At 44.8% G+C, this 144,179-nt stretch overlaps 1 protein-coding gene across 1 annotated transcript; it reads right to left on the reverse strand.

Moving 5' to 3' along the window:
- Window positions 1-4,377: 4,377 nt before the first annotated feature.
- Window positions 4,378-112,143, reverse strand: RNF44 (ring finger protein 44). The gene is made up of 11 exons (XM_082255667.1): window positions 111,843-112,143; window positions 56,853-57,031; window positions 40,939-41,140; window positions 39,499-39,663; window positions 28,136-28,303; window positions 18,208-18,369; window positions 17,884-17,999; window positions 17,675-17,762; window positions 16,559-16,680; window positions 14,534-14,633; window positions 4,378-6,409 (listed from the first exon to the last, which is right to left on the reverse strand). The coding sequence occupies exons 2-11, from the start codon at window positions 56,954-56,956 to the stop codon at window positions 6,347-6,349; spliced, it is 1,290 nt and encodes a 429-aa protein (XP_082111793.1). The 5' UTR covers window positions 56,957-57,031; window positions 111,843-112,143; the 3' UTR covers window positions 4,378-6,346.
- Window positions 112,144-144,179: the final 32,036 nt, after the last annotated feature.

Raw genomic sequence — 144,179 nt, forward strand, 5'->3', positions numbered from 1 at the left:
CCCCTTAGTACCAATTGAGCATTGTTTAAACCCCACAGACTGAGTATTGTTGCTGAGCATGTCCATCCCTTTATGACTGCAGTGTACTCATCTTCTTAAGGCTACTTCCAACAGAATAATGCACCACGTCACAAAGCTCAAATCATCTCACCACTGGTTTCTTGAACAAGACAATGAGTTCACTGTACTCCAATGGCGTCCACAGTCACCAGATCTCAATCCAATAGAGCACCTTTGGGATGTGGTGGAACAGGAGATTTGCATCATAGGCATGCAGCCGACAAATCTGCAGCAACTGAGTGATGCCATCATGTCAATATGTATCAAAATCTCTGAGGAATGTTTCCAACACCTTGTTGAAGCTTTGCCATGAAGAATTAAGGTAGTTCTGAAGGTAAAAAGGGGTCAAGCCCGGTACTAGCAAGGTGTACCTCAAAGTGGACAGTGAGTGTACACTGGAGTTTTTAAAGTCAAATTTGAATAAACACATGATGGTATTGCACTGTTTGGAGTCTTATCTGTTCTGGCCGAGCTTGTATACGGAGCAGGAAGGAGGATTGCAGTGAAGTATAACATCGGGATACCGCATGTGTTCCATACACAAACCAATCCATGAAGCGAGATCTGTGCAGCTCTACTCTGTTATACCACCTATAATTTGGGGTCTTACAATCTGGTAAGAGGCTGTATGAAGAGCGGTGGTGGGTTCACTGGCTAGGCATTATTGATTGAAAGGATATGATGAACATCAATTTGGTTTTCACATGGAATTTATACGTTTATAGACAACATACTTTATAATTTGTATGGACTCTATTGTCTTCACTGCTTGATCATAATTTTCTTAAGAAAAATATTTGATACTTATTTGATATTGACACATTTATTGTTTTGCACAACTTGGTAGTATTATGCACAGCGCAACAATATTAGGTTCAATTGTTCTAATACATTTTTTTTTTAGCACTTAAGGCCAGTTCACACCATAGAAACGCAGTCTGGATGCATTCCAGATACTTTTTTGCATGCGCGCTTTTGATGCAGTCCAGTGAATTTTTTACCCTTTTTTGTTGACCCTAAATAAGGACATGTGTGTTCCAGTATGTTTTTGGTGCGTCTTTGATGCATTTTACAGCGTTCCAGTACAGTCCAGAAAAAATGCAGCATGTTCTACTTTTTTTTTTTTTCTGGAACTGACCACTGAAAACCATATAATCTACTATCCATGCGTTTCTGATTCAGAAAAAAAGCACTGGACTACATGTGGTGTGAACTGCCCCTTAGCACAGTTTCTATCTATTTACATTAGGACTAAGACTGCTTAACGGTTGCTTAGCAGAGTCTATATTCCTTTTAATGTCAGTGTTCAAATAAAGTAGTGAAACTACTGTGCAGACTACTTTTCCTATTCAACCGCCTAGGACACTAGCAAACAATTGAGTTATTACGGTTAGAGGTGGAGCTATAAAGAGCTGGCTTGATGTTTGTCAGTGTCCGAAACATCCTGTAGATGGCAGTATAACATGACCATTTAAGAATTCCCATGTCCCTCAATGGATGATAAATTACTGCCAACAGGAATTTTGCACACTATGTAAATATAATGGTTGCGTTATCCCTACATATCTGGCTGCAACCTAATGGCTATGGCCAGCTGAACACTGCAGAAAGAACAAAAAACACGCAAGAGACATGCCACTATTGTCCTTGTACATTTATTAGTGAACCCTCTCAATTCAGCCACAACATTAAAAAAAATAAATGATTGCACTACCAGGTCAAGCAAAACTAGCAACTTTCATTTTAAAAAAAGTACAAATCTGTTAAAAATTTCAATCAGTATACACATATATATATAATACAATATTACTAGTTAAATGTTAAATGCTACAAACCAATATTATTCCAATGGAATGGAGGAAAAAGAAAACACACTCTGATAGCTTCAAGAACCATTTCTATATATTAGCATTTTTTCAAATACATACATGGGAAATGAGGTAACCAGTAAATGTGCAAGTACCAAAAGCAAAAATAAAGTTTATATATAGAGATATATCTATATGCTTATACCCACATATAGATATACAGTTCTAACACAGAAGACACCTCCGGGACCCTGAGTAAGGGAAGCCACAACTCTGGGGAAGGGGGCAGGAATGTTAGTGGAAGGGACTAAATGAACAATCAGCCCAATGTGAGTAGGGGTCCAGGAGGTTAGGATGATACAGTAAACAATCCACTATATCCCACCGTAGGGGTGCTTGAAAGTAATGACAAATTAAAAATTTTTATATATATATATATATATATATATATATATATATATATATATGCGCATCTATGCAGCAATCACAGACATCCTAAACCAATGGGTTGTACTTCTAGCAAAATGATAATGAGGTGCTAAGTGCTACAGCTCAGACAGCACTCAAACTATGGTTTCTATGGTTGTGGGGTTTCTGACTAAGATTAGTGGAAGAACTATGCATTTTATACAGTGGAGCAGAGGGCAGATGAAGGAATAACCCCTTTAGCGACTGGACTGGGGAAGGCCTTCTATAACAGGACTGAGCACTTCCCTAGCAGATGATGAACTTCTAACGGATATGCAGCAGATACTGCTGTTGTCTTGTGTAAGTCTAACAGAATTCTGAAGTGTTGATAGATATATACAGTAAGACCTTTGGTAACTTGTGTGCTGTAAAACTAGGGCTTGATGTGGGTTTCTGCTGCAGTTGCTGCTGCCTCTTTTCCATAAGCCCCACTGTGGCAGTTCTACAAATCTGACTCGCTTGTGAGGGGAAAGAAAAAAAAAAAAAAACGGTAAAAATACAATCACGCTCCAGCATATGGAACAGTTTACATTCTCCACTGTTCTCACCATTAGCATATGGCTTTATTCTCCATGGGCTTCCAATATGCAGAAAAAAAAAACAAAAAACCTGTTCATCTGAAGCCATCACCTGTATGATCAACAAGTAGGTTAGGCTTGGTTTGGGGTGAGGGGAGGTCCATATTTAGATGATTGATACAAGGGTGAGGATGACAGATGAGTGATCAGTGCTTTGTAATTTGTGTATTATTTAAACATTTTGTTTATCCATCATGCAGAATATGTTAAGTACAGCTCAGTGCATCAGTATTTATCAAACTATACAAATTGTCCTGAAACCTTCCAACAGTGAGAACAGCGAAGGGGATGGTGGAAAGGAAGACGTGTACAGCTGAATGGTAACAAACCCTCTGAGATGTGACATGTAACTGCAAGAATTGTGTCACTGTTCCTACTACTTTAGATGGGTCCTGGAAAATAAAATATAAAAAACAAAGGGCTTTGCTGAAAATAAAAACTATTTTGCCCACAGCAACCAGTATGCCAAGTAAGCAGGCTGGGGGTCCTATTATATATTTTTTTATAATGAGGCTGAAGGAACTCCAAACAATGGATTTACAATTTTTGGAAAATTCCCTTCAGTTGGTATGAACACTACAATGAAATACTCTTCCACATATTTAGGGAGCTTTTACACCAATGCAGTGCAGTTTTCACTGTATCCGCGGTGCGGGAAAACATCACCCCATCAGTGTGAAAGCTCCCTTTTGTGGGAAATTATTGGGTTCGTTTGAGTGATTCTATCACTTCAACAAGCAGTGGGGGGTTAGCGGAGATTGGCCATAGACTTCCGTTATATCCTGCTGTTTTGATGCGCTTTCTGAAAGTATGCAGGACATAATGGAAGTCTATGGCAAAGCACAGGTATACAGTGCTGCACCCGTGGAGGGGGAAAACCACCCCACATTGGTGTTGAAGCAACCTTATGTGGGCCTTAATTGGGATAATTTGAGTGATTTTATCACTTCAACAAGCAAAAAACAGTTGGTAGGTATAAAGTGCAGGTACCTATAGGTGCACACACTTGTGGTAGCCTTCAATTGCCCCGTTCTGCATGAATGCCATGTTGCTATGATCAGACAAAATCACCTAGTATGAGAGCTTGCAGTCTCTCCTGCCTCTCTATACATTGCTGTTGGCCCATCATTATGATAGATTGCCTCTCTGGCTAATAGGGAGGTGTGAGGCAGGAGGGAGCAGGTAAATTTGAACTTCGCCAGAAGTGCTCAGGTTTTACCAGATCTAAACATGCTGGTGTTCTGAAAGCTGGTCATTTTTAGGTGTTTGCATTTTATACTGGTGCCCAGCTTTTGTTTTCTGGCTTCAGTTTTGGGTGAGGCTAAACAGTAGTCATCATGGTTTAAGAAAACTACCCAGTCAATGAGCTGTAAATACTCAACTGGTGACTGAAATTAACAATTTACCACCCAAAACCAAAAAAACACCACAACAAAAAAAAAAAAAAAAAGAACATTTTGGCTGCAGAAATAACTTAACATCCTCTCTGTTTTATGGCTCAGAGTTGGGTAGGGCCGCACAGTGGTGAATGCAAGAATGACTAAGTTGAACTGGTTTACATAGTCCATGTGAAATGTCCCGCAGTTACCCACTGTAATGTGCTATGGGCCATTCATTTCACTGAATTCAATTACTTTTGGTCTAAGAACACCCCATCGCACACAATCCCTGCCCGAGTGTGACCATTACAGGAAACAAAATAAAAAAACAAAACATTCAAATCCCAACAAATAGTTCAGGTGCCTTCTGCTTGCGAACAAGTGCACAGCAGGAATCAGCTCAGCATGATACATACCCCTATAATAATGCTTATCCCAGTCCCACCCACCCCCCTCACGTCACTCCACAGACGGCCAAGGGTTAGCAGATACCATATTCCAAGCTGCTCAGACATGCATATTGTGAAACATTTAGACAGACTCTTTCTGTCCGACCATTAAAACGCGCACACAGATCGGAAAGGATTGGTTGGCTCTTCTTGTTTTCATTGCTGTTCTATCATGCAAACTTGAACTAAAAACGGATACAAATTAAATAAGGCAGCCGCTTGCCCACAGGTGACCCCGTGTTCGTTTGCTCACAGAGAAGCTTTGAATGGGGAAACTGCGGGTGCCGAGTGCAATCACTAGAACACAGCTTGGCGTGCAACAGATTTGACCCTGTGGCATAACACCAGCCTGCAAACTGTGTGATCTGCTGCCTAACATACACTATGGAGGCATTACCAGGGCTTCTGCTAGCAGAAGACAGGAGAAGGAATATGGGCAAACAGCTCCTGCACCACTAGACTGGCCAATACAACATCTGCTAGACAGCTAGTCTAAAACTATCTAACCGAGAATATTGCTAGAGCAGAGATTCCTGCAACACAACTGCATTAGCAATAATTACTTGCATTACATGAAATGGCACATGGCAGTAGTGACTCGTTAGTAGAGGTCAAGAGGTAAAGAAAGGGTTAGCTGGTGATCAAAAAACTGCGAAGAGCCCCTCGTCTTCTATTGTCTGTTATATAGCAGAGACAAACTGAAATGCCTTCCTAGTTTTCACCTCTGCTCCATTACAAAAAAAAAAAAAAAAAATGAAATTACTGATCGAAAGCAGAGCAAAGGTTTCGATTTCTCACGGGGTCACAAAAAACATCTATTGCGTTACTGTAAATCATGCTTGTTTCAAATCACACCATTTCATTGCTCTCAGGTAGACTGGAATGGATTGCTAATACCACACACGTTTGAACAAAGCTGGAGACAAGATTAAAAACAGATTACGGAACAATACTAATAGAAAGTTTAAAAAGGCCAAACTGATTTTACAACCTTCTTCGAATATGATTAGTTCTCATGGCATCAAGTAATAGAACATAAAATGCTGGTCCACAGAATTAAAAGAAAATAACAAAACCGCCCTCTAGGGCTTCAGTGCAAACATATTTAAATAAGCAGCTGTGACATCCCCCTCAACTAAGGGACTAACAGAAGAATTTTGCAGACAGGGAGCCCCTGGTAATGCCTCAAATTCCCGTTCGGGGGTTAGCACTGGCCTTAAAGATCGTCTTTTTTTTTTTTTGTTTTAAAACCTGTTAGCCTTAGCTACTCACATTGGAGAAAGGGAGAAAAAGTTACTCTCCAATGTACAACCCAATTCATCTCCAACACACCTCAAATCCCTCCCAAGTCCCACAACTACAATACATAATGTAGGAGCTCAGCTGGGAAGTACTGGGGTGTAGAGGTACTAGGATGGAGACAGTGGAATGTATGACTCTTGACACCACCTCCAGATTCAAAGCTGCTGTGTCCTAGCCGTTAGGACAAGTGCAAGTGGAGGGGGAAGCTGAAGCATCCGAGACAGGCAAGGAGGCTGGTTTACTTTATGTTTATCCCTCTGGGTTTGTGCACTGGCAGGAGGTGAGAGGGCAAATTCCTGTCCTCACTCCCCATCTCTGTGAGCTTCAGAGGCATCAGCCCGGCAGATGGGACATGTGCGGTTGGACTGAAAAAAAAAAAAAAAAAAAAGAATCAAAGTCAACATTTTACACAATACCAAACCCCAACATATTTTTACAAGAAAACAAATCTTTTACCTAGATCTGTCAGGCATACTGTTGCAAAGAATATGGGAAGGCATTAGCCTACCCCCAATTCTGAACATTGAAGTCCTGCCACATTGCGTTTATGGACCTAGCCTCATTTTTTCTTTTTTTTTTTATAAAAGGCTCCATGGTATCATCCAAGTGTTAGTGAGAAAGGGAAGCAACCCTCGACAGAAACTTGCATTTACAGAAGCTATTGTATCAAAAAAGAATCCTCAGAGAGTAAATTGGAGTGAAAAAAAAAAAAAAAAACTTCTCTTTAGATATCTCCCCCTCTGCATGGGACTTCCAGTGTTTGGCACTTTAAACTCTCACCCAACCAAACCTCCTTAGTAAGGGCTCATTCACATGCTTGTTGATTATGAAGAATAAAGCAGTGCTCATTAACACGCCCATTGCATTTATGTTGTTTTTGAAGCATTGAAAAAAAACTTAAAAAATGCTGCATACTGTGCCTTTATTTTATTGGGATTTAATGCAAGACCAACACAAAGTGGAAGGAAAATGATAAATGGTTCTCAAATTTTTTTACAAATAAATATCTGAAAAGTGTGGCATGCATTGGTATTCAGCCCCCTTTACTCTGATACCCCAAATTAAATTTAGTGGAACCAAATGCCTTCACCTAGTTAGTAGAGTCCACCTGTGTGCATTTGAATCTTAGTATAAATACAGCTGTTCTGTGAAGCCCTCATAGGTTTGTTAGAGAACCTAAGCAACTAAAACAGCATCAAGAAGGCCAAGGAACACACCAGACAGGTCAGGGATAAAGTCGTGGAGAAGTTTAAAGCAGCGTTAGGTTATAAAAAAATAGCCCAAGCTTTGAATATCTCACGGAGCACTGTTAAATCCATCATTTGAAAATGGAAAGAGTATATCACAACTGCAAACCTACCAGGACATGGCAGTTCACCTAAACTGACAGGCTGGGCAAGGAGAGCATTAATCAGAGAAGCAGCCAAGAGAGACCCATGGTAACTCTGGAGGAGGTGCAGAAATCCACAGCTCAGGTGGGAGAATCTGTCCACAGCAAACCTATTAGTCGTGCCCTCCACAAATCTGGCCTTATGGAAGAGTGGCAAGAAAGAAAGCAATAAGTCCAGTTTGCGAGAAGCCATGTGGGGAACACAGCAAATGTGGAAGAAGGTGTTCTGGTCAGACGAGACCAAAATTGAACTTTTTGGCCTAAAAGCAAAAATGCTGTGTGGCGGAATACTAATAATGCACATCACTCTGAACAGCATCATGTTGTGGGGATGCCTTTCTTCAGCAGGAACAGGGAAGTTCGTCAGAGTTGATGGAAAGGTGGGTGGAGCCAAATACAGGGCAATCCTAGAGGAAAACCTGTTAGAGATTGCAAAGACTGGAGACTGGGGCAGAGGTTCACCTTCTAGCAGGACAATGACCCTAAACATACAGCCAGAGCTACAATGGAATGGTTTATATCAAAAGCATGTTCATGTGTTAGAATGGCCCAGTCAAAGTCCAGACCTAAATCCAATTGAGAATTTGTGGCAAGACTTGGAAATTGCTGTTTACAAACGTTCTCCATTCAATTTGACAGAGTTTGATGCTATTTTGCAAAGAGAAATGGGCAAAAATGTCACTCTCTAGATGTGCAAAGCTGATAGAGACATCCTCAAAACGACTTGCAGCTGTAATTGCAGTGAAAGGTAGTTCTACAAAGTATTGACTCAGGGGGGTGAATACAAATGCATGTCACACTTTTCACATATTTGTAAAAAAAATTTGAAAAACATTTATCATTTTCCTTACACTTCACAATTAATTGGCACTTTGTGATGTCTATCGCATAAAATCCCAATAAAATTAATTTACGTTTTTGGTTGTAACATGACAAAGTGTGGAAAATTTCAAGGGGTATGAATACTTTTTCGAGGCACTGTAAATGCCCATGAAAGTGTTGCTTTCTAGGGGGGAAGTAATTAAAGTGTTGCTAAACCCACAACTGTAAAATCAGTCTGTATATGCAGTAAAGCATGCTTGTTATACTCACTATGGAACCTAATGCGCTAATTCTCTGCATTGTGTAAAAAGGATGTTTGATCCTGTCTTCTCTGATCCTCCCCTTCTTTTACTGTCCCCAAACAATCTCCTGATACCTTTGGAGTCACTCTGCACATGCTCAGTTTAGTGTGTATTGTTGGAGATTTTTTTTTTCTTCTTGGACGGGTGTATGTGATTAGCATAGGGCCAATCAGCACTGTCCAGACAGAGGGTCAGGGGTCCTGCAGCCTCATTGGACAATCCGGGGAGAATGAAAACTCCTCCTACAAGCTTCAACCAGACACTGATAGAAGTCACAAGACTGTTATAAACTGCTTATGAGAAAAGGTATTTAGCAGTTTATATTTACTAAAATAATTACATTTCCATGTTCTGTGTACTGTGGGAAACCAGATATAGTGAATGCAGGGTCCTGGGTTTAGTAACACTTTAAAAGAGAAGTTCGGGATTTAAAAAAAACAAAAAAATACTCACCTAGGTGGAAGCAACATTAATGTGATGCTGCATCTGTGGTCGAACTGCACTGTGATCCATAGAAGAAGTATGGACAAAAATGGATTTTTGTAAAATATTACCGTAAAATCCTTTTCTCTTAGCTCATTGACAGACGTAGTCCTCGGTGATACAGCACCTTCGGGTTATGTTGCCTCCACAGGAGTAGGACTAGACAGGAAATAAAATGCTCTGGCCACACCCTAGGGGCAGTCCCAGAGGGTATATCCTCTCTCTCTCTCTGCCTCAGCAAATCAGTTATGTCATAAAAGCAGTCTTTAGAGAATTTAACCCAACCCAACTCAAAAAAACAGAGGGGCGGGTACTACGTCTGTCAATGAGCTAAGAGAAAAGGATTTTACGGTAAGATTTTACAAAAATCCATTTTCTCTATAGCTCATTGACAGACGTAGTCCTCGGTGATACAGCACCTTCGGGAAGTCCCAGAGCAGTATCACAAATGAGGGGTGGGAAAATGGAAATCAAATCCAAATCTAGAAGGCCCAACCGGTGCCATCTAGAAGTTTACAATGCTCATCCTTAATGAGACTCAACAAAAAAATTTTGAAACAGAAAAAAACCCTCGAGGTAGACCACCGGTCTCCTCAAATTGCGGCCTGCAAAACCTTGCGGCCAAATGAGGCATCCGCCGATGCCATTACATCAATTTTATAAAATTTTGTAAAAGTATGTACCGACGACCAGGTGGCCGCTTTACATACCTGGACCACTGACGCCTGATGGCGAAAGGCCCAGGAAGTACTGAGCGCTCGAGTGAAGTGCGCCCTAACAGGGAACGGAGGATTCCGACCCTTAATAGAATAAGCCTGTACCACCGTCTGACTGATCCATGTAGATATGGTCGCGGCAGACACAGGCAACCCCCTTCAAGGGCTATCCGTGATCACAAAAAGTGAGTCCGTCTTACGAAAACCACTTTAGGAAGGAAGGATGGATTCGGAAGAAGAACCACCTTATCCCTATGAACCACCAGATCTGGGGAACGACAGGATAATGCGGCCAGTTCTGACACCCTGCGTACAGAAGTAATGGCCATCAAGAAGGCCACCTTCTGGGAATGTAAGCAAGGGAATCTCCCTAATATCTTCAAAGAGAAGTTTCTGAAGAACCGACCACACTAAATTAAGATACCAGGCGGTAAGGGTGCGCGCACTGGCGGAGCCAGATGTCGCACCCCCTGGATGAAATTCCGCACCAAGGAATGATTAGCCAAAGGTTTCTTGAAAGAAGATTGCTAACGCCGAAAACCTGACCCTTGATCGTGCTCAAGGATAGTTTCTGCTCAACCCCTTGTTGCAGACAGACCAAAATTCGGGTCACCGAATAGGTATGTGGGGGAAATCCAATAGATTCACACCATGCAATATAAGACTTCCATGTGCTGGAAGTCGCTTTCCTTGCTTTAACTGGAGGTAGGAATAACTGAAGCTGACACTCCCTTGTCCTTCAGTACCTGGGTCTCAATGGCCAGGCCATTAAGCCAGCGACTGTAAAGCAAGATGGAAGATCGGTCCCTGAGACCGCAAATCCTCCCTGAGAGGAAGTCTCCAAGCTGCGTCCGCGACTAGCCTCGCCAAGTCGGCGTACCAGGCTCGACGAGGTCAATCCGGAATTTCCAGAATAACTGGAATTCCCTCCACCTCTATCCTGCGAAGAAGTTCCCGCAGCAACTTTAGAGGATGGAAGGCATGCCGTAGCTGATACTGCCCCCACGGGGCGATCAGCGTTTCTGCTGCGTCCGCTAGAGGATCGTGGCGCGAGCTACAAACCTCCGCACCTTCCTGTTAGGCTAAGGTGCCAACAGATCCACATCCGGGATGTCCCAATGAAGGGACAGCTAGGGAAAAACCTCTGGATGAAGAGGCCATATGCGATTGGATCCGAATCGGGCTGCTCTAGAGCTGCTCGATCCAGTAAATCAGACAAAATCTGATCGCTCTCGGTTCCGATACCCTTATTGGTAATCTGGATACTATCGGAAGAAATGACTTCCCCTGGTTGAGCATCGGAGACTTCCTGGTCCGCTCGCTCAACCGGATCCGATTGTCCAGGGAATCGGAATTCTGATTCCATTAAAAAAGAATCTCCTTCAGGAGAATTCGGGTATGAGACTGGGTATACGGTACTACCTCTAAGAAGGCCACCATCAGTCCCAGCCAATTGACGGACAGCAACATCCGAATCGTTGACTGAACCTTCTGGAGTTTCCCAGCAAGGAGAAACTCTCTTGCCCAGGATGTATCCAACCTTAGGCCCAGATAGTTCAGTCTCCTGGTGGGAACCAGGGATGATCTTTGGGAAAGCGAAAAAACGCTGATGTCCTGCGATGATGGGGATATAAAGATAGGCATCCTATATGTCTATGGACGCCAGGAAATCTCTTTGATGCAGGGAGGCCACCACTGTACGGATGGACTCTATTTCTTCCCAAGTCCAGATTTGGACGCACCTTGCCCTCTTTCCTGGGCATTGTGAATAGGTTCGAATAGAACCCCTGAAACCGTTCAATGTTAGAAGGGAAGAATCGCACCGGTGGAAGTGATCGAAACTCGATCCTGTGTCCTCCAGAAACCGGTGAAAACATCCCCCCCCCCCACCCCAGAGATGGATAGGGGCGCATCAGGCTATATTCTTCAGGCTTGGCTGAGCCGGACTCTTTGTTTACCCGACCAGCGCCCTTTGAAACCCCTCTAAAGGGGCTTTGGAGGGTTTCGCCTTATCGCCCGCCCTCGCGGAACGAACAACTCATATGAGCAGAAAAGGAAGGTCCTTGTTAGTTACGAGGTCTTTTTATCCTAACAGTCTGTGGCAAGACAGCAGGTGGTACCGTCTATCCTATAAAGAGGAATTCCTCAAACGGATAGCACCTAGCCATGCGTTTGGAAATAACAGGGGTTCGTTTCAAAACAACCCCATTTGGGTAAAGGAAAATCCTTCGCCCTTTTGGTAGGCTAACAAGTACCAAAAAGGAATCTCAGTCTCAGCTACCTCTGCCGGTGTAACCTCAAGACTAAAGGTTTCCCGGACGGACACAACTAGTGCATCCACCACTCTTGTGCTATGGCGGAGGCAGAAACGTGCTCCTCACTGCTGAGGAGATATTACCTGAGACAACAGCCCCCTAAGAGGGACCTGCAACTGCATTGACCAGCTCTGAATCCGTATCTGAAGTATCTGATAAACAATAGGGGTAGGCGGGGGTCGCTACTTGACCCCCGTCCCCGACAGGCCACCTCCACCCGGGATACCAAAGACTCCAAAACTGCCGATAATGCATTAAAAACAAGTGGGGTACTGGAGGGTCCTGCGGCCACCTTGAGGGGATCAGGTGGGGATACCTATGCGGCAGGGTCAATGATTATACAAGACACTTGCCAGCGACAAAAAATGACAAAGTAAAAAAAAAAAAAAAAACTTTTTTTTTTTTTTTTTTGTGTCCCCCAGTCGCAACAGCGCCCCTCAGTGTTACCTGCCTTTTTGGACCCCACAGAGAGAGAGAGACAGACCCCAAGGCTCATCCCTGATGCACAGAAGTTTTCATCAGCTTGCTCAGTGCTTGTCTTGTTACAGACAGGAAGTCTTTGGCCCTATTTCCTGGGTAAAAGAGGCGGCTCCGCCCCTTAACACGCCTGTCGGCTCCTCCCCCTGGCTCCATGAGGTGTTTGAGTCACCTCAAACATGGCCGCCCCCATGCTGGAGACACGAGGCTACACCAAAATGGCGGCCTCGTGCGATCTACCAGACAATGGCGGCGGCCTGCACAGAATAGCGGCATGTCTGCAGAAGGATCTCTGCCTCACAACCCTTCACCCTCGTGGTGGTCAGCGTGGTCGGAGGTACCGGACCCTAGCGGGCCGTATGCGGTCCGTGGCCGTCGGGAGGCATCTGCTTAGCTGGAGGAATGATCTGGAATGCAGTATACATGTATAGACATCGCCCTGTGGCTACTGACAGGTAGGATACCTTATACTATCACAGTAAAGTTCTAGTACTGCCACTGACTACAATCATTTTCACATTTTTACAATTAGATTGTCAGCTCCAAAACCAAGCCTCCTGGCTTCTTGTACACAAAAATCACACTCAATTAGGGGGATCTGTGACATGTTGTAGGATAGAGGGGAACCCATCCTTACCATTACAGAGAGGGGCCCGCGTTCACCACAAGACCCGTCAGGGGGAAAGGGGGAACATACTACTCACCATACCGGAACCAGGCGGGCGCCAACTCCTGACAGTACCCCTCTCCACCGAGGTAGGAGGGCTGTCGACCAATACGGGCGCCGTGACTCATGGTCTTTGGCGTTTCAGCGAGACGTTTAACTCGCAGGGTCAGTCCCCGTCCAGTGGGACTATGTCGCGGCCGACCCAGCGCGGAGCTATGGCCTGCACGCGCTCGTAGGCTGAACTGGGGTGACCACTGGATCTCAACATCCCGCCCGTCGCCCAGTTCAGCTTTCTTGCTTGAAGATCTCACAGGAACACTGGAGGAAAAAAAGCTGTCTTAAAAAATTCTTTTCTAAGAAAAAAATCCTGCCAGGACCGAAGATCCCAGCAAGGTATCTAGGTCCTTACTCCTGACTAGACAGAAAAAAACTGATTTGCTGAGGCAGAGAGAGAGAGGATATACCCTCTGGGACTGCCCCTAGGGTGTGGCCAGAGCATTTTATTTCCTGTCTAGTCCTACTCCTGTGGAGGCAACATAACCCGAAGGTGCTGTATCACCGAGGACTACGTCTGTCAATGAGCGATAGAGAAAAAAAGCTTTGGCCATATTTCTCCTTTCAAAGGGAAAGATGTTGAGAAAATGTATCTACTTTGAGGAGTAGTTAAAATGCATCTACTTTGAGGAGTAGTTAGGTTGTGCTGTGATAGCAGACATTTTTGTGAATTATCTGCAAAACTGATTTGTATACTTTGATCTTCGACACTTGACTTGGTTTCAGCCCTTGCAATAATGATCAACGCCTCTGCTCCTGCCTGGCAGTGGTAGTATTGCTGGCTTGATGCTTCTGACTGCACATAGAAGCAAATGGTGTTACCACACGGCTGCTCTGTACACACGGCAACTGGCTGAAGCTGCTCTGTCCAGGTCCTACTATTTCCCAGTGCATTCTGGGATACAGGAACCTCTACTGTCTCTCCCGCAGTGCCCAGCTAACACTACATAAATGCTTTACTAACACACCATAAATGCTATAGGTGTGGTTACAGAGTATTTACCATTGAAATCACTGGAGCGCCCTGAAAAGCGTAGATGCTTCTTAAAAGCAACATACTTCTTAATTTTTAACACAATACAGTGCACCTGTGGTACCCATTGTAACATTCATGGCAGACGTTGAAAGGTGGTTATGAGGCTTAAAAAGTGCTGAACACATGGTATCGACAGACACAAAATGAAGGCAAATTCTAATCTGGCTAAATTATATACGTGATCGAAAAAAAAAAAAAAAAAAGAAAAGAAGTGCACAGCAACGTACCTTGAGCCACTTATCAACACATTTTGCATGGAACTCATGGTTACAAGGTAACACTCTAAGAAGCTGCCGACTTTCAAAGTCACTAAAGCACACCACGCACCTGTAAGAGATCAATAGATTTACTTATAAAACTGCCAATCTGTAAATGTAATGTATTCATGATTAGGGGGTTGTAGTCATGCTTTAATAGATAAAAAAGAATTGTTATTTTTAAGAAGTGACAGTTATTTTAAGCATATCCCAATAAGCTTTGAACATTAAAAATCACATCTAGAGGAAAAAGATACTTTTGCTTGTGTTAAATTTTATGAATCGAGCCCTACTTCTTTAACCACTTCTGAACCGCCAGCCACAGTTTTACGTCAGTTCTTTGACGTTAAATACCGGTGTCATTGCAGCACATAACTGCCATAACCCCATTATTTTCTTACAGGGCGGGCGGTCCTCTTTACTGCGAATTTGCCGCAGGATCATTTTTATGGGCGGAGGGAAAGCTTCCTCCCAACAGCCTTAAAGGGCACATTTTTTTTCTGTTTTAAGTTTAGATGTGAGAACGGAGGTCTTTTTGACCCCAGATCTCACATTAAAAAGGACCTGTCCTGCTTATTTCTATTACAAGGGTTGGTTACATTCTTTGTAATAGGAATAAAATTGATCACATTTTTTTTTTTTTTTAAAAAGGTACAGTTGTAAAAATAAAAAATAAAATGTAAAATAAGAAAAAAAAATAAAAAATAAAACGTTTAAAGCTCCCCGTCCCTCCGAGCTCGCTTGCAGAAGGGAATGCAAGTCGCGCCCACATATTTAAAATGGTGTTCAAACTGCGATTGTTAGAGTGAGAGCAATAATTCTAGCTCTAGACCTTTTCCTGTAGCTCTAAACTGGTAACCTGTAGACATTTTTAAAGCATCGCCTATGGAGATTTTTAAAAAATCAATGTTTGTCCCCATTCCACAAGCGTGTGCAATTTTGAAGCATGACATGTTGGGTATCCATTTGGTGTAACATTATAGAAAAAGATTTAACTAACTTAACTGTTATGTGCCCTGTTCACACCACAGTGTTGATATCATGTCAGTTTCCTCCTGTGCAAAAAACCGCACGTTACAGATTCCTGCATAGAAAAAAAATCTTCACATGATACTAGTGTGGTGTAAACAGGGCACGTAGAGATCAATTGTTTTTTTTTTTTTTTGTGCTCGTGCAGAAAAAAACGGACATCTCTGCACATGGTGTTAACGAGGCCTAATCCTTTTCCTTAGAAACCATCCTTGGAAGTAGTTGAAGTGCCCTGATTTAAATTGTATTTTTTCAGGTGTTTTAGAAAACTGTGATAGGATGGTGTGCCTTTGCCTATATAGTTAGTGACTTTGTGAAAACAGCCTCCCATTTGGGAGTCGTGGGATTACCTGTGTTTCAGGAAATATATGTACTCAAATATATGATCAGACACGTCCCCCTTGCTTGCACAGCCATTCACTACCAAGCTCAGTGTACTGCTGCTTCTCCTCCCCCCAGCACATACGCAGCTGAGAGCAGAGGGAATGTGATCATAACAAAAAAAATATATAAATCTATTATTTATTTTATCTATTCCAAAATGTTTTGCCTTTCATTTCTTGTTTTAAATTGAAGGGGTTGTTTTACAAGCCGATCGTTTACAATCACTTTAAGTTTCTCTATACAATTTGTTTACCCCTTCATACGAAACCATTCATAGTTCGTATTTTTCAATCATATTAAATCTTTCTCTGAAAAATTAGTTATTTTATTTTTTTTACTTATTTATTACAGGTACTTTAAGCACACTGTCAATTTATGCAGTGCTTCACATATATATTGTACATTCACATATGAAAATTAAATCTGGAAAATGTCAATAATGTCTCATGAATAATATTTCACAAGATACACATTTAAAATAAGCGCGTGCTATTTAGTAAAGCAGAGGTTTATAAAATTGCTTTGGATCTTAGGAATGTGAACATTTATTGGGAGGTAGAGACATCTCCCTCAATTACTCACAATGTCTGCTCAGACTGGTGGCTCTCAAGGTTGAAGCGGTATGACGGAAGCTGCTCAATGTTGGCTTTGGTGAGTCCACGGGGTTTTGCTTCTCCTAAGCGTTCAGCTAAGTTGAGCAATGCCTAAAAGAAAAAAGATTAAATTAACGGAAGAAGAAAGTCAAAGGTCTCATTGAGGACGAGTTGAATGCAGAACATCCAACATTTTGTCGGCGGCTGGCCCACTGGGAGAAGCCACAGAAAATAGACACGCGCAGATAGTGTTTAGACCACTGAGCTTCAATGCCACAATCCCAGTGTAACCAAAGCAATACATCTCTGTGCACACTTATAGACCTGACAATTACAGGATAGTGGACAATTCTCAGAATTGTCTGCCATGTGCATGTGCAGTGTGAGTGAGCCTAACAGGCTATTTTTAAATTAGCAAGGAAATTGGGTACAATGTCACCAACAGATGTCACAAATCTAATATGGATAACATCAGGCATGTCCAATATAGTAACATATATTATCCACTAGAACAAGGATCTTCAAACTATGGCCCTCCACTTGTTCAGGAACTACAACTCCCATCATGCCTGGTCATGTCAGAGTTTTACAATGCCTCATGGGATGTGTATTTCCGCAACAACTGGAGGGCCGTAGTTTGAGGATCCCTGCATTAGAACATGGATCACCAAACTACAGCCCTCCAGCTGTTGTGGAACTACACGTCCCATGAGGCATTGCAAAATTCTGACATTCACACACATGACTAGGCATGGTGAAAATTGTAGTTCCTAAACAACTGGAGGGCCATAGTTTGGAGACGCCTGCACTTGGATGGCAGAATGTAAAAAACTATGCACGTTTGGGTAAGCTTTATAAGCTATAGGTCAGTCATTCAATAAAGGTCTTCAATTGGCTGAGGGCCATAAAATCACAAGCAACCCAAAAACCATCTATTTTAAACAACGGGACTGATTGGTGTAATCACAGAGAGAAGATTACATTTCTTACAGTCCCTACAGTTAAAAAAAAAAAAAAAAAAAAGGAGGAGCATCCTTTCCTTAACTTGGGTTTCCCAAAAGAAGAATATGAAAAGATTATAACAGGAATTCGAAGTTAAACCAACCTCATAGTTCTCCATTTCCACATCGTCCACATCCAAATCCAAACTGATTGCTGGGCCAACAGAAGTGGGAGATACAGGAAGCATGGAACTGAAAGAAGCATGTGAACAATGACATGAGTTGTAAGTATAGTAGCACTCCTATCGCTGAGACAAAAGAATTAATGAAGGAAAAAATAGCAATTCCAGGATTTACAGCAAGAAATACTCACAGAAAGTAGGGGAGAAAGCTGGGATAATATGAAGGGGGCAGTGCAGGAGGCGGCAGTGGTTGCTGCAGGCGATATCGTTGGGCATTTATTCGCCGTGGCATCAAATGGGCATATGGCTGCAAATATAAAGCACAATTATACTCCAAAAAAAAAAAAAATCACATAAAACCATAAGCAAAACAAGATCACTATAAAAAAAAAAAACAAAAAAAAACCTTAAAGGAGGATACTATGTACATGCCAATTTTCTTTTAAACATACATTTTTCTAACCTGTAATATTCACCAAGCACTTAACTGGAAAAGTGTCTGACTGTGCACTTACCACTGGAAAGGATAGCTCCTGGTGCAGTGCATCATGGGAGAGGTAATGCATGGGCGCTGAATGGGGTATTGCAGGCACAGGGTGAGAGTGGTGGAATGGGAAATTGCCCATGTGATGTTGGTCCCCTCGAAGCTCTAACTCATTGTCTATCCTCTGCAGTGGCTAGATGGTGAAAATACAGAAGATTAAAGAAAATAAGCCATGCAAAAAAAAAATAAAACCATAATATGAATGCCATGGCAATATAGCTAAACATACAATATGATGTTCAATTAGCAATACATATGCCCCTCTATACCCCTTAAAAAAAAAAAATATTAAAATCTATCTATCTAAAGTCAACTTTTTTTTTTTTTTAATTCTTTATAGGTTTTTCAGAACAGACAAGAGTAACGCTGCACTATTATTTTAGTATTGCATTTGACTAAGGAGATCATTACAGCGACTGAAGAAAAGAAAATCCAAGATTCTGGGATACCTAATCCAGTCACAACGAGGATTTCCCTCAATTCAGAGAAATGTTTCTTTTTCCTGTTACTTTTGTGTCTACAAGACGTCAGGGGGAAAAAAAAATGCCCGACAGGGAACGGATGGCAAAAAAAAAAAAAATGGGATTTTTGACTTACAGTAAAAACCATTTCTCTGATGTTCATTAACGGACACAGCTCCTGTAATTCTTGACCATTTGGATGTCCCAAGAAGTGTTAAACATGAGGGGTGGGAAACACCAACAAAAATTCCCAAGGCTAAACATTAGCCAACCAGGCAACAGGGGCTCAACCAAAACAACTGGAGCCTCCTGAAACCCTCAAAAGATGAATCAGACGATACTGATCCCATGGGGCCACCAGCGCATTTGCGGCGTCCGCCAGAGGATCCCATGACCGAGCCACAAACCTCTGCACCTTTCGGTTGAGCTGAGACGCCAACAGATCTACCTTGGTGATGCCTCACCAGAGAGACAACTGATGAAACACCTCCGGATGAAGGGACCACTCCCCTTGGTCCAACGCCTGTTGACTGAGGTAATCCGCCTGCCAGTTTCCACCCCGGGAATGTATACGGCGGAGGGGGCTGGAACAATCTGTTCTGCCCACCTTAGAATGCCAGCTACCTCCAGAGCCGCCAGGACACTTATTGTGCCCCCCTGGTGACTGACATAAACCACAGCCGTTGCATTGTTTGATTGCATGCGCACTGAACATCCCTGAAGACGTTTCCGTCCAATGGTCCAGGCACAGTCTAATCGCTCAGAGTTCCAAGACCTTGATCGGTAGTCTGGACTCTTCCAGTGTCCAGAGCCCCTGAGCAAAATTTTTGCAGAGGACGCCTCCCCAGCCTGACAGGCTGTCATCCGTGGTGACCACTGTCCAATACAAGGGGAGGAATGATTTGCCCAGCCAAAGCTCCAGAGAATGAAACCACCATATAAGGGACTCCCTCGTTCCACGGCTCAGCCGGATCCAAATGTACAGAGACTGCAGAGTCTTGTCTCATTTGGCCAGAATCTCATTTTGCAGGGACCTTGTATGAACTGTGCAAACGAAACTGCCTCGAAGGTAGACACCATCAGGCCCAGCACCCACATGCAAGTCCAGAGGGATGACCATCTGCTGGACAGCAGGAGACGAATTGCAGCCTGCAATTTCTACAGTTTGTCCAGAGAAGGAGCACTCTGGCTTAGGCCGAGTCAAGAGTCAGACCCAGAAAGTACAGCTTTGTGGATGGAACTAGAGCAGACTTCTGAAAATTCAGAATCCAGCCAAAGTTCCTATGGAGATTTCCAGGTTTTCCACCAGAGCAGTAGGAGACTCCGCACGCAGAAGTAGGTCATCCAAGTAGCCCAGTACCGCGATCCCCTGTTGGCATAACAATTCTAGCACCGAGGCTAACACTTTTGTGAAGACCCAAGGAGCAGAGGCGAGACCAAAGGGTAATGCCACAAACCGATAAGGTTTTTCTCCAACGGCAAAGCGGAGGAAGCGCTGGTGACCAGTACATATTGGAATGTGAAGGTAAGCGTACTTGATTTTGATGGAGGCAAGAAAATCCCCCTGGATGCAGGGATGCCACCACCGTGCGAATGGACTCCTTTCTGAACTTCTGCACCCGCACATAGCAGTTCAGAGCCTTGAGGTCCATGATTGGACGCACCGAAACCGGAACTGATATGACGGCTCCGGCTCTTGGTGGAACGCACAGCGTTCCAGGGACTCGTACACTGCTTTTTATTCATTGTGAAATTGTGAGTACCCTTACTTCTTTTATGTGTTAATAAAAATGTTATACAGTATCACACTATTTTCCCTTTCCTTACTTCCTATGGTGATACCACTTACCCCAACGCCCTGATGATTACCCCGGAGTATTTGGGATAGGACCCCATCTACCCAGCGTGGATCCATTCACCAGGCCATAAGAGCTCTAATAGGACACCCAGGAATACCGGATAAGAGCCTTAGAGGGTCCCAGGATCCTACTGGGACAACCAGGTCCACACACCAGGATTCCTTGAGGGATCGTATACCTATACTATACATACCCGCTTTATACCCGTGTGGGATGGGTATTTCTGGTGAGTGTGCAACTTACTTGAGGGATCACCAGCACCCCACCACTTTACCCACCACAGGGTGGCTACTGGGATTATCGCACGAGGATTCACCACCTCTTTACACTATTTATGGACTGTTTTTACAAATTGTTAACCTTTCACCACCCCGATAATATTTTGTGCACAGCTTCACTTTATCTGGCTAATTTTATGCCCAAGTTAAGGTTATTTTCATTCATCTATCCAATTATCAAACCATTTACTGATTAGTGACATCACCATAATTGTGTAGCACTCTTCATTATATATTTATCTTTGGCACTTTATTTATTTACCATATCATATATCACTCACCTGATATTTATCACCATATCCAATATTGTCTAGTTGGTCTGCACCTTACGGCACTTGTCACTATTTACTACTTGTCTGTTTTGGATTTATTATACTATATACCTTTTGTCTGTTTTGGATTTATTATACTATATACCTTTTGTATTTATTGTTGTTTACCACACATTTATTTATCTGGCATACATCTACCTGCATTATCAACCAATTACTTTTCTGGGGAGTGCCATTCCCTCCCCCCATTTCTCCTATACGGCACCAGTCACTTTGCGGCACCAGTCACTTTATGTATTTTGTGCAATATTAGACTCACTGTCTACAACAGTTAACAATATCCTGATGTGTATGGTCAGAGTATTTTAATTGTTTTTGCCGAACAAACTTTTACAACTTCAGTTACTACATATAGTTTTATACTTGCACACGCTTCCTTCCTGTTCTTTCCTACTCCAGCCTAGTGGATCAGTGGTTTCTCTATCCTCTTAGGCAGCGCCATTCCCCTCTCCCCCCTTCTGTTTTATGTATTTTGATGTCCAGTAAGGTTTTGTTTTATGCTTTTTATCAAAACTGCTCTTTGTGTGTCTGCTCATTTTCAATTTTCACTAGATATTTCAGTGGCTGTACAGTATACCTTCATTTTAAATTTTGTTGTTCCCACATTTGTTACACTCCCTATAAGGGTATCACCTAGCAAATAACTTAGGCATTCCAAAGTGGACGCTTTTTTGGTCATACCCACTCTTTAGCAACATATCTGTCAAATTAGGCAGGGAAAGGAAACACCTTTGCCGCTCTGGATGGCTTGCGAGTGTCAAAGGGAACCTGCGCCTCCATCGCAGCTGCGTCCTCCATACTTAAGGTCTCACGCACAGATACAATCAGTGCTTCCACCAGAGCCTTTTCGTGCATGGTTGCAGTTGTGGAGGAATCATCCTCAGTATCTGAGGATTCCAGGTGCGTGGTCGCAGACCCAACAGGGTGACCCACTTCCGCGGTGGCCGAATCAGATTCAGGATCTGATGAGACAGATGAGGCAAGGGAAGGCAGGGGGCGCTTTTTGCAAGCCCATCGCCCGAAAGCCACTTCCACCCGGGACACAAAGGACTCCAGGACCGCCGCCAGGGCATCTATGGATGGTTCGGACCCGGCAGACCCCGCAGCCTCAGAGAGGGGATCAGGTGGGGAGATGTGCTCCAAAGACTCCATGAGTCACCAGGGGGACCCCAGAAAAATTGTATAACACTGTCACCGCATTGGCAGCACCACCCGGTCGCCAGGCACAAAGAACCAAGCGATCCACAGCAGAGGGAGGGAGAGGATCCCACCAGACTCACCACCCAGCAGAAACAGGCACCTGCAGCCACCAGAATAATCTGCACTCCACGCGCGGCGATCAGGTAGTGCAAAGATCCAGGAGTCCCCCTCAGGGGACGAGGAGGGGCTCCCACTGCCAAAAACGCCACTCACAGGGCTCCACTGTCATGGCGGCCGCTATTTTCAATGGCAAACCACTGTAAAATGGCCTCTGGACTACACAAACATGGCTGCCGTGCATTAAGCACACAGGCTACAAGAAAATGGAGGCACCATGAGGCTCCTAGGGACCCAGGAGGGATCTCTAGGCCTCAAGGACAAGGCCCAGGCAGGACGGGGGGCTCTAGCAGGAGCCCCTACCAGGTACAACCCCCCCTGATTGTCTGGTCGCCGGCAGCGCACTCACCCCAATTGCCAGCATAGTGCCCTGCCCCACCCCCAGGAGGTGAACCAGACTACCCACACAGTCCCAGCAAAGGGGATGGGGTAGGATGCGGGGGCAGGTGAAGGGGGGTGCCTTACGGGAAGGAGGGGAACCCGGGGGGGGCGACCATCCCAAGAAAGGGCCCACGTCCACCCCCAAAACCCTCCAGGGGGGAGAGGGGGGGGACAGCTACTCACCATACCAGGAAAAAGGTGGGCACCACTCCAGACAGAACCTCCTTTCCATTGAAATGGGGGGGGGGGGGTTTGTTGGCCAGGAGGAACGCTGCGACTCAGGCTGAGACCCCGGTCGTATGCGACCTCGCAAGGCGTTTAATTTGCAGGCCAGCCCCCCTCCGGTGGGGCTATGTCACGGCCAAACTAGCACAGAGCTAGGGTCTGCGCGTGCTCGCTGCCCAGACTGGGGTGACCACTGGATCTAGATTATCCAGCCCGTCGCCCAGTACGGCTGTGGATTGTAGATCTCACAGGAAAAAAAACAGGAGAAAAATTTCTATTTAAAAAGAAAAAAAATTGCCAAGACCAAACATTCCAGCAAGGAACTAGGTCCTTACTCCTGACTAGGCAGAAAAAACTGAGTACCTATAGCAGAGAGGGGAAGTATACCCCTTGGGACTGCCCATAGGCGTAGCCAGACTTTTTCTGCCTAGTGTCCTACTCCTGTAGGGGGCATTATAACCCAATTGTTAAGAAGATCAGTAGCTGTGTCTGTCAATGAACAAAAGAGTAAACGGCCTGGTCATTAGGGGGGTAAAACCATCCGGTCCAGAAGTGGTTAAAAGGCCTACAGAAAGATTATGAAAAGTTTGTACAAACTTGAACTCCATAGCTGGTCCCATATTTACGAAAAGAATACAAATTGATAAAATGTTATGTGTGCACAAGTCATTCTTGCGAAAAATGGGCTTCCCAGCAGATCACTATAGGCTCCAATTCAATCTGGCAAATAAATTAGATTGCTTTGAACATGAAACCAATAAACCTATAAAACTTAAAACTGGGTACCTGGTCGGAAGAATCCTAATTTCTGCTGTGACATGCAAATGATAGGGTCACTATTTGGCATTAGGTAGAACAAGAAGTGTTTGAAAAATGACATGCAATTAATAAATGTGAGTGAGGTGCACAATACTATCAAGTCAGCATATGCTAAAATACCCAAAGAATATTTATTGCACCTTGACGATTCAATACAGTAATATAGGCTGTTATGAAGGTTAAAAGGAGTGGTACTTAGAACAAAATCGGTTAAACTTGTTAAAGATGCCACTGACTGCAGGCCAATATCACTAAAGCTAGAACTTCGTGTGCAGAACCTATAGGTGTATCTCAAAAAATTAGAATATCAAAAAAGTTAAATCTATTTCAGTAATTCAATCCAAAAATGTTTTTTATTATTACAGAAATGTTGGCTTACTGAAAAGTATGTCTCTGTACAGTATAGTATGCACTCAATACTTGGCCGGGGCTCCTTTTGCATGAGTTATTGCATCAATGCAGCATGGCATAGAGGTGATCAGCCTGTGGCACTGCTGAGGTATTATGGAAGCCCAGGTTTCTCCAATAGTGACCTTTAGCTCATTTGTATTGTTGGGTCTGGTGTGTCATCTTCCTTTTGACAATACCCCACAGATTCTTTATAGGGTTTAGGTCAGGCGAGTTTGCTGACCAACCAAGCACAGTGATACAAAGGTCATTAAACCAGGTATTGGTGCTTTTGACAGTATGGGCAGGTGCAAAGTCCTGCTAGAAAATGAAATCAGCATCTCCATAAAGCTGGTCAGCAGAGGGAAGTATGAAGTGGTAGAGGGCTGTGCTAACTTTGGACTTGGTAAAACACAGTGGACCAACACCTGCAGATGACATGGCTTCCCAAATCATCACTGACTATGGAAACTTCACACTGGACCTCATGCAACTATGATTCTGTGCCCCTTCCTCGAGACTCTGGGACCTTGATTTCCAAATTAAATGCAAAATTTTCCACAGTCCATGAAGATTTGGGGAGCCATGTCATCTGCTGGTGTTGGTTCTCTGTGTTTTACCACGTCTGAAGTCTGCGCAGCTCTCTACTAGGAAATTCTAGACCACTGCTTGCTTCCCTCTGCTGACCAGCTTTATGGAGATGCTGATTTAATTTCTCAGCAGCGCTTGGCACCTGCCCACACTGCCAAAAGTACCAATACCTGGTTTAATGATCATGGTATCACGGTTTAGTCAGTCAGGACGGTTTTCATTCAGTGGTTCAAATGCGATTTGGACACTTAAATCGCACCTGAACTGGCCTCAAAAACACACAGGACCCTTTTTTAATTCGTACCGAAACAGATCCCACATATATGTGGAACCGGCTCCATTGAAAGACTGTCTGGTTCACATGGTATGAGAATCGGATGCAGTTTAAAATTCCAATTTACATATATGTGAACTGAGCCTAACCCAGTGTGACAGAATAAACCGGGACTAAAAACATGTTACCTACACTGGAGTTTTAAATAAAAATACATTTCACATTTTCAGAGAATAAACTGAAGTAAAAGTGTTTTAGATTTGCCTGGAGTACAGATTAACATTTTTATTACTACAGGAGGTAGGTCTCTGTCCCACGAAACAACGTAACTGCACTTCGATTCGTGGGACCGCTAGCGCGGGTGCGTGAGCGCCCATTTGCCACAGGGGAAGCAGATCAGCGGGTCCAGCAGCTGTGATTGCCACCGAGCACCGGCGATCTCTCCTTGTGGAGACAGAATGGTGGTCTGCCGTTGTAAACACGGTAGACTGCTGTTCTGTCAATTTTGAACATAGAGACCTGTGTTTCTAAATAAGAGGAACACAGGATCCCTGTGATCATGCAGAAAGAACCCCCTAGGGACACATTTAACCCTTTGATTGCCCCTGGTGTTAACCCCTTCCCTGCCAGTGTCATTAGTAGAGGAACAGTGCATATTTTTAGCACTGATTACTGTACTAATGTCACTGGTCCCCCTAAAAGTGTCAAAAAATGTCAGTTAGGTGTCCGATCTGTCTGCCGCAATGTCGCCGTCCTGCTAAAAATCGCTGATCACCACCATTATAAGTAAAAAAAATAAATAAAAATGACAAATCTTTCCCCTAGTTTGTAGACGCGATAACTTTTGAGCAAACCAATCAATATACACTTATTGGGATTTTTTTACCAAAAATATGTAGCAGAAAACAAATTAGCCTAAAATGATGAAAAAATTTGATTTTTTATTGGGAATGTTCTATATATAGCAGGAAGTAAAAAATATTTTTTTCCCCACAGAACTTTTGCTCTTTATGTTTATAGCACAAAATCAAAAATCGCAGTGTTGATCAAATACCACCAGACGAAAGCTCTATTTGTGGGGGAAAAAAAAAGGACTTTTTTGGGGGGGGGGTACAGCGTTGCACGACCGTGCAATTGTCGGTCAAAGTAATGCAGTGCTGTATCACAAAAAAAAAAAAAAATGGCCTGGTTTTTAAAGGAGATAAATCCTTCCGTTCCAGAAGTGGTTTGGGACTAATGCACTTCGGGCTTAGAAAAATTGGATTTTTGTCTTACCGTAAAATCCTCTTCTCTGAAGTTCATTGACGGACGCAGTCTCTGTTCTTCATGACAGTAGGGACGTCCCCAAGCAGTGCCATAAAAATGAGGGGTGGGAACCGCATAAAATAATTCCCCATGGCTGAACCATAGCCAACCAAGCAACATAGGACTCATCAGAACAACTAGATGAGACCCACCTGAAAAAAAACATTAAACACCCTCATTGGAGGCTAAAAAAACACTCTTAAAAACGGCAGCCTGCAAAACTTTGCAGCCAAAGGAGGCATCGGCAGATGCCAGCACATCCACCTTGTAAAACTTTGTGAAGGTATGAACAGACGACCTTGCCAACCTGAACCACAGATGCCTGATGGCAAAAGGCCCAGGAAGCACTAAGCGCCCAAGTAGAATGCGTCCTAACAGGGAAAGATGGACCCTGACCCTTAATTGAATAAGCCTGCATAACTGTCTAATCCATCTGGAAGCAGATGCAGGAAGCCCTTTCTTTGGTCCATTCGTGAGTACAAAGAGCGAATCTGACTTTTGAAAAGACTCAGTAGTCGCCAAGTACACCCTGATTGCCCGAACCACATCCAAAAGTATGCAGTGCAAATTCCTTAGGATGTTTAGGACACAAGGAAGAAAATCCTCATTTAAGGAGGAAACTGGAAACCACCTTCTGAAGGAAGGACGGCTCCGGACGAAGCACCACTTTATCCCTGTGAACCACCAGATAGGGAAAACGACAGGAGAACGCCGCTAGTTCGGACACCCTGCGTGCAGAAGTAATAGCCACCAGAAAAGCCACCTTCTGGGATAAGGTAAGCAGGGGAATCTCCCGAATATTTTCAAAAGGAGGTTTTTGGAGAACCGACAGCACCAAATAAGGTCCCAAGGTGACAACGGCGGTCGCACCGGAGGTGCCAAATGACACAACCTCTGGATAAAGTTACGTACCAGGGAATGGGTGGCCAATGGCCTTTGGAAGAAAATTGCCAAGACCGAGACCTGACCCTGCCAATTCTTGATCAACTCCCCATTGAAGGAAGACCAAGATCCGAGCCAACGGAGTAAGAGCGAGGGGGAACCCCAAGAGACTCGCACCATGCAATATACGACTTCCACGTACGATGATGGATCTTTCTAGAAGTCTCTTTTCTTGCTTTAAGCAGAGTGGGGATCACTGAAGCAGACAATCCCCTGTCCTTCAGCACCCAGCTTTCAACAGCCAAGCTGTCAAAGCCAGCGACTAAAGCAGGAGAGAGGTGATGAAACCAACAAAAACCAGCTCTAGATCACTCACAAGAATCACATAATAAACTTAGGTACGACAGATACACACTGAAAGAAAGGTCATGTTAGAAGTGCAATGCTATATAGCAGGCATATGCAAACTGTGGCCCTCCAGCTGTTGCAAACTAAAAGTCCCATGCCTCTGCGCGTCATGCTATTGGCTTTCAGAGTCTTGCTATGCCTCATGGGACTTGTAGTTCTACAACATCTGGAGGGCCACAGCTTGCATATCCCTGCTATGCAAGTATACTATGAGTCATGCTATATAAGCCCAACAATAATTTTGGGTCAAGATTCTGTTGATATCACATTCTCTTGTCTAGATGGTTGTAGAACCTCAGGCTGTAAACAAAGCATTGGAAAGCACACACAATGCAATTTAAGCCAACAAGTTAAAAAAGTTGTGTTATTTTGGCACTTACCACTCTCTGTGGTTGCACTGTAACAAATGGGGTCAGAGAGGCCAAATGAGGCGGCTGGTGTGGTGGCAGCGGAGGGTGAGGGTGCAAGATGTAATGTTCGCTGGATAAGAGAGGGGGAAATGGCTGGTACGAGACAGGAAGCTGTTGCATGGTGCACCCTGGTATGATCTTTAGGAAAAGTAAATAGTTATTGCTTTAAATATATTACTAATTACTGCATCAAACAATTTATAGATTATTTTATTAAGTAAGACATTCAGTTAAATTTTGTCATATTATTATACTGCTAAATTATTCAAGTAATGCAATTCGTTTAAAACCAAGTGTACTATGCTCAGTGCAAAGCAGCATGTCCACCTTGGAGTAGGGAGGGGCTGTTTCGTACTTTCCACTCATTCCCCCGTCTTTCTGTTCATCAACTGAGTAAAAACTATTGCTTCTGGGTATAGAAGTGCAAGACACTCTCCCCTGCCCCCCAACAATGCAGCCATCCACCAGACCTAGCTGCTGTCTCATGGAAGCAAAGAGAGGGTACTTAAAGGTTGTAATGTCAGGTTTTTTTTATCTTAATGCATTCTTTGGATTAGGAGAAAAGGCCTTTTGTGTGTAGCGGCACCCCTAATACTTACCTATGCCCCCTCTCTGTCCAGTGGGGTCCGAGTCCCTCGGCCACCCTGAGACTCTCCCTTCGGATTGGCTGAGATACAGCTGTGGCACCATTGGCTCCCGTGGCTATCAAAGTCAGTGAGCTAATCAGGAGAGAGAGGGTGGGGCCGAATGGCAGCTGAATGGACACATGGAGCTGTAGCTCAGCTCAGGTGCCCCCATAACAAGCTGCTTGCTGTGGGGGCACTCGATAGGAGGGAGGAGCCAGGAGCAGCAAGGAGGGACCCAAGAAGTGGATCCGGGCTGCTCTGTACAAAACTAACTGCACAGAGATGGCAAGTATAACATTTTTTTTTTTAAAACAGACTTTACAATCACTTTAACTTCGTGTAAGCTCCCATCCAGTATTGAAAAATAGGGTGACATGGAAGGCAAGTACAGTGGATATAAAACGTCTACACACCCCTGTTAAAAAGTCATGTTTCTGTGGAAAAAAAAAAAAAACAATGAGACAAATTATTTCAGAACTTTTTCCACCTTTGATGTGACCTATAATCTGTACAACTCCGTTGCAAAGCAAACTGATATCTTTTAGCTGTAGGGAAGTAAAAATAAAATATGGTTGCATGTGAAAAATGGATTTTTGTAAAATCTTACCGTAAAATCCTTTTCTCTTAGCTCATTGACAGACGTAGTCCTCGGTGATACAGCACCTTCGGGTTATGTTGCCTCCACAGGAGTAGGACTAGACAGGAAATAAAATGCTCTGGCCACACCCTAGGGGCAGTCCCCGAGGGTATATCCTCTTTCTCTCTGCCACAGCAAATCAGTTATGTCACAAAAGCAGTGTTTAGAGAATTTAACCCAACCCAACTCAAAAACAGAGGGGCGGGTACTACGTCTGTCAATGAGCTAAGAGAAAAGGATTTTACGGTAAGATTTTACAAAAATCCATTTTTCTCTATTGCTCATTGACAGACGTAGTCCTCGGTGATACAGCACCTTCGGGAAGTCCCAGAGCAGTATCACAAATGAGGGGTGGGAAAATGGAAATCAAATCCAAATCTAGAAGGCCCAACCGGTGCCAACTAGAAGTTTACAATGCTCATCCTTAATGATGAGACTCAACAAAAAAATTTTCAAACAGAAAAAAACCCTCAAGGTAGACCACCGGTCTCCTCAAATTGCGGCCTGCAAAACCTTGCGGCCAAATGAGGCATCCGCCGATGCCATGACATCAATTTTATAAAATTTTGTAAAGGTATGTACCGACGACCAGGTGGCCGCCTTACATACCTGGACCACTGACGCCTGATGGCGAAAGGCCCAGGAAGTACTGAGCGCTCGAGTGGAGTGCGCCCTAACAGGGAACGGAGGACTCTGACCCTTAATAGAATAAGCCTGTACCACCGTCTGTCTAATCCATTTGGAGATAGTCGCGGCAGATGCAGGCAACCCCTTTCTGGGGCCATCCGTGATCACAAAAAGTGAATCCGTCTTACGGAACGATTCCGTAGCCTTCAGGTATACCCTGATTGCCCGAACCACATCCAAGGAATGCAACGCATGTTCCCGATGATGATTGGGCTGAGGACACAAGGAAGGTAGTACAATATCTTCATTCAGATGAAAATCTGAAACCACCTTAGGAAGAATGGATGGCTTAGGGTGAAGTAATACCTTATCCCTATGAATCACTAAGTATGGGGACTGGCATGATAATGCAGCTAGTTCTGACACCCTGCGAGCAGAAGTGATAGCCACCAAGAAGGCCACCTTCTGGGATAAAGTAAGCAAGGGAATCTCCCTGATGTTTTCAAAGGGAGGTTTCTGTAGAACCGACAAAACCAAATTAAGATCCCAGGGCGGTAAGGGCGCGCGGACTGGTGGAGCCAGGTGCCGCACCCCCTGGATGAAATTCCGCACCAAGGACTTGGTAGCTAAAGGTTTCTGAAAGAAGATTGCTAATGCTGAAACTTGACCCTTGATGGTGCTCAAGGCTAGTTTCTGCTCAACCCCTTTTTGCAAAAAGGCCAATATTCGAGTCACCGAATAGGTACGTGGAGGAAATCCTAAAGATTCGCACCACGCAATATAAGTCTTCCATGTGTGATAATAGACCTTGCTGGAAGTCGCTTTCCTTGCTTTAATAAGGGTAGGAATGACTGAAGCTGACAACCCTCTGTCCTTCAGTACTTGGGTCTCAATGGCCAGGCCATTAAAACCAGCGACTGTAAAGCACGATGGTAGATTGGTCCTAGAGACCGCAGACACTCCCTGAGACGAAGTTCCCACGGAACGTCTGCGACTAGCATGTCCAAGTCGGCCAGGCCGGCTTGACGAGGCCATCCTAGAATTCCTAGGACCACTGGCGCTGACTGGATCTGAACCAGGCGTCCCTAGAGCTATCTGGCCCCGACCATCCGAGAAAGTCTGGTCGTCTTCTGTTCCCACACATTTATCAGATACCTGATTCCTATCAGGAACGGTGATCTTTCCTGGTTGAACCTCAGGGACCGAAGTCACCCGGCTAGAGGCTTCTTGGTCTGTCTGGTCAACCAGATCCGATTCCTGTGGGGAATTGAGACTAATCTTAGGAAAAGGTAAAGGAAAAGATCTATTCAGGGAACGGTGACTACCGCTCCCTGTAGTACTTAAATGTTGGAAGGGAAGAATAGCACCGGTAGTAGTAGTCGATGCTCGATCTAATGTCCTGAATACCGGTGAAAACGTCCCCCCACCCTCAACCCGGGTGGGGGCGCACCTTCAGGCTGTGTAATCCTTTGCTTCGGGTTTGGCTGAGTCGGTCTTCTGTTTGTCTGACCAGCCTTTCTTGAACCCTCCTGGAGGAGTCTTGCCTTTCCCGCTTGTTCCAGCCGGGCGTGCGAACCCTTTATGGGCGGTAAAGAAAGGTCCTCGCTTGTTGCGAGGTCCCTTAGCTTTAGCAGCCTGTGGCAAGAAAGTGCTCTTGCCCCCAGTGGCATCCTTAATGATTTCATCTAGGGTGGCCCCAAATAGGCGATTCCCCTGAAAAGGGAGATTCGTCAAGGTCTTTTTGGAACCTAGGTCAGCTGACCAGCATTTTAACCACAGCACACGTCTGAGGATTACCGCTGACATAGATGCATGCCCTAATAGGGGGGTAGCATCCAAGGCTGCGTCACAGACAAACTGTAGCCCTTGTATAATCTGTTCCATTAAATCAGATGTTCCCTGGGGGATATCTTTTCCCCTTAGGTCTTGGCGTACCAATCTCGCCCATTCCGTTAGTGTCTGGGAAACTAGACCAATGACAATTACTGGTCTAAATGCTGACCCCATCAGGGAGAAGATAGTGCGGGACTCCGCTTCCATCTTTCGATCCACCGGATCCTTAAAGGACGAAGTGTCCTCCACTGGGATAACCGTGGCTTTATTCAGCCTGGAAATAGGTGGATCCACCACTGGTGGTACCGTCCATTTCTTAATGAGGGATTCCTCAAACGGATAGCGTCTAGCAATACGCTTGGAAATAGTAAAGGTACGCTTAGAATGCTCCCATTCTCCTTTAATTTTATTACCAAAACACTTGGGTACAGGAAAAACCTTCACCGTTTTGATGGGCTTGTTAGTACCAAAGGGAATCTCTGTTTCAGTTGCCTCTGCCGGTAAAACCTCAAGTCTTAAGGTTTCCCGCACCGCCACAACTAGTGCGTCCACCAATGCTTCTTCCTGAATTATGGCGGAAGAATGAACGTCCTCCTCACTGTCTGAGGGAGCTTTACCTGAGATAACAGCCCTTGCAGAGGGACCTGCAGCTGCAGTGACCATCTCTGAATCTGAGTCAGAGGTGTCAGATAATATAGGGGTAGGCGGGGGTCGCTTTCTTGACCCCCGTCCCTGACAGGCCGCCTCCACCCGAGCCACCATAGACTCCAAAACTGCTGTAAATGCATCCATACTCTGTGCACCGGCGGGTCCCGTGGCCCCCTCGAGGGAAACAGGTGGGGGTATTTGTGTGGCAGGGTCCATGATAATTCCAGTAACTACCCGGAAAATACAATCCAAATTTAAATAAAAAACTTTTTTTTTTTTCTTTCAGACCCCCAGCGCCACAAAAGCCCCTCAGTGTTACCTGCTAGGGATCCCTATCGATCGAGAGAGAGAGAGAGAGAGAGAGAGATAGACCCCCAGGCTCACCACTTGATGCTCAGAGTTCACTGCAACAGGTTACAGCGCTGTCTTCACAAACAGGAAGTCTTTTGGCTGGCTGCCCAGGAAGAAAGGAGGCGGCTCCGCCCCTCTGCACGCCTTCCGGCGCCTCCCCTAGCTCCACGAGGTGTTTGGATCACCTCAAACATGGCCGCCCCTATGCTGGAGACACGATGCTACGCCAAAATGACGGCCTCGTGCGATCTAGCAAACAATGGCGGCGGTTTGTACCGAATAGCGGCGTGACTGCAGAGCATCACAACCTCTTCTCTACATGGGGATTTAGCCTGGTCGGCGGTACCGGACCCTGGCGGACCGCATGGCCGTCGGAAGGCCTGCTATTGCTGGAGACTCGACTTGGAAAGCAGTCTACATGTCCGTGGCTTCTGACTGGTAGGATACTTATATTATCACAGTAAGATTCCCATACTGCCACTGATTACAATCTTTTAACATGTTTACAATTAGATTGTCAGCTCCCAAACCAAGCCTCCTGGCTTTTTGCACATAAAAATCACACTCAAAGTAGGGGGATCTGTGCCATGTTATAGGATAGAGGGGAACTCATCCTTACCATACAGAGAGGGGCCCGCGTTCACCACAAGACCCGTCAGGGGAAAGGGGGAACATACTACTCACCATACCGGTACCAGGCGGGCACCAACTCCTGACAGTACCCCTCTCCACCGGGGCGGGAGGGCTGTCGACCAATACGGACGCCGTGACTCATGGTCCTTGGCGTTTCAGCGAGACGTTTAACTCGCGGGGTCAGTCCCTCCAGTGGGACTATGTCGCGGCCGACCCAGCGCGGAGCTATGGCCTGCACGCGCTCGTAGGCTGAACTGGGGTGACCACCGGATCTCAACATCCAGCCCGTCGCCCAGTTCAGCTTTCTTGCTTGAAGATCTCACAGGAACACTGGAGAAAAAAAGCTGTCTAAAAAATCTTAAGAAAAAAATCCTGCCAGGACCGAAGATCCCAGCAAGTTATCTAGGTCCTTACTCCTGACTAGACAGAAAAAAACTGATTTGCTGTGCCAGAGAGAGAGGATATACCCTCGGGGACTGCCCCTAGGGTGTGGCCAGAGCATTTTATTTCCTGTCTAGTCCTACTCTTGTGGAGGCAACATAACCCGAAGGTGCTGTATCACCGAGGACTACGTCTGTCAATGAGCGATAGAGAAATATTTGGTTGAAGCACCTTTTGATTTTATTACAGCACTGGGTAGGAGTCTATTAGCATGGCATATCTTGACATGGCAGTAGTTGCCCACTCTTGCGAGGGCATCTCCTGTGCACAGCCCTCTTCAGATCACCCCCAGATTTTCAATGGATTCAGGTCTGGGCCATTCCAAAACTTTAATCTTTTTCTGGTGAAGCCATTCCTTTGTTGATTTGGATGTATTGCTTTGAGTCGTTGCCATGCTGTAAGATGAAGTCCCTCTTCATGTTCAGCTTTCTAGCAGAAGCCTTAAGGTTTTGTGCTAATATTGACTGGTATTTGGAACGGTTCATAATTCCCTCTAACTTGACTTAAGGCCCTGTTCCAGCTAAAGAAAAAAACTGCCCAAAAGCACGATACTGCCACCACCATGCTTCACTGTGGGTATGTTGTTCTTTTGGCGATGTGCATTGTTTTTTCGCCAAACATCTTTTGGAATTATGGCCAAAAAGTTCAGCCTTGGTTTCATCAGACCATAACACATTTTCCCACATGCTTTTGGGAGACTTCAGATGTGTTTTTGCAAAATTTAGCCGGGCTTGGATGTTTTTCTTTGTAAGAAAAGGCTTCTGTCTTGCCACTCTACCCCCATAGCCTATACATATGAAGAATAAGGGCAATTGTCACATGTACCACACAGCCAGTACTTGCCAGATATTCCTGCAGCTCCTTTAATTAATGTTGCTGTAAGCCTCTTGGCAGCCTCATCTTTTCATCAATTTTGGAGGGACGTCCAGTTCTTGGCAATGTCACTGTTGTGCCAAATTTTCTCCACTTGATGACTGTCTTCACTGTGTTCCATTGTATATCTAATGCCTTGGAAATTCTTTTGTACCCTTCTCCTGATACCTTTTAACAATGAGATCCCTCTGAATCTCTCTGCGGACCATGGCTTTTGCTGTAGGATGCGACTAAGAAAATGTCAGGAAAGACCTACAAGAACAGCTGAACTTTAATCAGAGGCACTTAAAATGATGGCAGGTGTGTACTGACTCCTATTTAACATGAGTTTGAATGTGATTGCTTAATTCTGAACACCACTACATCCCCAGTTATTTGAGGATGTGCACACTTATGCAACCACATTATTTTAGTTTTTTTTTACTCCCCCTCCCCCCCACCAAACGATTTCAGTTTGTTTTTCAATTGAGTTGTATAGTTTATAGGTCACATTAAAATGTTGAAAATGTCCAGAATATATTTAACTTTGTCTAATTTTTTTACATCACAGAAACCTGACATTTTAACAGGGGTGTGTAAACTTTTTATATCCATTGTATGTGCCCCTCACCTTTCCTGCTTTCCCAAATAGGCATTTCTTTCAGAGGTAAATAATTGAAAATATTTTTTTTTCAAAAAAATTCAAGATACTCGATCAATAAAAGTAGAATTAGTAAAACTTTGTTTGTTGTTATCTCACAACAAAAACCTTAGAACACTGAAATATAGACTGAACCCCTTACTCTATCCTACAGGAGTTAAAGCGATACTAAACTCTGGTTTAAAAAAAGAAAAAAAAAATATCTATGCAAGTATGTATTCTTAAAGTGGTTGTAAAGTCAGAAGGATTTTTTTTATCTTAATGCAGCCCCCTCTCTGTCCAGGGATGTCCACGAATGCCTCAGCCATGTGGGACTCGCTCTCCTGAATGGCTAAGACACACCAGTGGCACCATCAAACTTAGTTAGCCAAAGAGGAGAGAGAGGGGGCGGGGCCTAACGGCAGCTCTGTGTCTGAATGGATACACGGAGATGCAGCTCAGCTCCGGTACCCCTATAGCAAGCTGCTTGTTGTGGTGGTACTTAAGAGGAAGGGGCCAAGAGCTTCAGCCAGGGACCCGAGAACCGGAGGATCTGGGCTGCCCTGTGCAAAAAAACCACTGCACAGGGCAGGTAAGTTTAACATGTTTGTTATTTTAATAGAAAAAACACTTGAGACTTTAAAATTACTTTAACCTAAAAAAGTACCTTCTATTGCTGCCTCTGTTAGGGGGTGGTTGCATTCAATCTCCATGCTTCCCACTGTATACCGGAACATAGCCATCCTCTCTTACATGCTCCAGAGATGGACTAGGGACTATGAAATAGTATAGTGCATAGTAGGGATCGACCGATTATCGGTGGGGCCGATATTCACTTTTTTGAATTATCGTTATTGGCCACAAACTTGCTGACATGGCCGATATTGCTTCAAGTGGCTGCAACAGGAGGATAGGCAGCTAGAGGCATCACCCCAATACCGTTTTTTTAGAGCAGACGGTCGGCTTTCTTGTGATAACAACCGATGCGGCTAATCAGCCGCTCAGCTGTTATTACAAGCAGCGGAAGGGGATGACTCCCTCCCTCCCGCTGCTCCGCCAGTCCCACCTGCTGGCCGAAGAACCAGACAAAGCCGGAGTCGGCTCTGATCGGGTCTCCGATGTAGCCGTGACATCACTTCCGGTTACTGGAGGCTTAAAGGCTCCAGCTTTAAAAAAAAAAAAAAAAAAGAAGAAGACAGTATTCAAAAACAGCCAAACTTAGCGTTTTGAATGCTTTTAAGTGCAGAGGAGGGATTTGGGGTCTTATAGACCCCAGATCCCTTCATAAAAAGTACCTGTCACTGCCTATTACTGTCACAAGGGATGTTTACATTCCTTGTAAAAGCAATAAAAGTGATAACATTTTTATTTTTAAAAGAGACAGTGTAAAACATAAAAAACTTTAAATGTACAGAAAATCGGCACCTGAAAAAACGATATGGGTCGATCCCTAGTGCATAGAGCAGTGTAAATGACTGTACACCAGCATTAAGGTGTAAAAAAAAACAAAACAAAAAAAAAAACACCTTCCAATACTAGTTTTCTTCCACCCTCCAACGCTTACCCTAGTCCTACAATCGATCCAGCTGCATCTCTTTTCTCCCTGCTCTCAGACTTTTCAGAGAGTAGTGGGAGCCATTGGCTTCTGCTGCCATCAGTCAAACCCTTTGACTAGACAGCCTGGAGGCAGGGCCAAGCCACAATGTGTGTGTGTCAATGGACACACAGGGTCAGGCTCAGAAGCACGCCCACATGTGTGCCACCATACCAGAATGCTTGCTATGGGGACGTAAACATAAGAGGAGAGGCAGGCAGTGCTGGCAGGAGACCTCAGAAGAGGAGGTAAGGGACCAATCTGTGCAATACCATTGCACAGAAGTGGCAAGTATAATCCTCTTTTATTTTATTATAAAAAAAAAAAAAAAAGGTAAGCCTAGAATAAGGCTACATGAAAAGTAAAAATGAATATCTCTTAAACGTGCACCCTTTAGGAGATATTCGCTCTTTTGGCAGCCAGTTATGTCACCGGCACATGCGCTCTGAAGAAACAGAATAAATGTGCATGTGCATGAGTGACGCCATCATGGCTCAGCCATTCAAAGGACCAGAGCCCGCGAACCTGGAAGGAAGACAGGGGGAAGATGGAAGACGAGTCAGCGGTAACAGCGCACGGCCGGAAGGCTTCATTCTAAGGTAAGTATTTGATATTATACTAGTATGCAATGCTCCAGTTTCAGTTCCCTTCTAAGCTGTTCATTTCCTTATTTTTCTTTTCTGTGCAGCCCATGTGACTATAGAATCACACATGTGGGTGTATACACAGTGGTAAATCACACTCCCTCCCTCCTCTTCCAGGATCTCGTATTACTAAACAGGACATTCCCCTCCCTGTTAGTCCTAGCCCATATACACCATAGACATGCTGGTGGGCCATGACACAGCCTCCCCCCAGATATCTTTACAATGTGAACAAAGTGAAAGCTTTGGTCAGTCAACTTAAACTCCACCTTTGAAATATAGGATTTGTACAGAGCTTTAACCACTTCCCCCTAGGACGACGTCATAAACTTTGCGGGGGTATACCGGGATGATGCCTCTAGCTAGGAGGCATCATCCCGGTACCGTTGTTTGAAGCCGACGGTCGGCTTTCCGTCGGTACCGATCGATGCGGCTCGGGAGCCGCTCGATCGTTACCCTGGGGGGCGGGAGGGGACGTCCCCCCCCTCCCGCCGCCTTCCGTGGCTTTTACCGGGGCTCCCGTCCCACCGGGAGCCCCGAGCACCCAGCCGGCGCGTCTGCCGGCTGGACGGAGTCCCGATGAATGCCGGAAACGGCATCGATCGGGTCTCCGATGACGTAACCCGGAGGCGGCGTCCATGACGTCACTTCCGGGTTAGTGTGCTGCAAAACGGCGCCAAATTTGAAAAACGGCTGTATGCAAAAACGCCGTTTTCGGCGTTTTGCATACAGGGAAGTGTAGTGGAGGGGTCGAGGGTCTTTTAGACCCTCGATCCCTCCATAAAGTGTACCTGTCACTGCATATTGCTGTCACAAGGGATGTTTACATTGCTTGTGACAGCAATAAAAGTGATCAGATTTTTTTTTTAAAAAAAAAACTGTAATAAAGTTAAAAAAATAAATGGGAAAAAAAAAAAAAAAAAAATTTAGCCGCCCCCGTCACCGTTAGCTCGCGCACAAAAAAAAAACGTATACGGAAGTCGAGCCGCGAATGAAATCGCTGTTCAAACCACACATGTGAGGTATCGCCGCGATCGCCAGAGCGTGAGCAATAATGTAAAATAAAGAGCTACACTCTAACTCTAAACTGGTAACCGTTAAATAAATTTAAAGTGTCGCCTATTGAGATCTCTATTGACCGTAGTTTGTCGCCATCCCACAGGGGGGCGCAATTTTAAACCGTAACATGTTGGGTATCCATTTACTCGGCATGACATCATCTTTCACAATATAGAAAAAAAATGGGCTAACTTTACTGTTTAGTATTTTTTAAATGCAGTGAAATGTAATTTTTCCCAAAAAAATTGCGTTTTAAAGACCGCTGCGCAAATACCGCGTGACAAAAAATATTGCAATGACCGCCATTTTATTCTCAAGAGTCTTTGCTAAAAAAATATATATAATGTTTGGGGGTTCTAAATAGTTTTCTAGGAAAAAATACTGGTTTTAACTTGTAAACACAAAGTGTCCGAAATAGGCCTGGTATGGAAGTGGTTAAAACACTCTGTTGCTTTTATTTTAAATTCTCTAAGCTTACTTTTTTTGTTTGTTTATGCCATGTGACTGGCACAGTACCAATCAACGCTGAGCAGACACAAATTCATATATCAGCAGAATATTAGAAACTTCTTCCCAGGAACTTTCTCTGAGAACAGGAAAGACCTGGGAAATATAATTTGACCTCTGAGCAACAATGATTAAATAAAAGTACTCAAATGTTTTTTTAAAATTACAATTCAAAAATAAAACAAAATTTTCACAGCAACTGTTGTCACTTAAAAAAAAAAAAAAAACTTTTTTCACTTACTGGAGGAGGCAGGCAGCAAAGTGGGTAGTGCTGGCTGCTGAACATGACAGAACATGCTGGCAGCTGCTGCGTGCTGCACCCTGGGATGTGCTGCCCAGCGTGCAAAGGGAAACCTTGGGTTACAGTTGTAACAGTGTATGAAAGAGGGACAGGTCCCTGGTGCACCTGGCAAAAAATACAAAAGTACAGAAGTTGTAAACATATAAAACATACATAGCAGCACTACTGCCAACATGTACAGCTCTAATCTCTGAAGCCAATCATTTCTCATGTCTCAAGTACACTCAAATCAATTCAACTTTTCAGCCAAGCTTCCAATTTACCTGCAAAGTGATTTTCCAAGACATCTCTGCTGACACCCGCTGCTTTCCGATTCCAATCTTGTCCGTAGAATCCGGACAGATGGAAACCCTATTTTCCATCCGTCTGGAGTATCGGATCGGATGAGAACGGACAGGTGGTCCGTTCTCATCCAATCTCCCCATAGAGGACAGCGGGAATCTGACAGCTCCGTCTCCGCACACAGAGCTGTCATCTGCCTGGCTCAGCGGGGATCACCCGCTGAGCAGAACTGACTTCGTTGGGCGCACTGCCCGAGTAAAAGGGGCCTAATACATTTCTTCCTGCACCCACTTAACCTAAGACCTGTACCTGCAGTAATCTCACTGGTTCTGCCAGTTCACATTTAATGTCTGAGAGGCCGCCTGGAGATTCCTTTAAAAAAAACAAGGACTATGCAAGTGAAATTACATCAAAAGAAATCCTCTTCACTATCCCTCTAATTGTGCATGTTCATTTAATCAAGGTCTGTAGTTTTTTCTTTCACATAGTTTAAAACTAAACACTTCAAATCAAAGCCACAAACTAAGAGATCCTGAAACAGAGCTTGGGCTGCTAGTCTTGGATAGAGGACGGAACAGTTCGTAATAAAACCTGACAGATGTTTTATGTCCTGCTGTAAAAAAGTGTTGAGAAATCAAAACCTTCAGTTTTTACCAGAACAGGAGGCAAGGGGAAGCTTTTCAATGGGGATACCTGGTCTTGTGACAACTAAGAGGATTTGACCTCACTTCACAGAGGTTTCTACTCACATCCTGTTAACGAAGGTGCTGATAGTCCCTTTCAAACAAGCAGCTAGGACATTTTCTACAATCTTTAGCTTGTTTGAAGTGACAGTCAGTACGCTCATTAATATCTGTATTTAACCTCTATAAACCAGAGCTGAAGGCTTGTAAAAAAAAAAAAAAAAAAAAAAAGCTCCTTGAAGCCAGCGAATGCTTGCTGTACACACTGCTTTTAGCAAACTCAGCATTAACAGCTTCCACAGGTCTGACTACAGTGCAATTCCTCTAAAGTACATTATAACATGCTTTGGAATTCTTACAGTATTTTAGTGCGAAGCCATCAGTCAAATAAAAATATAACTTTGCAAACCGTTACCTGTTCATGAAGGTCAACCATGAATGGCGTTTGCTGAGTGGAGTGTGAAGTGGGGTGGAGCATTCGTGGTGGAGTGCTGGTGAGGGCGTAAACTCTATGTTCATCTACAGGAAAGAAGGCAGCCCACAAGGAACTATCATCCTGACTGACGATACTCTGTTGGGGTCTATCCCTCCTTCCCCACTGATGCCTCACTGGAGGGCTGGATAGGATGAAATAAGAGCAGTAAATAGTAATGGAATTAAAACAGAATGACATTTTAGCAGAAATAAAGGGAGCAACCTAAATAGATTTACAGTAGAACCAATAGTGTAGCATAGTGAACAAAAGGAAACAAGTATGTCCAATTGGCAAACACATAACTTAGAAAGTATTACACAAAACTTTACAACCAACCGTCAAACATATGCATATAGTTTTTTTTTTCCCACTAAAATATGGAAAATTAACAAGCAATACAAGAGAAGAGGGGTTACCAGTCCTCAGAGAAATTACTTATAAAAGTGGATGTAACAGAAAGGTCTTTTCAGCTGTGGGAGATTTAAAATGATTCTAAGCCTGAAACAGCAGGCTAATCCTCTAAATGTAGGGTAGCATCAACCAGGTTGGAAACAACCCTTGTAAAATTTGAGTCATCTGCAGGTGGCCCCAAGACAGCCTCTTCAGGAGTAATTGGGAGGACTTGGATTCACGGGTGGTAACAGGGGCCTCAGCATGCACTGAATTGGAGGCCCAGAAAAAGACAGAGCTAGACACTGCTGGGGAAGGTGCTAGAGCAGTGTTTCTCAACTCCGGTCCTCAGGGCACACTAACAGGCAGGTTTGCAAGAAAACTGAAATACATCACAGGTGATATCAGTTGCTGCTCAGTGATTGCAGTATTCTAGTCTGCATCTACCCAAGGTAATACTTAAAACCTGGCCTGTTAGTGTGCCCTGAGGACCGGAGTAGAGAAACACTGTGCTAGAGTACTTGCCACTGCAAACAGATTGTGCCCAATAACTGAAGCAGACACAAAAAAAAAAGAAATATCTAAAGTGGACACAGAAGTCTTAGTGGGCACGGGGGAGGCCTCTACTTCATATGTTGCAGCTCTAGAAGCTTCCAATGAGAACCTCCCAAAAAAAAAAAGGATTCAGGGTTTTTACATTATAGGGGGACACCAGGCCTACAGAACCTCTAAGGGAGAAAAGGCTGAGGTCATCTGTTACAGCAAAGTGTCCTCTATGCATCTTTGTGAAGAGATGCTGGACTGTGAAGCAGCTAACAAGGCCACACATACAAACAAACCGTAGCAGGTCCAATAGGGATCTGGGTACAGCCTTCAAAGCTGTTGCTGAGGGTACATGGATCGATATAGCTGCTATGTAGGGACCAGCTCAAGCAGCGATACCTGAAACTTGAATAAAGTCCACTAGCTAGCAACAATTTTTTGTAAACTCTGCTCCGCAGAGCTGAAGAAATTGTATCCAACCTCTTAGGACACTAGCAAAAAACTGAGGGTTATATGGGGGGATGCCGTACCATCTTTATTTTCTGTTTGCAAGTGTTGCAACCTCCTGTAGCTCGCAGTATATAATCTGACTGTCTCAGAAATCCTGAATTGCCATGTCCCTCAATAAAATGTAAATAATTGCGCTTTTCATACCACAGACGCTGAAGCTATGAGTGATCTACTAAACAAAGGGGATCAATACCTTGCTTATTTGGTCCCTAGGACTAGGATTTTAATTTATGGTGCCTCAAACTTTTTTTTTTTTTATACATAGTCATCACCAAACCTGGTCACCGCCATGTGGTGATGTCAGAGAAGTAGATTATCAGTTTTAAGAATTACTATGCTTACCAATGAACTAACACTGACAGAATAAGGTCATATATTATACACACACACACACACACACACACACACACACACACACACACACACACACACACACACACACACACACACACACACACACACACACACACACACACACACACACACACACACACACACACACACACACACACACACACACACACACACACACACACACACACACACACACACACACACACACACACACACACACACACACACACACACACACACACACGGCTTGACAAATTTGTTTGGAATCTAGGAGCCAGCTAAAAAAGTTAGGAGCCAGTTTTTTTTTTATTTATTTATTTTTTAACAACAAAGCTTTATTTTCAATGATGAAAATAACCGATCTTAAATTTAAACAGTGCAGCAAGGTTGGGGCGATAGGAGATCCAGTGACCAAGAGTAACATATGCCACCTTAGGCCCCTTTCACACGGGTGCCTACGCTAAGCAGAATCCGCATGCTCAGTGGGGATCTCTCTGCTGATCCCCGCTGAGCAGGCGGATGACAAGTCCTGTCCACTCTGCTATGCAGACGCAGCCCATTCTCCTCTATGGGGCAATCAGATGGAAACGGACCGTCTGTTTCCATCCGATGCCATCCAATCCGATTCACTGGACGGATGGTAAATAGAACCACCATCCGTCTGTTTTTGGCGGACAGGATCGGATGGCGGCAGCTTGCCACTCCATAGAGACTGAAGGGTCCGATCGGGTCTGCCTGAAAAACTGACAGGCAGACCTGATCAGAAAGCCAGTGTGAAAGGGGCCATCGGCTGTGTGGCTGTGGCAGTGCAGGGAGATGATGAAAAATAATTTTATTTTTTTCCATAAAAGATTCTTATTGTGAATAAGGGATTTTAATGCAAAAACAAAAGATCAACACATTGCAAGGAGATTACAAAATGCAATTTTTAACCTCCCTGGCGGTATGATTCTTTTGGATTTTAGGTGCTGAAAGCGGTACCATTATTTTGCATGTAATTCTTGTGAATGAGCAGCCCAAACCAACTGTATACATTTATTATATATATATATATATATATATATATATATATATATGTATACATATATTATATATACCTATATATATATATATATATATATATATATATAATGTATACAGTTGGTTTGGGCTGCTCATTCACAAGAATTACGTATATATATATATATATATATATATATATATATATATATATATATATATATATATACACACACACACACACACACACACACACACACACACACACACACATATATATATATATATATATATATATATATATATATATATATATATATATATATATATATATATATATATATATATATATATATATATTATACACACACATATACATACATATACATAAAAAGTACAGTAAAACTGCAGGAAAGGGCACTGGGGGGCAATGTAATGTGATTTTATTTTATTTTGAATGGTATCAGTGTGTTTGGTGCATTTTACATTTGAATTTGCCGCCGGTTCCACCCCCCGGCGGACGTCACGTCGCCGGAGACGGAAGCCGGGGCTCGCAGACGATCGGGAGAGAGCTCCGCCGCCGCACACCGCTCGCAGTCTTCGCTGGATCCCGGAGAAAAGGTAAGTAAAACCTCCTCCAGCATCCAGCGATCTTCTTAGCGCTACCCCGAGTGTGACTCGGGGTTACCGCTTTTGGCACTAAAATCTAACCCCGAGTCACACTCGGGAATACCGCTAGGAAGGTTAAAGTAAGGCCCCTTTCACACAGTCCGCATTCCGTTGCGGACCGTGCTCTGCTCAGCGGGGATCGATCTGCCGATCCCCACTGAGCCGGCGGATGACAGCTCCGTCTCCGCCCTGTGTGCGGAGAGGGAGGTGTCAGAGCCCCGCTGCTCTCTATGGGGAATCGGGTGAGAGCGGACCGCCTGTCCTCTCTCATCCGATCCGATCCCCAGGACGGATGGAAAATAGGGTTTCCATCCGTCCGGATTTCACAGACAGGATCGGATGCGGATGGCAGCTGGTGTCAGCGGACATGTCACCGCTGACATCCGCTGCTCCATAGGGCTGAATGGGGCATCCGATCAGATCCGCCTAAAAAACTGACAGGCGGATCTGATCGGAACGCCCGTGTGAAAGAGCCCTAACACTTTTGCAGAAGTGCATAAATATATAGAACACATTATCCTCGAACTTCCAGGAGAGAGCGGTGTAAAATGGCGCAAAGCAACAGGACATCTCCTGCAGTGCACCCCAGGCGCCAGGTTGCTAATTCTAGTCGCAAATGCGACCTGGCGCCTGGGGATTGTCGAACCCTGTATATTATATATATTGCTATTCCTCCAGCTATACATTTGTTCTGTGTGAAGTAACCAGCTGATGTGAGATTGGTGGTCATGTATGGACACTGCTAAAGTGCTCCAAATAGTGCAAATAGAAAGAAGCAGAAATCTTCTCTAGTGCCTCTACACTGTGGGTTCTGTATCTTCCACCACCATCAGAGTGATTTCCTACTCACCAGACACAGACATATGGAATGCATAGTAAATCAATTAAAGAGAGCTCCTATAAATGAAGGCTCCCCAGTGTCACTCCAATCCAGTCAGATAGTAGCTTCAGAGTGGTGTACCAAATAATTAGAGGAAAGACAAAAAGACCCTCCATAGTGTAGTATTTAAAAAATGTATTTGTTGCGCAATAGTTCAAACACACTTACAGATGTATCCGATCCAAAAGGGCTTGTTTGCATGGTAGGGATGCCGATTCCCATTCCACCTGCATTCCAAGATGGCAGAAGTGACGTGTCACGCTGATCCCACCCAATGCGTTTCTTCAGCAATGTCAGACGTAATCGGGGGCCACATGACAGGCACACCCCTTCCTTCTATTTATATTACTGCCATATCAGCATATTCAATCTGTTTCAATCCTTCCATACCGCAATTATTTATATCCACCAATGGTAAAATATACACAAAACCTAAATTATACTATTAATTAAAAATTCTTCAACTAAAAATAACTTTAATAGATGACTCCTAAGAATCAGGAATATATACATGGCATCCCCTCTAGGGGTGACAGGGAATAACACACCTAATATTTAGCCCCATTTAGTGGGAACTTAAAAGAACACACCCCAATTGATATATTTCAATAGTAATACATTTAAGAAAAGTCATAATAAAATGGTTTAATCTACTTCAAAAATTATTATTAAAATAAAATAAAAAGGTGAACAGGATTAAGACAAGTTTGAATCACCTTTTCATTTAGAAATTTGAAATATAGCAGCTTATGTCAATGTCCACATTCATTCCTACCGGATTTAAACTACACAACTCAAATATCCATTCTGCTTCCTTTTTTTTTTTTTTTTTTTTTATATTCTCCGTTTCATATTACCTCCTCTCCAATGAGGTTCAATCCTTTCAATCTCATAAAAAGTTGCTGCTAGACTAGGGTCCCTGTTATGATAAATTCTTAAGTGGTTGGAGAGACTATGCTTAGGAAACCCATTTCTTTTATATTGGTTCAAATGCTCATTGATTCTGGTGGCTAATTTTCTTGTTGTTCGCCCCACGTATTGCAACCCACATGGACACGTGATTAAACATGTCACATGGGTGGAGTCACAAGAAATAAACATTGATTTTATACTCCCTCCTTGTTCCGAAGGATGTATATCTCTCTATTTTCCTTTTCTCAATTTTGGTTGTCCCACACGCTTTACACCTTTTGCAATAGTAAAAGCCTGTACCATCTATAAAAGTTACATTCTTTTTGGATGGGTCATATATATGTTAAGTGCTATTCTAGTACACAAATTTAGGTTGCCTAGGGAGTATGCTTGATAATGTCTTGTCCCACAGCAGCAAAGGTCAAATGTTTCTTTACAATATGTTTAAAAGCTTTGTTATCCCTGTTAAAATTGATCAGAAAGGGTAAATTTTTCTTTAAAGTCTTTACGCATAGGTTTAACCTCTAATAATTCACTTCTATCCAGGTTCAGAACACTAGCCTGATTTGGGAACAATATTTTATCATGGTACCCTTTATCTCTAAACCTACTTAACAATACATTAGATTGCTGAATATAGTCATCCATGTCATTGCAGTTGCGTCTGATCCGCATGAGTTGGCCCTTAGGGATACCCCCAAGCCACTTGGGGTGATGGCAACTAGCAGTAGGAATGAGCAGTTTTTTTTTCCATGTGATTTCACATCAAAAAACTAAAAATAAAGATATAAAAATACACTCTACCTACACTTTGTGGATGAATTCAACAATTTTTATCACACAATGTGTACAAATAAAATGATGATGTGTGAAATAAAATCACTGTATTTTGAATATGACAAATTATACATATGATATTGTGACACAGCTGGTTGTAAGGCTTAACCAGCCTGAAATTAGTGAAACCACAAAATTAGAACTGCACTTTAAAAAAAAATTTTTAAAAAGCAACTTCTGTTAAACTGAAACATAACCATATCCATACATGACCACCAAAGTGCTCCAAATAGTGCAAATTGAATGATGCAGAGATCTTCTTTAGTGCCTCCATATACCAAAAAAAAAAAAAAGTGGGTTGTGCATCTTCCACCAAAGAGATTTCCTACTCCCCAGACCAGACATATGGAATGCATATTAAATCATTTCGAGAGATCTCTCTCCTATAAATGGACGCTTCCCAGTGTCACTCCAATCCTGTCAGATAGTATCTCCAGAGTGGTGTACCGTATAATCACGGAAAAGACAAAAGACCCTCCATAGTGTAGTATTTAAATCATTTATTCGTTGCGCAATAGTTCAAAAACACAGATCGGATTCATAAGGGCGTGTTTGCATGGTAGGGACGCAGATTCACGTTCCACCTGCGTTTCAAGATGGCAGAAGTGACATGTCCAACTGATCCCATCCAACTCGTTTCGTCAGCAACGTCTGACGTCATCAGGGGTCACATGACTGGACACGTCCCTTCCTTCTATTTATATTACTGCCATATCAGGATATCCAATCCGTTTTAATCCTTCCATACTGCAATTGTAACCAATTATTTTCATCCACCAATGGTAAAATAATACACACAACCTAAATTATACTGCCCATATTAATAAAAAAAAAAATTTCAACTGAAAATAACTTTAATAGATGACTCATAGGAATCAGGAATATATACTTGGCACCCCCTCTGACAGGTAATAACACACCTAATTAATATTTAGTCCCATCTAGTGGGAACATTTCTTGGGACCCGAAACACCAATAGGTATGGATTAAGGTTTACCGGGAGTTAGGATTTACATCAAATTAGTTTCCTAGATTTAGTACTTAGTGAAGGGAAATAGGCAGATTCTCACCAAAACATTTTTTAAGGAGACTGACAGGAATAGTTATTTTTTTGTGTAACAGGGAACTGCGCTTGCCACTGATATGAATAAAAGGAAACACTGTTGCATGTACATGTAAAAATTATACTTTGGAAAAAGCAATCCTTTCCCAATGGTTTAATCTGTGGCTGTAATTTTCAAGCAATCCAGTGTTTATGGTTGTAATAAAAGTCCAAGTACAAAAAAGCTGTGACTAAACAGGATTCAACAATTTGCAAATCTCATAAACCCATAATTTATTCACAAAAGAAGATAGAAAACATATCAAATGTTTAAACTGAGAAAATGTATCATGTTATGAAAAAAGATAAAGGCAATTTTGAAACAAACATCAGAAACACGTCTCAAAAAACTGGCAATGTAAGTGGTATTAACAAAGAGCTGGAAAACATTTTGCAACTAGTTAGTCTAATTGGCAACATGTCACTAACATGATGGAGAATAAAAAGCACATCCTTGAGAGTCAGAATGTCAATTTCAGAATGTTCCTTGTAAATTTGTAAAGGCTTTAAAGATATTATCTACAGTACATGAGATCATCAAAAGGTTCTGAGAATCTGGAGAAATCTCAGTGCACAACGAACAATGAAGAAACAGTAATGGATGCTAGTTATCTTCATGCCCCCAGACAGCACTGCAATAAAAACAGCCATCATTCTGTAATGGACATCACTGTATGGGCCCAGGAAAACTTCTAAAAATCACTGTCTGTAAAAACAGTTCGCCGTGTCATCCAAAAATACAAGGTAAATCTCTATTAAGCAATGAGGAAGCCATAGCTGAACATGATTCAGAAACACCGCCGTCTTCTCTGGTCCAAAGCTCATTTAATGGTCTGTTGCAAAGTGGAAAACTGTTCTGTGGTCAGACGAATCAAAATTTGATATTCTTTTTGGCAACCATGAGTGCTGTGTCCTCCGGAATAAAAAGGAGAGGGAACTTCAGGCTCATCAGTGCTCAGTTCAAAAGATAGTATGGGAGTGCATTAGTGTGTATGAAACAGGCAGCTTGCACATTTGGAAAGGCAACATCAATGCGGATAGATATATCCAGGTTTTAGAGTAGCATATGCTCCCATCCAGATGACATCTTTTTCAGGGAAGGCCTTGCATATTTCAGCAGGACAATGCTAAATCGCATACTGCATCTATGACAACAACATGGCTTTGCAGTAGAAGAGTCCAGGTGCTAAAATGGTTTGCCTGTAGTCTAGTCCAGACCTATATATTAAAAATATACAGCACATCTTGAAACAAAAAAATATATAAAAATACGACAAAAACGATCCAAGACTGTTGAGCAGTTAGAATCCTATGTCAGGCAAGAATGGGAAAACATTCCACTCCCGTAAACATGGCCCGGTCCCAACTATGAGAGATATTGCTGCCATCGATTTCAAAATTACCTTATTTCTTCTTAAAAAGGATACCGTTTCTCAGTTTAAACATTTGATAGGTTTTCAATTTCATATTATGAATATTATATGGGTTTATGAGATTTGCAAATCATTGCATTGTTTTTATGTAGATTTTACATCCCAACTTTTTTGGAATTGGGGTTGTAAATTAATGAACAGTGTCTGAGGGTTTGAGAAGGATGGCACAGACAAAAACTTTACCAGAGGTCTTCCTAAAAGCTGAAGATGGCAGACTCACTTCTATAACCAGGCAGAACCAGTGGTGAAGGTATTGAAGAAAATGTGTATCTTCTAGAAGCAGTTTTCCAGGTAACATCACTGGATCTGCCCGCTTCCAGAAGTGAATCTGCCAACTTCTTTTTGAGGAAGACTAGGGATGCACCGAAATTTCGGCCACCGAAATTATCGGCCGAAAATGAGCCTCTCTCATTTCGGCCGATAATGGGTTAACAGTGCCGAAAATAAAATATGGCCGCCGTGGGGAAGGAGGAGGGCGCAGCGCAGGGCAGGTTTTAAAAGTCCCGCCTCTGGCCGGACGTCCGCCTCTCAGTGACGTCCCTACTACAATCTGTGCATTATGAATGGACATACCAGGTCGGGGGGCGGGGCGAGCGGCCGCTATAGAGAGAACTAATGTGATCCTTCCTGTCAACTCAGCATGTCTATGTGTGAATGAGAACAGAACTGAGCTGACACCGGGGGCGGGCGGAGCGGCCGCTATTAGCTGTAACTATGTGAGAGCTTCTCTTCACTGACAGGCATGTATCTCCGCTGACAAGGAAGAGAAGCTCTCACATAGTTACAGCTAATAGCGGCCGCTCCGCCCGCCCCCCCCCCCCCCCCCCCCGCCCCCGGTGTCAGCTCAGTTCTGTTCTCATTCACACAGACGTGCTGAGCTGACAGGGAAGAATCACATTAGTTCTCTCTATAGCGGCCGCTCGCCCCGCCCCCCGACCTGGTATGTCCATTCATAATGCACAGATCGTAGTAGGGACGTCATTGAGAGGCGGTGCCGCCGGCCAGAGGCGGGACTTTTGAATGCAGGACACCCGAGGAGGACGACGCTGAGGCAGTGGGAGTGGGGGGAGATGGGGGGAGCTGAGGCAGCTTACCAATGATATTAGTATTATGCAGCATGAGGGGGTTAATGTATTGTCACTGCAGGTCACTCATCTATTAGTGACCGACCAGGCAGGTAATTAACCCCTTTGTGCTGCATTAGTAACCAGTATCAGTGTTAATTAACACTGGTTGCACTAATGCAGCACAAAGGGGTTAATTACCTGCCACTGGTCGGTCACTAATAGATGAGTGACCAGCAGTGACAATACATTAACCCCCTCATGCTGCATAATACAAATACCATTGGTAATTAAATTAACCTATTGCCAACCCATCACAGTACATATACTGTGACAGGGTGGCAGCGACAGGTGTACGTCGCTGCCTGTTTTTGGTGTATGCCCCTGTTCTATCCATTTTAAAAAAATTTTTGGGGGAAAAAGTCATTTTCGGTTTCGGTTTTCGGCCAAGGGCATCCTGCATTTTCGGTTTCGGTCCAAAATTTTCATTTCGGTGCATCCCTAAGGAAGACCACTGCTAAAACTCACATATCATCGTTGTCGAACTCCCAGCCAACAGTTTTTTTTTTCTTTTGTCATATCAGTTTTTAACATTTCTCCAAAACCCACAGGCACTGTTCATTCATTTATTAAAGCCAGAGACACTGGATTGCATCTCAAGATCAACTGAAGTTTAAATTGGCTGTAAAGGTCTAATTTCTATTTTCCTAAAAAAAACATGGTATACCTTCCAGTTCCATGCAATAGTATTGCACAGAGGTGCCCTGTACCTCCTCTTCTGGGGTCCCTCAGTAGGGCCATCAACTCCTTTTCCTTCCAGGGGTGCCCCCATAGCAACTTGTGCGGTATAAGGGGAAAATTTACAGGGGTGTTCCTGAGCCCACTGTGCGCGTCCATAGACACACACAGCATGGCTCGGCCCCACCAACCATTCCCTCCTCATAAGATCTGATTGACAGTAGCATGAGCCAATGGCTCCCACTGCTACCTCTGTGTCCTGTGAGGAGAGAACAGAGACCAGCGCCCACTGCAGACAGACAGTGCTGGATTGAGAATGGACTCATGCAAGTATACAGGGATGTGGGAGTGAGTCGATACAACTATTGGGACATTTACCTTAATGCTGGGAATGAATTAAGAAAAAAAAATGTCTTGCCTCTAGAACCACGTTAAGCCACAAAAGATAAAAATAATATCTCAAGAACATTTGACCATAAGAAAATATACCCCAAGAACATTTGATTTGTCACCATTCTATCAACAGCTGGGTACTTCGCACAGAAGGAAATGTGCATGCAGTTTAACTGAAAGAATAAATACTCATTTTTATTTATGGACCCCACACATCACCCTCAAAATCCCCCAAATCACCCTCAAGTTCACTCAAAATCCACAACAACTCATCAGCTTTAAAAAAAAAAAAAAACTACCCATTCTATAAAGGGCAAAAAGTCTAAAAACAAAGCTCAATAAGATACTAATAACTTAAAGGGAAGGGTGGGGGAGAGTTTCATATCTTGTATCCTCCAGGATTGGAGGCTATACTCCAGCTTCCTCTGTGTGTGTTTAGGAAAAATTTGATAATTTCCATTATATACAGTAGCCACTATAAATAAAAAAGGACAAAAAGCTGTTGGCAGAATGTTTGAGCTACTGTAATTACTAGACAGGAATTTAGCTGTTCATTGGGTCAAAAAATAAAAAAAATCACTCCCCACAGCATTGTTTTTTCACTTTTTTAGCTCTATCTACTAATATGTTTACTAACCTGTATGATCAAAGTTAAATGAAAAATAAAAGTTATCGTAAAACCTGCAGATCATCTGTTTGACGGACTCCAAAAATCCTTTGTGTTTAAATACTTATAATCTGGCCAACAAATCTTTAGATTACTGAAAAAGGAGTGCAACAGTAATTTTGTGCTGACTTGTAAAACCCATTTCTTGGAGATCTGGGAAACAAGAGCCACCATATTATTCCTTACTTATTGGATTATGCACCAACTACAGGTGATTGGACACTGACAAAGAAACAAGACGTCAGCTCCAATATAAGCCCTCCAATACCAGAAGTACTTTGTAGGAAGCAATGAACCACCACATGCAAGGACGGGATCCTTGTGTCCTGTGATGTACTCCAAGAAATAGACTTTACAGACAAGTACAAAAATCCAGTTTTATTTAGCATACATCCTAAGACACCGAGCCACCATATTATTCCTTACTCACTGGGATATCCCAAAGGGATTCTCATGAGGGGAGGGAAACAGACACCAGGACAACCAAAAAATCTTTACAGTAGCCTGCAATGCTGCAAACAAAAAGCTGTTTTTTTCAGTGGCTTTTGCCTCTACCTGAAAAATGTTGTCAAGGTCTGAACTGAACACCAAGTTTCAGCCTCACAGACCCTATGCCACTGAAGCCTGATGACGGTTAGCCAAGGAGGCACCAACACACCTGGTAGAATACACTGTCACAAGAAACAGTAGAGCCTTTCCTTTCAAACCATAGGCTTGAGAAAGAAGCTAATCCAGCAGGAAAAAGGTCGACTTGATAGCCACCTGACTTTTCCTCAATCCTTCAGGAAGGAAAAAAGCGAATCTGACTGACTACAGCAGTCAATTTCAAACATATCCTGGCAGCCCAAACCACATCCAACGTGTGAAGTGCTCCATCTCCTGGTGAATGAAAACCCAGGAAAACCAAGAAGGTAAATAAGTCCTGGTTCAGATGAAAAGAGCCCACCTTCAGCAAGAACACTGGTAAACACCAACAAACCACCTTGACATAGTGGAATTTCAGACATAGAATTTCTGATACTCTTCTTACCAAAGAGATAGAAACCCAAGAACACAACCTTCTGAGTCAAAAACTAATCAGAAAGTCCTGAAATGGGAAAAAAAAAAAAGAAGGTCTCTAAAGCCGACAAATTGAGGTCCTATGAGGACAAAAAGGTGACCTAACCAATGCCATCATGCGTGTGACACCTTGAACAGAAAACATGCAACCAACAACAGAAAGCAACTGGCCCTTGAAATAAGATTGCCAAGGCCAAAATCTGTCCCTTAATCGTACTCAAAGCCAGCTTCATCAAGACTTCAGCCTGGGGAAAACATCAAGATCCAGCCCACAACATCTTTTCAAGGATGGATCTTTCCTAGCCCCATAAGATTACCAGGACCTATGGTAAATGTTTCTCGCAGTAGCCTCCCTGGCATTTTAAAAGTGTGGTAATGACTGTACTAGACACTCCCTCAACTTTTAAGACTCTGGCTTCAATAGCCATGCTGTTAAAACAAATGGCCGTAAGGAAAGCTTTCAAGGTTGAAAGCATCCAAGCACAGTCCACAGACATGTTTACAATGTCTGAACACCACTCCTTCCACCCAGATTAAATGAAACAGATGTATGGCAGGCTGAAAATGAGGAAAAAAGGTAAAAATCAGGGATAACTGGCCTCACAGGGACACCAGCCTCCTCTTGGACTTCATGGCTACTGGTGCCCCCCTAACAACTGATATACACCACCACCATGGCATTATCCAGTTGAAGCTTTACTAGAAAGCTTTGTAACTAATCTGACTACTGTAGGAGAGCCAAGCAAATTGTTTTCGGTTCCAGAACGTTGATAGGCAGCGACCTCTCCAGCGGAGACCACATTTCTTGGATTGAAAAGGGACCCAGAATTTCTCCCCAACCTGTTAAGCTGGGATCCGCTGTCAAACTCTTCCATTAAAGGGGGAGAAAGAGTGTAGGCAGCATCCCTTTATGTCCATTGATGCCAGGAACTCCTGGCTAGAGCAAGGCTACTACCATACGCACCGACTCCCTCAGCCGGAGGGGGTAGCCTCCTTGGACACTCGCGAGAACCAAAATTTGCTGAAATAATAGAGAACCAAACATAAGCTGAAAACCACCCTTTTACTTGGGACTGAAAATAGGTTTAAGTAAAAACCGCAAACGTTTTGTCCACTAGAACTAGCAGGATAACTTTGCAACAGAAGGGGATTGAAAACTTACAACAGCAACAATCTCTTGCAAACGTGGGAATACTACTTCATTGTGAAGGAAACTTAGACTTCAGTTTGCTGGCTTGAAGGACCAGGACTTCCTACAGAACTGGCCCTAAGGCCTCGCTATAGAGGCCGAAGCCTGTGAGAGGCTAAGGATTGCCTTGTGAAAACTGGAAAACTCTCTCTCCTGAAACCCTCTGGATATACATCCCAAATCTGGCCCAAACAGGACGGTTCCCATCGAATGCAAACAAAAACCAGCTTACAGCTTTTCACAGGATAACATATTGGCCAATAAATCTTAAAATGGATGTAAACCCTCACATATACCTAGTGAAGAAGTGAACGGCCTCAGATCATATACAGAAAAAAAAAAAAAATCTCCCTACATAGTTTTAAGCATGATTGGGAACCTTGTGGTGGATGCCATAAACCCCAGGGTGAACCTTTAATGATGTTGTAAACTCAGGAAGTGGCAGGTTCAAATCAGCGTGGACCATTTCAGACAGAGAACTCACTAAGGTCTTTCAGGTCATCCTCTGACCCTAGGGTTCCTCAGTCTTAGAATCCTCAAATGGGACATCTAAAGCTCCCCTCCCTTGTTCTCACATCATCTGCTTCTGCATCGCCCACACATTCCTCCTCTAACCAAGTAGAGAAGACAGGAGAAAGAGACAATCTTTGCCTTTTACACTCTCTTCTGTAGAAGCAAACATCCTCTTCTAATCCCACAAAGGCAAATGACAAACCCTCTTTACTGGTGTCCCAGAGTCAGCCACTAAAAAAGGAATGGGATAAAACCACTTAACCCTCGGGGATATAGCACCAGAAGGGCTATGTTTAATGTCTCCCAGACCTCAGTGGCCCTCTGGAGCCTTACTTCACTGTACTCCCATCTTTCCACCCTTTGATAGACATAAGGCCTGCTGCAATAATCAATGGAACCTGTGCCCGTACAAGGGCAGCCAACACAGTATCAGTCACTCTAGTAGATTCACCCAACTACTAGTGCCCTTCCCAAATAGGTGTAATCACGTAAACCGAAAAACCTGTCCTATGTTCCCATTTGACTGCACCAGAAAAGCAGATTTCCTACAACTCTGTGTCTCCTGTTGATATCTCCACTTCTGCCAGTCTACCATACTCAGTACTCTGGCATTTCATTAACAAGTATGGACGTTCTTATACGACACCACTTGTGCACATCTGTGCTTCTCAACCATTGCTTTGGGCACAGGGAGGAGTACCAAAATGGACATAGACATGTGGACACAAGCTCCGCTCACCCCTTGCACCATGAGGCTGCAGAAAACACCAAGCAGCCTGGCAAACAAATATTAGGGCAATCAAGCAGCATAAAGAAATATGTAAATGCAAACACACAGCAGCCAGAGATGTTACTAACATAGCAACGCTTTCTTACGCAGGCAGTTACCTAGTCCCAGTCCACAACACGGCTGCCCCCTAGAGAGAGGAGACCATGATGGGACATTACAAAAGGCAGCATATTAAAGGGTGACCAAATGCTCAAGTAACCAAAAGGTTACAGGAACACTCACAATCTCCCCGCAGGATCTGTCTATAAAAGATCAAGTTTCAATCTTTACTCAACACGGCGGCCAACGTCTAACCAGACCGTCAGGGACTTGATACCCCTTCTTGGGTTGAGCACGATAGCTATAGGAATAGATCTGGAAAACACCAAGCTCTTGATTTCTACTGAAGCCACCAGAGCATGTGGTAGTATTTGTGCAGAGAGCTGCACATCAGTGACCATCACCTTCAGACACTGATGAAAAACCGGCGCTTCCTGTATGAGAGGGGCTATATAGAGGACTACCTGTCTGTTTTTTTGCCAGTGTCCAATCACCTGAAGGTGGCGCATAACCCAATGAATAAGTAATAATATGGTGGCTCTGTGTCCTGTGATGTATGATTAAAAAAAAAAAAAAAAAGTGCATTTGTAACAAAAAACTAGAGAAGAGAGAAGAGAAAAAGAAACCTGGCTTTATAATAAACCTGAGAAGCAGTACAGTCGGATTCTTGTTACAATTTAAAAAAAAAAAAAAAAAAAAAAAAGAAGGAGTGTAGCCTGTCATGTACACTATGTTGTATTGTGATACCTTTTCTAGAGCCCCGCAGCTCCTACCTTCGCCTGAGGTGTGCTGGGGCGCTGCAGGGTCCCAAGAACCTCCGCTGGTTAATGGGCGCTGAAGGAGGCCACCTAGTCACTGCCAGCTCCCATGGTCGCATTTGTGATGTCGGGAAGGCGAAGTGGCAAGATGGGCTTTCACAATACACGGTATCTTCACTCCTGCTGTCTGCCCTCTGTTAAGTAAAAGAAATCTTTAAAAGCTGAACAAGGGTTATCAAAAGAAACAAGCATTCATATACATGTAATATTAAAGAACAACCTTTTTTGTGCTGTATATCTTTAAAGTGTACCACCATTCACACAGAATTTAATACAGGAAGAGTTAGAACCACAGTTGTGCATTATCTGCTTGACCACAGACCTGCACAAATTTAACAAAGTACAGGTACACACAGGGTTAAATCCTTCCCTTTTCATGTCCCACTGCAACAAAGATTTTCCAACAAGTTAGAAAGTGTATATTTAAAACACCCAACTCTAGGAAACATGAAATTTAAATAAATGGATTGTGCATCAATTACCTTACTCCAGTGTTGATTCACCACATCTCTTCCTACAGTGTAATGGTTTAAAGTCATGGTTTCCTCTAGGAGCACAGCTAATCTCCTGCCTTGGGGAACATTTTTGTCTGTGCATTATCTTCTTTGGCACTGGTCCCCCTCGCTGCCGTGGTGAGTTCTCCTGTCTTTGAAGCCTATGAAAGAGGACTCGGACCTCTGGAAATGCCACCTTCCCCAATAGGAGGCAGGCATATCAAGCAGGCAATGATATGGACGCCGAAAGGAGGGCACCAGGCAGTAAATAGAAGAGAGATGGGCCATCATGTGACTATGGCTTCAGGAAAATAAGAAAAACCTATACAAATAACCATTTTCTTTTTTTTTTTACCAGCGGTTTGGGGGGGGGGGGGGGGTACTAATATCCTAGAGTTGGGCTTAAACAAGTTTACAAGTAGAACCCAACAGAGCCCATTACTAACCTGATTACTGCATAATGCTTGGATAAGCATCCTCTGAACACATCTGACATTAAAGCTGAACTCAGGGATAAGTAAATATTGTCTTTGTTGGAAAAAAAAAATATTGTCCATATACAATGCATTAATGAGTATTTTTTTTATAGAATTTTGGTATGTTTTGGGTATTTATTTCAGATCTGTGAAGTAATCCAGTGTGAATCATTGCTTTTGTGCAGGAGCTTTAATAAAGACCAGTCACTGCTGGACTTTCTCCTTGTGCAGGGTTGACTTGTTAATATTCCCCCCCCCCCCCCCCCCCAATAGTTTTTTTGCATGTAGCCTGTGGTAGCAAGGCCTGCTGTGTCCCTCTCACTATGTGCAGCACAGTGATTTTATAACTGCTACATAGATTTATAGATCATTAAACAGTCGAATAAAGGCTCTCAAGTATATGACTGAATAGTGATGATAGAGCATTACAATTAAGAGACCAGTCATGTGCTCCCTCGATCAGCAAGTTCTCTGTATTTGGCTATGTAAACACAAGAAGTTGTTTTTCGTTCAACCTAGCTGGCTGATTAAAAAAAAAAAAAAAAAAAACACAAACAGATCACTGTACTAACACAAGTGATGTTAGTGCAGCAATGTCCCCCACTGTGCTATTGTATTATTACAGGGGGACTGCCCCCTCGCCAGAGCACACTGATCAGCGCTGACAGCAATCGGCTGCCCGAGCTGATCAGATGCTGGTTTTCCAATATGCCCCTTCAACAGAAGCTGGTCGTACGAAGCTGGCTTCTGTAGAACAGACAGCTGTACACACATGGGCCTAAAAGGCAGCTAGTTTCTATCGAACTGTTTTTGGCCCTGTGTACCCAGGGAGGCTTTGGAATGTTTTTTTTCTCTCAACAAAAGTGGAATTAGGTTTTAAGGTATTATTGGTAACTAGCAACCAATCTTGGTTTATCCCTCAAAGGTCTATTGCAACAAAGAAAGGTTTTTCTGCAAAACACGAGCAACAGAGTGATACTCTCACTTAATGCTGAAAAGCCTTTAACATTGCTTAATGGTTTTGTATGCAATGGCACGTGTACCTAATAATTTCCACTCTTCTTCCAGGTACCAGGCAGGGCCATCCGCACTCACCTATTTGCAATGGTTGCTTAACCCCCTGCAACGGTCGTCAGGCAAACACCTCATATCACCGGATACGTTGGACATGACTGGGAGAAAAAAAAAAAAAAAAAGGGCCCTATATACACAGATTAGGCACTGCTGTTCTCGGGAGACCACTTTTTCAATGGAAAAGTTTATAAAACACAGTACAAATCATTGGCAAATACTCTGACCTAGCAATAAATTGGGTCAAATCCATCACTTGGCCCACTTTTACAGTCCCTGACTGTGCATGGCAAATTTGGATTGTTGACTCTGTTGACTTAATCTCCACTGCTTCTTAGGACTGTGCTATCCTTTAATTGGTTGTAAACCTCCAACATAAAATATAAACAAACCATATCGTTCTATATACTGTGTACTTGTCTTTATCCAAAGCACGGAGATTTCTCTCTGCTGCCTCGCTCCTCTGTTATCTGCATAAATCAGCTTTTCCCAACTCCAATAAATCGGTGATTGGGAAGGAGAGCTCCAGCACACAGTCTACAAATGACAGCCACAACTGTGCATGTTCCCTCACTACAAACTGCTGTGAAAATATATGTTTTGGAAGGCTTTAGAGAAAATGGGATTTTTGGCTTACCATAAAATCCATTTCTCTGATGTTCATTGACAAACACAGCTCCTGTTATTCTTGACCACTGGGTTATGCTGCCCCCTACAGGAGTAGGACACTAAGCAGAAAAAAAAAAAACTTCTGGCTACACCCATGGGCAGTCCCAGGGGGTATACTCCCTCTTCCCGCTATAATCACTCAGTTTTGTTACAGGCAGTGTCTGGAGAATCATAACTCCACAGAGGGGTGGGTGCTGTGTGCGTCAATGATCATCAGAGAAATGGATTGAATGGCAAGTTAAAAATCCAGTTTTCTCTTTCGTTCACTGATGGCCATAGCCCCGGGCATTCTTGACCGGGCATTCTTGACCATTGGAACTTCCCAAGGCAGCGTCAAACATGAGGGGTGGGGAAACAGCAAAAAATTCCCAAGGCTAAAACAGTAGCCAACCAGGCACCAGGGGCTTAACTAAAACTGGAGCCCATCTGATAAACACAATACAAATACATTTACAAATACATAGATTGCGCATTGACAGGGAAAGGAGGAACCTGATGAAATGGGCTTGAACCACCGTCTGTCTGATCCATCTGGAAATGGTTGCAGAAGAAGCGGACAACCCTTTGCGAGGTCCATTCGTGAGCACAAATAGAGAGATTCTGACTTCCTGAAAAGAGACTCCGTAGCTGCCAGATACACCCAAATTGCCCGGACCACATCCAAGGCAATTTCCTTTGGATGTTTAGGCCTGGGACAGAGAAGGCAACACAATGTCTTCATTGTGAATAACCAAATAAGGTGAATGACAGGATAACACCGCCCATTCAGACAAACTGCACGCAGAAGTGATAGCCATTAAAAAGGCCACTTTTTGGGACAGCGTAAGCAGGGGAATCACCCAAATATTTTCAAAGGGAGGCTTCTGTAGAGCTGAAAGCACCAAAATAAGATCCCAAGGCGGTAACGGAGCATGCACTGGAGGAACCAAATGCCAGACACCCTGAAGAAAAGTACGCAACAGGGAGGGTGTGCTCAAAGGGCGTTGGAAAAAGACCACCAAGGCCGAGACTTGGCCCTTGATGGTACTCAAGGCCAACTTCTGTTCAACCCCCCCCTTGAAGGAAGGTTAAGAATGATACGAGCCACCGAGAAGGAGCGAGGATGAACCCAAAGAGAATCACACCACGCAACGTACCTCTTCCACCTATGATGGTAGATCTTCCTAGCTTTTAACAACGAAGGAACCACAGACTCAGACAAATCTCTATCCTTTAGCACCTGGCATTCAACAGCTAAGCCGTAAAAACTAGCGACTGTAAAGCAGGATGGAAGATCAGGCCTTGGGATAGCAGATCCTACCTGAGAGGAAGATTCCAAGGAACATCAGTGACCAGCCATACTAGATCGGCGTATAAGGCCCAGCAAGGCCAGTCTGGTGCCACTAGGATGACCGGAATCCCTTCTGCCTTGATCCTGCGTAGGAGTCTGGGCAGAACCTTGAGGGGAGGGAAGGCGTAGATCAGAGTATACTGACCCCACGGGGGCCACCAGCGCATCTGTGGGGTCCGCCTGAGGATCCTTTGACCAAGCTTCAAACCTCTGCACCTTTCTGTTGAGTTGAGATGACAAGAGATCAACCTCCACCTCAGGGGTGCCCCACCGGAGACACAGCTGATGAAACCCCTCCAGATGAAGGGACTACTCTCCCCTAGTTCAACACCTGCCGACTGAGGCAATCCACCTGCCAATTTTCCACCCCGTGAAGGTGTATATTGGAGAGGGCTGGAACGAACCGTTCTGCCTACCTTAGAATGCAGGCTACCTCCAGAGCTGCCAGGGCACTTCTTGTGCCCCCTTGGTTATGGACATAAGCCACAGCCATGGCATTGTCCGATTGAAGACGATCCATCCAATGAACCAGACACAGTCTGATTGCTCGGAGTTCCAGGACATTGATCAGTAGTCTGGACTCTTAACAGTGTCCAGATCCCCTGAGCAGAATGCATGCCAAGGATGCCTCCCCAGCCGGACAGGCTGGCATTCATGGTGACCACTGTCCAATACAAGGGGAGGGAATGATTTTTCCTAGCCAAAGCGTCGGAGGGCTAAGCCACCATATCAGGGACTCCTTTGTTTCCTGACTCAGTCGGATCGGATTGTCCAGAGAGACTGTGGAGTCTTGTCCCATTTGGTCAGAATCTCCCTTTCCAGGGACCTCGTATGGAACTGTGCAAACGAAACCGACTCGAAGGTAGACACCATCAGGCCCAGCACCCACATGCAAGTCCAGAGGTATGACCATTTGTTGGGACAACAGGAGGAGAATTGCCTGCCATTTCTGGAGTATGTCCAGAGGAAAGAGCACTCTGGCTACCGCCGAGTCCAGAGTCAGGCCCAAATAGTCCAGCTTTGTGGACGGAACCAGGGCAGACTTCTAAAAATTCAGAATCCAGCTGAACTCCTGCAGAGTTTGTATGGTGATCTCCAGGTTCTCCAACAGAGCAGAGGGAGACTCCGCTCGCAGAAGCAGATCGTCCAAGTAGCCCAGTATCGCGACCTCCTGTTGGCCTAGCAAGGCTAGCACCGGAGCCAACACTTTTGTGAAGACCTGAGAAGCGAAGGCGAGACCAAAGGGTGACGCTACAGATAATGCTCCTCTCCCATGGTGACTGGCACATATTGGAATGTGAAGATAGGCATTCTTGATATCTATAGGAGGGGAGGAAATCCGATGCAGGGATGCCACCACTATTCGAATGGACTCCATTCTGAACTTCCGTACCCACACAAAGCAGTTTAGCACCTTGAGGTCCAGGATTGGAAGCACTTTGTCTTCCTTCCTGGGGACTGAACAGGTTTGAGCAGAAACCCTGAAAACGTTCCGCAGTCGGAACCGGGACAATCACCCCTTGAAGGAACAGGCCTTGTACCGCCCCATACAGACCCTGTAACCGGTCTAGGGACAGGTGCAGGGTGGAAAGAGCAAAACTCGATCTTTTAGCCGGACCGAATGACTTAGTGGACCCACTTGTCTTGCACCAGAGAAGTCCACGGGTCTGGAAACCAGCGAAGACGTCTCGTCCCCCCACCCCCGATACGGGCGAGGGCGCACCTTCATGCAGAAAGAGCCTTGTCCACGGGTCTGGAGAAAGCCCGCTCTCAGCTTGCCAGGTCAGGTTCGTTTGGATCTGCCAGAGGCACCCTGAAAGGCTTCGAGCCCTTGTCAGTGTAAAAAAAAAAAACGTCTTATGGGCCAAGGAGGAAGGTCCACGTCTACAATGAGGTTCCTTGCCCTTAGTAGACTGTGGAAGAAAGGTACTCTAGACCTTTAAGAATGTCATCCAGGGTAGCTCCAAACAGCCATTCTCCTTGAAAGGGAAAATCAGTCAAGGCCTTTAAAGAAGTTGGTCCGCAGACCAGCATTTGAGCCAAAAGACACGCCGAAGGACCACAGCTAAAACAGAGAGGCGAGCCATGCGGGGAGCCGCGTCCAAAGAGGCATCACAGAAAAACTGCAGTCCCTGAACCAGATGGCCCAGCAGCTCAGCAAAAGGCAGGAGGGAGCCGCTCTCCCTCCAGGTCACGACGCAAGAGCTTAGCCCACTCAGTCAGAGTATGTGACACTAGGGCAATGGTAAAGACCGGCCTCATTGCCAAACCAGCCAAGGTATACATAATGCAGGCCATAGCACTGTTAAGGGGCAAGCCCCACAGCACTGGCAGCACCACCTGGTCGCCAGGCACAAGCACCAAGCGATCCTCAGCAGAGAGGGAGAGAACCCCATCAGACGCACCACCCAGTAGAAATAGGCACCTGCAGTCACCAGGATAATCTGCACTCTACGTGCGGCGATCAGAAAGTGAAGAGATCCAGGAGTCCGCACCAGGGGCTCCCATCGCTCACAGGGCTTCACTGTCATGGCCACTTATTTTCAATGGCAAACCACCGCAAAATAGCTAGCGGACTAAACAAGAATGCCTGCCGTGTAACGAAACACACGGCTACAACAAAATGGCGGCCCTGCATTGCACCACAAGGCTTACAGGGACCCAGGAGGGAGGCCTCCGCCAGGTACAACCCCCCCGCGCTAGTCGATCGTCTGGTCCCCATCACCAGCATATCACCCTGCTCTCACCCCAGGAGGTGGACCAGACCACCCGAACAACGCCAACATAGGTGGAGGGGTAGGAGGGATAGGATGGGGGACAGATGACGGGGGGGGGGGTGCCTAACGGGAAGAAGAGGAACCTGGGAGTCCAACCGTCCCAAGGACAGGCTCACGTCCACCCCAAAACCTTCCAGGGGGAGAGGGGGGACAGCTACTCACCATACCAGGAACCAGGCGGCCACCACGCCAGACACAACCCCTCTCCATCTAAATGGGGGCTGTCGGCCAGGAGGAAAGCTGCGTCCCGGCCGTATCCAACCTTGCAAGGCGTTTAACTTGCAGGCGTGCCCCCGTGGGGGCTATGTCGTGGCTGACCTAGCATGGAGCTGAGGCCTGCGTGCGCTCGCTGGCCAGAGGTGACCACTGGATCTAGATTATTCAGCCCGTTGCCCAGTCCGGCAGTTGATTGTAGATCTCACAGGAAAAATCCAGGGGAAAAAATCTCTCTCTAAAGAAAATTGCCAAGACCAAAGATCCCAAGAAGGAACTAGGACCTTACTCCTGACTAGGCAGAAAAAAAAAACAAAAAACGAGTGCCTATAGCAGAGAGGGAGTATACCCCCCTGGGATTGCCCATGGGCGAAGCCAGACTTTCTGCCTTGTGTCCTACTCCTGTAGGGGGCAGTATAACCCAACGATTATGAAGATCTGAAACTGTGTCCTCCAATCAACGAAAGAGAGATTACATTTTTAGGAGACCCATTATGCCTCCTAGAAAATACCTTGGCTGTTTTCTTTCCAAAATGTGGTTATTTTGTGGGTGTTTCCACTATCGTGGTACTCCAGGATCTCCAAAAATGTGATAGGTAGTCAGGAAATTATGTGTCATTTATGCACCTAGAATGCCTGAAGGTGCTCCTTGGATGTTGGGCTAGGCTGTGAGAAAGTCTCACACGTGGTATGGTCACACTGAGGAAGGAGGAGTAGTATTTGCACTGTCTTGGCATTTTAGGGCCTCAAGACATGAGGCAGTCAGTACATCAGGATTGATGAATTTTCATATATATATATATATATATATATATATATATATATATATATATATATATATATATACACATATACACACACACACATACATACATACACACACACACACACACACACATATGCATACACACAGTATCTAAAAAAAAAAAAAAAGGAGTACACCCCTTACATTTTCGTAAATATATATCTTTTCATGTGACAACACTGAAGAAATGACACTTTGCTACAATGTAAAGTAGTGAGTGTACAGCTTCTATAACAGTGTAAATTTGCTGTCCCCTCAAAATAACACACAGCCATTAATGTCTAAACCACTGGCAACAAAAGTGAGTTTACAAGTGAAAATGTCCAAATTGGGCACAATTACCCATTTTCCCTCCCCAGTGTCATGTGACTTGTTAGTGTTACAAGGTCTCAGGTGTGAATGGGGAGCAGGTGTGTTAAATTTGGTGTTATCGCTCTCACTCCCTCATAATGGTCACTGGATGTTCAACATGGCACCTCATGGCAAAGAACTCTGAGGATCTGAAAAAAAGAATTGTTGCTCTATATGAAGATGGCCTAGGCTATAAGATTGCCAAGACCCTGAAACTGAGCTGCAGCACAGTAGTCAAGTTGAGGAGAACAAAGACAAGTGTGTCTTGCCTACAGTCAAGTATGATGGTGGGAGTGTCATGGTCTGGGGCTGCATGAGCGCTGCCAGCACTGAGGAGCTACAGTTCATTGAGGGAACCATGAATGCCAACATGTACTATGACATACTGAAGCAGAGCATGATGCCCTCCCTTCGGAGACCAAGCCGCAAGGCAGTATTCCAACATGTTAACGACCCTAAACATACCTCCAAGACGACCACTGCCTTGCTAAAGAAGCAGAGTAAAAGGTGATGGACTAGCCAAAAGCATGTCTCTAGACCTAAACCCTATTGAGCATCCTCAAACGGAAAGTGGAGGAGCGCAAAGTCTCCAACATCCACCAGCTCCATGTCATCATGGAGGAGTGGAAGAGGACTCCAGTGGTAACCTGTGAAGCTCTGGTGAACTCAATCCCCAAAAGGGTTAAGACAGTGCAATATTAACAAAAATGTGAGGGGTGTACTCACTTTTGTGAGAGAGAGAGTGTGTGTGTGTGTGTGTGTGTGTGTGTGTGTATACACACATATATACACACATACATACATACATACACACATAGCGCATAGTTGGTAGACCCTATATCTTTCACAGACTAAATATTAGACTTATTTGAAGGTTTTCACCAAAAGAAATATAGAATACACTTTTGCCTAAAATTATAAAGAAAGATTTGCATAATTTTACAAAAAAAAAAAAAAACTAAGATTAAGATTCGTTTCAAAATGTTTAGTTTTTTTTCGTTTATTTAGCAAAACAAAAAAATTCAGTGATGATTAAATACCACTGAAAGAAAGCTCAATTTGTTTAAAAAACATGATAAAAATTTAATTTGGGTACAGTGTTGCATGACTAATTGTCATTCGAAGTGTGTAAAAACTGAAAAACTGGTCCGGGCAGGAGGAAGGTGAAAGTTTCCGGTCTCGAGATGGTTAAGGAGGGGGTTGTTGACCAATCAGCAAATACTTGGCACAATTATGCATTTTCTACCGCTAACCCCCCCCCCCCCCCCAAATACGTCTAAATGAAGAAGTCTTATGGAAAAAAGCTGGCATTACCCACCTGTCACAATTATTTTCACCAATACACCTAAATACTTAATTTAAATCCTGAAAGCGAAGCTCCACCCAAAAAGGGAAGCTCTGCTTGTTTGCTTTCTCCTCCTCCCTCCACTGCCACATTTGGCACCTTTCAGGGGGTGGGGAGCGGATACCTGTCAAAACCAAGTACCCACGCTCCCTTTTCCGTGTAAGATTGCTGCAACCGTTGTGCGGTGATCTATGTAATTTCCAGCCCCTCCTCCTTCCCAGGTCCCGGAAAACAGCAGGACTATTCAAAAAGTGCAGGGCGACTCCCGCATGTGCAGTAGGAAACAGGCTGTGAAGCCACGAGGACTTTGTGAAGATGCCGACACCTACACCCGATGGATGGATAGGCTTAGGGTGCCAACATTGCGGGATCCCTGGATAGGTATATGTCCTTATATTAAAAGTCAGCAACTACAGCTTTTGTCGCTGCAGACTTAAATTTTTTTCCAACCAGGCTGGAAGTCCTCTTTAATTTCCACATTCATGTTAAACTTACATAAAAATGGAATGGATTTAAATCCTAGATCACTCTGTGTGAAAAAAGGGCATCATATCTAAAATATACACTGCTTTGCTTGCCAGTTCTCATAACACACCTATTACTTAGCAAAGGCAAACCGGAGAAAGACCTAGGTCAAATTACAGATGTGCAATAGCTTGCCAGTGGCTAGATGACCCTACTCTTGCACCGCCAGCTTTAGTTAGTTATAAAAAGACTTTTAGAGGGCCCATTAGCCCCTACATTGGTAAAATAATAAGCACTCAGACAACAATCATTTATAATTACAAATACAACCATTTATTGTTTGTTTGTTTTTTTAATGGCTGCTGCTCTTCTCATGCAGGTACATGGTATATTTCTAAAAATGGCTGCGATGAAAGTCATCACATGCTTTGTAGCAAATACAAAAAACGCATTTCCAATAATTCAGGTAATGTAAAGTCACTTTGTATTGTTTTATTCTTTATTTCTGTAAGAAAAAAAAAAGGTGAAAATTTTAAGAATGTTTTTCTCCATTAAAAACTTCTTGACATGACCTTTGTCAATGAGAAAAGTGTGGGGAAAACCAAAATTGTCACCAGAATAACAGGTGAGAGTTATTGATCCAAAGGGGCCAACAATACTTTATATGTGGGTCTTTTACATCTGCCTAGTGATATGCTTATACAGAAAATTCCCTACACCTCTCTTTTCTTTTCTTACCATTTAAGCCCCAACCCCTCCTCCAGCCGTTGTACTGCAGATGAACTGATTTGGTTTTGGTGGGGGGTTTTTTTTTCCATCTTTTCTGCTCACACCCCCCCCCCAGCTCCAGTCTCACCTAGGCTCCTGAGGAGGCAGCTATAGCATTCTCACCTAGGTGAGATTTAAGCTGGGGTTGAGCAGGCCTATGAAAAGGTTAAATAAAAAAAAAAAAGAAAATCCAATGGAGTCACAAAAGCGTTCACTGTGAATGCCCGAGGGTCCCTGGTGACAAACCTGTCCCATATGTTGTTGAATCTGGGACACCATGTTCAGCATACCCCTCCAATGGCAAAGGGCTTGGTTCATCTCCGGATGGAGAGCGCATTCCCCCCAATGAAGACAATGACAACTGAGAAATACACCCGCTAATTTTTCAGCTTGGGAATAGCAGAAAGGAACAGAACATGCAATTTTGCCCACCAGAGGATTCAAGTCCACTTCCCTTTCAGCAGAATGACTTCTGGTGCCCCCCCGGTGCCCCCCCCCCCCGATGGCTAAAGCTGGCCATACATTATACAATTTTCCTATTCAATTTCCTTTAGACACGAACCGCGGGTTAAACCAGGGACCAATGGGCCTAGTAATGAGAGTGGAGGGACAGATTCCCCTAGACATAATTGTATCCAATAGATGGAAGAGATATTCTAATCTGAGAGTCAGTTCCAATGATGACCTCTGAAGGTTGGATGGAGGATGAAGTCTGCATTGTCCACTGGACATTTGCTGACAAGGTATGGAGGACTGAAAATCAGCAAGAAGATCCACCCATCTTTGTGGAGAGAGGGGGAAATGTGAAAGCATGAAGCAGAGGGAGGCACAGTCCAAAATCACAGTTTGTAGCTCCTTGAAATGACACTGGACCTAAACATGAATGAGTTCTTAGGGCCAGAAGGCTGAAAAGGCAGACAGGTGTCCTCCCAAACTGACAAGTAGAGGTGCCCCATCCCTGAGAAGCAAGACTTGGAGCTGGAGAAACAAAAGGAACCTTTCCTAACTCCAAGAGCAGAACTTACTGATGAAGGAGCAAGCCTTTTTCTGGGGAAGAAGAGTTCTCTTTCATCTTGTGATCTCCTTGATGTACCAGTCCCCAAAGAGAGACTAAACAGTCATTCTCCCTCAAAGGGCAGCTGCTCGACAAATTTCTTCCACGAAAAAGTTCTGCTGACCAGCATTTAAACCAAAAGAATCCTCTACCATATGAATGGAGAGTAGGCTTATCTTAGAGATCTGGCAAAGCACATCCACCAAGACAATCATGAAGTAGCATAAGGCCACATGTAAAAGCTCTAGTTGGTGCTGAACAGAGGAATCCACTGAGATTGAGCTAAGGTCTCGAGTGATAAGTCCAAACAGCAAGGGTGTAGCAGACTGCCATGGATGCAAACTTGTATTGCATAGGAGGGCCCCACAAAAAGGAGCCTGTAACCTTTTATCCACTACAGTGCCTTGAAAAAGTAATCATACCCCTTGAAATTTTCCACATTTTGTAATTTTACAACCAAATAGGTAAATGTATTTTATAGGATAGACCAATAGAAAGCAGCACATAATTGTGAATGGAAAGAAAAATGATAAATGGTTTTCAAATGTTTTTACAAATAATTATCTAAAAAGTGGCATGCATTTGTATTCAGCCCCTGAGTAAATACTGTGTAGAACCACTTTACACTGCAATTACAGCTGCAAGTCTTTTTGGGTAGGTCTCTACCAGCTTTGCACATCTAGAGTGAAGTTTTTGCCCATTCTTTGCAAAATAGCTCAAGCTCTGTCAAGATTGGATGGAGCGCATCTGCGAACAGCAATTTTTAAGTCTTGCCACAGATTCTCAATTGGATTTAGGTCTGTACTTTGACTGGGCCTTTCTAACACATGCATATTGCTTTGATCTAAACCATTCCATTATAGCTCTGGCTGTATGTTTAGGGCCCTGTCCTGGGAGGTGAACCTCTGCCCCAGTCTCAAGTCTTTTACAGACTTAGGGCTCTTTCACACGGGCGTTCCGATCAGATTCGCCTGTCAGTTCTTTAGGCGGATCTGATCGGATGCCCCATTCAGCCCTATGGAGCAGCGGATGTCAGCTGTCCGCTGACACCCGCTGCAATCCGCATCCGATCCTGTCCGTGAAATCTGGACGGATGGAAACCCTATTTTCCATCCGTCCTGGGGATCGGACAGGCGGTCCGCTCTCATCCGATTCCCCATAGAGAGCAGCGGGGGCTGTGACACCTCCCTCTCCATACTACAAGCGGAGACGGAGCTGTCATCCGCCGGCTCAGCGGGGATCGGCGGATCGATCCCCGCTGAGCAGCACGGATCCGCCTACGGAGGAAATCTGGACGGATGGAAACCCTATTTTCCATCCGTCCTGGGGATCGGATGAGAACGGACAGGCGGTCCGCTCTCATCCGATTCCCCATAGAGAGCAGCTGGGCTCCGACACCTCCCTCTCCGCACACAGTGGACACGGAGCTGTCATCTGCCGGCTCAGCAGGGATCGATCCCTGCTGAGCAGAGAACGGAGCTCATCGCAAGACGGATTGTGTGAAAGGGGCCTAACAGGTTTTCTTCTAAGATTGCCCTGTATTTGGCTCCATTCATCTTCCCTTCAACACCAACCAGCTTCCCTGTCCCTGCTCAAGAAAAAGCATCCCCACAACATGATGCTGCCGCCACCACCATGTTTCACAGTGGGGGGTGGTGTGTTCAGGGTGATGTGTAATTTCCACCACACAGATTTTTAAAGGTCAAAAAGTTCAATTTTGGTCTCATCTGACCAGAGCACCTTCTTCCACAAGTTTGCTGTGTCCCCCACATGGCTTCTCACAAACTGCAAATGGAACTTCGTATGGCTTGTTTTCAACAATGGCTTTCTTCTTGCCACTCTTCCATAAAGGTCAGATTTGTGGAGTGTACGACTAATATAGTTGTCCTGTGGACAGATTCTCCCACCTGAGCTGCGGATCTCTGCGGCTTCTCCAGAGTCACTATGGGCCTCTTGGCTGCTTCTCTGATTAATGGATATCCTTGCCCGGCCTGTCAGTTTAGGTGGATGGCCATGTCTTGGTAGGTTTGCAGTTGTGCCATACTCTTTCCATTTTCAGATGATGGATTGAACAGTGCTACGTAAGATGTTCAAAGTTTGGGATAATTTTTTTTTAACTCAACACTGCTTTAAACGTCTCCATAACTTGATCCATGACCTGTCTGGTGTGTTCCTTTGCCTTCATGATGCTGTACATTCACTAAGGTTCTCTAACAACCCTCCGAGGGCTTCACAGAACAGCTGTATTTACACGGAGATTAAATTACACACAGGTGGACTCTATTTAGGAATTAGGTGACTTCTGAAGGAAATTGGTTCCACTAGATTTTAGTTAGAGGTATCAGAGAAAAAAGCGGGCTGAATACAAATGCACACCACACTTTTCAGATATTTGTACAACATTTTAAAGCCATTTATCATTTTCCTTCCACTTTTACAATTACGTGCACTTTGTGTTGGTCTATCACAAAAAATCCCAATAAAATACATTTAGGTTTTTGGCTGCAACATGACAAAATGTGGAAGCTTTGAATGAGTATGAATACATTTTCAAGGGACTGGAGTTATGCTCTACATCAGGCATCACTAAATGGCGGACCGCGGTCCAGACAGAAAGTCCTGTCCGGACCACAGCCACCCCACTTGGCAGCCTGAGTGAACTCCTCTCCTGCCGCTGTTGTTAAACTTACAGCTTGGCAAGGTGGATTGCTCTTCTCTATATACTCACCTGCCTGCCACAGCAGGAAAGGAGGGTGGAAGATACCACAGGTCTACATGGGGAAACAGGAGCTGCCCAACCTTTCAAATTAAGAAGCCGGTGATGGGTTGCTAGGAAACCAGGTGGTCCTAGCAACCAATCGCTCGCTTGTTAATACGAGTTGGACAGCTCCCATCCTCATCAGTGCAGATCTTACATGACTCCCGTCCTATTCCCTGCTGTGAGTTAAACAGCGGCAGCAGGCAGGCAGTACTTGGAGAAGAGGAATTTACCCTGCCATGCCTTACGCAGGGCAGTATTAGGTTAGGACTGTGAAGGGGGAAGAACTGTAACTTCAGTGGGGACTTTGGTTTAATGAGCACTGTGACTGTAGGGGGGGTTTGATGTGAGCAGGTTGGCTGTGATTGCAAGGGGGGTTGTGATGCGAGGAGGGGGCCTGTGATGTGAGGGAGAGGGTAGGAGAGCTATGATTTCAAAGGGGACTATGATGTAGTTGGGGGTGGCTGTAATTGCAAAGAGGGTTGTGATGTGAGGGGGGGACTGATTCCATGGGGGACCATGCTCCATGATGTGAAAGGGGGAGGGGGGGTCTGTGATGTGAAAGAAGGAACTGAAGACACTGATGTAAAGGGAGCGGTGAAGTAAAGGGGGAGGCAGGGCTGTGATGTGAAGGTCCCCCCGGGTCATAGGAAACTAAAATTCAGCACTAGTTACTGACTGGACCTCCGCAAATTTTAATTCAGTACAGGAACTTTAAGCATTTTGTTAAGACAACAGATCACAGGGTCCACCACAGGGAAAGCCCATTTTGCAGAAAGCTTTCCTAGATGAGATATGGCTAAGAAGACTGTTTGAGAGCAGCAAACAGCTTTTAAGGGTGAGGCCTGTCACCTTACAAGTATCGAACAGATATAATAAATTGCTCTCAATGATATATTAACCAGACCAAAAGGGAGCAAAAAAGAAGTTCATTGTAAGGGTTTGCATAGACTTTAAAAATAGGCATGCCTCTTATTACCAATCCAGTGTCTTATTTCTTTAACTGGCACTGCCAAATTAAAGGCCTATACTCTTGTGTGAGCTGTAAGTTTGTGAGAGCTGAGGCTGCCATGGAAGCAAAACATCATAAAAGCAAAAAATGTGTTGACATTGTATTCTGCAAACTATCTGCTGCACGTTATTTTAGTACTTTTCCAACAGGTTCACTCCAAAGGAAAATAAAAAAATCCACTGTGTGCCAGCTGTGATTTTATTTCTGTGGCTACCTGACTTCTGGGCTAATCCAGGCATGAATGAACCATATGTCCATCCTAAAATTACATGGTATTTTGCATGAGTGACAAACTGTTCTGATAATGTGGGTTGTGTAGTAATTATTTGGATGCAAGAAGAGTGTACACCTGGGGAACAAAGCTGTAAACTTTTTAAATATGCTCTATGGGGCCCAACTTCTTTTAGGAAAAAAGGGCATATGCAAACTTCTGAAAGATAAACTAGTGTACTAATAAAAAAAAAAGTTTACCCAACCAGTACAAGTTACAGCTAAGCCAAGTCATTTTTTAACAGTTGGGGGCGATTTTGACAACTTGGCAAATACTGGTAAACTTGATGGGCAATTTTTTTACCCTGCATGTGAACTTTGACAGTTTTGTTCTATGTGGGGCAAAGAAAAAAAGCTCATGCAGGCCCCTCTGCTAAGCAGAATTCATTCATTTCTTATGAGCCATACATGCTATAAGATTTTCTGAAGACTTTTTCCTTTAGACTTACCAAAACCATATAATATGAAGTCAAACCTAAACACTTTCAATTTGTATGCAATCTGGCAGGCCCTTGCACTACATAGAAAAGGTAAATCTGAAGGAATTCTACCAACAAAAGTTGGATAGTGTGTATCCAGCTTTAAGCCCCGTACACACGCAATGATTATCGGCCGACCGATCGTCCGTCTTTTGTCCAGAGTGGCGTTTTGTTGGTTGGAATGTGCCTAGACTGCACACGAATTTTCTCGCCCGACAAAATTCTACTTCAGAAGTAATGTCATGTGTTTGCTTTCTTTGTGTTCTTTCTTCTCTGAGCATGCCCAGTCTTGCTCATTAGATTTTTCCCTGTCGAAATCTGTACTGACTGACGGAAAATCCGCCGTGTTTTGACGGCGGACAAAAATTTTATAGCCTGCACACCAGATTTTTTTCGGCCAAAAAGTCGGAGTCGGTTGTCGGAAGCATCATACTAACAAGCCGAAAATCGGCAGATCGGTCGTCAGATGAAAATTCCCTGCCGATTTTCGGCGCGTATACGAGGCTTTAGTTTTATAGAAGGCGTTATACATACATGGATTTGAAGACCGGAGGCTTTTGCATTTTGGGCTGCATGGTGTATTATCCTCCCTGTGGGTTGTCCCAACATAAGCATTGTTTTAAATCTAATGTTTGAAAGGGAGGGGAGAAAGGGAGGGGAGTATATTTATATACATCTGTTAATTTTTTTGTAGAACTCACTAGCTTCTCAGGGATCGGGCCATTGTTTAAAGTGTGTGCTGGTCATTATTTCAAGGAAATCTATCCCAAATAATACTCATATAGAAGGTAGGCTCTCCGACAGGTGTCATTTATGAGGGTGATTGGGGGGGGGGGGGGTGTACAGTATAAACATGGAGAGTCATAGATCTTTAATGTCTATGTGCATTTGGTCTTTTTAAAAGTGGCAGCACCTTGGGTCCTACTGAGGGACTACTGACTCCTTGGAATTCCCCTGGTTTCCAAGGAGTTCCTGGAATTCCTACAGTTTTGTATTCATGAGGAAAGAAGTATGGGGCACACCTTTTTTGTTTAACCACTTAAGCCCCGGAAGATTTTACCCCCTTCCTGACCAGGGGGAATTTTGCGATTCGGCACTGCGTGACTTTAACGGACAATTGCGCGGTCGTGCGACGCTGTACCTAAACAAATTTGACGTCCTTTTTTTCCCCACAAACAGAGCTTTCTTTTGGTGGTATTTGATCACCTGTGCGATTTTTTGATCACGCGCTATAAACAAAAAAAGAGCGACAATTTTGCAAAAATAACAATATTTTTCACATTTTTTTTATATGAAATTCCCAAAAAAAAAAAAAAAGTAAAAAATCAAATTTTTTTAACATTTTCGGCCAATTTGTTTTATGCTACATATGTTTGGTAAAAAAAAAAAATAAAAAAAAAAAAAAAAAAAAAAAAAAAATCGCAAAAAGCATATTTTGATTGGTTTGCGCAAAAGTTAATGCGTTTACTAACAAAGGGAAAGATTTTTGTTGATTTTTTTTTTTAACGCATAATGGCGGCGCTCTGATTTTTTTTGCGGTACTGCGACATTGCGGCGGACAGATCGGACCCTTGTCTGACATTTTTGGGGTTACCAGTGACATTTCTACAGTAATCAGTGCTATATATATATGCACTGTTACTGTAAAATTACACTGGCAGTGAAGGGGTTAACTTTATTTGAGAGGGAGGGGCTGTGTGTGTCCCTAGGGGCGTGATTCTAACTGTGATTGGCTGTCTGTTGAGCTGTAGTTACACTGATCAACGGTCCTACATAGTAGAACCGTATGATTGGTGTTTCTACACAGGGGAGAATGACAGGCGACTTGTTTACACAAGCTGCCTGACTTTCTCCCTCTCCCCCGCCGATCGCAGAGTGAGCGGCAGACATCGGGTCCGCCGGTCACACGCGCTCGCTCCCCAGAGTCTCACAGGCTAGTGACGTATATTTACGTCACTTTGCCTGTGAGGGGCTGACCGCCGCAGTAAATCTACTTGCGGCGGTCGGCAAGTGGTTAATGTTGCTGCTTATGACACAGAGTACATAATCTATTCACTTCCGTTGTCAACATTACACTTTTACTAAAATTAAAGAACTTACTTGTGGGTGGGGCTAAAGTCAGTGATAGAGATAGATACCAACAATATTGACGGAATCCTCCTCTTTGCCAACTTCTCCCAGTGGTAATCATCAAGTTCTGGCAGCGGCTGTGCATTTACAAGAAACCAATACAGGCATCTACCCTTCCTCTCCTCCACAATGCTTGACTGACCACTGTTCACTTCTTTGGACACTGGTATGTATGCACATGTACAGTAAAGCCCACAGCCCACAAAACAGAACTAAAACAGGGAGAGCATTGCTCGATTTGTAACTGCCCCATCTAAACGTTCACACATAGCTGGGAACTGGACTGCTGATATACATCATGTCAAACAAAGAACCTTCTAAATCACATTTATATGTCTTAAGGCATATGTATTGTCTAGGTTTAGGTACTTCATACTTCTTTACAAATATCCTCTCATGCATTTTGAAATAGTATCTGTCAATACTAACCTCTTGTAGTTCCGAGCAAAGGAGTCATACTCCAACAGAAGGGGACAGCACTGAAAGCCAAATCAGTCTTTAATTATTACACTGCACAGGTCGATGTGTGGTTGGAGGTGAGAGCGTGCGCACGCGCACACACAGTGCATTCACCAGTGATCATTGCAGGTAACTGCTGGCTGTGCAGACAGCCCCATAGCTGCAGCCACTGGCCATCTGCCATCATAGTTAATAGGAGGGGGGGGGGGGGGGGTGAGAGAAAAAAAAAAAAAGAACTAAGCCATATTTACCTAACCATAAAGTTCTCCTTTAAAACAAACCACTATACAGTACATCTCTCAAAAGCATTCACATTTTCCCATGTTTTATCTTCTAAAACACTCTACAAGAACAGAAAAATACATATTGATGTGTCAGAAATGTGTTCTGCTCCCGACAACATACAGCATTTTTGTAGATGAAGTGTTGTCAGCCTGCCCAGTGTCTTTAACTACTTAGTCATTCCCGCACTCAGATCTCCACAGTATAAAGGCTATCATTCTGTGATCCAAGTTAAAAGGAGAAGTACAGCTAAAGATATTTTAGCTATACTTCTCCTGTAGTGCGCAGGAGTGCAAATTTTTTTGCGCTCCTGTGACCAGTTTTCAGCTGACAGCAGACTAAAGTTAGCTGTCAGCTGATGTCACTCAACTAGTCCAGGCTTAGGAAAGACCTGCTGAGAGCCTAAGCCAGCCCCCTCCTGCCCCCTCCACAGCTCAGCACTCCAGTGAGCGCCTGAGGTGCAGAGCAGAAAGCCGATGACTGATAGCCCCAGCTTTATGCTCAGAGCAGGGAAATGAGCAATCAGTGGCGTTTCATCGCTACGTTCAACCTGCAGATCTGGCGAGGGACAGATGCAGCATCAGTTCGTCCCCCGTCAGAACACATCTGCTCAGCCAGGAAAAGCAATGTACTAACATTGGATAGGTTTTTACAGCGGTGCTGACCTGGAGCGTTTTTTTTTTTTGTTCCCGATCAACCCACTGGGTTAGGGCTCTTTCACACGGTCCGCCTCCGTAGGCGGATCCGTGCTGCTCAGCGGGGATCGATCCGCCGATCCCCGCTGAGCCGGCGGATGACAGCTCCGTCTCCGCTTGTAGTATGGAGAGGGAGGTGTCACAGCCCCCGCTGCTCTCTATGGGGAATCGGATGAGAGCGGACCGCCTGTCCGATCCCATCCGATCCCCAGGACGGATGGAATATAGGGTTTCCATCCGTCCGGATTTCACGGACAGGATCGGATGCGGATATGTCTCCGCTGACATCCGCTGCTCCATAGGGCTGAATGGGCATCCAATCAGATCTGCCTAAAAAACTGACAGGCGGATCTGATCAGACCGCCCGTGTGAAAGAGCCCTTAAACTAAAAAAAAACAAACAATAATGCCCCATACACACCTGCAGATTATCTGCAGACTTTTGTCTGCAGACTTACCTTTTCTATGTAGTGCAAGGGCCTGCTGGATTGCATACAAATTGAAAGTGTTTAGGTTTGACTTCATATTATATGGTTTTGATAAGTCTGCAGACAAAAGTCTGCAGATAATCTGCACGTGTGTATGGGGCATTAGGCTTCTTTCACACGGCCGATCCGTATGAAAGGTCCGCTGCGGGACTTTTTTTTTTTCCACGGAGCGGATGACATTTCTGTCATCCGCTCCGTGTGCCCGCATATCATCCCATCCGTTGGCGGATGATTTGCGGACATAATGTAAGTATATGGCACTGCGGATGTCAGCGGATGACACCGCTGACATCCGATTTTCCTTCCTTTCCGTTTTTTACACGGAAGAAAAAATAGGGTTCTGTTCCATTCGAAAAAAACGGAACAGAACTGAAAGGAGGAAAATCGGATGTCAGCGGATGGTATTCCGCTGACATCCGCAGTGCCATAGACTTACATTATGTCTGCAAATCATCTGCAAAAAAATAGGATGATTTGCGGACACACGGAGCGGCCATGTGAAAGGACCCTTAGTGTGTACCAGGCTTTACATACAATTTAACTTACAGTCCAGATAGGACTAGATTTCTACTGCTGAACATGCACATGTAATATTCCAGATAGATTTCAACCAATGTAGTAGTGTCCGATACGGTCAGGCATTAACAATGCTGGTACCAACTCAATCTATGCGAAAAATACAGGAAAAAATAGTGAATGTGCTCAGCCTTGTACTAGTATGTCCATGACCTGGTCCTATTTGTAAATAATGAAACATTCCCAAATCATTAGGCCACACAAACAAAAAACTATGCCAAGTAAACCATACCTAGGAGCAAAAACTTATACCCACAAGATCCATCAAAAATGTTCCTAGCTAAGCTGGCTGTCATCTTTATGTCTGGCTCTGCTCACTGAAGCTCTGACGGGTATGCTATGGGGCAGAAAGGTCCATGCCAACAAGGACATACATATCAGGGAGGGGGGGGGTAGAGCAATCGGAGACGCTTTTCGTTCCTGTCCAAGTGATCTTGTCACTCCTCTGGATCTTTCAGCCCATAATATTTGCAGGTGCCCACAGACAAGGAGACAAAAGACTACAAGTAGTAGCAATCAGCATGCCTTTCCAGAACCCTGATGTGTGACTATCCCAGGCCATACAGATAGAGTGATCCCATTGTCCCCCCATGTCTGTGTGCTATGAATAGGCAGCCAGGTGTTGTGTCTGCAGACTGCTGACATATTGGGTGATGTTCTAAGTGTAGACACTCTTCCCCATAGCATGCCATAATGTGCCCGCTGTGTCTTTAAGAAGAGGCTCTTGTCTCAGGCCATGTGCTCAGCAGGAAAACACAAAAGCCACAACAAAGACAAGGCGGCAGACTCACCCGCCGGCCCGGGCCCAGGAAATGCATGGAGCCCACCGAGACACAAAAGGAGGGAGATCGGAGAAGAGGGGCGGGGGATGTGCTGGGGAGGAAGCGGGCCGCACACGGCGGAACAATAACACAAGCCGCACATTGTTGTGCACGTGCGGACAGCCCGGATCACGGAAGACACCGACCCTACCGTACACGTTACCCAGGTGACCGCTGTTTACATGGCAAAGGGGAGGAGCCGCACATAACATGCAGCCACACACTGGGCGTCATACCTTGTGCCTGCTTCGGGCCCACAGCTCCTCCGTCTCCGCAGGTCACCGGCGGCTACTCGCTCACCCCAAAATCCCTAGCGGGGTGGGCAAGCAGATCTTCTCCTCCAGGACGAGCAGCGCGCCCCCGTGCTCTAGCCTGTCGCTTTAAGACCCCCCGGGCGCGACCCCGAGACACAACGAGCAACTTCAATTCACAACATTGGGGAACGCGCACGTCGTCGGCCCGATGGAGGCGTGACAGCTCAGCGTCATCTGTCTCTAACCCAGACACCAACCACTTCCACGGGCACGCCCACAAGGCCGCAACGTCCCGCCCACCAGTGGCTGAGCGCAAATCTAAACAGCACATGCATGCTCACCCCTACATGCAGAAAAGACTGGGCCAAATGTGCATGGCAACCAATCAACTTCCATATTTCAATGCATACCTTACCAGGCTGCAGCTAGAAACTGATTGGCTGCCATTTAGTAAATCCCCTTACCAATTACACTCTATGTACAGTGCCTAGATGAGTACATTATTTTTTTTTTAGCATACAGCAATTTTGGAATTATAAACTCGAATATAATAATTAGAAGCACAAACTAAATAAAAGTAATACAAGTTGGTAATCTCTTAGAGCAGGGGTGTCCAAACTATAGCCCTCCAGCTGTTCAGGAACTACAATTCCCATCATGCCTAGTTATGTCTATGAATGTCAGAGATTTACAATGCCTCATGGGAACGGTAGTTCCCGAACAGCTGGCGGGCCATAGTTTGGACACCCCTGTCTTAGAGTGTAAACTCTAATCGGATTCCTCGTGGATTGAATTGTATTGCAACATACTGTTTGCCCCAACATTGTAAAGCGCTGCGCAAACTTTTGGCGCTATATAAATTCTGTATAATATTATAAATAAAGTGGCACACCTCATTATTTGTGATGAGGGTACTGGATGCTCTGCTGTGCAACCCTCAACATAAACTAGAAGCAGTGATGGGGAACCTTGGCACCCCAGATGTTTTGGAATTACATTTCCCGTGATGCTCAACTACACTGCAGTGTGCATGAGCATCATGGGAAATGTAGTTCCAAAACATCTGGGGTGCCAAGGTTCACCATCACTGAACTAGAAGGTCCATTCCCAACACAGCACTAGAAAATGTGTGCGCTTATCTCACAATGCGTTTTTAGTGCTTTGCATTAAAATGGTACACAACGCACAGCCTGAAAAATCCCAGAATCCAGGAAGTCAATTCATCTACAAAAAAAAAAAAAAAAAGCTTTGCTATTGTTATATTTTGTGGCTATTGACACAATCTTCAATAGCTGACAGATAAGACCGACTGGCTTCTGTATGCCAAAAAGTATAAGTGGTTGGGTCTGTATAAAAGTCTGGAGATCAGAATGCCCTCATCCCTGCATTGAACAGTAAGCAAAAAGGGAGTACCCCCTGAGTGGGACTAGAATGGGCAAAACTCATATAGATAAAATTTAAATAAGTTTTATTGATACAAAATAATAGAACAACATGTGAGTATATACATATAAAATATTCTGGCCCTTAAAGGGCCCTTTAAGGGTCCTCCTCTGTATTTCATGGTCAACTTTTTTCTGTACAACAAGTCGCCAGAATATTTTATATGTATATACTCACATGTTCTTCTATTATTATATTTTGTATTAATAAAAACTATTTAAATTTTATCTATATGAGTTTTGCCCGTTATAGTCCCACTCAGGGGGTACTTCCTTCTTGCTTTCTGTATGCCAAATGGACTTGGGGGTTATTGGAGTGTCCCATTCCCAAACCAGTCCTCACAGGCTATTTAGGATTCATAGAGATGCACACTGTTATCATTCACCTATTGAAATGAATGACCCTATCTCACACACACACACACACACACACACACACACACACACACAAATATAGAATATCAAACTCTTGTCTCTGACCCTAGCTCAACCCTGAACTGTCTGTCGCAGTACCCTTTCTTTGCCACAAGATGTCCTCAGTTTAAAACTGTAAGATTGAGGAGACTACAATGAATGTAGGGTGTTATCCCCCCCCCACCCAAAGGGTTATAGGAAAGGGAGGCTCTTCGTTTACAGTGTACTGGTTCAAAAAGTGGCACTGATGTCATCAACATAGTCCATTGTCTGCATTCGTAAAAACCACACAGCCTGGAAAAGAGGCAAAAGAGAAAAATAATCATGCAGTGTCATGTGGCCAGCTTGAAGACTTTGGAAAATGTAAGCATTAAAACAAAAAAGTAAAAAAAATACAGCAAGTGGAAAGGGGCCCGGCCCGGACTTTAAATGCACTTGGATGCCATTATTTGCGACCCAGCATTAGACAAGTTCCTCTCTCTGCATAAACTCACAGAACAAACAATTTGCATCGTTCATCAATATCTGCTCATTATATACGGTGTGAATTTGTATTTAGCAATGCAGATTAAACAGCACTTGTGGTTACATGGTACGACTATATGAGTGCTAATAATCAAAAGTCTACTGTGCCAATTGCATCGGGCTCGTTCACACCTATTTGCTGTTTTGCAGCATACATGGTAATGCAAACACATAGGTGTGAATAGACCCTTCTAGTTTCCATTTAACAACACTGCAGTACATCAATGTGAACAAGAGACACAGAAAATGACATTTCTACTTAAAATGCATTTCCATGCAGTAAAAATCATGTTTTACTGCAGGAAAAAAGGGACAAGTGTGAACAGGCCATTAAAAATAGAAGTGCCACTGACATGAAAACAAAATGGCTTTCCTACTCTGTAATAGATTGTCTAGACAAGTGGGGGTCAGGCTTAGTTCCACCCCTACCGCACTATATGTTACACGATATTTACTTTTTTTTCCTGCCACCATTTATGTTCCCCCTGCTTTCTTGGTATGTTATGATCCAAAAGAAGAGCCTCTGTCCTCTATGTCAAGAATGGCAGTTTTATGTACATTGCCAATTGCTTCTTTTAAAACACCAAATAAAAAAAAAAAATACCTTGAGTTTAGAAAAAAAGCAAACTGCACAGGTTAAAAAAAAAAAAAAAAAAAAATGAACTCACTGAAGGAATTGACAATTATGAGGCATGTATCTTCACATTATATGGGCAGTTTTTCTGAGGCTGCAGGTACTAATGCATAATTTTAGTAAAAAGGCAATTCTCCTTTCCACTGTACCTTTAGTCCCACTTGCAACACCACAAAGGTGGCCTCTGCTGGCTACTAGTAGAGGGGCTCAGAACTGAATAAACACTCTCATGACAGGCTGTAAAAGAATTGGCATAAGGTGTAGGTTGCAACCCATGGCACTTTTATACAGAAGGGTATAAGGTATCCCTCATTAATAATGAAAACTGCAAAATCCAGCCTATCTGTACTGATTATTCTATTTTGCTGTTGTTCCACACAAGGCAAAATGCACAGGTATGCATAAGTTATAGCAGCACCTATCCTACACCTCCATGCAGAAGCACAATTTATCAACAATGCTGGAAGTACCAGGCAGTGGTAAAAAAGAAAAAAGAAGAAAAATAAATAAATAAATAAATAAAAGTGAACCCAATAGGTTCTAAACCCGCTCAAATCAATAACCGAAAAAACAATTACAACTACAATAAAGAGCTCAGTGCATTAAACAGACTTGAGTCTGAGGGCTTCAATGCATGCTTTCAGGGCTGCCTTAGGGCAGGGCTCGACCAAAACCCAGGCACCAGGTCGCCATGGCGACTAGAAATTGCATCCTGGTGCTTAGGCTTTTGTCAACCCATTCACTGTTGGCACCAGACCTGAGCAATTCCTGTTGGCCCATGCCCTATATATGCAGTTTGAGGCGCTGAGCAGCTGATTTCGTTTTTCATTAAAAAAAAAAAAATTACCTGCAGCAGAGCTAATTTTTTTTTCCTTATTTAAATACCCACACCTGTGTGTATTCTCCGCCCCTTCTCCCACTAGATTCTCTGCTACTGTATGGAAAAGTTGTCCCACACTGCCTTTTACTTCGGCATTAGCCCATCCATGCACATCGTGGTTCACCTCCCCTCCTCCCTGCATGTTCCCGCACGCGATGAGCTTGTTGGTACACATGATTACAACACACACACATTTTAAACATTTCAGCCCCAACAACTTCAAGTGTTAAATCTTCATATTTTAAGAGTTTTAAAAAAAGGACACGTATCCCTTGAAATTACCCAGTGAGAAAGCGATCTCATTCACTAGCATTGTAACTGAAAGAGACAGCTGTCTGATTTTTAAATAAATTAAATAAAAGCCATAAATTACTTCTAATCGCCCGCCTCATGGGACCGGCAGGGTAAGTACAAGTCATTTTTAGTTTTTATTTTATTCTGCCATTTTATACCCTGAACAGAAAACAAACTGATTAAAAAAAAAAAAACTGACACATTGCATAAAACATCTGTTGTGTCACAGCAGAATACATTATCTGTGCAAGTTAAATGCCCATGATGTTTGGTTCTAGTCTTCTTTATGTGTAAATTTAAGATCTGTTATTTTTGCCTTTGAAAATAAAGCTTTGCTAGTTAAATAAAAAACAGCTCCTAACTTTTTTTAGCAGGCTCCTAGATTCAAAGCAAATTTGTCAAGCCCTCTTAGGGCATTGCGATGGGGGTTCCTTTAAGAAATGCTTACCCTGGTCCCCGGCCCTGCTCGCACCTTTACCTAGCTGCTTCCACCCGCTTCTCTCCCTCCAGCCCCCACAATGAACAACAACGTCCTCCCACCTGGGCAGTAGCAGAAGCACCAATCCAGCACAGTCAATCGCTGATGAACTAGAGGTGTGTGAGAGGAGCCGAGTGTGCCCAGGGGTAGGGCCAGCAGGCACAGCAGCAGGAAAGGCATGGAGGATGCCCTCAGCCTTAGGTATGGATACTTTATTCTGTCTGCACCTAATATTCAGCATGTACATTCTGCAAAAGATGGAAAACTTTGTGCAGGGTTAGCGGATGGTCAAGAAGGGTGAATATTCCCTATAGATGTGACTTTTACAGTGTTTACCAATGGCTTGTGCAGGATTAAAAAGGCAGATGTTTGGGCTTTTACTGGCTAAATGCTGTCACCTCTTAGGCAGGCCATACATGGGTCGAATTTCAAAAGAATTTTCTTTTCAAAAATTAAAAATTTATGTGTTTTATGATTCGATGGCGCCACCATTGATTTCGAAATTTTACCAACCAAGCCTTCAATTTCATCTCATTTTGCTACAGAAAAGAATTTTCTTTTCTTTCCAGGAATTTTCCTTTCTTGCACTCATGCACATTTATTTTTCAATTATATTTCTTGCACAATTCTCCCATCATGGATTAGAAAATTGTTAGTTTTTCAAAAAAATTTCCAACATGCCCGATCACTTAAATTCGATGACCGCACAAAAAAAAAAAAAAAAAAAAAAATCGGCTGTTGCTACGGCCCACTAATGGTGCGAAATTCGAACGAAAATTCTTAGATAAGATTTTCCAAAGAAAATTATTTAGAAATTCGACCCATGTATGGCCAGCCTAAAGCTGGATACACACTATCCAACTTTTGTGGTTAGATTTCCTTCAGATTTACCTTTTCTATGTAGTGCAAGGGCCTGCCAGATTGCATACAAATTGAAAGTGTTTAGGTTTGACCTCATATTATATGGTTTTGGTAAGTCTAAAGGAAAAAGTCTTCAGAAAATCTTATAAGAGTGTATGGCCCATTAGGCTCCATTCACACCAGAAACGCAGGGCATTATTTTTAACATGAGTTCTTATGGATCAAGTTCACATGAATGCATTTTTGTGCCTCTGCGTTTTTGGAAAGAATCAGGGACTTTTTTTTTTTTAAACGCAAAACGGTGCTCTTTTTTTTTTTTTCTTGCTTTTATGGTTCGATGGAGAATTTTTTTTTTTTTTAAACTGCGTTTTGCATTTTCTTAATCTGCCCTGTGTTGCTAGGGATATTTGATACATTTTATAGCACATGTATTTGTTGGTTAGATTCAGTGTTAAGAAGCTAGGTCCTCCCATTGATATGCAAATTAGGGATGCACCGAAATGAAAATTTTGGGCCGAAACCGAAAATGCAGGATGCCCTTGGCCGAAAACCGAAAATGACTTTTTTCCCCCAAATAATTTTAAATTAGATAGAAGAGGGGCATACACCAAAAACAGGCAGCGACGTACACCTGTCGCTGCCACCCTGTCACAGTATATGTACTGTGATGGGTTGGCAAGAGGTTAATTTAATTACCAATGGTATTTGTATTATGCAGCATGAGGGGGTTAATGTATTGCCACTGCTGGTCACTCATCTATTAGTGACCGACCAGTGGCAGTTCATTAACCCCTTTGTGCTGCATTAATTCAACCAGTATCGGTGTTAATTATCACTGGTTGCACTGATGCAGCACAAAGGGGTTAATTAACTGCCACTTGTCAGTCACTAATGCATCAGTGACCAGCAGTGACAATACATTAACCCCCTCATGCTGCATAATACTAATACAATTGGTAAGCTGCCTCAGCTAACCCCCCCCCCACTGCCTCAGCGTCCCCCTCGGCAGTACACCCCCCCCCCCCCTCTGCCTCAGCGTCCCTCCCCATCCCAACGATTCAATCTCCTTACTGTAGGGTCACTCTGCTGAGTGCTCCTCCGGTGCCCTTCATTCAAAAGTCCCGCCTCTGGCCGGCCGCCCGCCTCCCGGTAATGTCACTACTACTACTACTACGATCTGTGCATGAATGAAGTGACATACCAGGCGGGAGGGCGGGCGAGCGGCCGCTAATACCGTAGCTGTAACTATGTGAGCCTTCACTTCCTTGTCAGCGGGGGACGATGAGCATGAATGGACTGACAGACCGGGTGGGAGGAGCGGCCGCTAATAACTATACCTATGTGAGCTTCACTTCCTTGTCAGTGGAGGACGATGAGCATGAATGGACTGACAGACCGGGCGGGGGGAGCGGCCGCTAATAGATATAACTATGTGAGAGCTTCACTTCCCTATCAGACGGGTATCTCCTCTGACAGGGAAGTGAAGCTCACATAGTTATATCTTTAGCGGCCGCTCCTCCCGCCCGGTGTCAGGTCAGTTCATTTCATTCATGCTCATCGTCCCCCGCTGACAAGGAAGTGAAGCTCACATAGGTATAGTTATTAGCGGCCGCTCCCACCGCCCGGTATGTCACTTCATTCATGAACAGATCATAGTAGAGGCGGGCGGCCGGCCAGAGGCAGGACTTTTTAAACCTGCTAATTTCGGCAATTTTAACCCATTATTGGCCGAAATGGGATAGGCCCATTTTCGGCCGATAATTTCGGTGGCCGAAATTTCGGTGCATCCCTAATGCAAATAAATCAGTCCGATTGGTTTAGGAGCTAAACATGCAACAAGAAGTATGGGGAGGTGGTGTTGAGGACTTTTGAAACAAGCATGTGTCCAGACAGATGTAGTTGTTTTTGGAACACAAAAGGAACAACATGTCTGCTTTAGACTCGATAAGCAGTTTAGACTCTGAGCAAAGAACTATGAAGATTCTATCTTGATTTAATCTTTAACTGTATAAGATATTTATTGCATACACATTGTACATGCTCTTTTGAAGATAATTAGCTTGTGCATGTTGTAGGCATATTTTTGTAACCATGAATTGTGTGATGAGCATGATGTAAATAGGGTAAAAACGTACTGAGGAAAGCTAGGCCCCTACGAGAAGTAGAAATGTATGAATTGTAATGATTGCCTATGTATGGGGTCAACAGGTGGCTTGTATTGTGGATATTTTTAACTGGTTCATAACAAAGGTTCCCATACATGTGTAATATCTCTCACCCACAGGTTGTTTAGTGAGCTTTGACGTCGTGTGTAAAGATGGCTGCCGCATATCCAATTGACCATGTGGTTTTGGGGGGGGGGAGTGCAATCATGTCTTGCTGACATCACTCACAAAACAACCTGAGTGTGGTCAGCAGGAATATTTACATCCTGTGGGTGGTCTCTGCTCTACAGGACTATAAATAGAGTCTCTAGCATGGGGGAGAGAGAGGTTCGTCTTTGGAGCTATGGAAGGAAAGCATGCAGCAAAAAAACATCCTCACTGTCCTGTTCCAGATATCGAGTCAAGTATTATTTGATATTTCTTTGGGATAGTGGGAATAGGAGTGTATGTTTGAGTCTTGTTCATGTTTATGGTAACTTTTATGTGTAAGGAACTTTATGTATTTTGATGTCCAGTAAAGTTTTGTTTCATGTTTTTTTTTTTTTTTTAATCAAAACTGCTCTTGGTGCGTCTGTTCATTTTAAATATTCACTAGAATTTTCAGTGGCTGTCCAGTATACCCGATTATTAATTTTGTTGTTCCCTCCTTTGATACATGCCCAATTACAATTTTGCAAAAAAAAAAAAAAAAAAAAAAAAAAAGTAAAAAAGCACTGCAGAAACGATCCAAAAGCAAACAGCATAGGTGTGAATGGAGCCTAAATTTAGATCAGCCCAGGAGGTGGAGTGGAGAGTTCTGGGGTATTTGCATTCAATTTTTTGTTCAGGAGGGGTTGATGATTATGAAAGTTTGGAGACAGATGATAGTTTTGCAGAGGTGTGATGTGACAATGACACCAGCATTAAATAGGTGTACACTGCAAACAGATATAGTTAACTATTTTCATAATCGATTAGTTGGTCAACCGATTAGTTGGCCTGAATACAGAATGCATTATTTGTTTACATATCAGAAAAAAACAGTGCAGCACACATATAGCTCAGTACACCGTCCATACATGTCAGAAGACACAGTGCAGTACACATACAGCTCAGTACACCATCCATACATGTCAGAAAACATAGTGCAGCATACATACATGTCAGTACACCGTCCATACGTGTCAGAAGACACAGTGCAGCACACATACACCTCATTACACCATCCATACATGTCAGAAGACAGTGCAGCACACATACAGCTCAGTACACCGTCCATACATGTCAGAAGACAGTGCAGCACACATACAGCTCAGTACACCGTCCATACATGTCAGAAAACACCGTGCAGCACACATACAGGTCAGTACACCGTCCATACCGGTCAGAAAACAGTGCAGCACACATACAGGTCAGTACACTGTCCATACATGTCAGAAAACAGTGCAGCACACATACAGCTCAGTACACTATCCATATGTCAGTAAGTGCCCGAGAACTTGTGAATGTGCGAGGAGCAATGCCTCATGGGACATGTAGTCCTGGGCAGGAAGTGAGTGGTTCTAAAGGCAGAAGTTTTTTTTTACCTTGCTATTGGGGCACTCTGAAGGCAGGAGGAGCCAGAAGCGTCGGTGGGGGACCCCAGAAGAGGAGAATCAGGGCTGCCCTGTGCAAAACAATTACACAGAGCAGGTAAGTAATACACTTTTTTTTTTTTTTTTTTTTTAAACAACAATCACCTTAACGACTTTGTGCGGGGAAGATCAGCATCTGAACCCAGAGAAGGTGGAGGCTGATAGACTAGAGGTAATATAAGGCATTACAGTTACATTTAAAGTAAACCTCTACCAGTATTGTGCATTGTATTTAAAATCATATCCATAAAAAAAAAAAAAATCTCAGCTTTTACTACTACTTATAAATCTTTTATATTAATCTCCCTTCCACCCTTCATATAGCCTCATGTCTGGCTTCTAGTTAAAATGCCCATATATCCTACTTCTGGGTGCATTCATTATTATACATGATATAAGTAATATATATTTTTACTTTCACTGTTTCACAGTATAAATAGTAGCGATTTATATTTATACTACCCCTTATAGTAGGGATTATCTGCTCTTTTTGTACTATAGGGCTAATTTTAGTTTTTTTTTTTTAAACCCATTATTACAGGCGATAAAAAAAAAAAAAAAGAAGCATGCTGCTGCTACCAAACGTCTTAGGCCTGGTTCACACCAATGCGTTTTTTTGTGCTTTTTGCAGAAATGCACTACAGTACATTTAGCACAGTTTCCTATGGGACACGTTTTCAGCCACTGCTTATTTGGAAAGCTTCAAGGACTTTTTTCAAACACAAAACGGTGCTTTTTTTTGGTTCAATAGACTTCAATGGAGAAGCTGCAGTAAAGCATGTAGTGCGTTTTGTCTGCGATTTGCATTTTTTAATCTGACCAAAAAGGAAAAAAAAAACAAAAAAAAAAAAAAAAACTTGACAGCAAAATCCCATGTGCAAAAACGCGCTGCAGAAACGGATCGAAAGCAAAAACTGCTTCGATGTAAACCGAGGCTTATGCTAACCATACACGTATCAATTTTCAGACGAGAATATTCATACGAAAAAATCTTTGTACATTTGCTGAATAAAAGAATGTCGTTTTAAATCTGAATGTTAAAAGTAATCAAAATTTTCAAAGTAATGTAATTTCTGAATGAAAACCGCATACACAGTCTGGAAAATGCATCTTCTTGGACAAAGGAATTTTTGCAGTCACTGTGGTCAAAAACGAATGTCGATTTGACCTCACTAAGGATTAGAAAATCGAAACGTTCTTAAAACAAAATTTTTTTAAAGGAAGACATTGTTTTTGTAGGGCCAGCATAAGTGACAGCAGGCACAGGTAGTTTTTTCAAAGCCACCTGCCTATGACAATGGAGTGTCATACATAATATATTACAGTTCTATTAAAAAAAAAAAAAAAAAAAAAAAAAATCGGCAAAACTCAAATTTTCTTTTTTCTTTAAATAAAAAATATTTGATCCGAGTCTGATGATATTTAACGGATTCAATCTCTAATAGTATATACAGTACAGTATATTTCCTCTGTCTGTTATTCTCAGAGTGGATTCGAGATTTTGCTCCCTAACCATATAGTTGTCTATTTATATTTACTACTGCATATAGATATTTAGGAATAACATTGCCTTTTGTTTTTAAACTTTACATGTTAACTAAATTAGAAACCACACTTTTTTTTTTTAAAGAGGAAGTAAACCCTCTGCAAGTTGTACCTATAGGTAAGCCTATGATGAGGCTTACCTATAGGTACTGTAAATATCTCCTAAACATGTACCGTTTAGGAGATATTTACCTTACATGCAGCCAGTGACGTCACTGGCGCATGCGCTCTGAAGGAACGGCCGCTGGTGCCGTTCCTTCAGAGCCCCGTACCATGACCGTCGGCACGGAGTGACGTAATCCCGGGTCCAGCCAATCAGATGGCCAGATGCCGCAAACCTGGAAGAAGGGTGACAGAACATGTCACCCATGGTAGAAGTGAGCGGTCGGCGCTTCGTTCTAAGGTAAGTATATCATAACGAGCTAGTATGCGATGCATACTAGCTCATTATGTGTTTTTCTTTCAGGTGTACTTTTTGAGAAAAAAAAAAAAAAATTCTGAGGTTTACAACCTCTTTAAGGTCAATTATGAAAATAATCGTTGGTTGCAGCTCTAAAACAGATCATTCCAAAAGCTACAAAAGCTTTACTTTTGTCTCCTGTAGAAGTATAGAATTCCTGCTGTATGTTAATATCAGATCTTTTAGCTGAGTCTTTGTACTGCTCTTTCTACTTCTACATGTTTGAATGCTGTGGATTGCGTTGAGCCCCCCCCCCCCCCCAGTGCGCTGTCTTTTGTTGTGCAGCACATATATGATGCGGGGCACCAAAATGCACTTTTGTAGAGAAAATCCCTGCACCAGCCCTGTATGCTACACTGTAAACATGCTTGGTAACTGATCACTGGTCTTGGTGCAAATGAAACCAGCCCATTCACACTCAAGTGCTATATTGTGTATTTTAATGCTTGGAAATGTGCATCTAAAATGATCCATGAGATGGGGGATGTGTTCTGTAGTCCTATCACACTTCCTGTCCTGTGGTGACAATACTGCTCCTCGGATGATAGTTGTCACCAGGGGCAAGGCTATGCTCCCAATCAGGCCAACTGAGGTGTGATTGGGGTTGGAGGGCTGACATCACAATGAGGCCAGAGCAAGCCCCGGTTCACATTTGTGCAATCTAAAATTACATGCGATCTCGGTGTGGTGCAAATTCAGCCATACAGTTTGTATGGCTGAATTTGCACCGCAATCGCACTAAAAGACACACAGGACCCTTTTTTTGGTCCACAGCAGAACGGGATCGCATGGTGGTTCACACTACTGCGATCCGATTCTGTGCAAACTTTCAGATCACACTGCGATATTTGATCTGATCTGGGGGTTTCGTTACTTTTAATTGACACCCCCAGCGTATCACATATGGCAGTGTGAACTGCCAGGGGTGCGGATGCGATGCGGGAACATGCTGTATATTCGCAGTGTTCCCGCAACGCACAAATGTGAACCGGCACTTAGAGACACTCATCAGCATATCCCCTGAATACTGAGCCTTATAAAATCACAGGCTCAACAGTACTGAGCTCCTTGCCTGGGCACTGTGCCATAGCGGCCAAGCATCTTAAATGACATGTGGCCTGTTTGGCCTCACTGAGCACAACACGGCTGACCATGTGGCGGTCACATCGGGCCCTGGCACAGTCTTGACCTTAGGACAGGAAGCATGTTACTGGCAGGATTTCAAGGAAGAAATAAAGGAAAAAAAGAAAACTAATGCAGCCACCACATCTACGGACTGCAATTTATCTGTAACATATGTATCATAACTGAAATACATAAATTTTCTGTTCTTTCTTGAATTAAGATATACTTTATTTATACAGTCATCTATTAGACATGAAAATAATAACATTATAAATCCAAGAATACCTTGTTGTTTGGCACTTAGAATAGCCATAAACCTTTTCCTTTTCTAAAGCAGATTATTTTGCAGTGTGAATGAATGTTTAAATACTTGCTAGTTCTTCATGTGTGTCACCTAGCAGTACAGTCAGACTGCATGCACTGAGGGGGAAGGACTTGCTGTTTACATCTGTCTGCTGGCTGACCTTTAAATGACTTTCACTATAGAGATTTCTGCAAAGCTTCAAGTCTCAACGCAAATTCACGATGGACAGTGTGCGAAGTGTAGTCACAACAGACTACTGATTTTTCCTTCAGTCCTTTTCAAGGCGAAAAAGCCCGGGGCTTTTGCATGTATTAAACATTTGGCTAGATATGTTTATTTATAGTTCAGTAACATGTTTATTCCAATGTTTGTCAGTCAGTTCTCAAAATGAAGGCCTTTATTTAATAACATGATTCAAGGAGCAGTCGCATGTAAAAGGACCTATGACAACAATTCCAAAATCTGCTCTTGGTTGTCCTTGTACACCTATAAATGCCACTATGTGATTTCTATGGGTGGCCAAAGACCAACATCTGTCTAAACAAGACCAAGCCTGTTTTTTTAAACCTATTACTGCATCACAAGGTAATAACCGTTTTTGAAGACTGAACGAAAAGATAAATATGACAACCTGCATTGAAAGACAAACACCATCTGCTTGCATAGAGATTCTTGTAACAGTTGTGACTCTCATCCCAGGAAAAGGGCTAAAGCCTCGTACACACCACTAGTCTTTTTTCATTCAAAGCTGTAAGCTCGGGTCGAGCGGCTATACTAAGAATCTGATGTTAGTACAGCAATCACCCTTGCTGAGCTATTGTGTTCTGACTGGGGGACACCCCTGCCCCCCAGAAGACCCCGATCAGTGCTCCCAGCCAATCATGAGTGGCCCTATTAACAAAAAGATCTTGGCTGAATAGTGACTGCAGCCAATCATGATTTAGTCACTGTTTGGGCATTCAGACAGGGGGGAGGGAGGCGTTCACCCATGTTTAGCATGGATGAGGGAATCTATTGCTTTCTCTCAATCACCCAATGGGGCTGAACAAGGGAAGTCTTAATTTGCCCTGGAAGATGCCTTTGTCGCGAAACATGCTAGGTGGAGTCCAAGTCCGGGATGTCATCATGTTTTGTGAACCTGGAAGCGGCCAGCCCCTCTTGGGACCGGCTGTGATTCACATAGATGCTATTTTTTATTTTTTTTTTAACTAGGTTACTTGGTTTAAAAAAAAAATTAGAAGCGCTTTTTGGTTTTTCTTTTAATTATGATACAATGTTGAAGAGGAGGGTGATCCTCAAGTCCTGACCTGAAGTGGAGATTGTAGGTGGCTCTGAAGTGGAAGATAAAACAAGCTTGTTTTGACTGCTCTGTAATAGGAGGTCAAAGTGTTCTGGAAAGTAGGAGCCATTTAGTGTTTGGTGGAGGTAAACATTGGCGTATGAATATATAGATACTTGCTGAAGTTTTCACACCGTTCACATTTGGCACTTTATTGGACGGGTTTTCACTTGCTCTGGACTTTATCAATATATTTACATTTCATAGATTTCTTTATTTAGAATTTGCACTATATTATATATGAGCAGCACTTTTGTATAATACATTTTATACACTCACCTTCAGAAATTAGGGGGGGGGGGACCTTGCAGTGGGGTCCCAAGCTGCAAAGGGTTAAATGCCCATATCTAGGGGTGGCAGAGAAGGGAGTAATACTTATCATATACATCTCTCTAGCAGGGTCCCTCCAGCTGCGTGACTGGTCCCCTACAGCCTCCTCTCTACGCTGCGCATGACCCCAGTTGCATGCTTACCCCCCCCCCCCCCCCCCACCTACAGAGAAGGGTTCAAAGCATTGCATTGTACTTGATGACACTGAGGGATCGCCCACAGACTGACACTTGGTAAGGAGAGTGTCGCTCTGGGGTGGGGGATAGCATAAGTAATTACACCTGTTCCTATACCCCAGAAACATCTAATCCTTTCAACGAGAAGTTGCCCCACTGCAAGGATGGATTTGTTTTCTAATCTCTGGAGTTGGGATTGAATGTGTATGGCTGGCTTTATGCTTGGAAGTATTAATTATGGTCTTCTAGCCAATTAACTTTTCATTTCAATTTTATGCATCTTTGTCGTAACACGCTGTAAAACTGCACCCTTCGGTTTTGCAGCATGTTCATTTGCAATGAAACAATAGGAATTGCTCAATGCCTATGATGTGAATGGGCACTTGGACTTGTCTCCAAAACAGGTGGTCCCATTGGAAGATTGCCCCCTAACTTTTGTTTTGGAGACAATACATACATTTGGATTTCCCCTCGCTTTGTTTGTGACAATGGTAATCAGAACAATCCGAGGAGGAATCTCTCCAATAGGGACACAGGCAGCATTAAGAACTTGGCAGAGGATTTAACCCTCCCTACTCTATCCAAAACTAAAAACAGGTTTTGCTTAAAGAAAACTTTAAAAAAAAAAAAAAACATTTTTTTTATATAGAACAAACTGGGAAAATTGAAAAGTTTTTAAAAGGGAAAGTATGGACAAAAAAATTTAGTAATGTAGTGGTTCTAAAAATCAATGTTTACAGGACTCTGCATAGTTCTTAATCATTGGGCTTTTTTTCCTGCCAGTCCTGCTGCCATCATTAATACAATGTAACAGATGCACAGGAGAAAGAAAGACACATGACTGCATAAAGAAAGCCTCTCTATGGGGAGATGTGAGTCACACACAGTAGAGGTCTGTCATTGTGTTGCCTATTTGGCAGGTGTCAGCAGGTGTGCCACTGTTACAGAGAGCTGGAAAAGCATATATATAAAAAAAAAAAAAAACCCCACATCCTCCAAATTATAATTGTATAGACGTGTGTGTGTGTGTGTATATTACACATACATACACACACACACACACACACACACACACAAATACATACATACACTTCCCCCTTGTGTAGCTGAATAGATTGTGATTACAAATTCCTTTACCACTTAAGGACCGCCCCACAAACATATACTGTGGCAGGGCGGCCCTTAAGTGCAAAATCGCATACATATTTATGAGATTTTGTTTTAGGGCTCTAGGGGGTGTGTGCCCCACCTGAGCTGTGCTCCCGCTGTGATTAGACACAGCGGGAGCCAGTCTGCAGGTTCCGGGGGCCACGATGGCCGCCAGCCACCCGCGATTCTGAAGGAGAATGACAGAACAGCTGTCTGCCCATGTAAACAAGGCAGACGGCTGTTCTGTAAGACAGGAAGGGGAGATTGTGTGTTCCTACTATAACAAGCCGACAATCGGCCGATCGGACGTTGGCCGAATATTTACAGCTGACAATCGGTATGTGTGTACGGGCCTTTAGGCTCAGATTTGTCCGCCACAATATCGCAGTCCCGCAAAAAAAAAAAAAAAAAAAAAAAAAAAAATCGCTGATCACTGCCTTTACTAATAAAAACAAATAAAAGTACATAAATATATCCCTTAGTTTGTAAATGCTATAACTTTTGCACGAACCAAATATACACTTTTTGGGATTTTTTTTTACCAAAAATATGTAGTAAAATACAAATTGGCCTAAACTAAACTGATAAAAAAAAAATAAATAAATAGATTTTGTGTTTTATTGCATAAAGTAAAATTATTTTTTTTTCCAAAATGGTCAGTTTTTTTTTTTTGTTTATAGCGAAGAAAAAAAAAAAAAAAAACACAGGAGGTGATAAAATACCACCAAAAGAAAGCTCCATTTGTGGGAAAAAAAGTACATAAATTTGATTTGGGTATGGTGTCGCATGACCGCGCAATTGTCAGTTAAAGCAATGCAATGCCGTATCGCAAAAAAATGGCCTGGTCATTAAGGGGGTAAATCCTTCCAGGGCTGAAGTGGTTAATTTGCAGGAAACCTGTAGATGAGATAAAGTTCCAAATAATATTATTTGTTATGAAATTATAGAGCGCACACACACACATAACAGGCTGTTCAATATGTGCTCTGGCACGCTTAGCAGAGCATCCACTTTATATATGGTTTCTTATCACACAACACATTAAAAAAAAAAAAAAAAAAAAAGACACATTGGGCATCCCAAGATGCCAGGAAAGTCTTCTTCTGAGCGGTTTACTTAAAAGTTATTTACTAAATTACTATATAGCTCAAGCGGCCATTTTAGCTTAATTTAAAGAAAATGAGGCGAAGACAACCACATTTGAGATTGGTCTTATTCCTAATAAATGTATATCATGATGTGAATCAGTAAGGATCACTATTGTCCCTATACATAGCATTACTTTGCCTGCCCGAGTGACACTTGGGTGTCAAGATCAGAGGTTAACTAAAATGGGGCAGTTCCAGCCTGACAGGGCTCAGTTATTTGACCGGGTTGTTTATTCTCAAGAGTTAGTGGGACAATAGGATAGCCAGGCAGTGGACAGGCCAGCAACTGTCAGATTTTTGTTGACCTCTGACCCTAAAACCCAAGCTAAAGTGTTAGGCTCACAAAGCAAATCTAAAGCAAGCAAAAAGGAATCTTGCATTTAACTTTGTACAATTACATTAATTTAAAGTGTGCCTGAAGTAATAATGAAGTTGTGAAATGTTTACTGGGATGACATAGTAGGCACCTCAAGGTACCTGCACACCTCGCCAGTTGTTACAAAGTTGCTTTATTACAAGATCAGAAGCCTAAAGCCCCGCACACACGTGTCGAAAATCGGCAGGGAATTTTAGTCCGACGACCGATCTGCCGATTTTCGGCTTGTTAGTATGATGCTTCCGACAACTGACTCCGACTTTTCGGCCGAAAAAATTCTGGTGTGCAGGCTATAAAATTTTTGTCCGCCGTCAAAACACGGCCGATTTTCGTCTCATTAGTACAGATTTCGGCAGGGAAAAATCTTATGAGCAAGACTGGGCATGCTCAGAGAAGAAAGAACACAAAGAAAGCAAACCAGCACATGACATCACTTCTAAAGTAGAATTTTGTTGGGCGAGAAAATTTGTGTGCAGTCTAGAGCACATTCCAACCAACAAAACACCACTCTGGACAAAAGACGGACGATTGGTCGGCCGATAATCGTTGCGTGTGTACTAGGCTTTAGAAGAACTGATTGATTTAGCACAGAGCCCCATGGGACTCATGTGAAGCCAATGAATCCTTCTTGTTTTTTTAATACTATGTTGGGACACAGTGCTACTATTTCAACTGAAGCTGAAGTGGAAAATACAGGGATAGCTATGCAGGGGATTACATGAGGAACTTCAAGCGACAACTGAATTGGTTGGTAAAATATTTAAAGGTGAACTTCGGGAAAACAAACCTGCACTGAAAGCTTTAACTGCTTGCCTAGAGGGACAATGCACAGCAGTTTTACTTTACCTGATCAACTGCTCCAACAAGCTCCTCTGAGCTGTAAGACAGGTCTCTGCAGCTTTTACTCCCTTGCACTCCAGTGGTCTAAACTTCTTGGACGTCATCAAGACCAATGCAGGGCCCATAGGTCTTAGCAGAAGAAACAGCTTAATGTCAGACCATAGGGGAATCATGGATCAGGTAAGTCATTTTTTTGTTTTTCTGGAGTTGGGCTTTAACCACTTTACCACCGGAGGATTTTGCTGTCTTCCGTCCAGGCCACTTTTTGCGATTCGGCGCTGTGCGACTTCAACTGACAATTGCGCGGTCGTGCGACGCCGTACCCAAACGAAATTTACGTCCTTTTTTTCCCACAAACAGAGCTTTCTTTTGGTGGTATTTGATCACCTGTGCGATTTTTACTTTTTGCGCTATAAACAAAAAAAAGAGCGTTTATTTTGAAAAAATAACAATATTTTTAACATTTTTTATATGAAATTCCCCCCAAAAAGATGTAAAAACCAATTTTTTAAAAATTTTTTGGCCAATTTGTTTTCTGCTACCTATGTTTGGTAAAAAAAAAAAAAAAATCGCAATAAGCGTCTTTTGATTGGTTTGCGCAAAAGTTATTGCGTTTACTAACAAAGGGAAAGATTTCTGTCATTTTTGGTGTTTTTTTTTTTTAACGCGTAATGGCGGCGATCTGCGATTTTTTTTGTGGGACTGCGACATTGCGGCGGACAGATCGGACCCTTGACTGACATTTTTGACACTTTTGGGGGTACCAGTGACATTACTGCAGTAATCAGTGCTATATATATGCACTGTTACTGTAAAAATGACACTGGCAGGGAAGGGGTTAATTTTATTGGAGAGGGAGGGGTTAATGTATGCCTGGTGCTTACTGACGTGTAGGGGGGAGGTGACTGAGTGAGTCATGGACAGATCGGATGTCCAGCTATGCTGAACAGTCCGATCTGTCACTCCCTGTCACTATGGAGATCCGTCCGCTTGTGTTTACACAGGCGGGCGGATCTCCACACTAGATCCCCGGCGATCGGGGCAGAGCAGCGGCGATCGCCGCTGCTCCTCCCCTGGCCCAACTCCCGCTGTGAATGAAAACAGCGGGAGCGAGCCTCCGGCGGCGCGCAAGCACCGCCCAGAAGGGGGGGGAGTGTCTGACGACGTTAATACTACGTCGTCAGACGATAACGAGCCACTCTGCCGCAGTAGTATTACTGTGAGCGGACGTAAAGTGGTTAAAGATCAACTAAAGCCCCGTATACACGTACCGATCGTCGGCGAACGATCGGCCGTCTTTTGTCCTTGGGCTGTCGGTGTCTTTTGAAAAGTGCAAAGACAGCACAAGAATTTTGTCGGCCAACAACAGCCGACTGCAGAAGTGATGTCATGTGATGGTTAACTTTCCCTGTGTTTTTTCTTTTCTGAGCATGCCCAGTCTTGCAAATCTGCGGTCTGTCTGCCAAATTCTGTACTGACTGGCGAACAATCGGCCGCTCTGGTGTCGGCATACAAAAATTTTAATGCTTGCATGACAGATTCTTTTCGGCCGAAAGTGCGCTGTCGAAGGCATCATACTAACAAGCCTACAATCGGCAGATCGGTCGTCGGCCGAAGCTTTTCGGCCGACGATCGGTACGTGTGTACGGGCCTTTAGTCTTTAAAAGTGGAACTTTACTCTCTCAATCAACATTGACCATTTTTAATCCTTAAGCATTAGTAAATAGATAGGAAAGCATATCATATTTACTTGTGTTAAACTTTTTGTTTTCAGTTACTGCCTGGTTTCCAGGCCTAGGCAAATGATGTGATCTGAGAAGTATTCAGGAGAGGAGGGGCGGTTTTCTCAGCCCCCTGACTGCATGCCTGAGCAAAGGGCAGATGGATTCCAGGAAGTAAATGCTACATGAATCATCTGCCCTTACTCAAGAAGGCTATGGCCAGAAATGCTAAGGGGTCTTTATCAAAGTGTTTTTTCAGAAAAATAAAGCATAGAGACATGAATGGATGAGGGATTTGCTCTGAATATTGAAAATTAATTAAATAGTGTTGATGGGTGGTGCTCAGTTCCCCTTTAAAGGCAAAGAATCACATCACAAATTGAATTTAGAGTCATTTTGTAGTCCTAGGTAGTTACAAGCAACAAGCCTACACCAGGTTCATCAGGTAGTCGCCACTGTTGCTTGTACTTACCTGTGACAAATAAATAGCTATTGATGAAACATGTCATGTGCTGGTGATACTTTGCTTTTGAACATTAGTCTAATAAGTTGTCTCCCAAGACTTTTTCTCATGATCAACACAGCATATTCTCGAATAAGAAGGCCAAATTCGTGTTCTGGGTCACAAGGAAAGTCCATTGGGTGGATACATCAGTTTCAGCTTTATCAAGATGGACTGTTTGGCCTGGAAACTGTAGACTATACCTGCTCTAACCCCAAAGCCACCATGTGATGTCACTTTCCCTGTGGTAAATACTAAACATTGTAGCACATTCAGCTTCTTGCCACAACAATCTCTGAACAATCCAAGGCCTCCCGATTCAGGCCACTGCAAGCTCTATCAACACACAATCTCTGTTTTAATGGGTAACCACTTCCGGACCGCCCACTGCATATATACCGGCTGTGCAAAATCACATGGGTACTTGATTTTGTGCAGGGGTTCTCGTACTCGCTGCCGCACGACCCCGCAATTGTCAGTTAAAGCAATGCAGTGCCATATCGCAAAAAAATGCCTGGTCATTAAGGGGGTAAAACCTTTCCGGAGCTGGCTCCGTTCAAACCTGCTATATATTTGCAAAAGGCAGGATTAAAGCAGCAAAAAAGGATTCTCTTAACCAATAATAAATGTATTGCAGTTTTGTGAAACGTATCCAGTTTAGTGAAACCCATTTTCCTGCAGTGTGTTAAAACCACTAAACAATTTAACAATCAGTAGACAGATACATTTGCAATGTTATGAAATTGTACCATTGGATATGATTTATCCAGTATTCCTAAACTATGCAGAGTATCACCAGAGGAGTCAGAGGAATGGTTTTATTTATTCCCAGTGGAGTCAGATTGTCTCTTCTCCCTGCAGAAACTAGATCGCAAACCTGCAATACACCCAAATCTAGGTCAATTCTGCTATAGGGATTAGCCTGGACAGCAGCAGCAGCATGCATTGTCCCCACTCTGTCTTCAAGGGATATTAGCAATTGTCCTTTGAATATAAAAACCTTCAAGAAGACACAAATATGTCAGCAGCATGGATTTCAATGACAATGCCACAAGGTAATAAAAGCATTGCAAGGCTATTCCTGTAGAAACACCTAGAAAGAACTTTCTGAAAAATAGCACAAAAAAAAGTTAGCACGCTCAGTGTTTAAAAGCAAAACATACAAAGCACAAATTTCACTAAGGCAAATTGTAAACCTATTCCAGGCAATATAGGATTTCTGGGTATATTTATATCTTCAATTAGAACAATTTAAAGTTCTAGCTACCAGATCAATAACCTAGGGATACATTGTTGAATGGATCATTCTGAAGAGGTTACCTGTTCTGGTGTATGACTATACACAGGCCAATGCTCAGAAATGGTGCAATTGATCTGTGTCGCCTCTGATTACTGAGCAGTTTTAAGGTTAATTCTGAAGTGATGAGAATTTGCCTGCACAGGATATACCGTATTTTTCGCCATATAAGACGCACTTTTTCTTCCCCAAAACCGGGGGGGAAAAGATGGTGCGTCTTATACGGCAAATACACATTTTGCCTGCTGCCTGTGCTGAGTCCTGACGTCCAATGGGGGCGGTGCCGGTGCGTGCGCCAGTCACGCACCGTCACCGCCCGATCTCCTTCCCGCCGGACCGAGAGAGCCGCCGTCAAAGAAGACAGAAGAGGACGCAGCGCCGGGGACAGAAGAGGATGAGAGGAGCAGCGCCGTGGACGTCTCGCAGGCAGCCCAGGAGAGCAGGTAAGTGAGCCGACCTGTGCCATGATTAAAGCACCACCTGTGCCATGCCTAAAGCACCACCTGTGCCATGCCTATACCCTCACCTGTGCCATGCCTATACCCTCACCTGTTGATATAAAATATTTTACTGCAGTATTTGGTTCAGAATCTTTTTTTTTTCTAGATTTTCCTCCTTTAAAATTTGGTGCGTCTTATATGCCGATGCGTCTTATACGGCGAAAAATACGGTACTCATGATCACATTCAGAGCTTTTCCCCAACATCTTGGAAGACTGTTGCAGGTGATCAGTGCACAGAAAAATGGAATAAAAACCTTCCCATTGCACCATATATGGCCCACCAGGCACAATTATTTGGAGGGGAAAATGTAGTACTCTGGCCGTTCACACCCACCATAAATACCTTTATCTCATAACATATCTAACACAAAGAAAGAGGAAACTGGGTTCTATAAACATCACAGTTTTTTTAATTTGCATGTGTATCGTTTAACATGTTTTGCATTTGGCGCATGATAGCTACACCCAGCAACAGCCTTTCTTAGTTACTGCCTATCTTTCAGAATTCATTACAATGTATTACACCTTTCTCCCAAAACACAAGAATCAAGACAGTGGCTGCTACTGACTGCTGTGTTTCTTATAGGAAAAGCGAAAAAAAGTATAAAATCGTCTGAATTTTTGAATGAAATGTTGAAAGCTGTTTAGAGTTGTAGTAGTGTAGCAGTTAAATTATCAGCACAATTGAATATATTTTGATACAATTTTTTTCCTTTTTTAAATATCTTTTGAAAGCCTGGATATGACCATATGCATTGCTGTTAAAATCTTCAACAAGATGTTAATGAATGCCTGTCACTTTTCAGGAACCCCCCCCCCGTAGTACTACACAGGCTGTTCATACCCCAGACTGCAGAATGAAGTGAATATGAGTGACAAGCAACCTCCTAAATCCTTATATTACCTTCTGTTTTAGGATTCAGAGAACATGTTGCTAACTTTGTGCTGCTTACCAAAAACAATATGTTCAATAAGTGACCACAGCTATAGACAAATTCACCAGTTAACAGTGGACTGTGATGGGCCCATGATGGCTCTTTGGGGGGATTAATCCATAACATCTATGCACTGCACACAACTTCATCCTACTAGGTTCATCCACTAATAACGGACGACTTGCATAACTTTAACCACTTAAGCCCCGGAGGATTTGGCTGCTAAAAGACCAGGGGTTTTTTTGCGATTTTTTACTGCGTGACTTTGACGGACAATTGCGCGGTCGTGCGACGCTGTACCTAAACGAATTTCACGTCCTTTTTTTCCCCACAAACAGAGCTTTCTTTTGGTGGTATTTGATCACCTGTGCGATTTTTTGATCATGCGCTATAAACCAAAAAAGAGCGTAATTTTTGCAAAAATAACAATATTTTTCACATTTTTTTATATGAAATTCCCCCCAAAAAAAATGTAAAAATCAAAATTTTTTAACATTTTCGGCCAAATTGTTTTACGCTACATATGTTTGGAAAAAAAAAAAAAAAAAAAAAAAAAAAAAAAAAAAAAAATCGCAAAAAGCGTATTTTGATTGGTTTGCGCAAAAGTTATCGCGTTTACTAACAAAGGGAAAGATTGTCATTTTTGGTGTTTTTTTTTTAACGAGTAATGGCGGCGATCTGTGATTTTTTTTTTGCGGTACTGCGACATTGCGGCGGACAGATCAGACCCTTGACTGACATTTTTGACACTTTTGGGGGTACCAGTGACATTACTGCAGTAATCAGTGCTATATATATGCACTGTTACTGTAAATAAAAATGACACTGGCAGGGAAGGGGTTAACTTTATTGGACAGGGAGGGGTTAAGTGTGTCCTAGGGGCGTGTTTCTAACTGTGCAGGGACATTGCTATTGGTGTAAAAACAAAGATCAACAGTTCTACATAGTAGAACTGTCTGATCTTCATTTTTACACCAGGGAGAATGACGGGCGGCTTGTTTACATAAGCCGCTCCGCCTTTCTCCCTTCACAGGAGCGATCATAGTGTGACCGGCGGACATCGAGTCCGCCGGACACACGCACTGACTTGTCTGTGAACGAGCCGCGGCAATAGGCTTGCAAGTCAGTGACAGGCGAGTGACGTATCCATACGTCACTCTGCCTGGCCGGGGCTGACCGCCGCAGTACATAGTCGTGCGGCGGTCGGCAACCGGTTAAGGGTTCATTCACACCAGGTGTGGTGGGACTGGCATTGGGTGGCTATTCCAGCACAGGCCCACCACATCTCCATTGCAAGACAAGGCAAAATGCCTCATCTCCAGTGTGGCTAAAGCCCCGTACACGTAGCGATTGTCGGCCGTAAATATTCGGCCGCCGAACGATCGGCCGATTGTCGGCTTGTTAGTATGATGCTTCCGACAACCAACAGCGACTTTTCGGCCGAACAGAATCTGTTGTGCAGGCATTAAAATTTGTTGGCCAACACCAGAACGGCCGATTGTTCGCCAGTCAGTACAGAATTTGGCCGACAAACAGCCGATTAGCAAGACTGGGTATGCTCAGAAAAGAAAACACACGGAAAGTTATCCATCACATGACATCACTTCTGCAGTCGGCTGTTGTTGGCCGACAAAATTCGTGTGCAGTCTTTTGCAGTTTTCAGCCGACAGGACAGCACCGGACAAAAGACGGCCGATCGTTCGGCCGACATTCGGGACGTGTGTACGGGGCTTAACTCACACCATTGCATCGATGGTGTGTGCTGAAAAAAAAAAAAAAAAAATACCGTTAGCATTAGAGATGTCACTAAATTTTCGGAGGCCGAAACAGATCGGTCCAAAATTGTGTGATCCTTTTGCTGATAAAAGGTGCCGATAATAGCGGTAAAAAGCACAAAACACGGGTGCGTTATTGATGCGTTTTCAAAGCATTTGAACAGGAAAGTGCATTTTTTGTTACATGTTTTTATTTATTTTTTTTTAACTGACCAAAAATGCAGCAAGCAAGATTTTTAGCACCAGAACGTAAAAGCAATGGACCCGTGTAAAGACATACATAGAATTTAAAGAGATACATTTTTCTTGAGCTTTTCGTGTGCTAAAGGTGCCAATAATGGCCAACCATCAATTCATATTAATTTAAATATTAATTAAAAAGTTGAATATTAATATTTTTTAAAAACTGTCATTTTTAGCACCAAAACTTTAATTCGGTGCACCTCTAGTCTAGTGTGCAGTCATTTTTTCCCATTGCAGCGTGGGTCATTGCATGCAGACAGATAGAACTTTATAAAAATGTCACTGGGTGACAGTTCAATTAAGCTTTTTTTTTTTACAAAAAGAACTCAACATTCCGGCCGGGACACACCACACACTAGTCACTGTGTTGCAATGCAGAGGCTGCTTTGAATGAGCCCTCGGTTCACACCAATGCGTTTTGCATTAACGCAGGATGCAAGGGTCAGAGACTTTAAATGTAAAACAGTGCTTTTTTTGGTTCAATAGACTTTAATGGAGAAGCTGCAGAAAATCACGTAGTGCGTTTTTACCACGATTTGCATTTTTTAATCTGCCCAACAACAAATTTGCCAATAAAAAAAATAAAAAAATAGGAAAAAAAAAAAAAAAAAAACACGCAAATCGAAGCAAAAACACAGTAAAGCCATGGCTTGACAAATTTGCTTTGAATCTAGGAGCCAGCTTTTTTAACCACTTGCTTACTGGTTACTTTCACCTCCTTCCTGCCCAATTTTCAGTTTTCATTTTTGTCGCACTTTAAATGACTGTGCGGTCATGTAACACTGTACCCATATGAAAATGTTATCAATTTTTTTTTTCACACAAATAGAGGTTTCTTTTGGTGGTATTTAATCATCACTGGTTTCGTTTTTTGCTACATATATGTAATAAGACAAAAAAAAAAACACAACATCTTTCTTCATTTGTTATAAAACTTTGCAAATAAGTAATTTTCCTTCTTTACTGATGTCCAGTGAAGAGGCTGCACAGTGATGGGGAGTTACTAGTGAGGCTGCACTGGCTCCGGGCTGTCCAGGGGGGAGCGGGCTCTTGGGCTGCTCAAACCTGACTCAGAGCCGCAGTTGGAACCTGTCCAGGGAGGAACTGGAGCACCAGGGAGGAACCGGAGCACCCGGGGGTATCTGGATCACGGCCATTGCTGACCCCGTTCAGCGCCATCGGTTACTACCCAGATGGAAGATTGAGTCTACCCTGGACAGCTTGGCCTGGACCCGCACCCAGTGAATCCTGTAGGAGGAGCTCCAGAAGCCCAGAGCAGGAGGCTGGAGTCTACACCTTCATGGTCTCACTGAGAGCCACACAGGGGAAATTTCGTGCCAGGGCCTCTACTCCACACCTCTCAGCTGCGCTCCTGCCCCTTACCCACCCTTCCTACTTCCTTAGAGCCCTGCATCTCCCCTAACCCACTCTTCACAGTCCTGCCCCTCTCCGCCTTTAACCCACTCTTACAGCGCCCGTCCCTCCCCACCCTCGGTCTTATACACACACTGGTGACATCTGCCTGCTGACCGCCCAGCAATAACAGCACTGGCACCTGTTCCGCAATTCCCATTGCGCCCAGCTGCCTGCCCACGCTACACCACTTGGGCTAACAAATGCCCGGGCGCCAAGATACAATTTCTAGTCGCCATGGTGACCTGGTGCCTAGAATTTATCGAGCCTTGAAATAAACCCCCGCAAAAAGCACTGCAGAAAGGCTCAAAAGCAAACTGCATAGGCGGTGTGAATAAGCACACATTCACCTCAATACTGGCAAGATTCTTCAGTTCCAATTAATTGCGGCAAAAAATAAAAATCACCTTCAGGTGTCTGTACTGTCCTGGGATTTTATAACAGAATGTAAGAGACCCTTTTTTTTTTTTTTTTTTACTATATATTAAAATATCTGCACTTATTTCTTAACACTAAAATAAAGCTTCATCAGTCTCAAAAGAATATAGAAAATTTAATTATCACGACCAAGAAAGGCCCCTTTCACACATACGGTCCGTTCAGTTCATCAGTTCAGTCACGTCAAAATGTATCAGTTTTTCATCCATTTTTTTACATCCACTACAAATGCAAAAACTGATGAAAAACGGACCGTTTGTCCGTTTACATCCGATCCGTTTTTTTGACGGATGAAAAATAGGGCATTCATCCATTCCAAAAAACGGACATTGACGGGAGCGGATAAAAACGGATGTGAACGGATGATCATCCGTTTTCATCCATTTTTACACAGATGCATTGATGTCCGTTTTTCATCAGTCAACGGTTGGATGAAAAACAGACAAACAGGGCCTAATTCTCAAAATCTCACAGTGCTGAAAAGTAAAAAACGGTCTAGTAATGATGGTAGGTGTAACTTGCCCAAAGAGGTGTTAAAAGCCTTTTCCACAATTGTCAAATAGAGGAATGTGCTCCTGGCAAAAGTAACCCATAGATAACACACAAACACACTATGTGGATGAAGGAATCCTCCCCACTGACATTGTATTCTGACAGCAGGGAGACTTCCCCACCATCAGAATACACTGATCAGCACTGCCAGAAATGCTGATAAGGCAAGGAAGGAAAATCCAACAGGCTGGTTGTTCACAAGTTGATCAGTAGATTACCTTCTGTACAACTAGCCTACCCATACATGGATCAAACTTCAGCCAGTCCCTACTGAACATAAAAGGCATCTGAAGTATTAACACAGTAACAGTAAACTCTACAATTTCACACAGAAAGACAATGTTCACAGCAGATATTGTATCTGAATCTTACACAACCAGCATCTGCAGGAATTAGAGCTGCACAATTATTCATAAAAAAAAAAAAATCACGATCTAGATTCAAAATGACATTTCCTCAATTCATACAGTGCGGAGCTGTTCTCTGCTCACTCTCAGCTGTCAAAAAAAAAAAAAAAAAAAAAAAAAAGAGCCTCTGCAAACCTACTAAGGCTGGGAGATCACTAAAAAAAAAAAAAAAAATAATGTTTTACAATGTAGCATATCGTTCTTTTTCTGACACTTGTTGCTTACAAGTTAAAATCAGTATTTTTTGGCTAGAAAATGGACTTTGAACCCCCAAATATTTTATATATATTTTATTTCTTAGCAGAGACCCCGGGAGAATAAAATGACGATCACTGCAATATTTTATGTCACACCGTATTTGCGCAGAGGTCTTTTAAACGCAATTTTTTGGGAAAAAATACACTTTAATGAATTTAAAAAAAAAACAGTAAAGTTAAACGCATTTTTTTTGTGAAAGATTATGTTGTTACGCAGAGAATTATGATCTTTATTCTAAGTAAAAAAATTGTGATTCTTATTTTATCCGGAATCATGAAGCAGCTCTAGCAGGAATTAAAGCGCACTCAACTTTGAAAAACATTTGAAAATACAGTTCAGTGATGAACAGACACATATTAATGCCTGAAAACAAAAAGCAGAAACTTGAAATACTATGTAAAACAAACAGACATACAGAACAAATCTTTGAAAACATTTTATGTCCAAACATTGCTTGTTCAAACAACAAGCATTCTTATCACTGAAAACAATGTATACAAGTGATAACATTATACTATTATAGGACTTGAGTCATTTAGGGACAGGGACACACTTCTGCGCCTAAAGTTTGGTGCGTTTTTGATGCAGTATCATTTTATAAAACATACCACACTAGAACTCATTGTGAATTGTGCCCAGCTGTTCGACACACAGCCAGAGTAGTGAAAAAAACTACTGCCAGAGACAAGTATATTGTAGGAGCAAGATACGGATATAAAATACTAAACTGAAATGCTACAAATGAGACAATGATGCCACATGCAAGGTCATAAACATAACAGCCACAAGGCCATAAAAAAATCATCAGCATATTTTTTGACCTAAACAACATTAATCTCTTGCCTGCCAGCAATGATAATGAACAAGTAATGCGGATCAGAAAACCAGAAGTGTCCTGCCTCCTGTTTACCTCTCCCATCTCACACGGCTGAGTAACATTACCAGGCAGAAGACATGTTTTCAGTGACATCAGCACTAACGGCCACAGCAAGCTGCTTCTAATCTCCAGAGATTTCCAACTCCCAATCTAGTGCACACCTACCTGCTGCTCTTCATATGCTAGAGCTGAGCAGAGATGTGCTGTCACTCCTCTTTGGCAGATACTTGTAAGCATCTCCAGGGGCCTGAACTGCATGGGGAAAACATCCTTGGCAACAGCTGAGCCCTAAACTCTACCCAGCACACATTCCCAACAAAGGCAGATGTAGAAGCATCTCTGGGGCCCTAAACACAACATGGGTCAGTCATCAATAGCCATTGCTAAAGATTTGTTCTGCCACTTCAGTCTGCTAGGTAGGTAGCTTTATGGCTCAGCTACTAAGCAGTATAGGGATCCACAATTGCTCAGCATGTAAGCCTAGGGCTACACGGGTCATTAAATTTCCTTCCTACTGAGAGAATTTGGGCTGTGAGACGGGCGATTCAGCAGCTTGAGAAAAATTGCTATTGGTAGGATCGCTAAAGAAGCTGCCTGTCCATGTGGAATCTCTCTCTTTAACAAAATGCAGGGATTGCTTACAGAGGAACTTCACCTAAAAGGGGAAAAAGTTCTACTTATTTGCATCCTCAACCCCCTCCCTTCTTCCCTCCACTGCCACATTTGGCACTTTTTTGCAGGTACCAGGTCAAATGTGCTGCGGTGATCTGAGCTGGACGTTCACCCCTGCAGTCCTCTGGGACACATCATAGGTCCCAGACGACTGCGCAACCATTCACAAAGCTCAGCGTGACTCGTGTATGTGCAGTAGGAAACTGACTGTGAAGCCTGCAAGGCTTTACTGACGCTTTCCCTTACTTTAAGTATAGTTTTTTTTTTTTTTTTTTTTAAGTTTTGGACACAGTGGATGGGGATTACGTTTTTTTTTTTTTTGCTATAAACCAAGATATAAAAATCCACGCAAATGTATAAATGAATAAGTGTCCTAAAGTGACAAGTGCATAACTAATTATACATGTGTAAAATCCATAGAAAATATGAAATATAAATTCAATAAAGTGCACAGTGCTGAATGTCAGCGCCCGCTCTTGAAGCCGATTGAAGATTCAGCTCGGCTGAGGACATCACTGTATCCCTGGACAAGGAAGCATCCTTATATTAAAAGTCAGCAACTACAGTATCTGTAGCTGCTGACTTAATTTGTGGGGGGGCCTGGAGCTCCACTTTAAGTAACATACTGTAGGTTGGCCATTCACTTCTTGATGATCATTCAGTTCTTAAAGATTCAGCAGAAACTGGCTCAGTGGGTGGCCCTGTTGACTGCCTCCTACCCCACATACCTCAATTGAAAAACTGAAGGAGCTGGGCTAGAGCATCAGTGAACAGTGGTTGCATCCAATCTAAAAACAGGTAGTTTGACAGCTAGAAGTCTGTTTGTCAAAATGTAAAACCTGCAGCAGGAGATTCATTCATCCATCGGTGTTGCGTAGGGGTGATGGATCTGTTTGTGGGAAGGTAGATATGGGCCGGAGGGAGCACTGCCTGTTTTGGAAAGCATGTAAAGTGATTATAGACAGGGAATGTAAACACAGGCCTGCAGAGTTCTGTCTGTTCTGGACGTGCGCAGTGATCAGACAGGGAATGTAAACACAGGCCCTGGGAGGTTCTGCATGTTTCGGTCAGTGTGCACAGAGGTAGGTAAGGTGAGCACAGGCCTGCTGCAGTTAGTGCCGGGAGAGCTGTGCCTTTTGCAGTCAGTGTGCACAGCAGTAGGTACGGGGAGTTCTGCAGATTGCAGTCAGTGTACACAGAGGTAGGCAAGGTGAGTACAGGCCCTAAGGAGCTCTACCAGTTATGGTCAGTGTGCACAGGCCCCGGGGAGCTGTGCCTGTTGAGGTCAGTGTGCACAGCAGTAGGTGAGCTGAGTACAGACCCTGGGGAGCTCTGCCAGTTGTGGTCAGAGGTAGGTAAGGTGAGGTGAGTACAGGCCCTGTGGAGCTCTGCCAGTTGTAGTTAGTATGCACAGAGGTAGGTAAGGTGAGCTGAATATAGGCCCCGTGGGAGCTCTGCCTGTTATAACAGCAGTAGGTGAGCTGAGTATAGGCCCCGGCGGAGCTTTGCCAGTTGTGGTCAGTGTGCACAGTGTAGGAGAGGTAAATACAGGCCCTGTGGTAGCTCTACCAGTTGTGGTCAGTGTGCACAGAGGTAAACTAAATACAGGCCCCAGGGGAGCTCTGCCAGTTGTAGTCAATGTACACAGAAGTAGGTTAAAGCGAGTAAAGTCCCCAGGGGAGCTCTACAAGTTTCAGTCATTGTGCACAGTGTTCTGGCAGGGAAGGTGAGCACTGATCTGGGGTGCTGTGCCTAATATAAGTGCACAAAGTGACCACACAGGGAACGTAAACATGAACCAGGGGGGAAATCTCCCAGTTGTCAGGATGCACATAAGTAGGTCAGCTGAGTACAGGCCACGGGGGAACTGTGACTGTTGTGGTCAGTGTGCACAGCATTTGGGCAGGGGAGGTGAACACTGGTCTGGGGTGCTGTGCCTGTTGTAAGTGTGTACACAGTGACCACACAGGGAACGTAAACATAGGCCCACGGGGAGCTGTGTCAGTTGCGGTCAGTGTGCACAGTGGTTGGGTAGGTGAGGGAAGTCCGGACCCTGCCAGTAGCAGTCAGTGTGCACAGTGTTGGGGTAGGTGAGGGGAGACCAGGCCCTGCCAGTTGCAGTCAGTGTGCACAGTGGTTAGGTAGGTGAGGGGAGTCCGGGCCCTGCCAGTTGCGGTCAGTGTGCACAGTGGTTGGGTAGGTGAGGTAAGTACGGGCCCTGCCAGTTGTGGTTAGTGTGCACAGTGTGGGGGTAGGTGAGGTAAGTATGGGCCCTGCCAGTTGTGGTTAGTGTGCACAGTGTGGGGGTAGGTGAGGTAAGTACAGGCCCTGCCAGTTGCGGTCAGTGTGCACAGTGTCGGGGTAGGTGAGGTAAGTCCGGGCCCTGCCAGTTGCGGTCAGTGTGGGGGGTAGGTGAGGTAAGTCCGGGCCCTGCCAGTTGCGGTCAGTGTGGGGGGTAGGTGAGGTAAGTCCGGGCCCTGCCTGTGGGGGGTAGGTGAGGTAAGTCCGGGCCCTGCCAGTTGCGGTCAGTGTGGGGGTAGGTGAGGTAAGTCCGGGCCCTGCCAGTTGTGGTCAGTGTGGGGGGTAGGTGAGGTAAGTCCGGGCCCTGCCTGTGGGGGGTAGGTGAGGTAAGTCCGGGCCCTGCCAGTTGTGGTCAGTGTGGGGGTAGGTGAGGTAAGTCCGGGCCCTGCCAGTTGCGGTCAGTGTGGGGGGTAGGTGAGGTAAGTCCGGGCCCTGCCATTTGCGGTCAATGTGGGGGTAGGTGAGGTAAATACGGGCCCTGCCAGTTGCGGACAGTGTGGGGGTAGGTGAGGTAAGTCCGGGCCCTGCCAGTTGCGGTCAGTGTGGGGGGTAGGTGAGGTAAGTCCGGGCCCTGCCTGTGGGGGGTAGGTGAGGTAAGTCCGGGCCCTGCCAGTTGTGGTCAGTGTGGGGGTAGGGGAGGTAAGTACGGGCCCTGCCAGTTGCGGGCAGTGTGCACAGTGTGGGGGTAGGTGAGGTAAGTCCGGGCCCTGCCAGTTGCGGAGTGTGCACAGTGTCGGTGTAAGGAAGGTGAAGAGAGGTGAGGCCTGTAGCTGTCGGTGAGTGTGTCCAGTGTTGTGGTAGGTGAGGTGAATGTGTGTAATATTGTGGTAATTGAGGTGGGTCCAGGCCCCGGTAGTCCCCACTCTCCTCACCCCCTGAGGGAGACCTCCTGTGCCCTCACACACCTTCTTACCTGGATTGTATCGTCTCCTCTTCAGCCGCTCGTCCTCCGCCTCCCCCTTCCCTCCTGTGCAGTGGAGCAGTCCGCAGGCCCCACCATCCGCTTACCTCGGGCCGCTCATAGACTCCTGTAGGCGGCGATCACCGAGAGCCGGGGGATGGAGACACCGGGACCCCCCCTCCCCGGTACTGAACAGATGGGGCGGGGGAGACTACCGTGCATCACCTACTAACCGCGCACTCGGCCATAACATGCCGCACTCCCCCTAACAAACGCGCAGCCTCAGAGAGCTAAGCTACCGTAATAAAGATACCACGTGGATCTGTGAACAAAGAAAGAAATCGCCTTCAACTAGTACGACCAATCCACACAGCCGACAGATAGGGGGGCCTTCACCGAGCCAGATACTGCGACCAATCACAATGTGTCTTTCATCATAGACAGAACTGTGGGGTCCCTCAGTCCTACTGAGCTGGTCAGATTTCTGTATATACCTCTGAAGCAATGGTCTGTACTTGGTATTGGTAAAGGCAGTGTAATATATACTAGGATGCAAAGGTTTGTTTGGGTTTAAATGAAAAAAGTTAGTTCACCTTTACTTAAAAAAAACAGCATATGCAGATTGGGGGTGTCTGTAGATAAAAATAAACAAGTTGAATAATGCCCTTGCTATAGGTGTGTCCAATTACATTCCTCATGAAGCCTGACTGGAAAACATCTAAGATGTTACATTATAAGCTCTTTGAGGGCAGGGACTGGTGTCAATTAGGGTTGGCACCTCATCCCTGTAAACCAGGCCACCTAATATTTATGCAGGTTCTGTGGCTGATATAATGCATCAGGAGAGAAAAAGAGATGTGTGAGGGGTCTGAGGAGCTTACTCCTGTGATGGGGAAGGGGAACAGTCACAGCTAGGCTACACATAGCAACCTCCTAGGAGTTTTCCAGTCAGGCTTCATGAGGTAAATAAAGGGCTTACACCAGGGGTCTCCAAACTCTCTAAGCAAAGGGCCAGTTTACTGCCCTTCAGACTTTAGGGGGGCCGGAATGTGGACATTTTGAGTAGAAATTGTCCTGACATCCGTGGGAGTAAACAATGCATCTTTGGTGTCTGTAGGAGGAATAGTGCCCCATCATTGGTGTCAGTGGGAGGAATAGTGCCCCATCATTGGTGTTAGTGGGAGGAATAGTGCCCCATCATTGGTGTCAGTGAGAGGAATAGTGCCCCATCATTGGTGTCAGTGAGAGGAATAGTGCCCCAACATTGGTGTCAGTGGGAGGAATAGTGCTCCATCATTGGTGTCAGTGGGAGGAATAGTGCCCCATCATTGGTGTCAGTGGGAGGAATAGTGCCCCATCATTGGTGTCAGTGGGAGGAATAGTGCCCCATCATTGGTGTCAGTGAGAGGAATAGTGCCCCAACATTGGTGTCAGTGGGAGGAATAGTGCTCCATCATTGGTGTCAGTGGGAGGAATAGTGCCCCATCATTGGTGTCAGTGGGAGGAATAGTGCCCCATCATTGGTGTCAGTGGGAGGAATAGTGCCCCATCATTGGTGTCAGTGGGAGAAATGGTGCCCCATCATTGGTGTCATTGGGAGGAATAGTGCCCCAACATTGGTGTCAGTGGGAGGAATAGTGCTCCATCATTGGTGTCAGTGGGAGGAATAGTGCCCCCTCATTGATATCAGAAGAATGAATAGTGCCCCCTCATTGATATCAGAAGAAGGAATAGTGCCCCATCATTGGTGTCAGTGGGAGGAATGATGCCCCATCATTAGTGTCAGTGGGAGGAATAGTGTCCCATCATTGGTGTCAGTGGGAGGAATAGTGCTCCATCATTGGTGTCAGTGGGAGGAATAGTGCTCCATCATTGGTGTCAGTGGGAGGAATAGTGCCCCATCATTGGTGTCAGTGGGAGGAATAGTGTCCCATCATTGGTGTCAGTGGGAGGAATAGTGCTCCATCATTGGTGTCAGTGGGAGGAATAGTGCCCCATCATTGGTGTCAGTGGGAGGAATAGTGCCCCATCATTGGTGTCAGTGGGAGAAATAGTGCCCCATCATTGGTGTCATTGGGAGGAATAGTGCCCCAACATTGGTGTCAGTGGGAGGAATAGTGCTCCATCATTGGTGTCAGTGGGAGGAATAGTGTCCCGTCATTGGTGTCAGCGGGAGGAATAGTGTCCCATCATTGGTGTCAGTGGGAGGAATAGTGCCTCATCATTGGTGTCAATGGGAGAAATAGTGCCCCTCCATTGGTGTCAGGAGAAGGAATGGTGCCCATCATTGGTATAAGTGGAAAGAAATGTCCCCCATTATTGGTGTCAGTGGGAGGAATAGTGTCCCATCTTTGGTATAAGTTAGAAGAATAGTGTCCCATCATTGGTATCAGTGGGAGGAATAGTGCTCTATTCTTGGTGTCAATGGGAGAAACAGTGCCCCGTTGTTAATGTGAGTAGAAAGAATTATGCCCCATTGTTGGTGTCAGAAATAGTGTCTTGAATCGGTGGGAAGAAAAGCGCTCCTATGGACCGGATAATGGCGAACAAAGAGCTGCATCTAGCCCTCGGGCTGCAGTTTTGGAGACTACTGGCCTACACCTTTAGCAAAGGCAGTATTATAAAATACTGTACTGTCCAGCAACACAGGTTTTTTTTTTTTTTTTAATTTACTTATCCATATGCAGAACACATTTACGTGCCTATGTGTACAGGCCTGTTAAAAACAATGGGCCGCATTCACATCAACCAAAAAGAAAGAAAAATGCCTGTATGCCTAAAAACGTGGCGTTTTTAGGCATCAGTGCGCAAGAGACTGCGCTCCTTTGTCAAGAGCTTCTATGCATATTTTAGTGTTTTTTAACCACTTAAGGACTGCCCGCCCACCTGCCTGCAATGTACTGCTATACTGGTACGTCGCTGCCTGCTTACGGGTTTAGGATACACACATGCCATTAGTACAGTGACAGTGTATAGTATTATCACTGATCACTGTATTAGTGTCAGTGGTAGTTAGTCAGTTCCTCCCAGCATCAGGTAGTGTCAGATTGCTCGCCACAGACTGACTATAAATCGCTGATTATTAGTAGTAATAAAATAAATAAAGATTCCAATATACAGTATCTCACAAAAGTGAGTACACCCCTCACATTTATGTTAATATTTAATGATATCTTTTCATGTGACAACACTTAGTGCCGGTTCACACTTATGCGGCTGCGGCGTTCGCATGTAATGTCGGAGCGCACTGCTCCTTCATTACATGCTATCGGCTGTGCGGTGCGAGTTTAGCCATACACTTTGTATGGCTAAATTCGCACCGCACCCGCAGCAAACATGCACAGGACCCTTTTTTTGCAGCCGCATCAGGATCGGATCGCACAGCGGTTCACACTTGTGCGATCCGATCCTGTGCGAACTGCAAGATCACACTGCGATATGCGATCAAACTGGGGGTGTCATTAAGATTACATTGACACCCCCAGTGTATCGCATATGGCAGTGTGAACTGCCGGGGGTGCGTTTGCGATGCGGGAACAGGCTGCGAATTCGCAGCCTTCCCGCATCGCATAAGTGTGAACCGGGGCTGAAGAAATGACACTTTGCTACAATGTAAAGTAGTGAGTGTACAGCTTGTATAACAGTGTAAATTTGCTGTCCCCTCAAAGTAACTCAAAACACAGCCATTAATGTCTAAACCGCTGGCATCAAAAGTGAGTACACCCCTAAGTAAAAATGCCCAAATTGGGCCCAATTAGCCATTTTCTCTCCCCGGTGTCATGTGACTCATTAGTGTTACAAGGTCTCAGGTGTGAATAAGGAGCAGGTGTGTTAAATTTGGTGTTATCGCTCTCACTATCTCATACTGGTCACTGGAAGTTCAACATGGCATTTCATGCCAAAGAACTCTCTTTGGATCTGAAAAAAAAGAATTGTTGCTCTACATAAAGATGGCCTAGGCTATAAGAAGATTGCAAAGACCCTGAAACTGAGCTGCAGCACGGTGGCCTAGACCATACAGCGGTTTAATAGGACAGGTTCCACTCAGAACAGACCTCGCCATGGTCGACCAAAGAGGTCGAATGCACGTGCTCAGCATCATATCCAGAGGTTGTGTTTGGGAAATAGACGTATGAGTGATGCCAGCATTACTGCAAAGGTTAAAGGGGTGGGGGGTCAGCCTGTCAGTGCTCAGACCATACGCCACACACTGCATCAAATTGGTCTGCATGGCTGTTGTCCTAGAAGGAAGCCTCTTCTATAGATGATGCACAAAAAAACACCACAAACAGTTTGCTGAAGACAAGCAGACTAAGGACATGGATTACTGGAACCATGTCCTGTGGTCTGATGATTTTTGGTTCAGATGGTGTCAAGCGTGTGTGGTGGCAACCAGGTGAGGAGTATAAAGACAAGTGTGACTTGCAAACAGTCAAGCATGGTGGTGGGAGTGTCATGGTCTGGGGTTGTATAAGTGCTGCCGGCACTGGGGAGCTACAGTTTATTGCGGGAACCATGAATGCCAACATGTACTGTGACATAGTGAAGCAGAGCATGATCCCCTCCCTTTGGAGACTGGGCCGCAGGGCAGTATTCCAACATGATAACGACCCCAAACACACCTCCAAGATGACCACTGCTTTGCTAAAGAAGCTGAGGGTAAGGGTGATGGACTACCCAGCATGTCTCCAGAGCTAAACTCTATTGAGCATCTGTGGGGCATCCTCCATCGGAAGGTGGAGGAGTGCAAGGTCTCTAACATCCACCAGCTCAGTGATGTCATCATGGAGGAGTGGAAGAGGACTCCAGTGGCAACCTGTGAAGCTCTAATGAATTCCATGCCCAAGAGGGATAAGGCAGTGCTGGAAAATATCGGTTATCACACTAAAAATATTGACACTTTGGGCCCTATTTGGATATTTTTCACTCAGGAGTGTACTCACTTTTGTTGTCAGCGGTTTAGACATTAATGGCTGTGTGAGTTATTTCGAGGGGACAGCAAATTTACACTGTTATACAAGCTGTACACTCACTACTTTACATTGTAGTAAAGTGTCATTTCTTCAGTGTTGTCACATGAAAATATATAATATATTTACAAAAATGTGAGGGGTGTACTCACTTTTGTGAGATGCTATATACTTCTGCTAGAGCACTTCATGCTGGTCCATTTTGCAGGTATAGCTATGTAAAACATTAAAAATAAGTACCTATACTGTTTAAAATCCACTAATACTGTACACTGTCTCACCCTGCTCTGCACATGCTCAGTTGCTCTCTATTTTTAGGCACTGTGCCGAATTTGTAGAGCCCGATCTGCTCACTGCCTAAATATTTACTCCTGTTCAGGGGCTCCTGGGCTTCAGAAAAATGGCGGCCTCCAGCAATAAGAAACAGGAGAAATGCTGGAGGAAATTTACAGCACACACTCATTTTGGTAGCATAATCATTTTTCTTTTTTCCCAACTCTACAATTATATTAATCTCATAAGTGATTTAGTATGGTTATAGCCTGATTTTCTTTTTGTTTTGTATATGTTTATACACAAGAACTTTATGATATATTTATTATGTATGTAATCTTGTTACTAATATACTGTCTGTATTGTTTACTAGTTATAAGCTCTGTAAATACTAAAAGGTGGATCCTGAAGAACAGACTTTTAATTGGCGCTGCCCCCTTTGTATTTTATGGATCCTGAAGAAGCCCTTCTACTGGGCGAAACATGTTGATCCATACACCTTCCGCCATCCCTCCAAGTATAGATGGGTATAGTATATATTTATCTAGTATTTGGTATCTTGCATAGAGCCTACACTCCTGCCGTTTTTTAACTATTTTGTGTAAGTAAAATATTATGTGATTTTTATATGTTCTTGTTACATTGATTTATTACTTTTGGGCACCTAAAAAACCCTATTTCCCATTGTCTCCCCCTTGGGAGAGGCATGGGTTATTTACTCTTTTCCATAATGTGCAATGTATATTCCATACTAAAGAACATTATTTTTTTTAATGTTGTCAAGTTGTTATGGGTAAAGTTCCGCTTTAAGCTAGGTTCACATTTGTGCTTTTTGGGAATGCGCACAAAATAGTGCACATTTTTGCAATGCAGAAAACCATGCAGACCATTGAGGTACGTGGTAGTGCCGTTAATTCTTCACGGCACCCCCACGTACCTTTTTAGCATGCATGCCAAAACGTATGGTAACAAAGTAATGTGTTCTGGTGTGTCAAATTTTTTAAAAAGGGTCATGCACTTCTTTTATGGGACACGTAAAACGAATGAAATGAATGGGCTGTCCTAAGAGTAATGCACAAAAACACATGAAACCACACAAAAGCGCACACACTCCATGGCACTTGCATAGGTATCACGTACCTGGAGGTGAGCCTGAACGGTGAGGAAGGCCTCTCTTACGCCTCTGACTCGGGACCCCTGATAGTGCAGACAGGAGGTGCCGAGTATAGAGTAGCACGACTGCCTGATGTAGCTGGAAGCAGGCTGGAGTCCACAGACAGGGATAGCCAGGTAAGTCCAGAGCAGGTATGCAGGAAACAGGTGTTGGTGGCAGGAGCGTAGTGAGACAAGCCGGGTCAGAAGCCAAACGGTCATACAGGAGCCAGAAGGAGCAGACTGGAGCGGAGGTCAAGGGACAAGCCGAGGTTGGTGCAGGCGGAGAGCAGAGGATACTCAGGACAAGCCGGGTCTGGTACTGGTAAACAGGATACAGGTAGCAGGTTCAGGTCAACAAGGCTGAAGACAAAGCAGCACTGGAGCTGAGCCTGTCATGTTGCGTGCTTGCGTACTTGCGTTCGCGCATTCGCGCATGCGCATTCACCAAGTCCCGGCGGGATTGAACAGAAACACAACTCTGAACAGCAAGCCTCTTCTTACATTGCCCCCTCCCAATGGGCAGCCTCCGGATGCCCAAACGGGCTAGTTTCTCAGGGTGGTTACGTTTGAATGCCTGGAGTAGGCCTTTTGCATGAATATTGGTTACTGGTTCTCAGGAATTATCTTCAGGTCCATAACCTTTCCATTTGATTAGGTATTGGATTAGGTTGCCTCTTCTCCTGCAATCAATAATGGATTCTACTTCGAATTCCTCTTCTCCATCGATCAGCACAGGGTCAGGAGGCCCATTGATCCGTCCAGGGAAAGGGTCTGGTAATGTAGATTTCAGCAATGATACGTGGAAGACAGGGTGGATTTTAAAAGACTCAGGTAACAGTAATTCATAGGTTACATCATTAATTTTCCTCTTAACTGGAAAGGGGCCTATGTACTTGGGCCCAAGTTTTCTTGACGGGCAGGTTAGCTTCAGGTTGGTCGTGGCCAGCCATACCTTGTCACCAGGTTCCAAGATCAGTTCTCCTCTTCTTTTCCTGTCATAAAACTTCTTGTTACATTCCTGAGCTTTGGCCATAGTTTCCTGCAGTAATCTGTTGTTGGATGTAAAAAAATTAACTGTGTCCTGGACAGCAGGAACAGGGCCCTCGGGAACTGTGGTGACCAGGAAGGAAGGGTGGTAACCATAATTGGCAAAGAACGGGGTCTGCTTAATAGCAGAATGTTCAGAATTATCGTAAGCAAACTCGGCCAGTGGTAACAGTGTTACCCAATCATCCTGTGAGTAAGAGGAAAAACAGCGTAATTACTGCTCCAAGGTCTGATTAGTCCTTTCTGTCTGGCCATTGGTCTGTGGGTGGTAAGCTGAAGAAAAAGATAGTTGAATTTTCAATTTTTCACAAAGGGATTTCCAAAACTTGGAGGTAAATTGAACCCCACGATCAGACACTATGTTGGTAGGAACTCCATGGAGTCTTACAATCTCCTTGATGAACATTCTGGCAGCATCTGCGGCTGATGGTGTATTCACAACTACAAAGATGGTGGTATGACCCTCGGATGGGGGCAGTTCCACAATAAAGTCCATGGATATCATTTTCCAGGCTCTGTCTGGAACCGGCAAAGGTCTGAGTAGACCCCAAGACTTAGTCCTGGTTGTCTTGTTTCGAATGCAGGTGACACAGGTCTCAACATATTTCCTACAGTACTTCTCCAGGCTAGGCCACCAGAAGGTACGCTGAAGCAACTCAGTGGTCTTGCGGATACCAAAGTGACCCGCGAGTGTATGATCGTGGCAGAGGCCCAGAATATTGACCCGAAACTCTTCAGGAATAAAGATTTTATTGTTGTGCCACAAAAGTCCATCTTTAATTTGTAGGGTAGTTCCAAGAGGAGGCGGCATTCCTCTAGATGCCTGTTTGAGTTGAAGTAGAAGGTCTTCTTGTAACAACAGGAAGTTCCCCGAAGACAGGATTGTATCCGGGATCACAGATCCTGCCGCCTCACAGAACATGCGAGAGAGCGCATCAGGTTTGGTATTCTTTGACCCCGGCCTATAGGTTACGTGAAAAGAAAATCTTGAGAAAAAAAGAGCCCACCTGGCCTGACGTGGTCTTAGGCGTTTCGCAGCTCGCAGGTATTCCAGATTTTTATGGTCTGTGTATACCAAGATTGGATGAGCTGCTCCTTCTAGAAGATACCTCCATTCTTCTAGAGCTGCTTCAATTGCCAAGAGTTCCCGATCACCCACATCGTAGTTCCTTTCAGCAGGAGACAGTTTGCGTGAAAAAAAAGCAACGGGATGCAACAGGGCCTTGGCTCCTTGGCGTTGGGATAATACTGCTCCAACTGCCGACTCAGAAGCGTCCACCTCCAGGACATAGGGCAAAGCAGGGTCAGGATGTTGAAGCACAGGTGCGGAGGTAAACAGGGTCTTCAGGGTTTCAAAAGCGGTTTGTGCTTCAGGAGTCCACTGGAACCGAATACCCTGTCTGGTCAACTGAGTGATAGGAGAAATAATTGCGGAAAAATTCTTGATGAATTTCCGGTAAAAATTTGCAAACCCCACAAACTGTTGTACCCCTTTCTTGTCTGCGGGGGCCGGCCAGTCTAAAATGATGCCCTCTGTAGAAAGAATCAGACCCAAGAATTGAATGTCCTGTCGGCTGAATTCACATTTTTCAGGTTTTGCGTATAAGCCATGTTGCCTGAGTCGGGCCAAAACACTCCTTACATGCCCATGATGATCCTCCAAGGTAACAGAAAAGATCAGGATATCATCAAGATATACAATGACAAATAAGTCCAGAAAGTCTCGAAAAATGCCGTTTATGAAATGTTGGAAGGTGGCCGGGGCATTACAGAGTCCGAAGGGCATTACAAGGTACACGAAGTGCCCAAAACGAGTGCGAAATGCAGTCTTCCACTCGTCACCTTCCCGGATTCGTACCAGATTATATGCCCCACATATATCCAACTTGGTAAACACGGTAGCAGAACGAAGTCTCTGGCATAGTTCTGGTACCAGGGGAAAGGGGTAACGATTTTTGATTGTGATTTTGTCCCGATAATCCACACAGGGTCGGAGAGAGTGGTCTTTCTTCTCCACAAAGAAAATCCCTGCTCCTGCCGGGGACGTGGAATGGCGAATAAAACCTTTCTTTAGGCTGTCATCGATGTACTCCTTTAAAGCTGTGAGTTCAAGCTCTGTGAGGGAGAAAATTCGTCCAAAAGGTGTTTCGGCTCCAGGGAGGAGCTCGATTGGAGGAGCTCGTATGGTCTGTGGGGAGGAAGAGTCTCTGCACCTTTCTTACTGAAGACATCTAAAAAGTCATGGTAGACCATAGGAACAGAGGAACGAGCTTCATCATCAGACTCCATGCATAGCAGTGAAGATGGTTGAGGGGGTTGTTGGAAGAAGCAAAGCTGTCGACAGTAAGGGGATAGGAACTCAATCTCTCCTTTTTTCCAGTTGATACAGGGGTTGTGCGCCTGTAGCCATGGCATTCCCAAAATGATAGGGAATAAGGGAGAGGTGATAACATCCAGGCGTAGTAGTTCCTTGTGGTTGTCAGATATGGTGGCAGGTAAGGGAAGAGTCTCTTGAGTGACAGGCCCGGATTTAATACGTGACCCATCTGCCAAATGGATTGCCATTCCATTAGATCTCGGCTGTAAAGGGACCTTGAATTGATTAGCAAATTCTTGGTCGATGAAGCAGCTACAGGCTCCAGAGTCAATAATGGCGGGTACCCAGATAGCCCCTTCTGGAAGCTGTAAGGAGACAAGGACAGTCAGGTGAGAGGAGTTGTGGGAACTCGATTCCTGGTTGATAGAAGAGAGAGTTAAGCACTTACGGCTCTTGGCGGGGCAGGATCTCACATAGTGTCCACTCTCTCCGCAGTACAGGCATAGATTGTTCACCCGACGGCGTTAGCGTCCTTCTGGAGAGAGAGAAGGCCGAAGCATGCCGAGCTGCATTGGCTCTGAAATGTCAGCAGCAGGTGTGGCAGAGACTGAGGGTGTAGGCCCTGAAGGGCGGAAGACTCGCGGCATCATCCACATAGGTCGAAGTTGCTCACCAGCCCTTTCTGAACGGCGTTCTCTTAGGCGCTGATCGATCTAGGTATGGCCAGATTAATTAGAGCTTCCAGAGAACCTGGCACCCCACACGGGCCAATTCGTCCTTTAGAGGATCGGAGAGTCCCAATCGGAATTGATAGCGGAGGGCGGTGTCATTCCAATCGGTGTCAGCACTCCAGCGTCTGAAGTCTGACGCATAATCTTCTGCCGTTCTGCGGCCTTGCTGAAGGGTATGAAGGGCCGCTTGGGCAGTATTGGTCTTCTGAGGGTCCTTATATAACTCAGCCATAGCTCCGAAGAACAAGTTCAGATTTGATAGGCAAGGATCCTTATGTTCAAGTAGACGGTGGGCCCAGGACTGGGGTTCTCCTTGCAGAAGGGAAATAACATAGCCTACTTTGGTAGCCTCCAGGGAGAAGGTATGGGGCTGTAGGGCAAAGTATAGCTCACAGGCGTTATGAAAGGATCTAAATTTGCTGCGATCACCTGAAAACCTTTCCGGGGTTGGTACCCGGGGTTCTGGTGGCAAAAACATTACAGCCGGTGAGGCAGAAGATCCTCCAGAAGCAGGAGATGCAGGAGCTGCAGGAGATGACAAGGTTAATGACTGGACACGTCCCTCAAGTCGATTATAGCCCTCTTGCAGGTCCTTGACAGACTGTGTAAGTGCCGCCAGGTGATGGCATAATTCGTCCATTGGAGAGGTTCCTCGTTCAGGCTCTGACATTGGCTGCTTTGTACTATCACGTACCTGGAGGTGAGCCTGAACGGTGAGGAAGGCCTCTCTTACGCCTCTGACTCGGGACCCCTGATAGTGCAGACAGGAGGTGCCGAGTATAGAGTAGCACGAGTGCCTGATGTAGCTGGAAGCAGGCTTGAGTCCACAGACAGGGATAGCCGGGTAAGTCCAGAGCAGGTATGCAGGCAACAGGTGCTGGTGGCAGGAGCGTAGTGAGACAAGCCGGGTCAGAAGCCAAACGGTCATACAGGAGCCAGAAGCAGCAGACTGAAGCGGAGGTCAAGGGACAAGCCGAGGTTGGTGCAGGCGGAGAGCAGAGGATAGTCAGGACAAGCCGGGTCTGGTACTGGTAAACAGGATACAGGTAGCAGGTTCAGATCAACAAGGCTGAAGACAAAGCAGCACTGGAGCTGAGCAAAGGCTGGGTTTAAATAGCCTATTTGGCACCAGCATCTGTCATGTTGCGTGCTTGCGTGCGCGCGTTTGCGCATTCGCATTCGCCAAGTCCCGGCGGGATTGAACAGAAACACAACTCTGAACAGCAAGCCTCTTCTTACAATAGGTGTGAATGGAGCCTTAGATTGTTCATACGTTACACAATCTGATTGTAACAGCTTTTTTATTTAGGCTCTGTTCACATCTATTTCCGCTGTTGTGCATTGTTCCTTGACCACAACTCTGTTGTCCGAGGAGCCAGTGCCTAGCACACAGAGAACTTATCCTAAACTGGCTGCCTCCATGTTTGATATACTGGCTCCCCCTATTGGACTGCTTAACATATGCTTTCCTGATTTTATTCTGGCTCCTATACCTAACCTCCCCTTAGGCTCATGGTGAAGTCTGTCCATCCTAGCGACACTCCTCTGGTGTGACTCTGGCGTTGAGATGGATGGTCTATGTGTGGTATCCTATATGCATACTTCCCGAAGAAGCCATATGGTGAAATATGTAGAAGAACATGTATAGAGGACCTTGATACCACCTTCAATTTCAGAGGATGATGATATATATGTTTTTTTTGTGTAATTTTCTATGCATTTTAACACAGGTTTGTAATAAACAGTCTGGATAATTGATGTGGCACCTTCAAAAATCCCTATCCTAACCAATGTATATTTATGTATTACCTACAGGAATGGGGTGCTGTCAAAATCCTCTCTCTTTATTTGCACATACATGTTCAATACTCTGTCACTATATAGTTTATGATAGATCCAAAGCTAATTGTAAAATCAGATTGTATAGCTGTTTTGTTCTCACTACACGTATGTCCCAGGCGTGTGCAGCTCAACATACAGCTAAACCTTTAATCCTATAATAACCAGTCCTTTTGTAACTTAAGGCTTTATTCCAGTGAAAGAATGGTGGTCACATGAAACAGGTTACAAGTCAGATGGATATGCAAATAGGATTGTGAATAGGTGAAACTGTAAATAAAACAGATAAAGCATACAACCAGTACATACCTCCTAACTGTCCCGGATTCCGCGGGACTGTCCCGATATTTCAAGTGAGTCCCGCTGTCCCGCTCATGTGGGCTGAAGTCCCGGAGCAGTGGGCTCCACTCAATGGGGTATGCTCAGTAACTACCTATTTACACTGACTGTGCCCACTGAAGATTCCAGCATGCCTGTGCCCTCTGCTCCTCTCCCCAACCCCCATCCACGTTTCTTTTCCTTGCAGTCATAGTTGCTAGGACCGCTGGCGTCCTGGCAACTAATGACGTGTTGTGCAGGTGCCTATACTGGAGAGAAACGACCAATGTGTAAGCCGCTTTAGAATCAGCTCCGCCCCCCGCCCAGCTCCACCCCCAACTTAGGCTTCAGCGTTCTATAGAACACTGGTTCCTGCTTCCTGCAGCCCGGCATCTCTTCTCTGGCAAGGGGGCGGGGCTGCTAAGTTATTTTCAAGCTTTCATCATGGCCCCTTTCAGGTTTTACAAGCAGCCGGGGAGAAGAGAAGCCTGCTGAGGCTGCACAGCATGTCGGAGTGTGTCAAAGACTGAGCTTTCCCAGAGGTGTCCTGACTCCAGCCCTGTGTGACCTCCTCAGGTAAGTGTGTGACTGTGTATACATGTGTGTTGTGTGTCTCTGTATACATGTGTGTGTGACTGTGTATACATGTGTGTTGTGTGTCTCTGTATACATGTGTGTGTGACTGTGTATACATGTGTGTGACTGTGTATACATGTGTGTGTGACTGTGTATACATGTGTTGTGTGTCTCTGTATACACATGTGTGTGTGTGTGACTGTGTATACATGTGTGTTGTGTGTCTCTGTATACATGTGTGTGTGACTGTGTATACATGTGTGTGACTGTGTATATATGTGTGTGTGTGTGACTGTGTATACATGTATGTGTGTGTGTGTGACTGTGTATAAATGTGTTGTGTGTCTGTGTATACATGTATGTATGTGTGTGTGTGTGACTGTGTATACATGTGTTGTGTGTCTGTGTATACGTGTGTGTGTGTGTGACTGTGTATACATGTGTTGTGTGTCTGTGTATACGTGTGTGTGTGTGTGACTGTGTATACATGTGTGTGTGACTGTGTATACGTGTGTGTGTGTGTGACTGTGTATACATGTGTGTGTGACTGTGTATACATGTGTGTGTGTGTGACTGTGTATACATGTGTGTGTGTGTGTGTCTGTCTGTGTATACATGTGTGTGTGTGTGTGTGTGTGTGTGTATATATATGTGTGTGTGTGTGTGTGTGTGTGTGTGTGTGTATATATATGTGTGTGTGTGTGACTGTGTATACATGTATGTGTGTGTGTGTTGTGTGACTGTGTATACATGTGTTGTGTGTCTGTGTATACATGTGTGTGTGTGTGTGACTGTGTATACATGTGTGTTGTGTGTCTCTGTATACATGTGTGTGTGACTGTGTATACATGTGTGTGACTGTGTATATATGTGTGTGTGTGACTGTGTATATATGTGTGTGTGTGACTGTGTATACATGTATGTGTGTGTGTGACTGTGTATACATGTGTTGTGTGTCTGTGTATACATGTATGTATGTGTGTGTGTGACTGTGTATACATGTGTTGTGTGTCTGTGTATACATGTATGTGTGTGTGTGTGTGTGTGTGTGTGTGTGTGTGTGTGTGACTGTGTATACATGTGTGTGTGTGTGTGTGACTGTGTATACATGTGTGTGTGACTGTGTATACATGTGTGTGTGTGTGTGTGACTGTGTATACATGTGTGTGTGACTGTGTATACATGTGTGTGTGTGTGACTGTGTATACATGTGTGTGTGTGACTGTGTATACATGTGTGTGTGTGTGTGTGTGTGTGTCTGTGTATACATGTGTGTGTGTGTGTGTGTGTGTGTGCGTGTGTATATGTGTGTGTGTGACTGTGTATACATGTATGTGTGTGTGTGTTGTGTGACTGTGTATACATGTGTTGTGTGTCTGTGTATACATGTGTTGTGTGTCTGTGTATACATGTGTGTGTGTGTGTGACTGTGTATACATGTGTGTGTGTGTGTGTGTGTGTCTGTGTATACATGTATGTGTGTGTGTGACTGTGTATACATGTATGTGTGTGTGTGACTGTGTATACATGTGTGTGTGTGTGTGTGTGTGTGTGTGTGACTGTGTATACATGTATGTGTGTGTGTGTGTGTGTGTGTGTGTGACTGTGTATACATGTGTGTGTGACTGTGTATACATGTATGTGTGTGTGTGACTGTGTATACACGTGTGTATACATGTATGTGTGTGTGTGTGTGTGTGACTGTGTATACATGTGTGTATACATGTGTGTGTGTGTGTGTGTGACTGTGTATACGCGTGTGTGTGTGACTGTGTATATATGTGTGTGTGTGTGACTGTGTATACATGTGTGTGTGTCTGTGTATACATGTATGTATGTGTGTGTGTGACTGTGTATACATGTGTGTGTGACTGTGTATACATGTGTGTGTGTGTGTGTGACTGTGTATACATGTGTGTGTGTGTGACTGTGTATACATGTATGTGTGTGTGTCTGTGTATACATGTGTGTGTGTGTGTGTGTCTGTGTATACATGTGTGTGTGTGTGTGTCTGTATACATGTGTTGTGTGACTGTGTATACATGTGTTGTGTGTCTGTGTATACGTGTGTGTGACTGTGTATACATGTATGTGTGTGTGTGTGTGTGACTGTGTATACATGTGTTGTGTGTCTGTGTATACATGTGTTGTGTGACTGTGTATACATGTGTTGTGTGACTGTGTATACATGTGTTGTGTGTCTGTGTGTGTGTGTGTATATGCCTCCCGTCCATCTCTGCTGCCCTCCTCCTCCCAGCTCCGCCCTCGTCTTCGGCTCCCGATCAGAAGGGTGGACCCGGGGTGCAGAGCAGTGCGCCCTGAGCCCACCCATTGTGTGACAATAGCGAATGAAAATTCGCTATTGTCACACAGATCTCCTCCTGGCCAATCAGGAAGCGGGTCTTCCTGATTGGCCGAAAGGCAAAACCATGCCATTGGCCGAGGAGGAGGCAGAAGGACTCGAGGAGACGCAGGGGGGACAAAGGAGAAGCCGCTACAGGTAAGTGCACCGGTCTCGGGTGGGGGGGCACGGTACGCTGGTCATTCTGCATTAAGGGGTCACGCTGGCCATTCTGCATTAAGGGGTCACGCTGGCCATTGTGCATTAAGGGGTACGCTGGTCATTCTGCATTAAAGGGGTCACGCTGGTCATTCTGCATTAAAGGGGTCACGCTGGTCATTCTGCATTAAAGGGGTCACGCTGGTCATTCTGCATTAAAGGGGTCACGCTGGTCATTCTGCATTGAAGGGTCACGCTGGTCATTCTGCATTGAAAGGGGTCACGCTGGTAATTCTGCTTTGAAAGGGGGTCACGCTGGTCATTCTGCATTGAAAGGGGGCACGCTGGTTATTCTGCATTGAAAGGGGGCACGCTGGTTATTCTGCATTGAATGGGGTCATGTTGGCCATTCTGCATTGAAAGGGGTCACGCTGGTTATTCTGCATTGAAAGGGGGCACGCTGGTCTCTCTGCATTGAAAGGGGCACGATGATCTCTCTGCATTGAAGGGGGCACGGCACGCTGGTCATTCTGCATTGAAAGGGGGCACGGCACGCTGGTCATTCTGCATTGAAAGGGGGCACGCTGGTCTCTCTGCATTGAAAGGGGGCACGCTGGTCTCTCTGTATTGAAAGGGGGCACGCTGGTCTCTCTGTATTGAAAGGGGGCACGCTGGTCACTCTGCATTGAAGGGGGCACACTCTACCTTAATTACTGAAGGCCCCTTTTACACTTTCGTGACCTCAAAGTCACGCAATTTTTTACAGCGTTTTTTGCCGCAAAACAATGCCTATTACATTTTTCTGTTTGCGCCCCCCAAAAGGGGGCATTTGGGTTGGATGGAGCTGGGGCATTTGGGGTGGAAGTAGCTGGGGTGGGCATATGGTGTGAATGGAGCTGGATGGGGGGGGGGTGGATGGAGCTGGGGTGGGCATTTGGAGTGTTTGGAGGTTGGATGGGTGTTTGGGATATATAGTGCTAGGGTGGGCATTTGGGGTGGATGGAGCTAGGGTGGGCATTTGAGGTGGATAGAGCTGCTGGGGGCATTTGGGGTGGATGGGGGGTGTATGGAGCTGGGTGGGCATTTGGGGTGTATAGAGCTGGGGGGCTGGATGGTGCAGAGTCCGACCCCTGCATTCTGTATATTACATACTCCTGTCTCCTGCATTCTGTACATTACATACTCCTGTCTCCTGCATTTTGTACATTACACTCTCCTGCACTATATATACAATACTGTACATTACATACTTCTCACCAAAGTCTTCATTGTCCCAACAGTTGCTGGTTGCTATGCAGTCTCTGACTATTTTAATGAAGTTCTTCTTTAAGGTAGGCTGAGCAATCAAAGCATATTGTATGAGTACTAGGAAGTCTGGGTGTTGTTTACCCTATCCCTTAAGCCCCTCCCACTGCTAAGCAATTGGCCACACCCACAAATTGCCACGGCGCGCAATAAAATTTCAGCAGCTAGAAATACTGTAGCTGTTGACTTTTAATGTTAGGACCCTTACCTGTCCAGGAATCCAGCTGTCTTTACCCAAGCCAATTTTCCAATCGGCTATCAGGTGTTGCCATCCTCATCTCTACTAAGGGAAACTGCCAGCGAAGCTGTGGGGCTTCACAGCCGGTTCCCTACTATGTATGCACGAAGTGCGCTGCGCTCCCCAATTGGGTCTTCTGCGGGAAAAGGAGGAGGGAGGCCAAACTTCTGGCTGAGTTCACCATGGCTTATCAACACCTGTCAAAACCAGGTACCCGCGCCCCCCTCCCCCCAAAGGTGCCAATAAGGCAGATAAGCGGAGCTTCCCCTTTTGGGCGGAGCTCTGCTTTAAACTGACCATACATGGATCAAAATCCAGCTGGTTCAGCAGGGACCAGCTGAATTTTGATTCCTGTTTGGCCATTCCCATTCATGAGAAGTCAATTGACAGAAATGGGACTGCTGGAAAATGTCAATTCGATTAGTACTGCAGCGTTGATAAGAGTATTCTAACAGTGGGAGTGGGGGAGTCTCCCCGCTGTCAGCATACAATGAAACAGCAGGGAGGATTCCTGCATCCACACCAAATGTATATATGGGGGAATTGTTGCAGTTTTTAGTAGCTTTAGGCTACATTTAGATATTCAGCAGACCTTGCTACCCCTCTCAAAATTAATCCATAGTGGATCGCTTTTCAAAGGTGTTTAGGAAGAACTTGACTCTCAGTGAGGAGACGATAAGTCGCCTTCTCGCCAACACTTCTAACCCTATAAATGCTGTACAACTTCGCTTGACAGGAGGTAATTTTTTTTATTTTGCAAAGCATCGCATAATGTGTACAACCTTGTTCAGCTGCCTTTGAATGAGTGGTCAAGGTGCAGTATAAGTGTGACTCAATCACCCGTTTTTACTGCCTCCCCAACTAGAAGTGTATATGAGCCTTTAGTGTCAGGGTGAATGTTAGTCTTCTTTTACATGGATTGTGGACTTTAGACAGCCATGTGGCAGTTTGCAGGTGTTACATAGTTTCATAGTAGTTGAGGTTGAATAAAGACATCAGTTCATCCAGTTCAACCTGTACAGGTGTGTGTGTGTCAGTGGCCTGATCATTTCCCATAACCCTGAATGTCATGATCTGTGAGATGCACGTCCAAGAGTCTTTTAAAAGTAGCCATACTCCCCGCAGCTACCACCAATTGTGGAAGAGAACTCCACATTCTCAACGCCCTTACAGTGAAGAACCCTTTACGCAGCTTAAGGTTAAACTGCCTGTCCCCTAATCTCATTGTGTGGCCACGTGTCTTCTTGCATTCCTTGAGACTAAATCGTTTTTTACCTATGCTGGGATCGCCATTGAGGTATTTGAAAATCGCTATCATGTCCCCTCTCAGGCGTCTCTTCTCCAAGGAAAATAAATTAGGCGCTTGTAATCGCTCCTCATATATAAGGTCCTCCAATCCCCTTATTAGTTTAGTTGCCCTTCTTTGGGCTCTTTCCAGTTCCAGCACATCCTTTCTGAGGATTGGCGACCAGAACTGGACAGAAATCTCCAGATGTGGTCGGACCAGGGTTTTATAAAGTGGTAGAATTATAGCTTTATCCCTGGAGTATATCCCCTTCCTTATGTATGCTAATATTCTGCCGGCTTTGACAGCTGCAGCTTGACATTGCATGCTATTACTTAGTCTATCTTCCGCTAGAACCCCTAAATCCTTTTCCATTCTGGATTTCCCCAGAGATTCCCCCCCCAGAGCATAATTTGTATTTATGTTTTTTGCCCCTAAGTGTAATACCTTTCACTTCTCTACATTAAATCTAATTTTTGCCATGTAGTTGCCCACTCTGATATTTTGTTCACGTCATTCTGTAAGATTTCTATATCTTGATGAGAAGTTATTGCCCTACATATCTTTGTGTCATCCGTGAAAACTGAGATTGAGCTACTGATTCCGTTCTCTATGTTATTAATGAATAAATTAAACAAAATTGGTCCCAGGACTGAGCCCTGGGGGACCCCACTTACCACTCTAGACCAGTCTGAATACGCGTTATTTATCACCACCCTTTGGACACGCCCATGTAACCAGTTTTCTATCCAAAAACAAACCTTGGGGTCGATGCCTGCAGACCTTAGCTTGTAGATTAAGCTTTTGTGGGGAACAGTGTTGAATGCCTTAGCAAAATCCAGATATACCACACCCACAGGTCTGTTGAAGAGGTGATACTGCCGCCTCATGATGCCTTAGGGCCAGTTCACACCACATGCAATCCAGTGCATTTTTTTCTGCATCAAAAGTGCATGGAAAGTAGGTTATATGGTTTCCAAAAGCATAGTTCACACCAGTGCTTGCAGTCCCAGTGCGTTCCAGTTCCAGAAAAATAGGTAGAACATGCTGCATTTTTTCTGCACTGGACTGTACTGGAACGCACCCTAAATGCACCAAAAACCCTCTGGAACACACATGTCCTTATTTGAGGTTAAGAAGAAAGAGGTGGGGAAAATGCGATGGACTGCATCAAAAATGATCAAAAACGCATCAAAAAAGCACTGGAATTCGTCAAAAACACGCATAGAGAAAAGCATCTGGAACACATCCGTACTGCGTTTCTCTGGTATAAACTGGTCCTTAATTGTTTTTTTAAAACCCAGGTGGGACTCTACATTAAAATACTGCACTGTAAACACTTAGAACGCGGTTGTGGTGCAGTCTGACTGACTTCAATGGGTGTATTTTCTAAGTAGCAACACCTGCCAAAGGCAACCTGTGGAGTTAATGTATAAGTGAACCCTCATCTTGTAAAACAACCCATTCTGTTTAAAATAGAAATTAAAGGCAAAACATTTGTGTATATATATATATATATATATATATATATATATATATATATACAGTATATAAAAAAATATAAATACGTATTTATTCCCTCACACTAGTCATTTTACCTAAATCTCCTGAATAAGCCCTGCTGGGTCACTCCTCGGTGAAGGTGGCGCGCAAGGCCAGGAAACTGGTGGCGTTTATATTCACAGCTGCCAGACTGGCGGTGGCCAGGTCATGGAGGTCCCCAACCATCCCGAGCTAGTGAAACATAAACTTACTTGGATTATGCTTAACGAACGCCTCTCAGCCACCCTTTTGGACAGACGACCTCAATTCGACAAAACATGGGAACCTTGGATCCATTATCTCTCTGCTCCTTTGTAACCTGGGTATGCCTGAGCGCCCTTAGCGTAGCAAAATTTGTACAGATCCGCTCACTCTTGGACTTTTGTCTCCTTTTTCTTTTCTTTGCTGCTTCCTTTTCTCTATTACTTTCCTTTTCTGTTCTCTTCTCGATTTCTTCCTCTTGAGGTTTAGCCATGATTTGGTTAGGGGTTGCTGATCCAGCGGTAGCTCAGAATTTTAGTCTGTAGGGTTCAATATTGAGTCGGCCCACCCTTTGTAGCTATACCAGCTTCAACTCTTCTGGGAAGGCTGTCCACAAGGTTTAGGAGTGTGTCTTTGAGAATGTTTGACCATTATTTCAGAAGCGCATTTGTGAGGTCAGTCACTGATGTTGCACAAGAAGGCCTGGCTTGCAGGCTCCGCTCTAATTCATCTCAAAGGTGTTCTATTTGATTGAGGTCAGGAGGAAAACCTACAAAATCTTGCGTTATTGCCAGACCAGCATCATCTGTTCTCAGGGATGTATTGCATTCAGTCCACACTGCACCCCGCCTCCTCTCAGTGAGCGGGGATTGAAAGCATTACATCCCGTAGAGCTCACTGAGAGGAGGCATGCGGAGGTGGGGCGGAGCGCGGACTGAATGCAATACATCCCTTAGAACAGCTGATGCCGGTCTGGCAATAACGTAAGATTTCGTCACTAGGCGAATCGCAAGGGCTGCAACTTTAGGCCTGGGCCCCCCCCCCCCCGGGCCTGACCACCAACATTCCGCAGGGCCTGCCCATGGGCCATCCCACCGAATCCACCCACTAGCCATAACAGTGAGTCCTTCAGTATACACTTTTATTTTAACACTTACAATGTAATATATGAAAATGAAAATTCTATTCCAAGTCATCAGTGCTATCAAGATTTAACAGTAAGGAATTATATTTTGTCCAAACGATCCCAATTCAGCACCTGTACACACTCAGCCCCCCTCACACACCTGTACGCTCTCAGCCCCCCTCACACCTGTACGCACTCAGCCCCCCCTCACACCTGTACGCACTCAGCCCCCCCCTCAGACACCTGTACGCACTCAGCCCCCCCTCACACCTGTACGCACTCAGCCCCCCCTCACACACCTGTACGCACTCAGCCCCCCTCACACACCTGTACGCACTCAGCTCCCCCTCACACCTGTACGCACTCAGCTCCCCCTCACACCTGTACGCACTCAGCACCCCTCACACATGTATATATTTCACACACACATGTACGCGCGCACACACACAGTCACGTATACACACACACACGTACACTCACAGATACACACACACACACACACACACAGACATGTACACACACAGAGACATGTATGCACACATGTATGCTCACAGACATGTACGCACACACACACACACAGTCACATGTACACTCACAGACATGTACGCACACACACACACTCACAGACATGTACACACACAGACATGTACACACACACACGTGTACACAGACATGTACACTCACAGACATGTACACTCACAGACACACACGCAAACACAGGTACTCACAGACATACACCCACCCCCATGTACACACACACAGACATGTACACACACACACACAGACACACGTGCACACACAGATGTGTACACACACATGTACATACAGACACATGTACACAACCACCCCCCCCCCTTCACTTGTACAACAGCCCTTACTTGTAAGGTGGTCATCCTAGCTCCAGCTCTTGTTTCCACATCTGTCTGTGACACAGAGAGGAGCTGCAGTCCGGTGTTCTGTCAGAATACCATACCCTATCAGAATTCCATACCTACGTAATTTCCGGTTGCGGATCAGCTGTGGCTTTGTCATGAATCAGCTGTAGCCGCGTCACAAGTCATACTGCGCATGCGCAGAATAGGTAGGGCATTTTGATAACATCGTAAGGGTCAGGCAAAAGTCCTAGTGTGCATGCGCCGGCGCATGCGCACCAGCGGGTCGGGCACACCAATGGGTCGGGCACACCAACGGGTCGGGCAGCGGGATATCTGATAACAAACATCCATCCGATCTCCATGGCCCACACTGCGCTGACCCGACACTGCGCCGAGCCGACACTGCAGCGACCCGACAATCTGATCTCCATGCCCCAGACTGCGCCGACCCGACAATTAGACAGTGGGCGTGCGCGTGTGGGTAGGGAATAGGATTGTTGGCTCGGCGCAGTGTATGGCATGGAGATCGGATGGATGTTTGTTATAAGAGATGCCGATACCCGATCCATTGGTGCGCATGCGCCCGCTCATGCGTAGTAGGACTTTTGCCTCACCCCCTTACGATGTTAACAAAATTCCCTACCTAATCCGCGCATGCGTGTGACGCGGCTACAGCTGGTGCATGACGAGCCTGCACCGGAAATTACGTAGGTAGGGAAATCTGATGGGGTAGGGTTTTCTGATAGAACACCGGGATACAATACAGGCAGCACAGACAGGAGTGCAAATGCAGGAGGTAGCCAGAGGTGGCAGCAAAGAGCCCGATGTGAGCTCAATGACACAGAACAGCAGCAGCAGCTTCCGCCTTGCACTCAGAAAGCCAGGGCAGTCATGGCGCAATTCTGCACCCACCCTGCCTTCTCCCATCCTTGCCTAGCCTGTCCAGATGCAAGAGTATGGGCTGTACCCCCCGGATGGCGGCCCTGTCCCCTAGTAAAAATCCCACATGCTTATCAAGTCCAAGATGATCAATGCTGACTCTGAGTTGAAATCGATGCAGTCTCACAGTCACAGATCACTCCAGCCCAGACGAGAGACAAAGGCTTCTGCTGGGCTCTGGGGTGAGGCGGCGGGAAGCAGAGAGTGACGCCCCGCCCAAGCACTGCCCCTACGATGTCGGACGTCCTGATTGGTCCAGGCTGGACCAATCACAGGACGGCAAATTCGGGAAACGATAGTGGGAGTGTTCAGAGCGCATCGCTCTGTGCCCCGAGGACACACCAGAAGGCTGCCAATTGGCAAGAGAGAAAAAAGCACATGATTCCAAAATCCCCACCCCATCCATAGACAGCAATGTGTCCGGCGCCCCTGACATTGAAAGGTACACTTTTTTTTTTTTTAAATGCTGCATTTTACTGTGTGTGACTAGCCTTGGGGGGGGGGGGGGGGGCGGCGGGGGCGGCGCCCCCTATTGATTAGCCCCCACTGGATTGCAGCGTCCTCCTCTACCGTCCATTTAAGTATCTGACATGTATGTACTCCTCATCACTTCCCATCTGTGGGCAGCAGTCACTGTGGTGGTGGGGAGGAAAGGCAAGCATGTGAGGGCCCAGCCCGCTGGGAAAATGCTAGCTTTGCCCAATGGCCAGTCCGGGCCTGCCTCTTGTATAAACAAGCCCTATAAGGCCCCATTTATCCAGACACCCATTTTAATTAGTGCAAATGACTATTTGAAAAGCTGTGGTGAGAGAAATACTGTGGTGTTGATTTACTAAAGTTGGAGGGTGCAAAATCTGGTGCAGCTCTGCATAGAAACCAATCAGCTTTCAGTTTTTTTTTCAAAGTTTACTTGAACAAGCGGAAGTTAGAAGCTGATTGGCTACCCAGGGCCGATCCTAGGGTCACAGACGCCTGGGTGCAGAAATATTTCTGGCGCCCCACGTGAGCGCGGTCACCTTACTAACACCTCCCCTTTACAAATGTTTCTATGGCAACGAGTCAATGGCACAACACCTGAGGATAACGCTCAACAGCTTATCACCAGTAATTCTAAACCTGTGAGTTTACAGTTTTACTATATGTGATAATGAGTTACAATATAGAAACATCCCTTTAAAAAGTACAGAAGGATCACTCTAAATTCAGCATTATAAGAAAAAAGTTGCAATATTATCTCAAAATAAGGGTAGACTATCAGGGCCGGTGCAAGGATTTCTGCCTACACAAGCGAAGCTCCATTTTGGCGCCCCCCCCAACGGCCACCCACCTCCCTTGCAAAAATGTTTCTTTCAATAATTTTTTTATATATATATATATATATGCCCTTCTGCTTTCATTATCCACCCCATCTCCATTAACCCCACTTGCTCCTTCTTCCATCATCCATTCCCCCTGGGCCCTGCTCTGCTTCCGCTATCCATCCCCCGTGCTTCCATTAACCCCCCCCCCCCACTCCTTCTTCCATTATGCCCTCCTGCTTTCATTAATTATCCACCCCATCTCCATTAACCCCCCTTGCTCCTTCTTCCATCATCCATCCCCCCTGGGCCCTGCTCTGCTTCCGCTATCCATCCCCCGTGCTTCCCCCACTCCTTCTTCCATTATGCCCTCCTGCTTTCATTATCAACCCAGTCTCCATTAACCCCCCTTGCTCCTCCTTCTATCATCCATCCCCCCTGGGCCCTGCTCTGCTTCCGCCATTCCCCCCCTCCCCACTCCTTCTTCCAGTTCCATTATGCCCTCCTGCTTTATTAATTATCCACCCGACCCCGTCTCCATTAACCCCCCTTGCTCCTTCTTCCATCATCCATCCCCCTGGGCCCTGCTCTGCTTCCGCTATCCATCCCCCCGTGCTTCCCCCACTCCTTCTTCCATTATGCCAGTGGCGGAGCTAGACTTTTAAAACAGGAGTGGCAAGGTATTATTTTGGGGGGTCAATATACAAAGTGTTATTTAGTGTCAGATTTGTCCACCGCAATGTCGCAGTCCCTCTAATAATCGCTGATCGCTGCCATTACTAGTAAAAAACAATTAAAAAATAAAAAGTTCCATAGTTTGTAGATGTAATAACTTTTTTGCAAACCAATCAAAATACACTTAGGATTTTTTACAAAAAATATGTGGCAGAATACATATTAGCCTAAATTTATGAAAAAATTTGATTTTTTTTCATTGGGAATGTTTTATAGCAGAAAGTAAAAAGGATTTGTCGCTAATTTTATGTTTATAGCGCAAAATCTAAAAACTGCAGAGGTGATCAAATATCACCAAAAGAAATCTCTATTTGTGGGAAAAAATACATCAGTTGTATTTGGGTACAGCGTCGCACGACCTCACAATTGTCAGTTAAAGCAATGCAGTGCCGTATCGCAGAAAATGGTCTGGTCATTAAGGGGGAGCTGAAGTAGTTAAAGGGTCAGTTTTTTCAGATAATTTTGCCCATTTAAGACTTTTTTCTGAGCGGTCAGGGGATGGTAAAAACAGGCAACTCAAAGTCTAGATCACAACTGGAACCCCTCTACATGTTATTAGCCCCATAAAAATCTGCCACTCTGCTAAAAAATAAAAAAAATTGCGTGACTTTGAGGTCGCAAAAGTGAGAAAGGGGCCTTCAGTAATTAAGGTATAGTGTGCCCCCTTTCAATGCAGAGAGACCAGCGTGCCCCCTTTCAATGCAGAGAGACCAGCATGCCCCCTTTCAATGCAGAGAGACCAGCGTGCCCCCTTTCAATGCACAGTGACCAGCGTGCCCCCTTTCAATGCACAGTGACCAGCGTGCCCCCTTTCAATGCAGAGGGACCAGTGTGCCCCCTTTCAATGCAGAGAGACCAGCGTGCCCCCTTTCAATGCACAGTGACCAGCGTGCCCCCTTTCAATGCACAGTGACCAGCGTGCCCCCTTTCAATGCAGAGAGACCAGCGTGCCCCCTTTCAATGCAGAGAGACCAGCGTGCCCCCTTTCAATGCACAGTGACCAGCGTGCCCCCTTTCAATGCAGAGAGACCAGCGTGCCCCCTTTCAATGCACAGTGACCAGCGTGCCCCCTTTCAATGCACAGTGACCAGCGTGCCCCCTTTCAATGCAGTGACCAGTGTACTTGCCCCCTTCAATGCAGTGACCAGTGTACTTGCCCCCTTCAATGCAGTGACCAGTGTACATGCCCCCTTTCAATGCAGTGACCAGCGTACATGCCCCCTTCAATGCAGTGACCAGCGTACATGCCCCCTTCAATGCAGTGATCAGCGTACATGCCCCCTTCAATGCAGTGATCAGTGTACATGCCCCCTTCAATGTAGTGACCAGCGTACATGCCCCCTTCAATGCAGTGACCAGTGTACATGCCCCTTTCAATGCAGTGACCAGCGTACATGCCCCCTTCAATGCAGAGATCAGCGTGCGTGCCCCCTTCAATGCAGTGACCAGCATACCATTCCCCGAATGCAGAGATCAGCGTATATGCCCCCTTCAATGCAGTGACCAGCATACCATTCCCCCAATGCAGAGATCAGCATACATGCCCCCAATGCAGTGACCAGCATACCATGCCCCCAATGCAGTGACCAGCATACCATGCCCCCAATGCAGTGACCGCGTACATGCCCCAATGCAGAGATCAGCGTGCTTGCCCCCAATGCAGTGACCAGCATACATGCCCCCAATGCAGAGATCAGTGTGCGTGCCCCCTTACCTACCTGGAGCAGCAGCGGCGGCGGGCGGCTTCTTCTCAGTTCCGGTGACCGGCGGCGCGTCTCCACGAGTCCTTCCAGCAGCAGCGGCGGCGGGCGGCTTCTTCTGAGTCCCGGTGACCGGCGGCGATTCTCCACGAGTCCTTCCGCTTCCGCCTCCTCCTCGGCTAATGGCAAGGGGTTTGCCTTGCGGCCAATCAAGAAGCGCGTATCGGACACGCTTCCTGATTGGCCAGGATCGGTGTGACAATAGCGAATTTTCATTCGCTATTGTCACGCAATGGGTGGGCTCGGGATGCACTGCTCTGCACCCCGGGTCCACCCTTTGCATCGCCCTATTAGAGCCTCTGGCTCTAATCAGGTGATGCAAAAAAAAATAAAAATCCCATTGAACTCCATGCGTCCAGCGCCTCTGCATGCAGATTAGGGGGCCGGACGCATGGATGGGGGGGCCGCGCCCCTGCGCCCTCTGTACACCACCCGCCACTGTGAATGGATTCCAAGGATGCCCCTCCTATCCAGTCACACAGGGAGACTTGCTCAGGCACTCACCTTCTTCCTCCTCCCCCCCCTCAGACACTCACCTTTTTCCTCCCCCCCCCTCGGGCACTCACCTTCTTCCTCCTCCCCCCCCCCTCAGACACTCACCTTCTTCCTCCTCACTCCCCCCCCTCAGGCACTCACCTTCTTCCTCCCCCTCCCCCCTTCAGGCACTCACCTTCTTCCTCCTCCCTCCCCCCTCAGGCACTCACCTTCTTCCTCCTCACTCCCCCCTCAGGCACTCACCTTCTTCCTCCCCCCTCCCGGCACTCACCTTCTTCCTCCTCCCCCCCCCTCAGGCACTCACCTTCTTCCTCCTCCCCCCCCCCTCAGGCACTCACCTTCTTCCTCCTCCCTCCCCCCCTCAGGCACTCACCTTCTTCCTCCTCCCTCCCCCCTCAGGCACTCACCTTCTTCCTCCTCCCTCCCCCCCCTCAGGCACTCACCTTCTTCCTCCTCCCTCCGCCCCCTCAGGCACTCACCTTCTTCCTCCTCCTTCCCCCCCCTCAGGCACTCACCTTCTTCCTCCTCCCTCCCCCCCCTCAGGCACTCACCTTCTTCCTCTTCCCTTCCCCCCTCAGGCACTCACCTTCTTCCTCCTCCCTCCCCCCCCCTCAGGCACTCACCTTCTTCCTCTTCCCTCCCCCCCTCAGGCACTCACCTTCTTCCTCCTCCCTCCCCCCCTCAGGCACTCACATTCCTCTTCCCCCCCCCCCTCGGGCACTCACATTCCTCTTCCCCCCCCTCCGGCACTCACATTCCTCTTCCTCCCCCCCTCCGGCACTCACATTCCTCTTCCCCCCCCTCCAGCACTCACATTCCTCTTCCTCCCCCCCCCTCGGGCACTCACATTCCTCTTCCTCCCCCCCCCTCGGGCACTCACATTCCTCTTCCTCCCCCCACCCTCGGGCACTCACATTCCACTTCCCCCCCTCGGGCACTCACATTCCTCTTCCTCCCCCCCTGCGGCACTCACATTCCTCTTCCCCCCCCTCGGGCACTCACATTCCTCTTCCTCCCCCCCTTCGGGCACTCACATTCCTCTTCCTCCCCCCCTCGGGCACTCACATTCCTCTTCCTCCCCCCCTCCTCGGGCACTCACATTCCTCTTCCTCCCCCCCTCGGGCACTCACATTCCTCTCCCCCCCCTCGGGCACTCACATTCCTCTGCCTCCCCCCCTCGGGCACTCACATTCCTCTTCCTCCCCCCCCCTCGGGCACTCACATTCCTCTTCCTCCCCCCTCGGGCACTCACATTCCTCTTCCTCCCCCCCTCGGGCACTCACATTCCTCTTCCTCCCCCCCCTCGGGCACTCACATTCCTCTCCCCCCCGCTCGGGCACTCACATTCCTTTCCCCCCCCCCCCTCGGGCACTCACATTCCTCTTCCTCCCCCCCCTCGGGCACTCACATTCCTCTTCCTCCCCCCCCTCGGGCACTCATATTCCTCTTCTTCCCCCCCCTCGGGCAGTCGGGCACTCACATTCTTGGGGTGGAGGCGGAGCCAATGCTAGCCTAGGCGGCAAGGAGAGGAATTTGAAATCCTCCTCCTCTCGTCATGTGACAGCAGAAGAGGTTCTCGGAGCGGAGGAGGATTTCAAATTCCTTTCCTCTCCTTGCCGCCTAGGCTAGCATTGGCTCCGCCTCCACCCCCCTCCGTCTTCTTCTGGCTGCAGCGCTAATAACTAAACGATCCACACGAGCGGGCGGCGGCAACTCCGGACAATAAAGTATTAAAAAAAAAAAAAGTTCATTTTTCCGCCCCATCCCTGGCTGCGGACCTGCCCGCCCCAAGCGGCCGCTTGGTCCGCCTGGTGGTTGCGCCGGCCCTGTAAGACTATTCTTACCTGCTAGAAGCACGACTGCTGCATCAAAAGACAGAAACACGTAACAGCTAAGCCCCGGGCTGCTCACTCCTCCTCATCCGCAGTAAAGATGCAGAGAGGCTCCTCCAGTGTCCCCAGCCAGGGCTGGCCCATCACTCAGGCCCTCGGTAGAGGCCAGCGATGAAGAAAGCTGTCGGCAGTCCGATTTCCATTAACTCTGCCGCTGCCAATCCCCCCCGGCCTTTAAAACAGAGCGGCCTTCCACCCCCCCCACTCAGGGCCGCTGTTAGAAATCATGGGGTCCTGTACAGCCTATCTGGCAGAGATCTTGAGTGTCAGCTAAGCTGAAACACAGATCTCTCTTTTCTTCTAGGAGATCCATCCCCCACACAGTTAGAAAGCACTCCCTAGGAGCACACTTAACCCCTTGATCACCCTTGGTGTTAATCTCTTCCCTGCCAGTATCATTTATACAGGAACAGTGCATATTTTAGCATTGATCACTGTATTGGTGTCACTGGTCCTCAAAAAGTGTCATTTAGTGTCAGATTTGTCCACCGCAATGTCGCAGTCCCGCTAAAAATCGCTGATCGCTGCCATTACTAGTAAAAACAATTAAAAAAATAAAAAGTTCCATAGTTTGTAGACGTAATAACTTTTTTGCAAACCAATCAAAATACACTTAGGATTTTTTTACAAAAAAATATGTGGCAGAATACATATTGGCCTAAATTTTTAAAAAAATTTGATTTTTTTCATTGGGAATGTTTTATAGCAGAAAGTAAAAAGGATTTGTCGCTAATTTTATGTTTATAGCGCAAAATATAAAAACTGCAGAGGTGATCAAATACCACCAAAAGAAATCTCTATTTGTGGGAAAAAAATACATCAGTTGTATTTGGGTACAGCGTCGCACAACCTGGCAATTGTCAGTTAAAGCAACGCAGTGCCGTATCGCAGAAAATGGTCTGGTCATTAAGGGGGAGCTGAAGTAGTTAAAGGGTCAGTTTTTTCAGATAATTTTGCCTATTTAAGACTTTTCTCTGAGCGGTCAGGGGATGGTAAAAACAGGCAACTCGAAGTCTAGATCACAACTGGAACCCCTCTACTTGTGCAACAGCCACGATGGTTTATGTTAAGCCCATGTGAAATTTGGCTATCCAGGTCAATGGGGTCATGCCACAACCATAAGCCAAACACTTGGCTTGCTGTTGTGGCTTATTAGCCCCATAAAAAATCTGCCACTAAAAAAAAAAAAAAAAGCAGGATTTAGGAGAATTATTATAAATAATTTTGCCCCCTTTAATAAATCATTGTACTGCCACCCATATTTCTGTCCTTTTAAACAGGGTGACTGACAGTAAGCTGACACTAATGCTGCCCAGGTGTTAGGTTACTTTCACCCTGGTAAAAGGGCAAGAATATGGGTGGCATTACAATGACTTATTAAAGGGGGAAACATTTTTGATAAGGAGCATAGACTGTACAGGAACAGGCGCTTCTACTACTTGGGCAAAACCGTCCCTCACCTCAGTCACTGCAGGCTGCCCAGGAACTCCGTTCAGAGCTGATCCATCCCATACCAAGACAGGAAGACCGCGGGATGAAGATTTAAGGCTGGAGTGATCTGTGACTGTGAGACTGCATTAAAGCTCTTCCGATGCACCCATTGGCTGTGTAAGCAGCAGGAGGCGGTGCAGCCTGCAAGATTTAGGCTGCACCGACTCCTGCTGCCTCCCCAGCCAATGGGTATTTGAGATTCTCTCCTTAGTCCCTCCCTCATGACATCACCTAGGATTGGGAGGACACAAAGTAAGATACAGGACGATTGTCCGGTCTTCCTGTCTTGGTGTGGGATGGATTGGTCCCCTGTGATTCCTCCGCTCCTCCTCCCTCCCTCTGACCTACCAGCTCTCCATCCGCCTCCCTCCTCCCTCCGCACCTCCCGTACGGTGATCCCCTGTGATTCCTCCGCTGCCATAGAAACTTAAAGCGCTGCCGCGCCAGGCCCAGGGAGGCAGTGGGAGGCTGAGTGCTACTTAAGCCTCAGTGCCCCCCCCTTCTGCCTAAGCTTGCCGCGCCTGGGCACGGTGCACCCCGTGCACCCGCCCAGGATTGGCCCTGTGGCTACCATGCCAAGCTGGAGCAGGTTTTGCACTCTCCAGTTTTAGTAAATCAACCCCTGTATGTAGATTGCCATTGCTAACCTCTCCTGTTTGTCATGGAAATCCAATATGCTTAGCACTTCACGAAGCAGACAGGCAATGTCGATTTACTGACTTGTGTGTTTCATGTCAGTGACTTAGAAAGAAATGCGCCCAGAGGAAGAAAGAGAACCAGTTTTTTTTCTTTAACCACTTTAGCCCAGAATGTTTATTCCCCTTCAGGACCAGGCCATTTTTTGTGAAACTGCACTGCATTACTTTAACTGACAATTGTGCTGACATGCGACGCTGTACCCAAATAAAATTGATGTCCCTTTTTCCCCACAAATAGAACTTTATTGTGATGGTATTTGATCACCTCTGTAGTTTTTATTTTTTGCGCTATAAACAAAAGAAGACAGACAATTTTGAAAAAAAAAAATGTTTTACTTTTTGCTATAAAACATACCCAATAAACAAATGTAAAACATTTAATTTATTCATTAGTTTAGGCCAATATGTATTCTGCTACATATTTTTGGTAAAAAAAATCCTAACAAGCGTATATTGATTGGTTTTTGCAAAAGTTATAGCGTCTACAAACTATCGAATATTTTTATGGAATTTGAATTTATTCATTTTTTTTACTAGTAATGGCGGCGATCAGCAATTTTTACGGGACTGAGACATTTTGGCAGACAAATTGGATACCTAACTGACACTTTTTTGAGGACCAGTGACACTAATACAGTGGTCAGCGTTAAGAAAATGCATTCCCTCTGTAGTAATGACACTGGCAGGAAAGGGGCGATCAAAGGGTTAAGTGTTCTCCTAGGGAGTGCTTTCTTACTGTATGGGGAATGGCTTTCCTGGAGGAAGACAGAGAGCAGAAACACAAGATCTCCACCTTTCTCTCTGACAGAACAGCGGCCTGCCTTGTTTACATAGGCAGCCTGCCCTTCTGCCCCTCCTGTCAACGATCAGCAGGTCCTGGTGGACATTGCTTCCGATGGCTGTTTGGCTCCCGCTGTATCCAATCACAGCAGAAGCGGGTTGCTGGTGGCTCGCTCTCACCC

The sequence above is a fragment of the Pelophylax lessonae genome, assembly GCF_965119305.1.
Source record: "Pelophylax lessonae genome assembly, chromosome: 4".
Classification (NCBI taxonomy): domain Eukaryota; kingdom Metazoa; phylum Chordata; class Amphibia; order Anura; family Ranidae; genus Pelophylax; species Pelophylax lessonae.

Coding starts and splice junctions, on each gene's coding strand:
- RNF44 (XM_082255667.1), bottom strand. CDS start 56,956: ATGCGACCATGGGAGCTGGCAGTGACTAGGTGGCCTCCTTCAGCGCCC. Junction 41,141..56,852: donor CCAGCACACCTCAGGCGAAG/GTAGGAGCTGCG, acceptor CATCCTATCCAG/CCCTCCAGTGAGGCATCAGT. Junction 16,681..17,674: donor TGGAAATGGAGAACTATGAG/GTTGGTTTAACT, acceptor TTTTTCTTTTAG/GCATTGCTCAACTTAGCTGA.